A 141015-nucleotide genomic window follows, 5' to 3' on the forward strand; every position below is an offset into this window, starting at 1 on the left:
CCCCCCCCACTGATCCCCCATGTTGTGCCTAGTGTTCCCCAGGGTATAGGTCAGGAAACTCCCCCGTTGCTGTGAGCCATGGCTCCCAGTGCCCTGGGGCTGCCTCCAGGAGGCTGAAGGCTGAAGTTCCTTTGCTCTGGCTGGCTATCCCTCCAACCCCGTGGAGTGGAGCCTTTCTGCTCTTTTTCAGGTTACCTTGGGTTGGAGAACTGCCTCACTGGGTCCCTCTTTGGATTCTGTCTCTTAAAAATGTAGTTAGAGTCCTTAGTTTATAAATTTTGATCAAGAGCACTAAGAGACGGTCCTCTTCTGTTGCCATCTTGGCTCCCTCTTTCAGAATTCTTATGGCAGATATATAGGGATCCCTTGAACATCCCATACATCCTGAAAACAAGAAGAGAACCTCAGAATGATGTTGCGGTCCACTCTGGGCAGCCGGGTCTCAGTTTATTTCACACAACTCTTTGGGGAGCTCCGCCGGACATGTCCCGCATGTTCAATAATGAAAGTCAGCCAGTGAGAGATAAGCAAGGAGTTTATTGCAGGTATATGCTACATCTCTGACTTACATAGTTGAAATAAGGGTATATATAATTATGCCTAGTCCCCTTGTATCAGCATCCCTCATCTCCAGGCCTGTGGAAGTATAACGGGTATGCCACAAAAGGTCTGTATCCTGGAAAAATGTGGAATCTTCAACAAGATAAAGATGAAAGGTAGAGAGGTAAGTACCAGAACTCCTTCTTGGGACAGTTGAACAATATGAGGATGAAAGGCAGAGGGATAAGGACAAAAGGTCCTTCCTGAGAATATTCAACAAGATAAGGATGAAAGGCAGGAAAAAAAGAGAGAGAAGGGCCAGAGCTCCTTCCTGAGTTCAGAGCACTCTGGTTTGGACCTTCCTGTTGTCCCAGGTCTCGATGACTCTCAGGATGAACTCCTCATGGCCACATACTCTATCTATTATCCCCTTACAGAATGAGAGTAAAGGTAGTCCATAGTCTTATTCTACACAGGACCACCTCCCGTTTCAGAGAATCAAAAATCAAGGCATTTCTGATACTGGAAAAGAAGTCCCTGAGACGTAGGTGGGGAGTTGAGATTAGAAGTTATTTTACTGTAGGTAAGTTGCTGAAAGTAGGACATTGAAGATTAGTAGCCTATTAGTATCTCTAACTTCTTCTCTAGATTGTGCCTCCAGACTTAAGAATTGTTTTCCAGGATCTATACTTCAATTTCCATGTCCCTACTTTCTGGACTTCTCACCCTATTATCAATGTTAATGGTTTAGGGTGGGTGTATTTGGTCCAGATCCAATTTCATTTCAGGCAAGAAACTCCCTGGTATAGAAACTCCCTTTACAAAAGCCAGTCTGTAGCTATTTATAATTTGTCATTGCAGAATAGGGGTTTCTTCATAAATTGTTTGCCCATTCAAAAGTCTAATAGGTCATATGTCCCATGTTTCTCAGATTTTATTGTACTAGCTCTATATCAGGTAACTATTTTGACTTCTTGATAAATGTTGTAAAATCTATACCCAATTTCTTCCAGACTTGCTTTTCAGTTCTCCGAACAATTTTACTAAATGATGAATTTTTATTCCTAAAATTTGTCTTTAGACTTATCAAATACAATGCTACTATACTCATTTGCTGCAAAATAGAATCTTTTTCCATCAAAATATTTCTCTTGACTTACAGTAAACTTTTCTATATCCTCTATTCAATAGGAGAGGAGAGAATGAAGAAGTATATGTCACAAGCACTATGTTAAACTCTTTCCAAATATTGCTTTGTTTGATCCTTACAACAACTAGAGAGGCAAGTGATCCTTTTTTTTTTTTACATTTGAGGCAACTGGGTCAGACAAAGGTCAATTGATTTGCCCCGGGGTCACAGTTGGATTTAAACTCAGGTCTTCCAGATTATAGGACACTGCAGGACATTAGAAATAAAATATAAATTCTTGTTGGGGTTTAAGGGATTCCTGAAAAACAGCTGGTGACTTTCCCAGGAACTCCATTCCATTGTCTTTGCTATTTTGAGAGATTCCCTACAAGCTGATTCCTTGGGGATCACAGATTTAAAGAGTTTAGAGATCAATCATTACATCTAGACCCCTCATTTTACACAGGAGAAAACAGAGAGCCCAGAGAAATTAAGTGACTTGTCCAAAGTTATATAGTTACTAGCAGAACTAGTATTTAATCCCAGGTTCTCTGACTCCAGAATCACTATTCCCCGCCCCCAATATATGGCCGCCTCAGTTTTGCTAAAGTATCTGTACCAACTAGGTGGCTCAGGGAACAGAGAGCTGGACCTAGAGTCAGGAAGATCCTGGTTCAAATCCAACCTCAAATTAGTGTGATAGCTGTGTGACCCTGGGCAAGTCAATTAACTTTGTCTCAGTTTCCTCATCAGTAAAATGGGGATGATAGTAATAGCACCAACCTCCCAGGGTTTTAATAAGACTCTTTTTTAATAAAGTGGTTGGCTCTTAATTAATGCCTATTTCTTTCCTAACTATGGGGGTGTTCTTTCTCATGTTTAACCTGAATTTCTCCTACTTTAGTTTCTGGTCATTGATACAGGAGTGGTAGGAATCACAATGAGTTAATTACTGACTTATTATGCCTCTCCTCTGTGCTAAGTATTACTCTGGGTATTCTGAGGGCTACAAAGAGGCCTTAAATCAGGGAAGCTGACTTTTGTGATAGGGGAGCTAAACCTTGTACTGAAGTACAAAACAGCCCAGGCAGTCCCCAACTTGTAGATGCCCCATTTATTCACATTCCTTACATACCAGCAGCTATTTGAGAATGTGGCCCCATGGCCACAGGAACTCACTTCACATTTTCTCCTTGCCACTACTCGTTGAGACTTTCTTCCTCGTTTCCCTTGCTCTTGCCAAGCCCATTGCCACTCTTCCTATACCCATCCCTGGTTTGTCTTCTCATCTGACTTAGGGGACAATCGAGCACAAGGTCCACAATTACAACATAGCAGGGAAGGTGAAATGAAGGGGCAGGAGTGGAAAAGACAATGGAGATGGAATCTGAGGAGCTGGATTCCAGTTGTGACTGGCTATATGACCACAGACAAATCACTTAACTTCCCTGGGCCTTATCTATAAAAAGGGGAAGGTAATAGTCTCCATTTTTAACCTCACAGTGGTCACAGTCTAGGCATCATTACTGATTCTTTCCTTTCCCTCAACTTCCATATCCAAGGATCTGACAAATCTTGTCCATTCTGCCTCCATTATATCTCTTACCAGTTTTCTCCTCTCCATTAATATGGCCGCTACCCTAATTTAAGGTCTCAATACCACTTGTCTGAACTGTTGTAAGAGTTTTCCTGGTGATCTCCCTGTCTCTAGTCCTTCTTCCCCATTTCTGCTAAAGTGATATCACTAAAGCACAAGTCTGACCACTCATTCCCCTGCTTAAGAAGCTTCACTGGTTTAGGCTAAAGTTGCTTCTTTGGTATTTAATCCTTTACAATTAGACTCTATTTATCTCTCAGAAGTGATTAAACACCTCTCTAGAAATCTAAGCTTCAGGCAAACTGACCTATTTGCTGGTTTTTTTGTTTTTTTTTTTTTAGGTTTTTGCAAGGCAAATGGGGTTAAGTGGCTTGCCTAGGCCACACAGCTAGGTAATTAATAAGTGTCTGAGACCGGATTCGAACCCAGGCACTCCTGACTTCAGGGCCGGTGTTTTATCCACTGTGCTACCTAGCCACCCCTATTTGCTGTTTTCTATATGCAAAATTCTATCTTCTGCCTCCATGGCTTGGTATAAGTTGTTTTCCATGACAGGACTGTCCCCCATGCCCCTCAGTCCCACTCTTGGAACCCCTAACTCCCCTGAAAAATTTGCTCAGGTATCACTTCATTCAAGAGGCTTTTCCTGATTTCCACTGGTTTTTAGTGCCTCCCAAATTATTGAATTTATTTTGTATATAAGTATTTCACTTATTTGTGAACAAGTTGTATCTTCCCTAGTATAATGTAAACACCAGGAGGGTAGGAATGGTATTATATATTTTTATGCCCAGTACTTAGCACAAAGCTGGCTCATAATCAGCACAAAGTACATGTGTAAGTCTTTACTATCTTGCACCTCAAGTATCCATAAAGCCTTTTGTTTGTTTGTTTTGTCTTTTTGCTGGTAGCAAAGAAATCCAAGTCAATAGTAAAATAGAAATCTGAGAAAGTATATATGAGAAAATACATACAACTGAAGAAATTCCACCACTGGGAATGAGGTAACCCAGCTCAGCCTAGAAAGAGAAAATCCTAGATCTCACTCAAGGTGAAGTCCCTCAGAGTTTCTAGTAGAATAACGTAGGGATATGGACATGATGGAGATTGTCAGCTACTCTATGCAGGCTTCTTCCCAAAGTCTTATTTTCCATTCAGAAATCTGAATTGGCATCAAACCTTTTTTTTTTAGGTTTTTTGCAAGGCAAATGGGGTTAAGTGGTTTGCTCAAGGTCACACAGCTAGGTAATTATTAAGTGTCTGAGACTGGATTTGAACCCAGGTACTCCTGATTCCAACACCGGTGCTTTATCCACTACGCCACCTAGCTGCCCCAACATCAGACTTTTAAAACTACTTTTTCTGATCTGATTCTTCCTGCTCCAGTCCTTCCTAGCTACTGATAAACCATTTCCATCATGCCAGCCCTCTACTCAAGGATCTATTATGATTCTTTGTCTCCCATCAAAACCTGTCCACAATTTTCAATTTGGCATTCAAAGTCTTCTACCACTTGTATTTCCTACACTTTTCTACCATTCATTTTTTTAATTGATATTTTATTTTTCCAATTACATGTTATAGAAGTCTTTCAACATTCATTCATTAGCATATTTATAAATTACACATTTTTCTATCACCCTCCCCTCAGTGGCAGACTTCTACCATTCATTCTTATTTGTGGTCAAATCAGCTCCTTCATTTCCATGGGTCATTTTTCCATCCTTCCATATATTCTTTACTATTCACTATAGCCAGCCAATCAGTTATTAGCATGATTCTCTCCTTTCTTTATCCTTCCCTCTTTTTACTCTTATCTCCTTCAGAAAGCATTTCCTTGCTTCAGATCATTCTCTGGTCTCTTCAGCATTTTTATACAATTCACATTATAGCTTGACACTATTTTACAATATTACCTATTTCCCCTCTCTGGGCCTCTATTTCCTTAATTGCAAAGCAATAAGTTTGTATACAATGATCTCTTAAGATTGAATAGTAAACATCCCATGGTTTTTTCTGGCATTTGTCAAAATAGTAAATGAACAAATATTTACTCAGTACTTACTGTGTGCCAAGGCCCTGCTCTAATATTGGGATACAAAGAAAGGTAAATCCCTTTGACACATTCTAGGACAAATTTCAATTCAAACATTTATTGAGTATTTAACAGCCCAAAAGTTACAATGCAGAGAATTAATAAATTAACTAAAATAACTATTCTTTAATGTCAACCATAAAAATAAAGGTTATTGCAAGTATGGACTTTCCTCATCCTAGTCAACCCATAGTACCTTCTTCAAGGAAAGATGGGAATAGTCCCCTCCTTTAGATTCAGCTTTGGCACTAGATTGAATTTTCTCAACTGTGACATGTCTGTATAAGCACTGCAAATTCCTAACTGAAAACTTTTATGAGAACAATGGGCTGCTTTTCATATATGGTCTTTTACTTGCAAAGGGTGGGAAATGTACTTGTGGTGGGAATTTAGCACCTTAGCAACCTAAGGGGGAAGTGTGAAGAAATATACATCTCATGAATGTAAATAAGGGATCTCACTACATACTGTTTTGTCCTCATAGATATATTGCCTTGTAAGTTTTTCTAGATATTCCATTTTCTCAAATAGACTATAAGCTCTCTGATGGCAGAGACCAGGTCAACTAGTGCCTTAGAGGTGGTATGACTATGTGGAGCATCCATCAGAATGGACTCGAATCAGAAAGTCAAGTTCCAGTACTGGTTTTGCCTTTTGCTGGTATGTGAGGATGCCTCTTCCTCTCTCAGGCCCTTGGACTCTCCCATCTATCTATCCTATCTATCTCACAGGGTTGTGGGGATTAAATAAAAAGATGTGAAATTTTTGTCAACTATAAAGCACAATACATGTATGGTGAAATTATTACTTTTTAAAAAGTTATATTCCCTCCATTTATTTCTGTCTCCTAATCTCTCTCCAAATTCCCTTGTTCCCCTTCAAACTTCTTTTGTTTCTTTCAATTTGATCCTACTATTGCACTCCTATAACGCTCCTGATATCCCCAGTAAAATCTCCCCACATTCTTAGGCCTCAATTCAAGGGAATATTCTACTTTAGTCTTACTCTGATGCCTTATTTTGATATGGAGGTGAGGCTGGGTTCTTGAAAGTTTTGCTGTGAGGGAAATCTATTTAAACTTTGGCAGGTCTTATTAAACTGAAAAAAACTTTCAAAGTACAGTCTAGTAACCCACTGAGTCTGATGCACTAGGAGCAACCTAATTAAGTTTGGATGGGTTCATCTTCTAAAAGTTGACCTAGGTAATTGTTTTTGTTGGGAGGGGGAGAGGGCACAGAAATAAGAATTGCCATGGGCATGGGCAATTTCTGAGCTACATCACTGAAGACAGCACCTACAGCATGGAAAACACAGGTTTTCTATGGAATGTTAGTAAGTCAAGGGAAGGTAATTAACTGGAAGGGGTTAGCCTGGCTTAGCCTTGGCTTCAATGTGACAAGGCGTTTTAGAGATCTGGAACCCTTGGGGAGACCTATAGTCAAGTGTTTAGTGATCCCTTGGGAGAAGAGAGATCACATTGTTAGAGGAATTAGGGATAGTTCTTTGGTGCCCAGGGGAGAAAGGACCCCAGGTAGGCTCCAGGGCATCATGAGGTCAGACAAAGGAATTAAAGGTGGTGGTGGTTAAGGACCAAGTGCAACTTCTAGAGGTGTTTAGTGTGGTTTCTCTTATCCCAGGCAAGGAGTATCACATGGATTTCGTTTATCTCCCTTGAGGTCTCCTGTAGAAACTACTGATTCCCAGATATTCCTGAGACAGCCTCATCAAGTCCCTTAGATAGAGAAAGATGAAGAAGGGAACTCTTCTACCCAAAGAGGAACAGGGAGCTTACTCTCCTTTGGGGAATACTCTTTCTTAGGCACAGGGAACCCCACCCCTCCACGCCAGAGACACAAGGAGTGCACTTTGGGGCTCTCACTCCTGGTATGGGTAGGGTGAGCTGGTTACCCCCTCTCTCAGGAAAGACAAAGGGACAGTGATCATTTGGACCACAAGAAAGTGATTGCTTTGGGAGTCGCTCCAGCCAAAGAGGGCTGCTCCAATCACAGGAAATAAATAGGTCACTCTGGCTGAGATAGGGGGTCAGTTATTTGGACAGTATTTCCAGATTCCTCGGGAGATTCCTGGCTTATGGAAGTTGTCTTAATTGATAGTACAGGGATCCCTCCAGGCCCACAGTCCTCATCTCCATCCTCCCCACCATGTGTGGCACGGTGCCGAAGCAGGTGAGAACTACGGGTAAAACCACGTCCGCAGTGTTCACACCGGAAGGGCCGGTCCCCAGTGTGGCCACGGTAATGTTGTGCCAAGTTGGAGCTATAGCGGAATCCACGCCCACAATCTGGGCAGCGGAAGGGCTTCTCACCAGTGTGAACACGCTGGTGCTGGACCAGCCCTGAGCTCTGACCAAAACCTTTGCCACACTGACTGCAGCGGTATGGTCTCTCTCCACCATGGCCACGCTGATGGCGCCGCAGATTGGAGCGGTGGCCAAAACCCTCCCCACACTGGGTGCAGCGGAATGGTTTCTCACCACCATGCTGGGCTGCCCGGTGACGGGCCAGTGCCAGAGCCTGAGGAAACAGTAGACCACAGTCAGCACAAGAGTGTACAGGAGGAGGTGGGGGTGGGGGCCCTGTGTGGTGGGCTTTTCGGTGTGCCACGAGGCGAGGGTGCTGGCTAAAGCCACGCCCACACTCCCCACATAGGTATGGTGTCTCTCCAGTGTGTGTCCTAAGATGGCGGGCAAGGTTGGCACTCTGTGTGAAGCGCTTGCCACATTCAGGACAGGGGAAAGGGCGTTCACCAGAATGGGACTTCTGGTGTCGGATGAGACTGGGGTGGCGGCCAAAGCCTCTGCCGCAAACGGCACAGATATAGGGACGCTCGCCTGTGTGGACAGTGGCATGCTGCAGGAGCCCAGAACTCTGGGAGAAACCTTTGCCACACTGGCCACATCGGTAGGGGGGCTCAGGCAGATGTGTACGTCGGTGCCGGGCCAGGTGGGAGCCATGGCGAAAGCTTCGACCACACTGACCACAAGAATACGGTCGGTCGCCTGTGTGGGAACGCAGATGCAAGGCCAAATGGGCACCTTGGGCAAAGCACTTGCCACATTCTGGGCAAGGGAAGGGACGCTCGCCAGAGTGGATCAGCCTATGGCGAGAGAGGTGGGAGCGTCGTGAGAAGCAGGAACCACATTCAGGACAGGAAAAGGGTTTAAGGGGTGGTGGTGGGGATGCTGGGGGTGGAGGTAGGGCTGGGTCACAGGGTACAGCTGGTGGTGGGGAACCCTCCGAGGCAGGGGGAGGGTCAGAGACTGATTCTGTTTCCTCTTCTTCCTTGGTCCTCAAGCCTGTGAGAGAGACAGTGATGAAATGAAGGAAATATTGAGGAAGAAGAGGATCTTATGGTGAACCAAAGACAGTCTCTATGGAAGCTACTCTCCTCCCTGCCTTGATATTTTGATATTTCTAAAGGGAATTCCTGAAGGGACTTGGAGTGGATCAGGATGCTTCATAAGCAGTTTCTATCCTGGGAGACAGAAGGAGGAAGGGATGGGGGTGGGGGTGAGGAATAGAGGTTAACCCTCTCTATTGACAGCAAGGGTAGGGACTTTGGTGATTCCTGCCAATTACTGGGGAGCAAAAGTATAGTTTAGGAGGGTGAGGAGGTGTGAGGCAGAGCTCCATTCTTAGGCCAGGGTGATACGGTAGGAAGAGCAATGGTTTTAGCATTAGAGAAATGTGGACTCCTGCTCCTATCCTTTTCTAGCCCTTTAGCTTGGCAAGTCGATTCTCCTCTCTAGAACTCAATTTCCTCCCCTGTAAAATGAGGTTAGATTTAGTGATTTCCAAAGCTCGTTCAGGCACTAAATCCTGGACCTGATGATTCCCTCTCTGAGCAGAATGTCAAGGATGAGGGCAAAAAGGATCCTCTCTGGGCTGGTTACTTACCTGGGTAGGGAACTTTTGGGATTCCCTTTTCTTCAGACTCCTGAGAGCCTGGGCCCCATGGCTCAGCCCTTTGCTCCAGGTGAGTGATCAGTTCTGGTTTGGGGACTGGAAACCCTGGGGCAAGAAAGAACAAGGTTCATTATTCTATCTAAAACATTTTCCCTTCCTAGCCTTCCTCAAATAGAATCCTATAGCCATTCTTCAAGGCCCAGCTCAAGTTTTTTCCTCCACTTTTCTTGGCCACTCTAGATTGTTATGATCTCACTCAAGAATTCTGCACTTATTATTTATTGGTATTTAGAATACACTTCACTGTACTGTCAGCTTGTCTGCCTCATCTCTTCAAAGAGGCAAAACGATGCCTTTTTGGTGTGATCTCATATCCTTTATCTCTAGCACAGATACTTGCAAAGTAAAAGTGTTTGATAAATAGCAGGTTGCCGGAGTCAGGAAGATTCAGGCGTGGGGGAGGCAGGATGACTGGGGCTGAATTCAGAGGAGAGACCTAGATGTGAAATGCTGGCATTCTAATGCAACACCCCTGATAGAATGGATGTCAGAATCAGGGAGGTGGGAGGGGGGACGGAGGTAAAGGTACTTACCCAAGGAGATGAGATTCCGGTAGCTCTCCCACATCACATCTCCAAAATACACAGCCATGTCTGTGAGAGTTACGGGCACTGGGGGTGGGGGATCGAGGTGAAGAGTGGAAGACAACGAGGGGGAAGGGGGAGAAAAGTGAGGAGTAGAGAGGAGAGGAGGATGGGAGGATGTAGGTGACATGAGAGCTGGAGAAGAAGGGGAAGGACAGCGCCGTGGGGAGGAAGGGGAAGGGCAGGGGGAAAGGGGAATTGTGGGCTGCGCCAGGGTGGAGTAAGAGGGGAGCAGGACCAGGGAGAACGGAAGGGCTACTGGGAAGTTAGACTTGATGAGGATAGGGGAAAGGGACGCTATCTCTGAAACCAAAACAAAGTAGAGAGAAATTCCACCGCTTCTCTTCTTATGCATTTCTAGACCTTTATCCCCGCCCCTTTTCCCAAATCATCCTGTCCCCCTTCCCCCCCACCTTGAGATTTCTTCGAGGCACCAAATAGTGGAGACTGCTCTAGGCGAGCAAACAAGGTCTCAGGTCTCAGTGGGTTCCCATTTTCCCTTGCATGCCACCACACCTCCCAGAACAGAGACAGAGGAAACGGAGAGAAGCTGGGGGAGTCAGGAACAGAATGCCCGCCCGGGGAAGTTGTGAGAGGCGGGTTGGCAGGATTCGAGGACAGGAACTTAGGTGATTTGTTAGGAAGCTTGGCGACTGGGCAGGTGCTGTCTGGGTTTGACGTTGGGGGCTGGAGAGTATGTGTAGTGATTAGAGGACCTGCAAAGCTAGAGAGAATTGGGGGGAAGAACTATGGGAATTGGTGATATTGGGGTAATACTGGGAGAGTTTGTGGCACTGGGATATTCCCAAAGGCTCCAGGAAGAGCCTGGTTCTGGGGAGGCTCCCTAGTGTTAGGTATGGGGTGGGGGGTGGTGGGGGTTCTGGCATGGTCTCAGTATTGAAATCCATCGGCTGTGAAGACACAAGAATTGAGGTCTACGGTACTGAGGGTCGCGGGGTCTTAAGACACTTTTGGCACTGAGGGGCTCTAAAAGACTCGAAAGGTAAAGCGGCTGAGTCCCCAGGGCAGAGAATCTGGGAAAGGAGGCTCCCTGGCATCGGGGATCCCCAAGGCTGCGGGAGTTTCCTTGAGCAGCGAGGACGTCCAATACTGGGGGTCGCGCTTGCTGAGAGGGTCCTTGGCGTTGAGCTTGTCTGGGCTCTGGACGCGGTAGGGGGTCGGGCATCGAGTTAGGGGTGTGGGAGGGGCAGGGGCAGGGCAGGTCCCTGGGACCACGGGTTTCGGGGGCTGTGGGGGAGCTCCTGGCGCTGAGGGTCGGTGGCCCACAGAGGCCAGGCTCTGGGGTCTCGGGACGCCCAGGGGCAGTGGGAGGGTCCCTGGCATAGAGCGCCGGAGGTGCGGGGGGCCCCGGCATGGAGGACTCCGGTGGGGCTGGGGAGGACCCTCGCTGGGACCCGGGTTCGGGGAGGGGGCCGGGCGGGCCGATTACCTGCACCACCGACTCTGCCAGCCAGACAGCGGACTGAGCTCAGCCACAGGAATTTGGGGAGGGGGAGGAATGAGAGGAAGAGCGGAAACAGGAAGTGAGGGGCAGAGTGCCCGGAGGGGCGGGGGGCCCTCGCTCCCTCCCGGAGCCGCCCCGCTTCCCAAAGCCGGGGCTAGAAGTCCGCGGGCTCCTCCCGACCCCGGCGGCTGGGGGGCGCCTCCGGGGCCCGGGCCCCTTCCGCGCCCCCCACTGTCTGGACTTGCAAGAACTACAGCCCCCGAAGGCCCCCGGGCCGCGGCGCGGCCGATGCCCGGCCCGGCCTCCTGGGAGCCGCGGTCCGGGCCGCGGCCCTGCTCAGGCGGCGCGGGGGCGGGGCGGGGCGGGGCGCGAGGAGCCGGGCCCGGCCCGGCCCGGCGGGGACTCGTTTGTATCCTCCGCGTTGCTCCTTCCAGCTTTCGGATTGTATCAGGGCCTTGACACAACTCCCTTTCCCCAAAGGAAGAGTGATTTTTTCCCACGGAGCCAGCAGCCAAAATATTTTTGGCTATTCATTTCCCCTTCCTTTTTTGCCCCATTCCCTCTTCCCCTAACACACACAGACAGACACAGATTTGAAAGAAAAAAAAAGCAAATGCGTTGTTGTTGGGGGAAAGGGAGGTTTTTCTCCCTCTACAACATCCCCATTACAGAAGGGAGGTGACTGGTGAGTAGAAAAGGAAGGAGTTGGGGGCGCACACCCCACTCTGTACAATATAGAAGAATCTGATATAGACACTTTGTATAAAAGCCACTTGTCCTCATCGATGTCCTCTCGCCGGCCTGCCGGGCAGGGTAATGGGGTGGGGAGAACACAGACCTGGAGGCAGAGCTAGGACATACACACAGAAGCCCTATGACCCCCAAACCCCTCGGGTCACTTGGGGTCCTTGGTGGGGGCATAGCACAACTCCAGGGGTCTGGACACCTTCCAGAACTTCTCATTCACCAACTCCAGGGTCAGTGAGCCATTCAGAGTCTGGGGATAAGGAATAAAGCAGAAAGAAGGTGGAAGGAAAGGGAGAAAAGATTGGTATCAGCAGGAAGGAAAGAAAATAATGGGGAACAGAAGAGAGATATAAAAAAAAAGAAAAGAGGGAGAGGAATGGACAAAAAATAAGAATAAAAGAGGAAAGTAATGGGAGATAAATGGAAGGACAAGGAGAAAGACAGGAGAGAATGGTAAACAGAAAAACTAATTAGTGATAAGGTGAATGGAACACGTTTTGTCTTTAACTTTTCTTTAGTGCCCAATACCTCCCCCATAATCATTCCCTTCTGTCCTCTCACCGTGAAAGCTCCTCCCCCAGGTGCAATGTAGATGGTATACTGCTTCTCACTGACGCCCTCCAGGCTGGGCAAGGCTGGCTCCTCTGGTCCATCAGTTCCTCCAGTTCCTGGTGCCTCCCCCCCACCTCCCTCAGGTCCTCCAGCTTCTGGAACTCCTCCACCTGGTGCTCCAGGTTCCCCAGCCTCTTGTTGCTGCCTCCGCTCAAGTGCAATCCTTAGAGCCAAGTACTTAGAGAGGTGGTCAACTGTGGCATTCCCCGTTGTTTTCACATATCTGAAGAATTGGAGCAAATAATCAGTGAAAAAAGCAGAGAGCTAGTGAAGTACAAAACATGACAATATCAATAGAAAGGGCCTCCTGGGGTTTTCAGAAGTTTCCTTTCTGCTAAGAGTTTTTTGCATTATATATATATATATATTTCTGAGTTTGGGGCAAATTGCTAGATAAAATCATTGCCTCGATTACAGAAAGGAAGCCCTGGGATTTGGGGGCATCCCATTTGGTTCCCTAGTTTTTGACAGTTGCTGGGGGAGGGGGAAGAATCTCCTCACCTAGTCTGACTGTATTCTCCTTTTTCGACCAGCAGAGGATGGGGCCGGAACACAAGCTCGATCTCTCCTCCTGGCTCTGGAGGACTGGGAGCCCCGGGTGGGCTTGGTGGGCCCAGGGTCCCCCCACCCAGGGGGGCACCCCGGTCCCCAGAATCCTCAGAGCCTGCTCCCCCACCTATACCTCCAGTAGCCCCTCCCCCTGTCCCTCCACTACTAGCCCCTACAACACTTGGTCTGGGTCGCTTGGGGGCAGGTCCAGGAGTGGAGTCTGGGGCAGAGTCTGAACTAACATCTTCCCCATCCCCATCTCCCTCTCCCTCACCAGGTTCTCCCTCCCCACCACTCATTGTTGTTGTCTGGTCTGACTCTGGCATCGGCCTCCTTACACGCTGGGCCCTGTAGAAGCAAAGAATATCACTTAGGAAATCAGAATGTTGGAAGGTAGGAGTCTGAGGTCCAGATGTTAGGAGATCAAAGAACAAGAAAGTAAGAATTGTGAAATTTTACCTATTAAATGATCGGAAACCTTCCAGAATTTAGCTCCTAGCATTTCGTTGTCACCATTCCCATACCTGTGCATTGCCTGCATTCGGAGCCCCTCTTCAATGCTGGAGCTCAGGGCTTGCTGGTTGTGCAGACGGCTAAGCCGGATGAGGACCCGATCCTGATGTGCCTCATACTCCTCTCGACTTGGATAAATTTTGGAGATCAGTGCATCGAAGTTTGGATCAGGCCGAAGAGATCGCTTTGATACCAGTTTCTTCCTACAAGTAGGGCACTCTTTGTTCCTAAGTTGAGTTACAGGGAAAAAAAAATCACTTAAAAACCAGCCACAACAATTGGTTTTGTTAGTTTTGCACAGTCAAAAGGGACTATGATATCATTCACAAGGATCTTCACAAATGAGAAAGTACAGAACCTCCTCCCATAAGCCCCCTATTCCAGCACGTGTGTCTTCCGATACCCGCTACGCAGGGCAGTGACAATGCAGTCGGAGCAGAATCGATGGAGGCACTCCTTTGTGGTCATGGTATTTTTCAGCATGTCCAGACAGATTGGGCACATGAGCTCTGAATGTAGGGATCGGGGGGAAACAGCGATCTCTGTGCCATCCATGATGGCCTCCTGCGGGAGGGGAGAGAGAGAGAATGACAGGGATGAAGGGAGGGGTGAGGGCAGGGAGGTCAGAGTTGAGAAAAAGCACAGGGAAGATGCAAGCTTGGGTCTCCTAAGAAGGTGGGACTTGGGGTACAGGCAGGATGGGGGTTCACTGGAGACAGCGTACATTTTAGGGATGGAGGTTGGTGGGGGAGTATGTGCAGACGGGGTCTCCCTCCTCACCTGGGGCGTCCGATGCAGCTCGTAGAGGCTCAGCTCCCACGTTTTGCTGGCGCTCTGGGCGTTCGCTGGGGTCGCCATGGTGACCAGGAGTCTCCCCCCCAGGTCTGGGCACCCAGAAGGCCACGGAGGGGCGGCCGGGGGATCCTGGGGGTGGGGACAGTGTCTGAGTGCCGCTCGCCCCGCCCCTCCTGCACGCGCCCGCCCGAGGCTCCGCCCCCTTACGTTTCCTCCCCTCCCCCTCCCCTCCTCCTTTCCCTCCCCCGCCCCCAGCCTCGGGCCCTCCTCTCGGGGTCGCCCCGCCGCCGGCGGCCCGCCCGTCCCTGCGCCCCGGCGCCGCGTACCTGCGGCCGAGTCCCCTCAGTCCCCGGGCCCTCCCACTCAGGGCCCCGGCCCTGCCGCCAGCACCGCCGCTCCCGCCGCCGCCGCCATGGCCGGGGCGCTCGGGCCCTTGCGTCACTTCCGCCTCCCCATTCCCTCCCCCGTCCGGCTCAGAACCACGGTTACGTCACCGGCCGCTCGGAACGCGGGGGAGACGCGGAGCGGGGGGGGGGGGGGGGGGGGTGTCCCCTCCTGCGCACACGTGACACGCCCCCTCCACGTGAGGGCCCGGGCCGGCGCGGCGCGCTCCTGCTCCACGTGGGCTCCCCCGCACCTGAGAGCGCCGGGGCAATGGCCGGCCCTGCCCGCGGGGCCTCGAGCCGCCGGCCCCGCAGCCAGGCTCGGGCCCCCCGCCCCGGGGCACGCCGCGCCTTCTCGCTCCCACCCTGCTGCACCTCGGGGACCCCCTCGTCCGTGGCGGGTGTCCTCCTCTGCGAGGCGTGGGGGCCGCGGCTCGGGATGTCCACACCCAACTCTCGGGGGCCGGAGCCGCGAGAATTGCGTTTGGACAATCAGGAGCCGCGGCCCGGGCGGGGGCCCGAGCAGGGTGGCCCCCCGGGGTAGATGGAGCCCCCGGGGTAGGTGGAGCCCCCCCCCGGGGTAGATGGAGCCCCCAGGGGTAGATGGAGCCCCCGGGGTAGGTGGAGCCCCCCCGGGGTAGATGGAGCCCCCAGGGGTAGATGGAGCCCCCGGGGTAGGTGGAGCCCCCCCCGGGGTAGATGGAGCCCCCGGGGTAGATGGAGCCCCTAGGGATAGATGGAACCCCCCGGGGTAGATAGACCCCACCCTGCGCAGGGCCGAGGGGTGGCCGGGGGCCGGGAGGGGAGCAGACGGACCTGGACGTGCCTGGGCTTGGGGGAGGGAGGTAAGGGCAGGGAGGGGACCCCAACTCTCAGAAGGGGGGGCGGGAAATACACAGGAAACGGAGAGGAGCCTGGACCCCCGCCCATGCAGGTACTTAGAGACCAGAGAGCCGGGGCCAAGTAGGGAAGATGGCTGGGGACCGATCGGGGAATCTTTGAGGAGGTGGGGGGGGGGGTGTTTCTTCTTCCCCCACCCTACCCCAGCAGGCCACCCTTTTTCCCTCCCGAGCCCCCCTCCCGAGCCCCCCACTTCCCTGTCCTCTTCTTCGGTCCGTAGCCAGTCCTTAAGTGGGCTCCAGAGGCGATTCGCCCCCGGCCCCCTTCTATCCCCTCCCCATTACTCCTCCTTTCTTTTCTCCCCAGGCCCCTCTTTCATCCCTTCTGGCCCTTTCAGTGGCTGGCCCCCTCCCCTAATCCTGGCCACCTCCCCTAATCCCCCACCCCCCACCCCGACCCTGGGCCGGCTGCACTATTGTGAAGCATAGAGGAGGGGGGCTGGGAATAGAAAAGGGATTGAGGGGAGAAAAAGATGAAGGTTAGGGCACCTGTTCCACACTGTCCCCCACCCCCCTTACCAAGGCCCGAGTCGGGAGTACGGGCCGTGGATACCCCCTCCCCCTCCCCCCCCTTGCAGGACCTAGGATGTAGAAAAGTTGGGGATTCGGGGCACCATTTATAAGGGTGGAGCCAAGACCCCCTTCTGCCGGCACTATATCCCACACTCTCCCTCTCACACCCGGCGGCGGGGGTTGCCCAGGGATACGAGTCTGTGAATGGGAACAATCTCACCAGGAGAAGAAGGAGAGGAGGAAAAGGGAGGAGTCTGAAGGCTTGGACACAAGAAGGAACCAGAGGTGGTAGGAAGATTTGGAATTTATTAGAGTCACAGACACCCTCTTCATACAACTTGTCTTCCCAATATACTGTCCATTGTTCCCCATCCATGGTGCTGTTTGGGGGAAGAGATGAGTTCAGTATCTTGGGACCCCATGTGAGTTACATGAAGAGACCTCCTGGGAGGGTCAGAGACATAAACAGGGAGGGAGGCAGAGGGAAAGAGAAAATGAGAAAAGCTTGGAATAGGGATTTCTCTAACCTTCCGCATCTTCCCTTCCCAGTTTTATTGGATCTTGTTTCCTAATCATACCAGTGACCTCCAGAGTGGTCCCCGTGATATATCCACTGTCCTCTGATGCCAGGAATGCCACTACATCTGCTACATCTGGGGAATGGGATCAGAAGTTCTGACACTGCTACCCATTGGATTCCAATAATGATTCCCTACCTCCCCCACCCCCAGATAACCAAGGCAAGAACCAATAACATATAACTCACATCCCTAAGGATACCTCCTCAGAAATACCTAAAACCTTGTACCTAAGGACATCTTTCAATCTCCACTTACCTAATCCTAATTTCTCTCCCCCTTCCACTCAGTGTTTCCCCTTCTGTATTTTTTAGCCCTTTCCTTTTCTTTTACCCTTGTTTCTCACCCTCAGGAACCCCAAGATGGCCCATCGGGATTTGTGGAGTTATCTGAAAGTAGACACAATGGGAAAAGAAAGATTTTTTTTTTTTTATGGAGAAGTGATTTCTTTGGTTTGAGCCTCTTGTCCATAATTTTCTCTTTGATAAGGTTCGTTGGATGGAGGGAGGGTGTAGGTGACCCCCTACCTTGTTCAATACTTTTTGTGGCACTTTCTTTGTCATGGGTGTCATGATGAACCCTGGAAGGATGGAGTTACAGCGGATTCCATGTCTGTGAGGAGGAAGAATTATCACTAATCCCTGATAATTGCCAAGTCTCCATTCTGATCCTGGCGATTGCCAGGCTAGACTTCAATCTATCTACTATTATCTGATCTAGGGTCTAGTATATCCAGGGTGCAGGGACTGACAACTTTGCTGCTGAAAAAAGTAATCCGCTTAATGATCCCTCCCATCTCAAGCTAACCGTCCAAGTTCTCGGGCCACACTTCGGGTCATTCCGTCCACTCCAGCTTTGGATGCTGCATAGTTTGCCTGCCCCAGGTTCCCCACCTGTGGATGAGTCATGCTTGGTCAGAAATCACGGGGGAAATCTACCTCCCTTTTCTCCCGTTTGGTTCCTCTCAGGCTGACCTTTCCTATGATGCTGCTGATGTTGATGATGGAACCACCACAGCCAGCGGATACCAGAGCTCTAGCTGCAGCTTGAGTGACCAAAAATGTGCCCTGAAAATGACAGGAAAGGATAGCCAAGATGGCACTTTCCTCACTTTGGACACCCCCTCCCATTCCCTCCTAGGAAGGTAAATCAGGTCAAGGTCAGGATGACTGCTGGACTTGAAACGTTCAACAGGTCAAGACCTTGAGGTTGACAGCAATGACTTCATCCCAGTCGGCTTCAGACATTTGGAGCAAAAATTCATCTCGAGTGATTCCGGCACAAGAGACCACCACTGATGGGGGGCGGGAGAAGCGGGCCTGGGGGAGGCGGGAGGGCATGAGATTACCAGCACAGAAGCACAAAAACATAATCCCGGAAGAGCAATTGCCTTTTCTTTGCCCACGAGCAGACTCGCAGCCTCCCTCTCACCTGGACTTGCTCCATGAGCCCCTGCGCCCCCCCGGCCTCGGCCACATCCGCCTGGAAGGCCGCGTGCCTGCCGGGGCCGGCCCCGGGCTCCGGCCCTGGCCCCGGCTCCGGCCCCGGCCCCGGCCCCGGCCCCTTCAGCAGTCGCGCGGTCTCTTCGGCCGCCGCCCCATCCCGGTCACTTGCGGCCACGAGGGCTCCTTCCCGGGCCAGGCGCAGGCTGACCGCTCGGCCGATGCCGCTGCCCGCACCTGGGGGGCGAGAGGGGAGATGACTACAACGCCCCAACGGGGCCGCGGCCGAAGGGCAGCGCGGGGAGGGCGCGGGCACCGGACCGCCCGGGGGAGCCCCGCGCTGCTCGCGTGATGGGGCCCTGTCAGAGTAAGCGCCTCCTTCCCGGGGGGCGGGGGTCCCCGGACCTGTGACCAGAGCGAGCGCCGAGCGCAGCCGGAGCTGGGCAGCCATGGGGAGCGGGGTTCGTCCCCGAGCCAGTGGGAACGGGGGCGGGCCCGAGAACTTGGAGCCAATCCGAAGTGAGTCGGTGCCCTTTAGCACTTAGCGACAGCCAACTCCAGCTCCTCAGGACTAAGCCCGGGGAAGCCGCAGCGTTTTTCTAGGGTGAGCAGCGGGGCAATACACGAGCCCCTTCCCCGAAATTAAGACAAGAGACGAGATGGCGTGAAAGAGCCGGTGTCTTTATTTTCGGTCACCCTCCCCCCCATGGATATAAAAAAAAGCAAAAAACTAAACAGGTATAAGATCTACAAGACTTCCCTCCTCCCAATCACTACACACGATTAACCTGAATGCTAACCCCTCCCCACCATCCCCTCGGTCCAGGGCTCAGGCCTTTCAGAAAGGCACACCCTCCTAATGAGGAAAAATGGGAGGAGCGACTGGGAGCAGCTTGGTCCCTTGAGAACAGGTATGGTGGAGACAGGTGACAGGAGTCCCATTTCTGTAGTTCCCAACTCCTTTCTTCTTGGGACCAGCCCTTCCACCATGGCCACATTTAGCCATGCCACCTAAAAACCCAATTCCACCATCAATTCTCAATACTACATACATTTTTAGCTTTTCATTCTCAATTGAGTCTACTGCTTCCTGGGACCTTCAGGCCTATAGGGCCAACCCAAGTTCATTGCCCTTCTAGACATTTACCTTTCTGGTACTTGGCTTCTTTTCCCTTTGGCTAATGCTCCCCATCCAAATCACCTTTTCCTCCAGGGTTTGGGGGAGGGATTTCCCACCTCTCATTCGAGGTAGGCAATTAGCACCATCATAGCAACTCCACCCAACAGCCCCAAAACTTCCAGTAAGGACTGCAGGGGAGAAGCCTCCCTCAGTAGCTCAGGCAAAACGGACACAGTTGCCACATAGATGAAACCACCAGCTGTAAATGGAAGGACCCAACCTGGGCCACTACCACCAGCAGCACTGTTTCCCTGGGACCCTCCTTCAGCCAAGAGTGCACATGTTGTGCCTGCTAGAGCCCCCAATGCTGTCAGCAGTTGAAGACGCATCGCCTGAAGCGGGAAAAGGGGTTTAAGGAAGGGAAAGAAAAAGAGAGAAACTTTCAAGATCATCTCCTGTTGTGGGATAAAATGCAAGTTAATATCCTGGGGTTTGTGGAAAGTTTTGTAATATAAAGGCAAGGAGAGACTTTTTTTTTCAGTCTAAAGAGACCAATAAATAGAAACGATTTCTGTTCCAGAAAACAGAGAGAAAAAGAATAGAGGGAAGCTAATTTCTCAGGATTTTAGGGGAGTGATGAGGGAGATAAAATTTACAGACGATGGCAGGGAATGAAGATGGTGAGCAGTTTTAAGGACACCTTGAGCAATCTGTGAAATGTTCTTGATTTCCCCCAATCACTGACCTGCCTCTTGCTGCAGCCAGACTGGACAAGAATGGCAAAGTCCCCAACTTCATGGGGCACCTCATGTAGCAGGACAGTTAGTGTGGTCAAGATCCCTAATCCCCGGCCCCCTCGGAAAGAGGCCCCAATTGCTAGACCATCCGTGAAGTTGTGAGCCAGATCAGCAGCTAGGTTCAGGTATCCAGACACACGCAAGTCTGGATAGGAGAAGCAGGGAAAGTAAACTGAGTAAGATACTCCAAATTCTCTCAGCCACTTCTCTAGCTCCCATGTTCACATTAAAATGACCTTTAGATAAAAATATCTAAGCACAGTGACCAACCTAACAGTAAATAATGGCTCATGGACACCACCCACATGCCCCAGCAGTATCCAAACATATTCCAAAATATTTCAGGCATTATCCCTAGGCCCTTACCTGAGCCTCCTTTCTCCTCTTCAGATTTAAGCTGTTTAACTGAACCATCAATGGTTTCTCTGCCTGCTCCTCTTCTCCTCCTTGCCCCTCCAATCTCTTTTTCCTTCTCTTCCTCATCTGAGCTCTGTTTTTCCTTTAAAGATTCTGAGGAAAGAAAAGAGTGACAAGAATGAAGAAGCAATTTCCTCATTTCACTCTGAGACAGAGTCAACCACCAGCATCCCGAGGCAGAAGAATGAATTGTAGGGAAGGAAGTAATTATAAATCTTACTATGTTGCCCATGATCATGTCCATGTCCATGTCCATGTCCTCCCTTCACATGTGTCACAAACTTCTCCACCACAAGAAAGGCAACAATTCCACCAAGAACCCAGAGCCCAACAGACAGAATGGGGCCCTGGTCTGAAGGCAGAAGACAGAAGAAGGATACTAAGATCAAAACACAATTCCCTGATTCCCCTCCATACCCTCTGGCATAAAGTTGGGGAAAGTGGGAGAGATGGTAAAATACCCTCCCCCCTACCTTGGACCAAGACTTTGTCCCCCCCCCCCCCCATCCCCTCCTCACGGCTATGGGAGTGTCCATGTCCTAGCCTTTCTTCAGGTTGAGGTTCCACATCCCCATGATGAGAATGAGGTTCTGAAAAAAAGGCGAGAAACACAAAGCATAGGATATGAATATCACAGTTAATATGGAGACTCAAAAGTATGAGGCAAAGTAAGATTGAGGGAAAATGAAAGTTAGAATTCAGAGATCACTCACCCAGGGCATGAGGTATGAGATGTAGGAAAGCATCTCCCAAAAGTCCCCCTGAGGCAAAGCTGAGCAGGATTTGCAGGAGTGATCGGTGCTGGGGAGAATTGGATTCCACAGGCACAAGGAAGAGGATGAAAAATGGAGCCGCTGATATCAGTACTGTTGCCCCCAGAGCCTGATAAGTATAAGTTTGGAGTTAAAATAAGTCAAGGGGGTGAGATAATTACATATGGGTGAGATCCCATACCCCACAATCCCTTTTACTATCCCTTCTATCTGGGAACTCACATATGCCCAAAGACTGACAGTGTCCAAGTCCTGCCCATTGCCTAGAACCTCAGAATCTCCAGTGCCTTTAGAGCTTTGTCCACGTTCATGAGCATGGCCATGTCCGTGGTCATGACTGTGACCTCTGTGGCTGTGTCCATTTCCTTCATGTGAATGCCTATTGTGCATGTCAGACTCATAATAAAAACTCTCATGTGTGTGGCCATGGTGTCCTGGTGCATGGCTGTGACCGTGATGAAAATCATCATGTTGATGTCCATGGTCGTGATGCTGGAAATCTTCATGTGCATGCACATGACCGTGATGATGGAAATCTTTGTGCAAATGTCCATGGCCATTGTGTTGGAAATCTTCATGGGAATGCCCGTGGCCAGGATGGTGGAAACCCTCATGAGAGTGCCCATGGCCAGGGTTGTGGAAATCTTCATGTGAATGCCCATGGCTATGATGGTGGAAATCTTTGTGTGAGTGCCCATGGCCAGGATGGTGGAAATCTTCATGCATATCTTCATGCAGGTCTTTGTGGCCCCCAAGTCCAGGCACCAGTAGCTCTAGGGCAACCCAAGTCACCAACCCCACAGCTGCCCAGCATCTGGCCCCTGGGGCTCCGAGGGCCATCGCGATTATCTAGAAAGAAAAGAGACAGTGACCGTTTTGGATTCATCGAGGGGTCCATTCCTCAATACGGGTGCTTTCTTACTCCCCCAAATCATGGTCTCTAGAAACACTGTCTTTCAGATGCCTTCCCCGCCCCCCCCCCCCATCTCCCGAGCTCGCTGGTCCTCAGGAAAGTCTCGTTAGTCTTCAGGGCTTCCGTCTCAGTGATCCCTCGGGGCCACCGTCTCTATGGCGCCGGAGAGGATAAGGAGCCTGTGAATGCAAACGGAGGCTGGGGGGCTTACCGGCTCCGGGGTCCTGCTTTCTCTCCGGTTCACCGGGGCGGACGTGGCACTCCCGCGTTCCTCACTCCCGCGAGAAGAGGAAGTTCCGCCCTTTCTCCGCCCCCTTTTGGACCCGGACAGCGGCTCTCCGCCGCAGCGACGGGGACCCTTAGCCCTCGATACGCATGCGTGCACTGAGGAAGCGGGCCAGCCGGAAAGACCGGAACGGCTTCCTCCACCTTGGGGAAGGGCGGAAGCTGGCTCCGAGGCTTCCTGTCCTTCCCTAGATGGCTGCCACCGCGATGTTGCCATCTTGGTATAGGGCAAAGTGAAGTACCTTGTTCCGCCAGGTCTGGCGCTCCATCCCGAGACCCTGGCAGTCTCCTGCCCGTCTCTCCCGACCCCAGAGCCTTGTAGGTATCCTCCCTCGCGTCCTCCCGCACCTCCTTCTGGGGGGCCATGCCGTTGACAGCTTTGCCCTCCCCCACCGATCTTTCTCTAGCTTCCATGCCGCGGGGCAGTGTGGGCCTGTGGGGGAGCGTGGCGCGAAGCATTGTGGGGCCGGGACCCGGTGGTGGCGGCGGCGGGTGGAGGTGGCGGCCGGAGAACAACAAGCCCCGGAGCCGGAGCCGGGGGGAGCGGGACGGGACGGGATGGGCGACAGCGGGCGGGGTGAGTGGCCGGCAGGGCAGGGCCCGGGCGGGCGGGCGACTGTTAGGTGCATGTCTCCTTCCCCGCGCGCGGCCACCCGCGGGCGGCTTTGCCCGCGCCTCCCCTCCCCCCGCGCCGGGCGCCCCGACGCCGGGGAGGGTCCGGCTCGTGCCTGAGCCCGCCGCCCGCGGTGGGACGTGGGAGCCCGGGCCGGGGCCGGGAGGCAGGGCCGGGGGCGGAGCACGTGCCAGGGAGGGGTCAGCGTCCGCCAATCCCCCCCTGGGCGACCCCGACCTGCTGCCCCGAGGGGGCGGGCCCTGTGCCGCCCCGTGACCCTGCCCCCCCGAGGCCAGGTAGGCCGCAGGCCTCCCCCGCGCCGGTCCTGCCGCCGCCCGTGCCTCCGGCCGCTGCAGGGCGAGCGGTCGGCGGAGGAGACCCGAGATGAAATGCCAGAGCTGCGGGAACCCGAAGCAGGCCATGTGCTTTTCTGGGACTCGTGCCCGTGTAAAATGAGGGATCTCTGACGGCCCTTTAAGTTGGGCCCCAAATCCTTGCCCGGTTCAAATGGAATAAGAATTTATCTTACTTTCTCCCCTCCCCCCCAAAGAAAATCCAAAGCATTCTGCAACTTCCTAACCAAGAGGAGTGTCTTCTCCCTGATACTGGCTTGATTTGAGCAACCCCCCCCCCCCAAAAAAAATGATTAAAGGCAAATAAAGCGTCTTCACTCGGGCTGGAGAAAGTTTTAGTCTCCTTTATCTCTGTATCCCCAGTGCCTACAGCAGGGCCTTACACACAGTAGACTAAATAAATATTTGTTGTTTTTGAAGTAGTTGACCAGCTGAAGACTGATTATCTTTTTTTTTTGTCTCTCTACATCTTTGTCTCTATCTCTCCTGTCTTCCCATCCCAGACTGTAGAAGCCCAGACAGCTCCTCCCTGAGCTCATCCCCACAGCCCCCTCCCCGGGGGGGCCCTCCCCCTTCTCCTCCAGGGCCCCCCCTGGCTCCCCTACCCTCTGCAACTTCATCCCTCTTAGGAACAGGGGGCCCATCCCAACTCCCACTTGGCTCCCCCTTCCCTGTCATCAGCTCCTCCATGGGGTCGCCTGGGCTGCCTCCCCCAGCCCCTCCTGGACCCTATGGCCCGGTCAGCAGTCCCCAGGTGAGCTGTTGTGATCCTCTTGAACTATATGACCCTTGACCCTGGTTTGAATTTCCATATAACCTGGTGATCTTTCAATTCACCAGACCCTGGTGTGAATCTCTGTTCCTTATTATCTCTGACATCTTGATCCATGGTGTCTTTGGCCCCTTTTTTTTTAAAACCATGATGAATAACCTTTCAGTCATTTTTTAAGTTGACAATTGTACTTTTATTTCCTTGCCCTCCCCTTCCTATCATTCTTGGACCATTCAGTCTCCTCTGCCCTCTTTCCTACTTTTAGATATAAATAGCTAGGTAGGTAGAAGGATGGATGGATCATAGAAGAGATGGAGAATAGATTTAGGCCCTTGTGACTGTCACCACCAGCCCTCCCAACAGGCATCCCTGTAATATCCCTTCAGATTAACTCCACAGTGTCACTCCCTGGGGGAGGGTCCGGCCCCCCAGAAGATGTGAAGCCACCACTGTTGGGTGTTCGAGGCCTGCACTGTCCACCTCCCCCAGGAGGTCCAGGGGCTGGCAAACGTCTTTGTGCAATCTGTGGGGACAGGAGTTCAGGTATGGTGTCATGGGGTCACTCAAAGCTCACACTGAGGAGAGGGGCCAGGTCCTATCCCACTCGTGGCAGTTAGAACTTAGATTAAATGACTTGTGGTCATCTAAGAGGCAGAGAAAGCCTGGTAAGAGCTTTAGGACCTGGGTGGATAAATCAAAAGACATGTTCATAGGTTAACTGTCAAGGTTAAAGAGGGTAAAGAGGAAGGAAAGTAAAGAGGGTAAAGTAAAGAAATATGGAATAAGGGTCTTAGAATCAGATGACCTGAGTTTGAGACCTGGTTCCATAATTTACTAGCCTAATCAGCTGGCACTCACTTGTCCTATATGTAAAATGGGCATAACTGAATTTGTACTTGGTTGTAAGGAAAATGTCAACGCCTCTGGGTCCTAGTTCACATCCTTGATTTAGACAACTCCCCATTGGGTGCATGTTTGCAGGAATTCAAAGGGGAAGGTTATTAATCTTCCCATGAGGAGATTTCAGGCTGGGGAGTGTATCTCTCTAGCCCCTTGTGTTCTACCCCCCCCCCATTACCTGCCATTCTAGGCAAACACTATGGCGTCTACAGCTGTGAAGGTTGCAAAGGTTTCTTCAAACGAACCATACGAAAGGACTTGACTTATTCGTGTCGGGACAATAAGGACTGCACTGTGGACAAGCGGCAACGGAACCGCTGTCAGTACTGCCGCTACCAGAAATGTCTTGCCACTGGCATGAAGAGGGAGGGTAAGAAGTCAACTTCCTACTTCTAATATAGTCTCCATCCCATCTGTTGGCCTTTCTTCCAACTTCTCCTTCACTGTTTTGTGGGGGAAGTGGATTGAAATGTTGACCAGCCCAATAATCTTAAGAGTCCTAACCCTAAGTAAAGAAACCATCCCTTCTGCCCGTTTCTTCCTCTTCTGCCATGTGTCTTCTTTCTTCATTTCCCCTTTCAGCTGGTCTCCCCCACCAAGATCCTGGGGTGGTTTCTGTATCTTCTCTCTCAGTGGTTCTACAGAGGTCTTTCATTCTCAGATTTAGCAAACCCTTTGGAATCATGAAGTTGGGTTAGCTCTTTGACCCTATCTGTGGGTCTGGTCTCTGCCACTCTATAAGTATTACTCTGTTTAACTTATGGTCATGGTCATGCTGGTTATCTCCTCCTCTCTGTGATCTTGTTTCTTCTCTGGCTTCCAGTTCCTGACCATTTGGTTCAAGGAGGAACTTCCTCAAACCTTTCTTCTCTATAATCTCTGGGGGATTTTTCTGTCTGCATATGGCATAAAGTTTTGGAGAGGTTTGGGTCAGTCATTTCTTTTTTCCTGTATTATTTGAGAGTCACTATAAGAATTCAAATATGTCAGAGCAGGATGGAGCCTTAGAGATCATCTAGTCCGTTCCCTTCGTCTTTTACAGATTGGGAAACAAAGGGAAGTGACTTATCCAAGGTCATACAGCCAGTAAGTTGCAGAACCAGAACAAGAACCTAGGTCTCTTGAAAACTGGAAGTTCTGATCTTTTTACTCTCCACATACTGATCAAGCAATAACATTTTCCTAAACTGAACTAGGAATCATATGACTTGGGTTCTGGTCTTGGCTCTACCACTTACCAGGTATGCAACCCTTGTCACTTAACCCCTCTGAGACTCAGTTTCCTCACCTATAAAACTGGGGTAATAGTACTTGTCCTTTTATCAACCTCATAGAATTGTTGTGTTTTTTGAAGAGCCAATCTAAAGAGAATTTTATGATCTACATAGAATTTCTCCAGCTTTTCCTTCCTGACTCTCTCCTTCACCAAGTCACCCCTAACCCTCTAGTTACCTCCTTGGTCATCTGATACCTTATTCCCCTGTGACCCCCAAGAACATAACTAATTTTTATTCTGATTTCCCTTTGACCCACTTCTGACCCCCCCATTTTTCTTCTCCCCCAACCCCACCTCCCCAGCGGTACAGGAGGAACGTCAAAGGGGCAAGGAGAAGGACGGGGAAGGGGAGGGGGCCGGGGGGGCCCCTGAGGAGATGCCTGTGGACAGGATCCTGGAGGCTGAACTCGCCGTGGAGCAGAAGAGTGACCAGGGCGTAGAAGGGCCCGGGGGGGCCGGGGGCGGCGGCAGTAGCGTGAGTGACCAGGGAGAGCTATCCTCTCAAAAGACCCTGTGGGGGAGGGAGGTCTTGAATATATGTCTGAGGTTCCCCTGGTTCCCAATAAACCAAATTGTAATAATTTAACTAGGAATCATTTCCAGGGCAAGAATGCCTAAGATACATAAACACCCTTCCCTCTCCTCCCTTATCCCAAGGTTTCATCCTTCCTGTCCCTTCCCAACCTTCCCTCCCCAAGAAATAAGAGATTGAACAGAAATTTAAATGTGGGGAAGATACTAGCCCTTGGGGTGGGGATGGGGGAGTGGATGGAGGGTGAGGAGAAGGGACCTATTGGACATTGGGGGAGGAGGAGTGAATTATGTAAGAGAGAGTAGCTTATTCCCACAGAAGAGAGGGAATGGATCCTAATATTTCCTCTTTGTATCCTCCTTTTCCTTCAGCCAAATGACCCTGTGACCAACATCTGTCAGGCAGCAGACAAACAATTGTTTACACTGGTTGAGTGGGCAAAGAGGATTCCGCACTTCTCCTCTCTGCCTCTGGATGACCAGGTCATCCTGCTTCGAGCAGGTCAGTGATTTCTATTATCTGATCTCGACCTTTTGACCCTGACCTGACATGACCTCCTGGTTGCCCGGGGCCTTTACCCTGAGTCACCTCTAGGTGGACAGACTGTCCTGAGTAGGAAAACTCATTGCCCCCTCCCTTCTTCCCTTCTTCAACTCCAATAACTCCCCAGCCTGGTCTCTGGCACCTGACCGAATGGCCTCTGCCTCTTAGGCTGGAATGAGCTCCTCATCGCCTCCTTCTCCCATCGTTCCATCTCCGTCAGGGATGGCATCCTCCTTGCCACAGGGCTCCATGTCCATCGAAACTCTGCTCATTCAGCTGGCGTTGGAGCCATTTTTGACCGGTCAGTGTTCCCTAGGGCACTCATGGACTAGGTAGTTGGCTGGTGCAAAGGAGGATGTGGGGTAATCTTTTGCTGGTTGGTTTTCTGAACTGGATAAAAGTGACTCCCATGACTTTCCCTAGGGTGCTGACCGAACTGGTGTCTAAGATGCGTGATATGCGAATGGATAAGACAGAACTTGGCTGTCTAAGGGCAATTATCTTGTTCAACCCAGGTAGGGAGACATACTTCTCTATGAGAGACCCCTGCCCACCCCAGATAACCCAGAGATCTCCTAAATGACTAAGCAATCTCTCCCTAAATGTGGCCTTCCTGTTATGGAAGGTATTTTGCAATAGTGGAGAAAGAATTTTGAACTTCAGCATTTCAAGACCTGAGTTCAAATCCTGATTTTGCCAGATGTTGGTTGTGTGATCTTGAATGAGTCACTTCTCTTAACTTCAGTTTTATGTATAAAATGATAAGGTTAGATTAGATGATCTCCAAAATCCCCTCTATCTCTACCAACTTTTAAATTCCAAAAACTCTTCCTCACAGATTTGTTTGGGGATAGATATCCTATTTCACAACCCAGAGACATTTCTTCTGTCTAATGTCCTGAAACGACAAAATACAGCCAACACTTACAAAATAGTATTAAACATGAAGGTAGAGGGCTCCATGGGAAAGAGAGTGATGGTGGATTGGGGGAGGACCCTTGACCTTGTTGTTACTCTTATCTTCCTCTTTCATCCAATTGTTTTCTTCACCTAATCCTTTCCCATTCTACTTCCTCCTCTTTTGCAGATGCTAAGGGCCTCTCCAACCCTGGGGAGGTAGAGATTCTGAGGGAGAAAGTCTATGCATCTTTGGAGTCATACTGTAAACAGAAATACCCTGAGCAACAGGGACGGTGAGAGGGGAGGGGAACCGGGCAGGGAAGAGCCCTGGAAAGTATTTGTTTGTGGAACTAAGGCCCGAGGGGGTTGGGACAGAAAAGGGGGCCAGTAATGGGTATCTAATTTGTCTCTCTCTAATTCCTCTGTCTCTTCACACACACATATTTTTATGGAGGAGTTTCTGAATGTTCTCTGCTTATCTCCCCTGACCCATCTTCTACGATCCCTCACTGCAGGTTTGCAAAGCTGCTCCTTCGCCTCCCAGCCCTCCGCTCTATTGGCCTGAAGTGTTTGGAGCATCTCTTTTTCTTCAAGCTCATTGGGGACACACCTATTGACACCTTCCTCATGGAGATGTTAGAGGCACCACACCAGCTTGCCTAACACTGAAAAATAGAAGGGGGGGTGACCCTCATATCTGGATGGAAGCCTAGAGGAAGGCTAGAATGCAAGATGGGCCCCAAACCATGGGAGGTGAGGGTGGGGAAGAAAACTTCAGGACCTTGGATAGAGGACAACTAAACTGAAACCCCCAAGGGGCTTACAGTAGATCATCTGATGCCATCATCCTAGGAGACCCTAGAACCCTGAGAGGGATGGGGTGTTCCTCTCCTCAGCTGGCCTGGTCCTCTAACTTATAGGGGTTGCTCAAGTTTTGAACTGAGTTCTCATACTGGTAAAGGATTCCCCTCACTCCCTCATCGATTTCCCTCAATACAGCACTGGGGATCTGCTGTGCTTCTCTCCCAGGACCCTGGGGACTTTTTGAGCTTGTTCCCCTTCCTTTCTATTTTTTGAATAAGTTGAAATGGGGGCTCTGTTCTTCACCCAGAGAAATGGACATTGAGGGGCAGGACCCTTCCACACAATGATGGACATTGACATTGGTCAATGGGGCTCACATCTCTTAAGACATAGAAAGATTATGGGAACTAGTAATAGTAACTGGGAGAGTAATCATTCTGAAATCTTCATAGCCCGGTTCCCATGTTCTTTTTAGGGCTATCTCCTTTTCCAGTCAAGACTAAAGGGGAGTGGATAGACTGGCTTCCCCCCCCCCCCCTTGGTTTGCTGAGGTATTACAGGGAGAGCCAGAGGTTAGTTTCGAAGGTTTTCCCACTGGAGAAAAAGAAACTTGTTAGGGGAAGGGTGTAGGTTGTATCCATTCCTAGGACTCTCCAAGCATGAGTGATTTGTCCTCCCAAAATTTCATCCTTTCTATCTGCCCAATCTAGTTGGGCAGCCGAGGCACGGAGAGGGATGATTTGAGTAGGGAGCTGTTCAAGAGATGCTTTTGAGATAAAATACGGTTATTACTGACACCCTTCCCCCCGTCCCCATTCCTGGTTACGCCACCTCCTTCCGTAATCATGTCTTCCCAGTACTTACATAAACTTTTTGCCCTGCCCTCCCTGACTGGGAGAGCTCCTGGTTTGAGGAGGCAGGGTTGCTGCAGGGATTGGAGGAAGGGGTCAATCCCAGGGAAAGGGAGGGGGTGTCTTCTGGGGCCTGCATGATTTCTATAGGTTCCAGCTCTCCCACAGGACTTTTCCCTCCCCCAAAATGCTTTCAAATTAAAGCCGCTGCTTTTCTGGATGTGGGGGTCTCTGTGGAGGGGGTGGGCGGGTGGCGTTGGGAAGCAGGGAATGAGGAAAAGGTTCTGTGTTGTCTGTGTGTGATGACTTCAAGAATGGGAAAAGAGCGCTCACGCTCCCCTGACGCTGCGGCGGTTCCCTGGGGCTTGAGGGGCCGGGAGTGGGGGGACAAGGAGCGCTTTGTCGGGGGGGGGAAGAAGGGGGGTGCTGTGCCGAGCTAGGGGCGGGGCGGGGGTCGGTGGAGTGGAGGGTGTGAGTGTGCAGAAGCGACTTTGAAAGGCTCCTTGTTTCCCTGCCGCCTCCGCCCCCCTCCTAGGCGGAGGCGCGGCGGCGAGCGGGCGGGTCGGCTGAGACCCAGCTTTTCCCCCGGCGCACCGGGGGCTCCGGGCAGACCCCGGGGCTGCGCGCGCCCCGCCGGGGCCGGGGGCCACTGGCCAGTGCCCCACGCCGGCTCTGCTCTGGCCCTTGCGTCCCCACGCCCGCTTCCGAGGTGCTCGGACTCTGCCGGACTGTCACACTCCTCCAGTCCTCAGTACTTTTCAGCCACTAGTGTCCTCGATTTCTGCGGACCTCTGTTCTCCCCCAGAAAGACCCGCCCATCACTATCTTTAGCCTCTTCTATAAATACCTGGGACTCTGTAATTACTTCTATGGGGAGGGGCGGGGGGGTGTGTAATTATGGAGAGCTGATTATAGGGGAGCCCCCCGATCCCGCCCCCCCACCAGACCCCGCCCCCCAACTCAGAAGGGAGGAAGAAGGGGAAAATAGGGCACCTGGGGTCCTAGAAAAGATGGGGGTCAAAGGACAGGGTACCTAGTTCCTTGGGGTAAGAGACATGGGATACCTGGGTCCCCGGAAGGCCCTGGTCCCCGGTGCGGAGCAGGGATTTCCTCAGAGAAGGTGTTGGAAGGGTGGGATTTTCCCCTCTCCCGGTGCGGGAGGGGCGTGGGGGGCTGGGCCAGGGGCGGGGTCGGGGGCTCTTGACTGGTAGGGTGGCCCGGGACACACAAGTGGCTGTGGCAGAGGAGGGAGAAGCAGCAGCAGCAGCAGCCGCAGCAGCGTTGGATCCCTGACATCTCCCGGTGCATGGAGTCCTAGGGCTGAGGATTGCAGGGGTCTCCAGCGCTCAGCCAACCTCCCCCCTCCAGGGGAGCCGAGAGCCCTTCTCCCAGAGTCAGGTGTCCTAGCGCCTCTAGCTGCCCCCTCCTCCTTCCCTCCTCCGCTCCCTGGCTCCTCGGGACCTTGGAGGCCCGGCCGCCCAGCCATGGAGCGGTGCGGCCGCTGCAAACGTCTCCTTCTGCTAGTTCCTCTGGTGCTGGGGCTGAGCGCGCCTCCCCCAGCCGGAGCAGGTAAGTGGGGCCAGGTTAACAGAAACCAGAGTTGGAAGGATGCTCCGGAGGAGCCTTGAATCTAGGAGAATAGGACCCATGAGGGGGCTTCAGCCCTTGGAACGAGTTTGGGACTGTTAGGATTTGGTGATGGTGGAGGATCCCCTAGATTTGGGGCAGGACAAGTGTGATGAGGAGACATCTGGAACCCTGTGTCAGTATCCCTGGGGACTGAAGATGGGCCATCCTGCCCCAAGGAATCGAGTCTGGGTGTCAAGATTTCAGAGTTCAGGGGAAGGTGGACAGGAACACCTCCCATCTTAGATCTCAACTTCCAAATAGCGGGTGCTGGAAAAGAAACATAGGGTAAGGCGCACAAATGGGGAAGAACCGCCCCCCACCCCCAGTCTAGGAGCCTAGAAGCACCTGTGTTCTTTGAAAGGAAGCTGGAAAAGAGATGTCAAAGTCGTCGTTCAGAGACCTGTAATTGGAGGCTATACCCTGGGGGAGGGGGAGAGGAGTTAACTAGGTGAATCGACTTATCCTGAATGGGAGCCCACGGAAAGCAGTAGAAGAGCCTATACCTGTCTCTGTCCGTGACTTTTTCTTTTCTGGGAGTGTGAAATGAATGAGGGTGCAGAAATTAGGGGATGAGTCAAAAGTTCAGGGGAGCTTCCCATGCTCCTTAGACAGTAATCTCTATCCCTATTCTCTTTCCCCACCGGTGTCGCCCCCCCCCCTCCCGCCCTCGATGCTGCCACGCGGCTGGCTCTGGAGAGCTCTGGGGTCGCTGCCAACGGGCCGGGCCGGACGGGGCCGGGATCAGGTGTCTGAGATCGAAGCCAACTCTCTGCATTCCTATCCCTCCCCTCCCCCCTGGCAGCCAGACTTGCTCCCCCGGGACCCCAGTTTCCAAGACCCCAGGCTTTCCCTCAGCTTTCCTGAGATGAGAATGTTCTATCCTCAAAGGACCACAGTGAAGGGAGGTATGCTTTCACAGAATGGGAGCCTGGGGAATAGGACTCCAAGGTCCCAGGTGATAGAATGAGTGCTGAAATTCCCACTGAAGAGATAAGGTACAATTTGCAAAGTAATTTAGTCTCTTTTCTCCTCTTTTTTTAAAGAAGGAAAACAGGTCAGATATTGCAGCATAAAAAGTTTCAGATAGAATATAGTAGGAAGAACCCCCCCAGTCACTATAAAGTGTGAAGTACATGGGAGGGATCATAGATTTACAACTAAACTCAGAGATCATCCAGTCCAGTTTTTTTACATATTAAGTAACTGAATCCCAGAGAGATTGTGTTGTGTCCAAGTGATAGTAATCGTCAAAGTGGGGTTTGAACTGGGGTCTTCTGATTCCAGAGCAGGTATTCTCAGAGATAGAGAATTAAAAGAATAAATTTCCTATTCCTTTAATATAAGGAGTTTTAAAAAAGCCTACTTTTTTTTTAAAGATAACTTTAAGGAAGGTGAACTAAAGACTCTCACCCCTAGCATTTGTTTGAATGACTCAACTGCCATGGGGTCAAGGAGAAACCACCACACAAGGACCATACACACAGACACACTGCTCTATGTATAATTTGAGGTGGGGAACTAGAGTCTATATGACTTTCTCTACTAATGAATACAATGGTAGGGAGTCCATTATATTAGAGGGGAAGATATATTTCTTACTACCACTTGTGGACCTTGAGGACCCTATGGGACAGACATGGGGAATCAGTGGGGAAAAGGAAAAGGAGAAGGGGAATCCATGAGACCAGATGTGGGATGTTTGTAGATACTAAAGTGGGGGAATACAAAAGACAAAGGTGAAGTTTGTGGGAAGAAATGTGGGGAATCTTTGAGGTCAAATGTGAGGAGCTTATAAGGTCAAATACAAGGATTCCATATTTATAGACATAAGTAGTCTGACTGGATGTGGGAAGTCAATAGGGCTGAACAACATTTTCTGGTTGTCTGTCTGGTGTGTTTGTGTGTGTGTGTGTGTGTGTGTGTGTGTGTGTGTGTGTGTGTGTGTTGAGATGAGCCAGAGTCTGAGGTCTCCTGGGCTTGGGGTCTCTGTACGTCTCTGTCTCTCTGTCTCCCTCTGTCTCCCTCTGTTTCTGTGTCTGAAAGCCGCCCTTGTGAGTTGGTGTTTGCGGAGCCGCCACACGCGGGGGCTAGGGAGGGGTGGGGAGAGGGTGGGTAGTCCGTGGTTTCCCTAGCTCCAGAACTCAAAGGGCCTTTTCTCTGCCCCACCCCGCCCAGTCCAGCTCTCCTGATCTCCTGGGCACCTAAGTATGCCTCTCTCTCTATACCTATCTGTAGTTCTGCCAATTTTGCTGGATCTATTATAAGACTTTTTTCAAAGTTGGGACTAGAATGTAATAGAAAGAAAGGGAACAGGGAGAGTGGCTTCTGTCTTCCAGGAGCATTTTGACAGTAGAAGTTTGAGTCTAGGAACAGAGGGGGTTGGATAGCTGACTCCTGGTGGTGGGGTGGGATTTGAGGCAAGATCCTTAGGTCCCAGATATAAGGAAGGGGAAGTAATGGGCCAACTGGTTCCTGGGCAAGAATTCTCTGACCATTTCTGATGGATTCCCCAGATGTGTGTGGCTCAGGGCCCTGGATCAACTCAGACTTCATGTGGCAGTTCTATCACAACCTCCCCCTCCCCATTACTCTCCTTCCCTGATTTACTCTTTTTCATACTAGGAGGAATGAACTTAAGACCTGGGGTGTTGGATCCTTCTTCCCCCTAACATCCTCATCATTGCTTAGGAGTGCCATTCTCACATCCAACTGAAGAGTTCAAATGAATTCCTAAGACCCTTCTTTCTATGCAACAGTGTCCCAATTTCCAGTGCCCCCTCCTCTCTCACACATGCAACGCCTCCCTGTGCCCAGACTGATCGATTCCCCAGATGTTGTTTGTGTCAGCGCTGGGATAAAGGCCAGGTCCCAGAGAGAAAGATATGAAGAGGGAGAGTGAAGGAGAGAGGTAGGGAGGGAGGAAAGACAGAAACACAGACACAGAAACACAGACACTATGAGAGTACTATAAAATAGAGACTGAGAGAAACAAGATAGGGTATAGTGAGAAACAAAGAGATAAAGAGATAAGAAGCAAAACACATGAATGGAGACATAAAGAAAATGAGAAAAGAGGGCTAGAGTGGGAGTTTCTGACTTTTCTGAAAAATGAAAGAACAGATCTGATCTAAGATATTCCTCCCCTATCCTCCAACAACCACCTCCCTGTGGCCTGTAACTCAAAAGTCAAATACTCATGGTAGGCTCCTTGCTTCCTGATCTTCCTTTATTTCAGGAGGTCCCCCAGTGGATGTGCTCCGTGCCCTTCAGTTCCCCTCACTCCCTGATGGTGTCCGGAGGGTTGTTGGTGTCTGTCCTGCTGATGTGGCCTATCGAGTAACCCGGCCTGCCCAACTCAGCGCTCCTACCAGGCAGTTATTTCCAGGTATGAGCATGATGGAGAATTGGAGAACTTGGGATCAAATGTCATAATGGAGGAAAGGTCAGACCCTACTTGATAGGGATCTCTGTCCATTCCCCTCATCTATTTTTCTCAGTCCTCTCTTCTCATCTCTTTCTCATTATCCCTCCCTGCCCCCCATCTAGGTGGATTCCCTGCTGACTTCTCATTGCTGTCTGTACTTCGGCCAAATCCTGGTCTCCAGGCCCCTCTCTTGACCCTGTACAGCGCCCAAGGCGTTCGGCAATTGGGGCTAGAGCTTGGCCGCCCCCCTAGATTCTTATATGAAGATCAAACTGGGCGGCCTAGACCCCCAGCTTTGCCTGCTTTCCGAGGCATTAGCTTGGCTGATGGCAAGTGAGTTAACTCTACCTATTTTTCATTTCACCTACTCTGATTATCTTCCAGCTATTCCATAATTTCACTGACCTTTTCCCCAACCTGAAATGAACTACTTCCCTGATTTTCTGAATCCTCATTGACATGAGAGCTCAGTCACTCTCGGGTATTGGTGGTAATGCCTTGTTCAACTTTTCTTGCTTCCCTTCCAAAGGTGGCACCGTGTGGCTGTGGCTGTCAAGGATCATTCTGTTACCCTAATTGTTGACTGTAAGAAGCGAGTCATTCGACCCCTCCCCAGGAGTGTCCGCCCTGTTCTGGATACCCGTGGAGTCCTCATCTTTGGTGCCCGAATCCTGGATGATGAGGTCTTTGAGGTAACTAGGAATTTTTAGTGGCATTTTCTGCTTCTAGGTCTAGTTTTTTCCCTACTACTTCATGCCCCAGAGTTCTCTCCTGTTGGCCTATCTCCCTTCAATTCTTGTCTCAAGAAGCTGCCCTACACTCAAGGGAGATTTAGTGGTTGCCAATATAGTATTTCTTGAGGTTTGTCATTTGGCCTTTTCTGTCCAAACTGTCAACTGTGTGAAATATATCATTTATGATTATGATGCTGTATGTCATCCAATAGGATGGTGAGATAAATAATGATGTAGTAGACTTGGAGTCACAAAGAACTGGTTTCAGATACTGCCTCAGACATGTATTAGCTATGTGATCTTGAACAAGTTACTTACCTACAGTTTACATGACTGTAAAATGAGATCAGATTCAATAACCTCTGAGTTCTTAAAGCTATGAAAGAATGATATCACTATCATTAAAAACCATATTCGATAAATGCCATATGAACATTGATCTCTTCTGGCTATGGGGAAGAGAGGTAGTTTCCTGAAAGAAGTAACATTTGAGCTGGGCCCTAAAAAAGGGACAGGTTTCAACAATTATGGATTGGGGAAGACTTTCTAAGAGAGGGAAGGGCATAAACAAAGTACAACATATTTAGGGAAACCTAGAATTGCACCAACAAGATATGGAAGAGAGTAATGGGAGATGGAAAAGTAGATTGGCATTAGATATAGCAAAGCTTTGAAGACCAGTAAGAATAGATGGATAAGTAGTGGGCAGCTTGTTAAAGATCTAGTCCTGGTTCTTATTTATAGGTCTTGCTAAGCCTTATCACATAGCTGAAGGAACTGGCTCTAATATTCAACAAGTGGTTAAGGGAAATTTTACATTTGGCCACATGGATTTTTATATTTTATTTATTTATATATTATTTATTTTTCAAGGCAACGAGGTTAAGTGACTTGCCCAAGGTCATAGAGCTAGGTAATTATTAAGTGTCTGAGGTCAAATTTGAACTCAGGTCCTCCTGAGTCCAGGGCCTATGCTCTTATCCACTACACCATCTAGCTGTCCCTTGGCTTTTTATATTTTCCAGCTTTCAGAATACCTACTTGATCCTAGAATCCCCAATGTCCTTGAACCTGTTTGGTTTCCTACTAGGGGTCTGTCAGAATGGGAATCGCAGCCAAGCTAGGTTAGGGAAGTTTAACTATGAACATTATGATGCAGTGGAACTTTTTAGCTGGGACTAGCTGGGACTTTTTAATTCAAAAATAACTTGGGGCGGCTAGGTGGCGTAGTAGATAAAGCACCAGCCCTGGAGTCAGGAATACCTGGGTTCAAATCCAATCTCAGACACTTAATAATTACCTAGCTGTGTGGTCTTGGGCAAGCCACTTAACCCCGTTTGCCTTGCAAAAACCTAAAAAAAAAAAAATCAAGGTCCTTTTTTTTTTTTCAAAGACATCTCATCTTATCCTAACACTACATTACTTCAGATTTTGGGTGTTCCTTTTTTTGTGGGAAAGAAATTTGAGAAAATAATATTGTGGTCTGTGATACGGAGAGAGAATGTGGAAGTATGAAGATAAAAATAGGTGCTGGAAATGAATTTCTGAGATATGGCAGCTATGATTCAAGTAGCCAAACTGGTTCAGAGGTCAGGACTGGTACTCGAGGTTCAGTGCCTGGAGTTGGAGTTCAGAGAGGCTTTCTTACCCTGGGAAACTGTAGGTTGGATCTATTAACTAAAGGATTAGGCCAATGTAATTAATGGAAGTGGTCCAAAGAACTCATTCCATAGTAGATCTCCCCAAATAAGTTCTCATCCTCCAACGCCTTCCTTCCTTCCCTTTCCCCATTCCTCTCATTTCTCCTTTCTATCCCTTTCTAGATCACATTCATCCTGTTCCCTCACCCCACTCCACCCTAGAGAAATCCATTTTAGTTTAGACTTCTTCCCTAGATTCTTACCATTTTAGCCCCTCTTGGTTTCAAGTTCCCCAAATCACAATTCTAGGTTCTAGAGAAATGATTCAATTGGAACATTGCATTAGGAATTTATTTGGGCAACATTGCATAGGATATATTGGGAGGGTTACCTAGATAGCTAATATTATTCAGGCAAGAGATGAAAAGGACTTGGAGAGAAGGAAAGGAAAGAGGAATAGATACCAGAAACTTAGAATCATACAAAAATCAATCATAATGATGTCTAGTTCAATTCTCTTACTTTACAGTGGGTGAAACTGAGGCATAAAAAGGGGAAGTTACTTGCCCAAGATCACAAAGGGGTTAATGGAATGCGGATTTGAACTTAGGTTCTCTGACAATTCCTGTGCCCCTTAAACTTCATTCTGCCCTTTCATCCTAAGGGGTCACTCATCCTTTGGTAAGACAGCCATCTCAAGAAGACTTCTATGAAATTGCTTGGGAAGTAGTATTAGTGGTGGTGGCTAAGCTAGCTAGAAATGGAGAACTTGAAACCAAGGAGGGTTGAAATGGTGAGGAGAATCTGGAGAAGGAATCTAAGCTAAAATGAATTTCTCTAGGGTAGAGTGGGGTGGGGGGCCAGGATGAATATGATCTAGAAAGAGATAGAAAGGAGAAATGAAAGGAATGGGTAGCAGGAAGTAAGCAAGGGATTGGAGGCAGAGAACTTATTTGGAGAGATCTACGATGGATTGGGTCCTTTGGATCACTTCCATGACTCTGTCAGCCTAAGTCAGTCTAGAAATTTAGCAATCAAATTCGGTGTGAGCAACAGAAACGTGGCCTATGTAGGGAGGAGGCCATGGTGAGGGGAGTGGGAAGCCTGGGGTATGACGACCTCCTAGGGTAGTGGTTGCAATGAAAATAAACTTCTATTTAACAGTTTTCTCTCTAGTTAGCATCTGTTTTACTTCTTGTTCAGGGGTTTCCCCCCTCTTAATTTCTCTCTGTGCCCCCTTTTTTTCTCATCTCAATCCCTGTCTTCTATCTCTTACTGCCTCCACTCTTCTTTGAAAGAGATAGGAGGGATATTTCTCTCAACCTGTCTTCTCTTCCTCCTCCCAACTCCCTCAGGGTGATATCCAGCAACTCCTCATCGTCCCTGGGGCCCAGGCTGCCTATGAATCCTGTGAGCAACGACAGATGCAATGTGAGGGGAGACCTCAGAATCAAGAACCCCATAAAGCCCGCAGACCCCAGACCCGGGAAGTACATAGACTCCATAGGCCCCAAAACCAGGAACCCCAGGAACAGGTGAGCAAGAACCATAGAAATCCTCAACTTACAGCAAACCCTGGAATGGACAGCTCCACACCTGTCTCCCTGAAGCTTTCCACATAACTGTCAGGCACCCCTCCTGCAAAATATTTCACCCCTGATAGTCCTGACCCACCCTGTTCCAGCTCTAGTCATCCTCCAATTTTTATGCTGCCATTGTCTCCTTTATTTACAATGCTTATTCACAAAACTATTTTTATTTTCATCATAAAAAAGGTTTTGTGATGAAGGAATTTGGAGGAATTGGAGGGTGAGGACTGCTCATATCTCCACCCCTTATCTCCTTCTAGTTTAACATGTGCCCCTGCATCATAACCCCCAGATTAAGAGATTGGGGGAAGGAAGAGGTGAGAGAAATATAGATAAGGGAGAAATAGTCATAAAGAAGCAAAGATGAGGAAACACACACACACAACCCAGAGATAGTAATTAATGTTAAGGGTCTTGGGAGATGTTTATGAGGGGGTCTCGTCTTTGGAGGGCCTGGAAATGTATGGATTGATATGCTTAAGAGGGGAGGGAAGAGAGGAGACAGGAATTGTAACAGAAAACTGAGGTAAGGGATGATTAAGGTGAAGGTTTTGATAAGGGGTTGGGGGTTCAAGGGCTGGATCAATCTCTTAATTATGTTTGCTTCTGTCCACATGTGGGACTCACTCTCAACCTGCTTCTCTACTTCCCCTACCACCCATCTCCACCCATTCTTCTCTTCCTCCCTTTCATCCCCCTTACTCCTAATACCTCTTTATTTGCTAACTCCTTCTGATTACCCTTCCTTTCTTTTGCCATCTGCCCTCATAACCTCTTTATTCCTGTCCCATCCCCATCTGGCTTCCTATTCCCTCTTGCTCTATTCCCAGTCCCCTGATTCTTTCTACTATGATTATGAGCCCCATTATTATGATGTGATGACCACAGGGACAACCCCTGATTATCAGGTAACCTCCCCTCAGAGATCCCTCTTTCTCACATTACTTTAGAACACTATTCTTCCTGAATTCACAAATGTGGGAGACACTTTGTATTGGGAGGTGGGAAAACTATAATATACTCACACTCCTTCCCATGTCTCTTTCCTGTCACAGAGGTCTCAGAGCCCCTCTCAGCGGGCTCCCCCTGCCTCTCTGGGAGGTAGGGCACCTCCTCGCCGGTTTTCCCGGCTTTCCCCACCTGCCAAGAGGCTTTCCCCACCTGCCAAGAGGTCAGCGGCCCAGAGGGCCTCCACCTCACCTGCCTGGCAGCCTCCCCGTGGTAGGGGTACAGGGTCAGCAAGGGACCAGGTTCCCCTATCCCGACGCCCTGCTCGACGGGCAGCTACCCCACAAGCCCGGGGTCCCCCTCGGACTAGAGGCAGCGGTTACCGGCAGGTAGAACGGGGCATCCAGATCTCTGCCCTCTCCAATCTCCTAAATTTATCACTTCAATACTCTCTCCCAAAGGGGTTGCAAGATCTGAGATTTACCCCCATCCCCCAGCAGCGACAGGTTTCACCAGAGTGGGGGGGATATCTGCTGCTTTGCACCCATCTACATTAATCCTCTTTCCCCTCTGCTTCTGGCTGTGCTCTTTCCTACCCACCCCCTTCCTTGAGGTCAGGACCCTCCCCTAGGTGAAGAAGATGGGACCCAGGAGTCCAACCCCCTGCTGTCCCCTGAGGAGGTAACTATGCCCCCTCCCACCCTGGTGAATAATCTAGATGGCTCTGACACCTCCCCATTTCATCCTGAATCATTTTCTCCTCTCTGGCCAGAGGGCTATCAGGTGTCCAGTCGAATGCTCATTCTTCTGATTGCTTTAGGTCCATCCTCCTGGCAGCTCCCGAAGCTGCATCTATCTTTGTGCATTGTGCTCCCATCTCTCTCCCTTTGGTTGGCTGCTCATCCCCTCCCCATCCACCTGTACCCCTCAGTCTTCTGGCCATTTCCTGGTCTCTTTTGCTGGATGCTATGTCCATCTGGTCACCCTTTCTTGATGTTCAGCCCTCTGGCCACCCTGTCCCTCCATCCGCCTTTACTTGTAAACTTTTTGGCCATCCGAGATCCTTTTGAGCCTTTAGTGGCTGTCCTTTACCTTACAATTAGTGATTTCTTCCTCAAATGACCCTAAGCCCCATATTGTGTGAAAGTCTTTACCTGCCTCATTCCCTCATCCCAGCAACTTGGTTAGTTTCAAGAGGGAGAGGGCAAAATATAAAATATTCTTAGCTGCCTTCTCACTATCTCCCCTCTACCCCTCTTCCCACCCTGGGAAGGAGCAGACAGACCCCGAGGGTCCCCCCAACGCTGGCAGGTTTCGAGCTGAGGAATATGGGGAGGGGACCACAGACCCCCCTCCAGGTCCCTACGATTACACCTATGGCTATGGGGATGATTATCGAGAGGAGACAGAGCTCGGGCCAGCTCTTTCTGCTGAAACCACCCACTCAGGAGCCGTAAGTGATGTGGGTCTCTTTGTCCTCTCTATGGCTCTCTACCGGATTTGTGAGCATCACTTCCTATTATTAATGCATCACTTCCTATGGTTAATACATCATTTCCTGTTGTTCATACATCACTTCCAGTTGTTATTGCGTCACTTCCTGTTGTTAATGCATCTTCCAGTTGTTAATACCCCATTTCCTGTATCACATCCCATTGTTACTGCATCACTTCCAGTCGTTATTGCATCATTTTCTGTTGTTAATGCATTGTCTCCTGTTATTAATGCACGACTGCCCGTTGTTTTTGCATCACTTTCTGTTGCAAATGCATCATTTCCTATTGTTAATGCACCATCATGTTGTCACTGCATCACTTCCTGTTGTCAATGCATCATTTCCTTGTTAACGCACCACTTCCTGTTGTCACTACATCACTTCCTATTATTAATGCTTCACTTGTTATTGTCAATGTGTCACTTCCTGTTGGTTGTGAAGCACTTTCTTTGGATGGCTAGCCGCTTCCTATTCACGGGGAGGGGGTGATTGGGAGCGGGAGGGTCTGTGGCTTCAGAAGACCGTCTGTGTCACCTGGTGTAGTTGTGCATTTCCTTCTGCCCCTTTTCCCGGGACCATTTCCTGTGTGTTTTGGACACTTTATGTTTAGACAGAGGCATCATATTGTTCTGGGGCAACAAGCCTCTGCCTTGTAACCATTTTCCAATTTCTTCTTCCCGGCTGCACTGGTATCAAACGATTTAACTTTCAATGTTGCATTGCTTTCTCAAAACTAGGCCCCCTTTTCTACCTGCAAGTCACTTCCTGTTTGTCTTAGTCATGGCTTCCGTCTTCATGTTGGTGTTGGCCTGAGAGTCACTTGTTTGTGCCTGATCTCTTCCTGTGTGTCCTGGCTGCAGTAGCCATGTTGTCTCTTCCCACTTCTTGTGAATCAGCCACTTCTTGGGTAAGCCAGGCGATGCTAGTCCTAATGCTCCTGTCGTGGCTTGCTCTTTATGACTACTTCCTACGGGTCCTGTATTTTTCTTAACATTTCTTTTTCCTCTTGAAAGAGCCATTTCTTATCCATCTCATACAATATGCTTTTTCTGTAGGCTGTGAAAGCCTTATTCTACTTGAAGAGCATCCTCAAGAGTCGTACCTCAATGGCTCTTTCTAGTCTCTTGGTACTATTTCCTGTCTATCTTGGCCACTCCCTGACAGCCTTGGTCATGATATACATGATATACATGTTTCTGCTAAATGTGCTGCCCTTTTTCCTAGTCTCCAACCACTTCCTGTCTGTTTCGATCATGTGTGTTTCTTGTGCTATAGGTTTTTCTTTGAGACCCCATTCTTGTGTCTCTTGCTCCTTCCCTGTTGTCATGGCGTCCTCCTCTGTCCTGCTGTTTTATCATCAGGGTTATTCTTTAATATTCCCACCCCCTAACCCCCTACCAACTCCTGCTTCCTCTGCTATTGTCTAGGACCTTAGGAGTATCCAAAGGGGCTTGGGAGAGTTTAGTCAATTGACTCTTGCTATTTGTGAGGGAGCACATTCCTGGGAATTCTAAAGACCTTGAGGGGGGCATCCAGCTTATCCTACCATGATCATGGGGGTAAAAGGGAGGAAGGTTTTGGAAACAAGGACTGTGGGAATGGGAGGGCTTAAAATAAGATGGGGTTTGGCTTTCAGAGTTGGGACAGTAAACAGGGTGCTGACGGAAAATGAACTAGTTGTGAGGTAGTCTAAACTGAGGGTGGGGAGCTTGGATGGGGAGAACTTAGGAAAAGAAGGTCTGAGTTTAAGGAACTGTTTCCAAAAATCTCCTCAGATGAATCCAGGTACGTTGGGCTTATAGGATTGTGGTTGGGATAAGGAAAGAAACTTAAATAGTAGATAATTTTTTGCATGCTTTTGCATGTTCCTGAGGGTGCAAAGGAAACTACTTGAGGGAAAATCCTTGGGTAGAAAATTCAAGAGGATGGGGTTTGAGGAAAGATTGAGGACCTCTAGGTAGGTCTTGGGGTTTTTCTGTGAGGCAACTGCAGAAGTCAAAGTGGGGTCTGTGCAGATTTTTTTCCTTGGCTGGGGGTGGGAATTTGCAGAGGGTAAGTGGAAATTAGTCAGCTTTGAGTTAACTTTGAGGGGTTTATGGTGGGGCTGTTTGGGGTTAGAAATTTGCAAAAGGAGGCTAGTCAAGCCAAGAAGGATCCATGCGTTAGAGTTATTTAGGTGAAGACAATATTAGTAGGGTAGAAGGGAAATAGGGTCCTTGGAGTGGGGCATTTGGAGGGTGTTGGGGGGGGGTTGTTGGATAAGGATCTGTTGCTCACAGACCCCACTTGGGGTTACATGTATGTCTCCCTCAGACTGCCCATGGAGTCCGGGGGCTGAAAGGAGAGAAGGGAGAACCTGCTGTCCTGGAACCTGTAAGTTATGACAATTGCGAGCTCAACAAGAATTACTGGAGTGCTAGGTGCTTGGGATTCATGAGGACAGGGGAAGGTTATTAGGATGATCATGACCTCAGACTTTTATCTTCACAGGGAATGCTAGTGGAGGGGCCACCAGGCCCCGAAGGACCTGCGGTGAGTCTAGCTTTGATCTTTCCTCTTCAAATTCTCAATAAATTCTTCATCTCCATCTTCCTGATAGTCTCCCTATAATATCATTTCTCCTCATGTCTTCCTGTCTTCCTTATAAGACTCACAGCCTCATTTCCATAGGTCCCGTAGTGGTCTTAGAGACAGGAAATCCTGAGTTTGAATGCTATTTCTTACACTACTGGTTGAATGACCAGGGACAAATCATTGAACCTCTCTGAGTTTTAGCTTCCTTATCTGTACAATGGAGATAATACAGATGAGTGTTTACTTCACAGGGTGGTTAGGAGGCTCAAACTAGGTATTAATTGATAAAATGCTTTGGAAAGGTGAATAATGTTTGTCCATATGTCACCTGTCCCTTCTAATAGTACCCCTTTGAATTAATCCTGAACTCTCAGTCTTAACTCTGCTCTAGACTCACCTTTCCTGGCCCATGCCTATCTCCTCCCCCCTTTCAGAACTCTTAAATCCCCACCTCCTACATCTGAATTCCTTCTTTCTTCTGTCTTCATAGGGATTGACTGGCCCCCCTGGAATTCAGGGGAACCCTGGTCCTGTTGGTGATCCTGGAGAAAGGGTAAGAGGGTAGAGAAAGGGTAAGTGGAAGGACTGGGGGGCTAGGTCCTGGATCCCCTTGAGAATAAATATTTTCTGTTTGGTGGATTGATAAGCAAAATATGATGCTTGTCACCTGGAAGTGAAGATAAAATTCGTGTTTCAGGAGGAAGTGCCTGGTATCTCTTCATGGAATCTGGAAAAGGTTGGAGGACTCTTAAAGGAGTCTTCTGACCCTTATATTCCATGGTGGGACTCTTGGGGGAGATGTTAGCTTTTCCTATTGTCTCTCTATTCTCCCCACTCTAATTCTATCCTTAATCTCCTGTTTCCTCTACCTACTCAAACAGGGTCCCCCAGGTCGTGCAGGGCTTCCTGGCTCAGATGGGACCCCTGGTCCTCCTGGAACATCACTTATGCTTCCTGTGAGTTTGTTATGTATAGGCATCAGAAAATGGTGTCATTAGTGGTGAGCTAATTAGAATGCAAGATATCAGGAATCCCAAGACTATTATTAGGGGACCTGAAACAGAGAAGGACTAATGAGGTGAGGAGAGTCTAAAGGGGGACTAAGCTAAAAGCAATTTCTCTAGGGCAGGATGGGATGGAGGACAGCATAGATGTGAGCTAGAAGCAGGCATGGCTCATCTAGAACTAGGAATGGCATAATTTATCCCAGAGAGAATCAAAGAAGGGTATACACAGAAAAAAAGATGAATATTCCTGGGACTGGTGTTAAGTTGGGTCCAGGGACCCTTGTTGAACTCAGAAAGATATTAGGAGGGGCAGGGCTTAGGTATTAAAGTGGTATATAATCCTAGAGATGGTGGGGGACAGGTGATAGATAGATGGCATTTGGCACTGAAATACCTTTTATGTTGGTTTTCCGTTTGACTTTGTGTTGCACTGTTTTTCACATGGCCTAGTTCCGGTTTGGCAGTGGTGGTGGGGACAAGGGTCCTGTGGTGGCAGCTCAAGAGGCTCAGGCCCAGGCCATTCTGCAGCAGGCTCGGGTGAGTAAGGAGTGTCATCAGGCTGAGAGGCCTAATTATGTCCATGTGTTCCCTTGGTGGGGAGTGTCTGGGGAAAGGTAACCTCCTTGGGATGAGGAGGGGGAGGATCAGAGGGGCCAGCAGAAGCAACTGCAGGAGGATTGACTGATGTTGGAAGAGTTGGGAAGATTAGAGGTAAATTTAGGACAGATTTTAAGACTTGGGGGTGAGGTGGAGGGGATAGATATTGGGAGAATGTTGGTTTCTTTTCTCAGTTCTAGCATCTCCTTTCTCCCTAGTTGGCTCTCCGGGGTCCTCCTGGTCCCATGGGATATACAGGCCGCCCTGGACCCCTGGTAAGTGATATGGGAGAGGGGTATATGCATGTCTATGTATATGTGTGTGTGTGTGTGTGTGTGTGTGTGTGTGTGTGTGTGTGTGTGTAATGGGAGGTGGAGAATTATGGAAAACAAAAGGAGAAAATGGCAAATCTTAGAATATAGTGTTCTTGAGGGAATCTGTGTTAGAGATTAGTCCTTGAAAGAGTCCTGAGAAGCCTGTTCCCTAAGTACCCTCCTTTTATCTCCTATTATCTCATGCTGTCTTTTTATCTTTTTCATCTTAGGGCCACCCTGGGAGTCCTGGAATGAAGGGAGAATCTGGTGACTTAGGCCCTCAGGTAACAGTGCTGACCCCTTATTTCTCTTCCCCTGCTTAAAGTTGACTTACTCTGAACCTCTAATCCTCAACTCTTTCATAAGTGACCCTTTCATCTTTCTTTTCTATTGACCTCTTATTTCCTATTTCTCCCCTGTACCAGGGCCCACGGGGTCCCCAGGGCTTATCAGGTCCCCCAGGCAAAGCAGGACGAAGGGTAAGTGGAGGGGTTAAGGTTGGGAATCATCTGGGAGCAGGTGGCCTTGTGGTGGTGAGGGGTGTGTTGTGGAAAGAACTTGGTTTTGGTGGAGGAGGGACTAGAGAGGTGGATCTGTGAAGAGAGCCTTGCAGTGGTGGGAATGAGGGGATAGGGTTCTGTACGGGGCTGTCCCTCTCACTTGAATCCAGCTATCATTTCCTCCTCTCCCTTCAGGGTCGTGCTGGAGCTGATGGAGCCAGAGGGATGCCAGGGGAGCCTGGGGTGAAGGTAATAGCACAAGAAACACTTCGGTGATCCTTCTTTCTACAATCCTTGATGTCTTCCCTTTTTTCTTTTTTAAATTTATTTTCATCCAAATCCATATGTATATTTTTAAGTTACAAAATTTCCTTCCACCCTCCCTTCCCACCACTCTCCCTTCAGTGGCAAAAAGTCAGGTTAGCATTGAACATGCATATTTTGATAAACATCTCTATAGATTAGTAATTTTTGGTATGAGAAATTAAGATTAAGGGAAAGAGAGACATAAGAGATAATTTTTATAAAGTGTTCATCAGATTCTGAAAGGTTGATTTTTTTGCGTTTTGTTTTGTTTTGTTTTTCTTCCTCTGGATGAGGATAATATAGACCTTAGCCAGTTTAATGCAGTTGTCCTAGCTCTCTGGATGTTGAGTGGCTCAATGTCTTCCTTTGAGCCCCTTGGGCCTCTGATTTCCCTTCCTGGATGTTTTTTTCCCTTTAATTTTCTGCTTTTGAATTAGTATGTGCCCCAGGAATTCCCTCACATTCAATTTTGGGGATGGGCATGAATTGGGCTCTTGCATTTATTCCCTTAGGGGGACCGAGGATTTGATGGGCTCCCAGGACTTCCAGGAGAGAAAGGACACAGGGTGAGTACTGCCTATATATGGGGAAAGGGACTGAGGGACTGATTACCAGAGAGGAGAGAGGAAAAGAGAGGGACAGTTGTGTGTGGGGTAGACCATGTGTTCGGGGAAGGGGTAGAGCAGTGGCAGGGAATGTCTGACCTGCAGGTTGTATGAGGCCTTTGAAATCATTTGTCTGACACTGCCATTGCAACCACAGGCGGGACTCAAAATTCAATAAATCTAGAAGCTTTTAGGGTTGAATTCATTAAATGTTTGACTAAATATGGCAGGTTAATTTTTAATTTGATAATTTTGTAAATATTCTCACATGATGTTAAAAATTTCCAAATAGCCTTTGGCAGAAAAAAAGGTTCCTCACTCCTGGAGTGGAGTTTCTGTATCCTCTAGTGCCCTAGAATGAATCCAGATGGACCTGGAGAACCATTTGGATGTCTTGAAGTTGGAATTCAGAAATGAAGGGAATGTGAGCAAAGTCTGAATCTCCAAAGCAAGAAGTGGGGTTAGGGTGATATATGTTGACAGCACAGGTGAACTCATTAAAGGGATTCCTAGTCTTTTTTTTGGGTCATGGACCCCTTTGGCAGTCTGGTGAAACCTATGGACTCCTCAGAATAGTGTTTTTAAATGCACAAAATAAATGGAATTTCAAAGGGAAATACAGTTATCAAAATATTAAAAAAAAACAAGTTTGGAGGGGCAGCTAGGTAGTGCAGTGGATAGAGCAACAATCCTGAAGTCAGGAGGATCTGAGTTCAAATCCAACCTCAGACGTAATAATTGCCTAGCTGTGTGACCTTGAACAAATCATTTAACCCCATTGCCTTAAATAAATAAAAAATTAAAAAAAACCCTAGTTTACAGGTACCAGGTTGAGAACCCTTGGTTTTTGGGAACTTAAGGAGAAGGAAGGAGTTGGTATCTATATATGGGGTGTGTGTTGGATGGGAGAGGTTGACTCTGAGGTCCCAATGACATCTACCTTCCTCACACCAGGGTGAGAGTGGATCCCAAGGTCTTCCTGGTCCTCCAGGAGAGGATGGAGAAAGGGTAAGTGGCAGTGGGGGCTGCTAGAAAGGTGGGAAAGGAGAGGACTGAACGAAGGGGGGAGCATATGTGGTATTTGGGGGAGAAGGCCAAAGGATATGTTGATTTTTGGAGAGTTTTCTCATTCCTTTCCTATTCTTCTATTCCCACTAGGGAGATGATGGAGAAATTGGACCACGAGGCCTGCCTGGGGAGTCGGTGAGTATGAGGTGATATTGAGAGGGTGCCCAAGGAGTCAGAGTAGGTTGACAGTGATTGTGGTGGGACTGTGGATCCAGGGAGAACAAGTAATGAGGTCTTTGATACAAATGTCTCCTTCTGTTTTACCCCTAACTTAGGGTCCCCGAGGTCTGTTGGGTCCTAAGGGTCCTCCTGGAATATCTGGACCACCCGTAAGTAACCCTTCCTCACCTTCTGAACTTTTAAACCCATGATCCTCCAAAATCCTAACCTTCTGAACTCTTCTCCTCCCTCTCTCTTTCCCTTGGCTTCTAACTGACCTGACTATTCTCTCATCATTTTTATGCCCAGGTCTCAAATGACCACATTGTATAGTTCACTGTCTGCTTTATGTGTTGCCAAAAAGAAATAAATAAAAACCCTCAAGAAAAACAAAATGAATCCACAAACCGACATCTGGCAGGGAATCAGGAACATGGGTTGGTTTGCTTGGGTTTTGGGTGAATGGGGCAGCTGAAAGATGGAAGGGATATACCCACACCCTGGGGTGGGACTCCTAAACCAGAAACCCACAGACCCTTCCCCAGTCTCCATCTCTTTGCCCCCTTTTCCTTCCTTCTCTCAATCTCCTTTTATGTTTCAGGGAGTCAGAGGCATCGATGGACCTCATGGCCCCAAAGGGAACTTGGTAAGACTAGTCCATAATAGGTGTAATAAAGGAATATAACATAACATATAACAAATAATATAGAAATAATAGACATAACATATTTAAGTATATAAATACTTGCAGATTAAAAGCTAATTGTATTTGGGGAGGCTTCCCTGATTGCTACTCCTACACCCACCTTCCTCAAATCCTCTTAACCCTGATCTTCCATGGGATTTTCCCAGAAGCTCCTTGGCCTTCAATTATGGTCATAGGTCCCAGAACCATATTATGTCAAAACTGGCAGAGACCTCAGAGAGATATTTTCCTATTACAGGAAGGGAATCAAATCTCCTGACTCATAGTCCAGCACCCCTGCATTCTTTCCTCTCTGTTCTAGTGACCTGGGGGTTAGTCCCCATATCACCTTCCCACCTGACCCATATTTTGTTCTTTATCTCCAGGGTCCTCAGGGAGAGCCTGGTCCTCCTGGACAACAGGGTACACCAGGTACCCAGGTGAGTGGTCCCATGGCTTCGTCTTCTAAATCCTATGATCTGTTTTACCCATTGCCCCTTTTACCCTCCTAAGCCTATACCCACACCTTTTGTGAGAATAGAGTGAGAGCTTATAATGTCCCTGGTCACTGCAGTGAGATCAGTGCTAAGATTGAGGCAATGGAGTTAGTCTTTGACTCTTATAGCTCTTTTTGTGCAGTGGTGTGGGGAGGAGGCAGGATGTGGCCAGGGTTGTGAGGATAGATGATCCTCCTATGACACCCTCCTTTTTGTATACATCAGGGTCTTCCTGGGCCTCAAGGTGCCATTGGTCCCCATGGAGAGAAGGTGAGTAATTGGGGGTAGTGGGACAATCAAATGGTGGTAAGAAAGAGGGGGTCATGGGAAACAGAGGGGATGAGGACATACTGAGACTAGGACAATGGAATAGTGTGGGAAGGGTGGGGTCTTAAGGTACACTGAGGGAAAGGGGACTATACAACTATAGAGGATTCTGCCTATCCATCCATCTATTTGCTCCCTAAGTTTATGTCTCCTTTTTTCAGGGTCCTCAAGGAAAACCAGGTCTTCCAGGGATGCCTGGCTCTGATGGCCCCCCGGTGAGTGATTTCTTCCAATCCCTCATTATTTCTAAGTCCCAACCAGTCAGGAGTTCAAAACCCTATTCCTATTCCTGTTGGAACTCATCTCTTCTTTAAAAAAATTTTTTTTATTTATTGAAGGCAATGGGTTTAAGTTGAGTTTTCCAAGGTCATACAGCTAGGCAATTATTAAGTGGTTGAGGCTATATTTGAACTCAGGTCCTCCTGAGTTCAGGTTCGGTACTGGCTTTCCCCATTCTCAAAGAGTAATTGTCACCTCTGATACCCCAAGGTCTTTCAATACCATCTTGCCTCCTCTTTCCTTCTTAGATTCCCCTTCTCATCTTTGCCTTGAAAGGTTACTGGCTATTCAGATGTCTCTGATGCTTGCTAGGTTAGAGTTGGGGATGTGGGAATGGGGATGTAAGAGAACTCATGGTATGAGATTTTATTCTCTTTCCCCTCTCCCCTTCCAGGGTCATCCAGGAAAGGAAGGTCCACCAGGAACCAAAGGGAACCAGGTAAGAGAACTTGCTTCTTCTTTTGAGTATCCTATGATTCTAAATCCACTATGATATCTCAAAAGTGCTTACTCCCTCCAGTTTTCCAGCCTGACCTGTCCAGCCCTATGCCCCCAACCTCTTGGTGACCTCATTCCTCAAATGCTCTTGTGACTTCTTTTTTTCCCTTTCCATCCAGGGTCCATCTGGTCCACAGGGCCCCCTAGGATACCCTGGTCCTCGAGGTGTCAAGGTAACCTGTGACCAGAGAGGGAGATGGACTTGGCAAGGGTGGGAGTGGCCAGGAGCAGGATTCCTGTATCTCAGAATCCTATTCTCCATTAGTTTTTTTTCTTGATCATTCTCCATATCTCTTCTCAGGGTGTGGATGGAATTCGAGGCTTGAAAGGACATAAGGGAGAGAAGGTAAGAGAACCTTCAATTGACTCCTATGGCTTCCCCTTACTACCCTCTTCAGGTAGCTTTTATCGTGACATCTCTCATCATCTTTTACCTCTCACTCTCCAATCCTTCCTATTTTAATCCAGAGTTGCCACCATGACCCTCCAAGCTCCTAATTCTTGACCTCAGAACAACATTGTTTATGTCTCTGTGCCCCTTCTACCTATTTCTTTGTCTCTGCCTCTTTCTCAGGGGGAAGATGGTTTTCCTGGTTTCAAAGGTGACATGGGTGTCAAAGGTGACCGGGTAAGTTGGAGAGCTCCCTTAGCTCCTGATGTCCCTGTGACATCTTCTTGGAACCTCAATGACCTTTTATACCTTAGATATCTTCTGAGTCTCCAATTCCAAACCCCTTGATCTACCTTCATACCCCAATATTCCAATGACTCCAAATGTTACACTGCTGTTTATGTCACCCAAGCACCCAATATCATGTTTTTTGTTTTTTGTCTTTGTTTTTTGCAAGGTAATGGGTTTAAGTGACTTGCCCAAAGTCACACAGCTAGATGGTTATTAAATGTCTGAGAATAGATTTGAACTCAGATCCTCCTGACTCCAGGGCTGATGCTTTATCCATTGCACCACCTAGCTGCTCCCTCCTCCCCACCCCCGCCCCAATATCATCTTGACTCTCTCTGGAGGCACAGCCATGGAACTCCCTGACTTTCCCAAATGTCCACTATCTCCCAAGAGCATATCCTTAACTTCCTAGGACTCTTTTACCTTTTACAGATCTCTATCACTCTGTAATCAAGTAATCCTTTTGACACCAAATGATCCCTATTCTTACCTTAGTCTTAACCTCTATTCTGAGCTCTGACCTCCTGATCCTCATATTCTCCTTACTCCCTCAGGGTGAGGTTGGAGTCCCTGGTTCAAGAGGAGAAGATGGTCCTGAGGGACCAAAGGGAAGAACTGGACCCAATGGAGACCCAGGCCCCATAGGGCTTGTGGGGGAGAAGGTAAAGGGGGACAAATTAAACTATCAGTGAATCAAATGTAAAGTGCCTCTTATGTACCAGGCAAAAATCGATCATGCAGTAAATTTTTTAAGTGGAGGAAGCAGCTCAGAAGTTTTGTTTCAGGAAATGTCCCAGATGGGAGATAGCTTTTGAACTCAGGTTTGAAGGAATCCAATGATTCTGAGAAGGCAGGGCATTCCAGGTATGGGAAACAACCTGGGTTAAGGCATAAAGAAGGGTAAGGAATTTTTGTGCACAAGGAATAGCAAAAAGGCCAATTTGGCTAGGATATAGAGTGTGTGAGAGGGAATGATGTGTAATCAGCCTGAAAAGTTAGACCAGACCAGACAATAAAGGCCTTCAAAGGCCAATGTGGATGTTATAATTTATCCCAGAGATAATGGGGAGTCATTGCAGCTTTTTCTGAGCAGGGAAATAATAGTATGGTCTGCCTTGTGCTTTGGGAACCTCAATTTGACAGTTACGTGGAGGGTGAACTGGAGAGGGGAGAGGCAAAAGCCAGGGAGGCTACTGCAATAGAGCAACCAAGAACCTAAATTAAGAGGGTGGCTTAGTGGTATGTTTGGGGAGAAAGATGAGCTCAGTTTTAGATGTGCTGAGTTTGAAATGCCTTTGGCAGGCACATCTATATGAAATGACCAAACTGGCACTTGGTGATATGGACCTGGAGCTCAGGGAGAGACCCTGGGACTGGATATAAACATCTGAATAAAACCAAGACTTGAAATTCGTAGAAATAGGCAATAGTGGGGGGGACTAGTCAGCTTTGGCTTACTACACAGACAACTTGTGGTCTCAGCAAATGAAATCATTGTGTGTAGTTACTGAGCACAATAGCATGCCCAGCCCCATGCAGGTTGCTGTAGGGAATACAGTGGAGCAGTAGATCTCATGTTCTAATTGGTAAGACTAGATTGACTCACAAGAGTTGATTTAAGAAATATGCAAGGTGAGGAAGGAAGGGATGATATAGAAAAATGTGGAACTCATAAACTTGCAAATGGATGAATGTTGAAAACTAAACTAAAATAAATTGCAAAGAAAATATACAAGGTAGTTTGTAAGCAAGTGAGATTGTGGATCTCTACATCCCAGAGATGTTTAGAGTAGAAGGAAGTCATTTCAATGGGGTGATAATAGAAACTTTGATAGAGGTTAATATGAACATTGAAAGAAGGATGAGATTTGAGGAGGGGATATGAGAGGATCAGCTAGATGTGAGAATGAAGCATGGGATGTTCATGGGAGACCAGCCTGTCTTGAATGGAGGGAGTATATAAATTGGAGTTCGTTGCTAGAGCATGGAGGGCTTTGAAAATCAGCCTAAGGAATCTGGATTTTTTCCTTAAAGATAGGGGAAGTCCACAAAGAATTGAGAGCTGTGGAATGATCTGATGAGAGGGCTGTTTTAGGAAGGCTTGTCTGGAAGTGCATATAGGTTAGATAGGGAAAGTGAGAGGCTGGAACCTGAGAGATCAATTTAGGAGGCTGTAAGAATAGTACAGATAGATGACAGGAGCACATGAGCTAGGGCAGGAGAGAAAATAGCAAGGATTTAAGATTACAAGAATATTACAAGTACAGGAAGAATCAACAGGGCTTAGTGACTGATTGTAATTTAAGGATAGGGAGGGAAGCAAAGCCTCTTTTTTTTCAGATTCATTCACAGAATTAGAGAATTTGAGTAGTCAAAGCAGATAGATCTGGAGGAAGGAAAGTATGATTGAGAGACCTGAGACCTTAGAGGAAAAAGGGTGCTTAGGTCCTAGATTTGGATGGGATTGGGAACTAATGCTAGGGGTCTATTTCTGTGATTGCTTGGGATCTCTGTGAAGGCTTTCTCCTTCTCTTCCTCCCCCCCCCCCCCACATTGCTTTTTCTCTCTCCACAGGGCAAATTGGGTGTTCCTGGTCTGCCTGGATACCCAGGACGTCAGGGGCCCAAGGTAAGCCTTAGTCTATGAAACCCCATTTCTATTCTATTTCCAAGTTTCTCTCCCCTTCACTGATCTCTTGTTTCAGATCAATAGAAACTATAGAATGCCAGCAGCTATTAATCCAACCTATTCAGTTTACAGAGGAAATAGATACAGAGAAGGGAATGGAGTCCTCCAAGATTGCATAACTGGTCAGAAACAGATCTGGGGCAAACCCTGGGACACTTGATTCAGAGTTCTTTTCACTAGATTTGTGTTATCTCTGTTCTACTTGTACTTGTAAGAAACCCTCTAAGTTCTTTCTTATCTCCCATTCCATGATTCCTCAATGATTCCCTTTCTGTTTCCCCCTTTTAGGGGTCACTTGGATTCCCTGGATTTCCTGGTGCCAATGGAGAGAAGGGAGCTCGGGTAAGAAAGTTTGTGAAGTAAAAAAGCTGGTGGGCAGAATGTGTGATTGGGTGGACTTGGGAGAGTGTTGTGGGAAAGGAGGAATTCTGAAGGTTCTGAGAAACAGAATTCTTTGGGGAGAGATGATGGGATTGAATGAAGGCTCCTGTGGGGTAGGGAAAGGACTCTGTAAAGTAGAGGCCTAAGGTTTTCACATCATGGACCCCTTTGACATTCTGGTAAAACCTATGAACCTCTTCTCCAAATAATGCTTTTAAATGCTTAAAATAGAATATAAAGGTTTACAAAGGAAACTATTTATAGTTACATAAAGATATAATTTTCCCCCATCCAAGTTCATGGATCCCCTGGAATCCATCCATAGACCCTGTGGACCCCAAGTTAAGAACTCATGATTTAGGTTGTATTCATCTCCACTATCCCTTTCTTGGCAGGGCCTGTCTGGGAAGTCAGGACCCAGAGGGGAACGTGGTCCCACGGTAAGTGAGAGGGAGAGAGATAGAGTCATATGGAATGTGGCAGAATCCATACTTATGTCTCTTACCATCTTCCCTCAATATCTTGTTAGGGTCCAAGAGGCCAGCGAGGACCTCGAGGAGCCACAGGAAAATCAGGAGCCAAGGTCAGTGATACTTGTTTGGACCAATTATTCTTCATAATCTTCTTTCATTACCATTTGTCACTTATTCACACTTCAGCTTTCCCCTATCTCCCCCTACTTGACTGCCTTTCTTTCTGCCCAGGTAAGGCTTATTAGTGCCCCTAACATCCTAATTCTGTTTCTCTCCCATAGGGAACATCAGGCGGGGATGGTCCCCATGGTCCCCCTGGGGAAAGGGTGAGTCTAATTCAGTGACTGTTAGTCCTACCAACAACTAATATATTTGAGTAGTCCATAGAGCTATGGCTTGGAGGAGCAAGTCTCCTACTGTGGGAAGAACCATCTATCCCCCAGATTCCCATTTTCCTTCCTTTAACCCAATGACTTAGGATCCTATTCCTATTGTTTCTAGGGTCTTCCTGGACCTCAGGGTCCCAATGGCTTCCCTGGCCCTAAAGGACCCCCAGTGAGTATAATGTTGATCTCTGACTTTCAACCCCGTTATCCTTCTATTCTGTAACTACCCCTCTCCAATAGCCTCCCTCAACACCCTGAATCATACATCCTCACATCTTTTTCCTATTTACTTCTATGGGCATCCCATTTTGATGCTTCTTCCCCCATCTCTCTACCCTCCCTTGTCCTTATATCTTTGATTTTTTGTTTTAGGGCCCCCCTGGTAAGGATGGACTTCCAGGACACCCTGGCCAACGAGGAGAAGTGGTGAGTGACTGTCCCTTCTTGATCACCCTTTAACCACTCTACCCCCTTGACCAACATAGCCACAATTTTAGGTATTTTTGAATGGATGAGCAGAGTTCATATAGAAGAACCATTTAAATAAATTGTCAGTGGTATTCCTCTTTCCTTGCTGGACACCAGTGATAATTTGATGACTGCACATCTCTTTAATCTCTATCTGTTTGTCTCTCTCCAGGGTTTCCAAGGAAAGACAGGCCCTCCTGGACCCCCAGGGGTGGTGGGGCCTCAGGTATGTCTTATCCTGGGGAATGATAAACCTCAAAACTAGAGATTTGTCCTCTCAATTTTTCCCCACCCCCACCTCTTCCATGGGACTACCCTCTGTAGTTGCTGGATAAGACAGTTATATATGAGGAATTGGAAGTGGGAGTCCTCTGGCAATCTAGTCCAACCTTCAGTTGTTTCTGTTTCCTGAAGACTTTGGGGACAGAAGGATGTGTAACCTCACATCTCCCTGGGACTCTTGGGGAAGATGCAGTTCCTAGGTATAGCCACAAGATGGCACATTTATTTGCACACTTAAGCATCCTCCCTCACCCCCAAAGACAGCTTGGTCCAAGGGGGAGGGGGGTGGATAGGATATCTCTTAGAGCCTCTGTTGTCCTCCCAAATATTCATGGGAATCAAAAAGTGAGGGTGTTGGAGATGGACTATTTAGGGGGCTGATGGGAGTGTCCATATGAGAGATTACTATTCCCATCCCACAGGGAGCTGCTGGAGAGTCAGGACCTATGGGAGAACGAGGTCACCCAGGCCCTCCGGGTCCTCCAGGAGAGCAGGGACTGACTGGACCATCTGGCAAAGAGGGAACTAAGGTAAGGGTAGGGAATAATATAGGAAATGTGGGGAAAAAACAGACCATGGACTGGGAATCCAGGGGAAGGGAGACTGAGAGAGGCATAAGGAAATGAGAGGGTCCCTTGGGCATCTTTTCCCCAGGATTAAGAAGAAACTGTATCTCTTATTGTCTCCATCATTCTGTTCCACATTTAGGGAGATCCTGGCCCCCCTGGAGCACCTGGGAAGGATGGACCAGCTGGTTTGAGGGGCTTTCCTGGTGAAAGGGGTCTCCCAGGCACTGGAGTGAGTATAACCCCAAAATATATTATACACAAATGCAATGACTACAATTTCCTCAGACCCTCCTTACTCCCCAGTCCATTTTCTGATTTCCCTGTTTCTCTGTCTTTTTTGCTTCCACCTTCACAATTGCTTGGTCTTCCTCAGTCTACTCCTTGATTTTCTAATACCTCCCTCAGTTTCTCTAATTTGCCTCTTCCCTTTATTGGATTCTTTGTATTCCTCACCTTTATCTCGTCCTTCAACAGGGAGGTGGTGGCCTGAAGGGAAATGAAGGACCACCTGGCCCTCCAGGCCCTGCGGTGAGTCTGGGTGTCTCTGAGGGAGAGGTAACTTAATATGGGAGATCCAGAGAAAGTCATTGATTCCTTCATCCCATTCCATGTGTAGAAAGAGCCAGAGGTGGGAGGGGAGACTAGGATTATTGGATATGGGGTAGAAGGCTATTTTTGAGGGAAAATCACTGTAGAATAATCTTCTCTAGGGATCTTCTAGGTCAGTACTTCCTTTTGTTGACTCATATTTTCCTATGTCTCTCCCTCTAGGGTTCTCCTGGAGAACGGGGTGCAGCAGGTTCAGGGGGACCCATTGGTCCCCCAGGAAGACCTGGGCCTCAGGGTCCCCCAGGTGCTGCTGGAGAAAAAGGTGTTCCAGTGAGTGTTGTAAAGAGATGGGACAGGGATGTTTGTGAAGTCTCTGTGGTGAAGATGTTGGGGTGGTTTGTGAGCTGAGGAATGATGAAGATGCTACTGGATAAGATGGAGTCTTGGGGATGATAGAGGAAACCATGCTTGTAGATTGAGTAATGGAGGAGGGGTTTTTGAGGAGGTTTGATAGGAGAAGGATCATTGTGTCCCTCTTGGTGTCTGACTGCTCAATCCCTTCTTTCTCTCACAGGGTGAGAAAGGACCCATTGGTCCAACTGGTCGAGATGGTGTCCAAGGACCTGTGGGATTACCTGGTCCTGCTGGCCCCCCAGGTGTGGCTGGAGAAGATGGAGATAAGGTAATTCACTCCAAAATCCTTTTCTCCCCACCCTTTATCATTCCCTGGCTCTGCCTAAAGAGGATAAATTCAAGATAACTCATCTGTACCCTTTTAATGCTGTCAAGTTAATTTTCTCTCATTTCTCATTCACCATTCTGGTCTCCAATCCTTTTATCTGATATATCTCCCCTTTCCAGGGTGAGGTTGGTGATGCTGGACAGAAAGGCAGCAAAGGGAACAAGGGTGAACATGTGAGTAACCATGACCTCTGATTTCTTGACCTCATTAATTATAAAAGTACACATTTTTATTGATACCTTTTTGCTTTACATTCCCTGTATTTCCCACTGTTTCTTTTATCCTTTCCCAGAGAGTACTTTTTTATAGTAATTTTTTTAAAAAGGAAGAAAAGAAAGTTGCACATTTCTAACCAACACATCAAAAAGTGGTATGTTATTTGCAGAATTCTATACCCATGGTTGCTCACTCCCCACCACAAGAAGAAGAAAGGAGATGTTTTTTCCTACTTCTTTGGGGAACAAGCTTGATCAATATAATTTTACAGCATTCAATTTCAATTACTCTGTTCTTTTTTTCATTTACACTTGTCATTGCATACAGTGTTTTCCTTCTTATACTTACTTCACTTTGCATCAGTTCACATAACTCTTTCCAAGTTTTTCTTTATTCATCATGTTCATCATTTCATTATATTCATGCACCACAATTCTTTTAAACTATTCTCTGACAGGCAGCTATTTTGTTTCTAGTTCTTTGCTACCACAAAAAAAGTGTTGCATTGGGTTTTCTAGGGCCTATTTTTTAGTCACTGACAATCTTTGTATATAACTAATGGTGGAATCTCTGGGTCAAAGAGAAGAGACATTTTAGAAACTTTTCTTTTGCATGGTTACAAATTGCTTTCCAGAATGGTTGGATCAATTTATAGTGTGCCTGTTTTTCCATAGCCCCTCCAACACTGACCATTCCCATCGCTTAATCTCTTCCTTGAAACATTTCTACTTCTCTCTTTCTCTCTATACCCTCTGGTACCTCTTAACTGACCTTCTCATTCCCTTGCCAGGGACCTCCTGGACCTCCTGGACCTCTGGGTCCCCTGGGTCAGCCTGGAGCAGCGGTGAGTGTGTAGAGACTCTTGATTTTCCTGATTCTGCCTCAGTGTTTTCCCCCAAATTTTTCTCTATGTTTAGACTGTCATAGTTGTCATTGACATGCCCTTTCCCAATTCCTGTCATTCGCTCATTTCTCAGTGGAGATACCTCACTACTTTGTTTTGGGGATCCCCTCAGTTTCTAGATCTGGGACCTCTTTCCTCCCCCCAGTATGGTCGTATGTATATGTATGTAACCCACTAAATCCCTTCTCTCTGTGTATAGGGAGCAGATGGAGAACCTGGAGCTCGGGGACCCCAGGGGCATTTTGGAGCCAAAGGGGATGAAGGAACAAGGGGATTCAATGGCCCTCCTGGACCCATTGGCCTGCAGGTGAGCTCTCTGTATGTGTATTTGTGTTGAAGGTAAGGGAGATATGGTGGGTAAGGGATAAAGAGAAGATGGGGCCTTCCTCCCTCCCCCAACTCCAAAATTGAAGGTAGGGATGATATGAAGAAGTAGGGACTTCAGAGAGAAGAGACAGCATAGAATTAATGGAAGGCAAGAGATTTTGAAGGACAGAGACATTTTTTTTGTGGGGGGGAAGGTGGGGATGCCATCCTTTCTTCAAAGAAAGCCCATTGGTCTTTTTCCTCATATCAGTCTCTGTGTGTTTGTCTACTCACAGGGTTTACCAGGTCCTTCAGGAGAAAAAGGAGAGACAGGAGATGTGGGACCCATGGTGAGTGTAACCCCACTCCCATTCCTTCTCTATTGACCTCCCAACTCTAATGACTCATTATACCCCCTCCTTTGTACTTCAATAATCCCTGCTCTGACCCATCTTTCCTAACTTTTATTTGATCCTTGTCTACTTTCACTTTGGTCTCTTACCCTTTTACTTAAAGGTCTGATTTTCACCATTTCAACCTCATCTTATTTCTTTTTTTCCCCTCTCCTTGTATCTCTTCACTTCTTTTTTTTCTTTGTCCCTCTGATTATGTGTTTCTATCTCTTCCCAGGGTCCACCTGGCCCACCAGGACCCCGAGGCCCTGCTGGACCTAATGGAGCAGATGTAAGTATCTCCCATCTCCCACTGTGATATCCCTCCCAGGTCATTTATCTCATCCTTCTATTTCTCTTTGATGAGAAATTGCTTTGGAAGAAGAGTTATATTCCTTCAACCCCTTTATCCTGACTACCAAGGAGTCCCTCTAACTACCCTCTCCTAATTTTCTGCTGTGTCCTTTAGACCTGTCTGCTATATTTTTAGACTGTCCCCTCTCTGGTAATTCTTTATTGCTGTGTCCCTGTTTTAGGGTCCACAAGGCCCCCCAGGAGGTGTTGGAAACCAGGGTCCTCTTGGAGAAAAGGTATCTGTTGAAAAAATGAGTTTGGGGAACTGGGCAGATGATGGGTAAGGAATAGTATGAGGAAGTTGGAAAGGAAGGCAGAGAAGCAATGAGGCTTAAGGGAGGTGATATGGGGAAGGACTGTATTTGACCCCTGATCTCATTATAGGGGGAACCGGGAGAGTCGGGCTCTCCAGGGGTCCCTGGGGAACCTGGAGTCAAGGTAAGTGACATCTCTAAAATCCCCGTTACCCACTTTTTCTAAACCTTGACTTCCTGAGGCACTAAAAATCCAGTAACTTCCCTTTCCTTCCTCCCATCAATGATTCTTTTCTATTATATTCTTAGTTCTTGCCAGGGTAGCTAAAGTCTCTAGATCTGTGTGATGCTCCCAAACCCCCATTTCTTCTTTCCTCACTCTCTACTAAGAGGATGGAGCACATGAGCTGTCTTTATCTGGATCAATCTTTTATTTCCTGAACTCCTCTTCTTTCACTCCTATTCCTTTGAGGATGTAGGGAATGGGCAAGGGAAACTGAGGGTATGAGTCATACCCCCCACTTTGTTTGGGGGACCCCCTCACAAGAGGGTATGACCCCCTTGTGATCTTTCCATTAATCCCAACTTTTCTGTTCCATCCTCTATTTGTGTCTCTTCATCACTTTTGTCTCTCTCTCCAGGGCCCTAGAGGGGAACGAGGAGAGAAAGGAGAGTCAGGGCAACCTGGGGAAGCTGGACCACCTGGACCTAAGGGCCCCACAGGTGATGATGGTCCAAAAGGAAACCCTGTGAGTATGGAATAAGGGGCACCCAGAGAGTTTGAGGGAATGAGGAGGGAAGAATGTGTTTCAGGAGCATGCAATTCCCATAGACCTCAAGGTGTAGGACAGGGTCCAGCAAAAGGGGTAGGTGAGGGGATATCTATAGAAGATGGTGAACATGTGACATGACTGGAGTAGGTGTGTCAGAGATGGGTGGTGGCATGAGTCTTGTGTGGGGCTATGACAACTCCAGTGGGTGGTGGGTCTATACAAGGCCTTGTGATTGTGATCTCCTTTCTTTTCCTTTGTCCTCAGGGCCCTGTTGGTTTTCCTGGTGATCCTGGGCCTCCTGGAGAAGGTGGTCCTCGAGTAAGTCTCACCCATAAGAAAGAGTGGGGAACAGGGGTTTTGATAGATTATTTTGGGATCTGGAGTTATTTCTTAGATTTTCATGGTCATAACAATTAACAATTATTTCATTCTTTGTATTTGCATCCCCAGCTTCTAGTACAGTGGTAGATACTTACTCAGAGACTGATGGTTAATTGAGGGATCAGAGACTTGGAAAGACAGAAAAATATAGGGGTGTAATTCTAGGAAGGGTTGTAGCCTCCTTCTAAGCCCCCTATCTCTTCAGGGTCAGGATGGTGCTAAAGGTGACCGAGGAGAGGATGGAGAAGCTGGACAGCCTGTGAGTATTTCTCTCACCTTGGATTCTTGACCACCTAAACTTTCAAATTTTGCAACTCCCAACTTCCAACTTCTGGATTCTATTGTAACCTTTTTCTAATCCTTCCATTTTCATTACCCTCAGTTCCCACTCTCCATTAATCTCTCTTCACTGCTGAAAACTCCATCTCTTTCTGCTTTCCCCAGGGATCCCCAGGTCCTACTGGAGAGAATGGTCCCCCTGGACCGCCTGGTAAGAGGGTAAGTGGCAAAATGGAAACAGTGCTAGCCTTGGAGTCAGCAAGATCTTATTCAAGTCTTGTCTCAGACATTTACAAGCCCTATGAACCTGGATAAGACACTTGACCTCTCTCAGTTCAGTTTCCTCATCTGCAAAATGGAGAATGCTATCACCTGTTTCTCAGGGTGACTGAGGATCAAATGAGATGATATGTTTAAGGCACTTTGCAAACATTAAAGGATTATATACCAACTAAAAATGAGGGAAGGGGTCTGGACCTCTGGCTCCCTCAGACCAGGGGAGGATAACCTCAGATCCATAGGTCATATTGGTCTGGCAGTGCCAAGGAAACTGCAGGTGGGACTTGAAATTCAATAAATCTAGAAGCTTTTTAGGAGTAAATTAAATGTTTGACCATATATAGATCAAGGCAATGTTATAAATATCCAAATGGCCCTTGGCAGGAAAAAAAAGATTCCCCACCCTTGTCCTAGGCCATCAAAGGAATGACTGAATCTTTAAGTGGGGTGATATTTGAGATAGGACTGGCAGTAATGTTCCTATCCCTGTTTTTTTGTGGTTCTGGTGGAAGTTTTGTATACAAAGTAAGGGGAGACAGTTGTGGTTATCTGGTCTCTATCCTTTGCATAACCCCTTTCCTCTTTCTTACCCCATCCTTCTAGGGTCCTGCAGGCACAACAGGCCCTGAGGGTCGACAAGGCGAGAAGGGAGCTAAGGTAAGAGAGAGTATCTTCTGGAAGACTCTTGTATTCTCTCTCACTTCACTGTGGGGACTTTCCTGTTTCTAAACTCAGTCCATTACCCCCAGAAAAACCTCTCTTTTGCCAATCTGGTCTTATATCTTCAAGTGCCTTGCCTTAGAGAGCTAATTTCCATTTTGCCTCAAAATCTTCCCAGGAAAGCATTAGCTTCTTATCCTCAGACCTGGTTATTTCTACCTTTTGACTATCTTTTGTACTTATATTCTCTTGGCCTTCTCTGATTCCCCTCTATGTATTTCAGGGGGAGCAGGGTGCTGTTGGGGCTCCTGGAAAGACAGGACCAGTGGGTCCAGCTGGAGTAGCAGGAAAACCAGGTCCTGATGGACTGAGGGGAATCCCAGGTTCAGTGGTGAGTCACAGGAGACTGAAGAGGGGATCAATAGTGCGGGTGAAGATGGGGGATGGGAACCAAGAACCTGGGAGTTTAGTTATCAGGTATTTATTTGATAGGAAAGAGAAGACTCATGGGGAAAGCATCCTTCTCTGACTCCTATCTTTCCCCTCACCTCTATAGGGACAACAGGGACGACCTGGAGCCACTGGACCGGCTGGGCCTCCAGGTCCTGTGGTGAGTAACCCTGATGGAAGGGTATGTGGGGGAAGAGCAGGACCCTAGGCATGGGTAATACTGTAGTAGTTAGGGATAACTGCAGATATGGAGAAAGGGAGAGGCAATTTATGAGCAGAAAGAAATGGGGACTTTCTGCTGGCTATTACCCCATAATGAACAATCATCTGTCTTTATACAGGGACCTCCTGGCCTCCCTGGTCTCAGGGGTGACCCTGGAGCCAAAGGAGAAAAGGTAAGAGACAGACACATAGGCAGCCAACTTTGGCTGGAATTTTTATCCTCTCTCCTATTTCTGGACATGTAATGCCACACCCTCCAACGAGATGCAAAACATTCCCTCACCTCAATGTTTTGAGTTCCCTTGTCCCCTTCCCTTTGCTCCCTCAATTTGTATAAAGGCCACTGACCCTGTCCTCCAAACTGAGTCCCTTTTCCACCAAGGGAAAGAAGAGAATCTAACTGCCATGGTTAATGATTCCCTCCCTATCCTCTGATTCCCTCACATTCTCTCACCTCACATCTCTGTCCTGTTTCTGTCCCTTTTGTTGTATATTATCCTCTTCCCTAGGGTCACCCTGGTCTCATTGGCTTGATTGGTCCTCCTGGAGAACAAGGGGAAAAGGGTGACCGAGGACTCCCTGGTCCCCAAGGTGCACATGGACAGAAGGGAGAGACAGTGAGTATAAGGGAAGGGCCCCAGACAGCCTTTCCCTGATATCTTTGTGGCCTCAACCCTAAATGTGTTTAAGGGTTGCGAAAATCATGGAGGGGGAGGGGAAGATTAATATTTACATTCTAGGAGGGAGGACTTCATTATTAGTGGAGTATCTCTATTGTCAGGTGAACAACTTAGTTGTAGGAAGGGGGTAGACAAAATGGAATTAACTAGACTTTTCCTCTTTCTAGGGTATACCTGGAGCATCTGGCCCCATTGGCCCTGGAGGACCACCTGGCCTTCCTGTGAGTGAAGGCCTTCCTCCTCCCCTGCTTCTTCAAATATTCCTCAGTAATTCCTCTTCCCACTCATACACTTCAATATTTTTCACAATTCTCTTAGCCTCTTCAACTTTTAATTGTTTCCAGGAATTCCCAGGAATATTTCTCTTAATATTTCCAGTATCTTTCTAAATTCTCATTATTCCCTCCAAAACCACCTAGAAGTGCCCTTATTTATATATAGTCTGTGTGATCCCACAATTATTCATCTACTCATCCATCCTTTTGATTCTTCATTTCTCCACATAACTCTCTTTCCCTTGTCCCCTCTCTATAGGGACCTGCTGGCCCCAAAGGTGCCAAAGGAGCTACGGTGAGTAAGCCCTTTTCCACTACCAAGCCAACTCTATCCTCTGACCTCTTCTAAGCCCTCCCCATGGCTCCCCCCCCCCCCATTAGACTAGACTTTAATCCTTACTCTGGTATAAATGTTAGGACACTGAATGCCTGACCCCTCTGACTTTCTGATAGGCTATCACCTTTTACCCCTTACTGCCAACCATTCTTTAACCTTGGACTCATATTTCTATGATCTCTTTGGATTATTTTTTGAGTCTTTTGACTCTCTGATCCTATTGTGTCTTCCTATGTTAGGGTCAAGCGGGACCTAAGGGAGAAAAAGGTGTCCAAGGTCCACCTGGACATCCGGTGAGTGGCGGGGGGGCGGGGTAAGAGTTCTCTCTCCATTTGTCTTGTTTTTCTTCTCTCTGCCTTTGGTTCTTTGTCTGTCTATCTCACCATCTCTTTCTTCCAAAGTTTCTGTCTCCACCTTCCTGCTTCCTCTCATTAAATTTCTATCTTTCAGGGTCCTCCTGGGGAGGTGATCCAGCCACTGCCTATTCAGATGCCCAAGAAATCTAGACGTTCAGTAGATGCAAGCCAACTGGTACAAGAGGATGAGGCTGCAGAGGCCGGGGGTGCCCCTGGGGCCCCTGGGGGCCTGGAAGAAATATTTGGTTCTCTGGATTCCCTCCGAGATGAGATTGAACAAATGAGGCGCCCTGCAGGAACCCAGGAGAGCCCAGCCCGAACCTGTCAGGACCTGAGACTATGTCATCCTGAGCTTCCTGATGGTTAGAGGGGAACACGAAGAAGGGGGGGATCAGGGGAGTGGGGATTGAGATGAGAGGAAAGGAGGATATAGGGAAACAAGAGGCCTAGGTGATGATGAAATTTGGATGGTGAATGAATACACAAATGAATGAATTGATTAAGAACTTATTACATACAAAGCATTGTGCTAAGCTCTGGAGGGAACAGAACAGTAAGCCAGTCCCTGCTCTTACATTCTAATGGGAGAGGCAACACATATTGAAGGTTGCAGTTGTAAGCCTCAAGTAGAGAGAACAGTGTGTGTGTATGCACATAGGTAGGTAGGAGTGGGGGACTGGGAATGTGGAAGAGAAAAAGAAAGGGAAATGGATGATGGAACCGTCAGTGGTCCTGACCATTCCATCTTCTCCCATCCCCCTGCCCAACCAGGTGAATACTGGGTTGACCCTAACCAAGGCTGTGCCAGGGATGCTTTCCGTGTTTTCTGTAACTTCACGGCAGGAGGTGAAACCTGTGTGTCACCCAGGGATGATGTCACACAGGTGAGGCTAGCCTCATAACTTTTCAATCCCCATAGCTCCCTGAGCCTCATTGCTTCTCTTACTGAGTCTCTATTTTTCTTCTTTTCCCTTCAGCCCTTCTCCTGACCTTTATCTCACTCTTTTCTGGGACCCTATTTTTTCTCTCCTGATCCTCCCTTTCCCTTGCTGTTACCTCGTGTTTCCTTAACTCACTTTCACCTTTATTTCTCTTTCTTCTGATCTTTTGTTGGACAAATCCCCAGTCTCTATCCTGATAGTGCCCATTCCTCTCTTTCTTTTCAGTTCTCATATGTGGACTCTGGGGGATCTCCAGTGGGAGTGGTCCAGCTCACATTCTTGCGGCTGCTCAGTGTATCTGCTCATCAGGATGTCTCCTACCCATGTACAGGAGGGGCTCGTGATGGGCCTCTCCGCCTCCGGGGAGCCAATGAGGATGAACTGAGCCCAGAGACTAGTCCCTATGTCAAGGAATTTAGAGATGGCTGCCAGGTATGGGACAAGAAGACCAGAGGTCTGTTGGGGGCAAGAGAAGTTATGAGCTCCAGATATAGAAACCACAAGAACCCTTGGTGATGGAAATCAGGAGGAATAGGGAGTGGTAATCCTCTCCAGGGTAGCCCAAGGGGGAAGGCGTCTAGCTCTACAATTGTGGGGTGGGAATGTAAAGTTGTAAAAACCCGATTTTTATTTTTACCTCTTTTCTCTTTCCTAAGACGCATCAAGGCCGAACAGTGCTTGAAGTTCGTACGCCCCTACTGGAGCAGCTTCCTGTATTGGATGCTTCCTTCTCGGACTTGGGGGCCCCCCCTAGACGGAGTGGAGTCATGCTGGGTCCTGTCTGTTTCCAGGGCTAGGACCCCTGCCTTAACCCTCCCAACCCTTCAAAAAGTCAGGACCCCCCCATGGTCAACTCAGAGCCATTGCCCAAGAGAGACCCCTTTCACCATCCCAGGGGCCTCAGGGCAAGACAGAAAGTTTCCTCTATCCATGGGGATTCCATGGAGGGGGGAAATTGGGGGGGTCAGAACCCCTTACATGTTAGGGGTTTTGGGGTGGTCTTTATGCCCCTCTCTGAAGCCCCTTTGCCATTGGAGATGAGACCTATATTTAAAATCACCCCCAAACAAACGGAAGAGGAGAAGAAGAGAAGGAACACTGTGTATTTTATATTTTAAATTAATTATATTAATTATTTAACAAGCGGAAACAAAAAAGAAACTCCAAAAAGAGAAACCAGATGCAGGAGATGGGGCTGAGTGCCCTGCCCCCCAACTCCAATTCTTCAGCACTCCTCTGTGACTGTAAGGGGAGGGGAGAGAGACCTCCCCCACCAGGTGGTACCTCTCCCTCCTCCACCCATCTGTAGCACCAAGATGGATGTTGGAATATATTGTCTCCTTGTGTCCCTCATGCTTTCAATCTCTCTCCCACAGTCAAGACTAGTTTCTTTTCCTCTCCCCTCCAAATTCTTATTTCATTCAACAAACTTTTAATGAGTGCTTACTATCTGTAGGGCTCAATACTAGTCCTGAGCCTGATAAGGCAACATGAAATCAAATGACTCCATGAATGTTCCCTCTTCCTCCCTCCCCCCCCCCAGGTATGGGAAAGAATGCATTCTTAGTTATGAATCCAAAGCTGGACCGAATACTGTAAGTTTTATTGGAGTTTTAAAACAAGAGAATTATGATTCCTACCTCAGGAGCAAGCAGCCAATCATGGCATGTCCTCAGACTGGTGCTAGCCAATCAAGTGGCTCTCTCCTCCATCTCTTCCTCTTCTTCTTCTTCATGGCTCAGGATATTATTAGCATCCTAAAAGAAAGAAGTGAGGGCAATTGCGGTTATGGTGCTTGTGAATAAAGGTCCTTGTTTAAACAACCTAGGGTAGAGAAGAAATGGAAGACAAATCCTGCCTTTTGGGAGCTTACAGTCTAAATCGAGATGGGACATACAAATGAATCTGAAGGACTATTACAAAGCTGCTTGTTGACAAATGGAAAATTATATCATACACAGTGACATTCTGGGAGTGCCCAATAGTTTGTCCAGTCTAGTGGTCTTTGTCTTTCTGTGTGGGCAGATGGTTTGTGGGAAGGTGTGGCCCTTCCTGACTTCAACCTCAAATATCTCAGGATTCCTTTCTGCTTTGGTCAAACTAACATTTCTCTATGGTTTTACTGTCACGAAGCACTTGAATATCCATACACACATATACATACTCTTTGGTACTCCCTAGAAGCTTATTACCATGTAATGTTCATATTATAACCTCAGGTCTTACAGAGGAGGAACCTCAAGTTCAGAGACATAAAGTAACTTGTTCAAGGTTGAACAGAATTGAATGTAGACTCAAATCTTCTGACTCAAAAGTCAAACTCTTTCCTTAAAGGAAGGTCTTCCATCATACATGGCCCCTCTTTCAAATTAGGATCACAGAATTAAAGACCTTGAGCATAAAGGGTCTTCACAAGCTATTCTTCATTTTAGACTTGAGGCCCAGGGAAGTTTATTTGCTCAAGGTCACAGCAGAATTTCCATCTAAGTTGTATTTATGTCAAGGTTGGTGCCAGAGACCTAATCTTTATCACTCCATGTCACAAGTTCCTGTGTTTGCCTCAAGAGTGGGCTAAAACTACTGACCCTCAGTTCATGTGTATATACTGAGTTCCCAAGAGAAAACTGGAATAGACAGCTTCAAGGTCCCACCCAACTCAAAATCCTAGAATCTAGTTATTGTAAGTTAAATGCAAAGTATTATCTTTTCAGTAACAAATCTAGCTTTTTTCCTTTAAATGTCCCTATTCTAAGTGGCACTTCTGGGGCACCCTCATCATGGCCCTCCTCTCATTGACACTACATTGCAAGGAGAGAACTTGGAGGGAAGCATACCAGTATAGTGGAAAGAATGATGGACTTAGAAGTTAGGTCAGGGCAACTAAATGTACCAGAGGATAGTCAGGAGGACCTGAATTCAAATTCAGCCCCAGACACTTAACAGTTGTATGACCCTGGGCAAGTCACTTAACCCCAACTGCTTAAAACAAAAAAGGCAGGGTCTAGTTCTTACCCTAGGAAAGTCATGCTATCAACCTATCAGTTTCAGTTTCCTTATTGATAAACTAGAAATAACCCTTTCCACTATCCACCTCACATTGTTGAAGGAAAGTGCTTTGTAAGCCTAAAAGCACCATAGAAATATGAGCTACTATTATTATGGGTAGCCTGAGCTGGTGGTTGGAGAAAATAGTAGCCCTTTTTCTCTCTAAAATGACCCACCCTCACTCCCTCCAAGACATCTAGATCCTGCCAATTTCTCCTCCCCTTCTGTTGACTTCTCCATCTTCTTAACTTTCAGCTCTCCCCCCGAATCAAAAAGAGAAATGTGGAAAGAAGCCCTGGCCCTGTTTTCTGAAATACATCACCCTAAAAAGCCTGGGGCCTCAGGAAGTGGGCAGGAGGGGCATATCCAGGAGCCTCAGCCTGGCAGCCAAAGGGGATCTTAGCCCTTCAAATCAGTAATATTTTCTGTTTCTCCTGATGAGTTTGGAACAGTACAGAGCACTGGGAAGGAATACAAGAGAATTGAATCAGATAATCTCTGCTTTCTAGGAGCTTTCAGGATAACAGACCAGCTGTAAACAGAGGAACAGTGAGAAACAGTATACCATCTAGAGTTGGACAGAATACTCTAAATTCTTTTGGCATTCAGTAAAAGACTGAGATCTCTGCCTTAGAAGCAAACAGCCAGTCATAGCACAACCTCAGGCTGGTGCTAACTAACCAGATGCACATTCTTCCTCCTCCTTTCTCCTTCCTTCTCTGATCTCTCCTTCTCTAACCTCTCCTCTCTTTTCTCTAACCTCTTCTCTCCCTCTTTCCCTCCTCTCCCCCCTTTCTCTCCACTGGTTCAGGATATTAATAGCATCCCAGCCACAGGAAGAGAGGGGGGCAAGTTTATGAGTGGAATGCGTCCTTGCTTTTTGGCCATTCTATTTCTAGCCAATGCACAACCTCTGGGGAGAGGGCGGAGGTGAGTTGGCTGGGTGGAAATTAGTTTCCAAGGAAGTCCACTGAGAGCTTGGGGCTAGTAAGGGGGAATTAGAGATCTAGAAAGCAATCTTTTATATGTCTTGGTAGAGAAAGAATATTTCAGATCTGGAGAAGAGAGAAGGGACCACGAGAAAGGACCTCCAAACCAGGAGGAGAAAAATCAGAGAGAATTGAATATATCCAAAAATAGAGAATCTGAGAGAGTTTCTCCCAAACAAAAAATAGTAGAAAACTAAAGAAAACTGTGGAAGAGAGAATCTCCTTCACATGGAGAAAAAGGCTGGAGGGAGAACCAGTCAAAAGAAAATTTCTGAGGCTTGAGGAGTGAGAGTAAGCAGGCAGATAAAAGTTGCTGTGGCTACTATAATGGGCTGAAGAGGGAAAAAACAGGCAATTGGGAGTCATGAGATTTTAATCAAATGTGATTAAATCAATAAAAAAGATTAATTTAGCAGCAATATCAAGAATAGAGACATAGATACCTATTAGGCTATTTGCAATGGGCCTGGAAAGGAGCAGGGGTAGCTAGGTAGCACAGGATAGATCCCCAGACCTGAAGTTCAGATCTGGCTTCAGATACTTACTAGCTGTGTGATCCTGGTTAAGTCACTTAATCCTGTTTATCTCCTTTTTAACTATAAAAAAGAGCTGGAGATGGTAAACCACTCTAGTATCTTTGCCAAGAAAACCCCAAACAGGTCACAAAAATTGAACAGCAAGGTAGGTAGCCAACAGGATTAGGATGTCAGCAGTATGAGCAAAAGGAAATGATTATTAGAGATGTTATGGAGGTGGGATAATCAGAAATTGGTGATAGCTTGATTATAAAAGCAGAGGGAGAAGAGTGATAATGTCAAGGTTTAGCAGATGAAGATGGACTGAATGATTATTACCTGGAAAGGAAAGGGAAAGGTTTAAGGAGACAAGATAAGTTCAGTCCTGAATATTCATTTGTTAATTCACACATATTTACTCAGTAACTACTATATACTAAGCTATTGTGGCAAGGTCAGAGGACAGAAAAATAAAAAGTGTCTTTCCTCAAGGAAATGACATTCTATCAAGAAGAAGAAACACATTTACATTTTGAATTTGAGGTGCCAGTGGTATGTGAAGGTACCTATGGGAGGTATGAAGTTGGATACAAGGAAGAGAGGTCGTGGCTGGAGACACCGATTTGTGAAGTGTTAGATTAGAGGTGGTAGTTGAAGTTTTATGAGTCGATAGATTGATAAAGGAGAAGAGAGAGAGAGAAGGGGGTCAAGGACAAAAACTTGGGGGAATACTTACCTTAAGGGATAGGGAAGAGGATGAACAACAAGAGATGTGATTTAGTCATTTGAGTAAATGGAGTGTCTTTGAAATCAAGGGAATAATGATTATCTAATAAGAGAGACTACTCAATAATATCAAAGATTTCAAGAGATGAGGGATGACTACTCAAAAAGGTCTTTGAAATTGTAAATTACTGAAAGGTCATTAGTGACATTGATAAAATATTTTTAGTGGAGTGGAGGGGATGAAAAGGGAGTAGGACAGAGCATATGAGATTCATGTGAAGGCGTATGTAAGATATACATGGGATGACTGCTGGAACAAGGTCCTGTAGAAACACGAGAGACCAGGATCTGTAAAACAAGTAAAGGGCTGAGAGTGGAGTAAGGCTATCTTTTTTTTAAAAAATTATGATTAGATGGAAAGAGTAAAGGATAGCATTTTGAGTAATGAATGAAGGGAGCCCAGGCAGCTGATATCAGATCACCTCAGCTGTGTTAAGGAAGTAGGGAGTTATGGAATCTGTTGAAACTGTGATGGTGGGAGTAGATCTTGGAATCTGAGAAAAGAGAAAAAGGACTGAACAGTTGTGAGGAATGGGATAGAGAATTGATGAGAATAGAATGAAAGAATTTTCAAACAGCAGAAAGGGCTTGGCTGAAATTTTCTTTTTTTTTTTTTTTGAGTAGAGCTGTGATTTCATCTTTGTGGCGGGACTCAAGATGGAAAAATTCTACATCAATGCATATTGATAACTTGTCTGTATTTTGAGATTTATCCTCTGAGAGGTTTAAGTAACTAGTCCTAGATTGCAAATTACAAAAGTAGAACTTAAGTCCTTTTTTTCTTGACTCTAAGGATAGTTTTCTAAGTACTCAGCTAAACTGCCTCCTCCTTCCCTATAAGTTATTGCAGGTAAAATCAACTCAATGTTGTGACTAGCAACTGCTCCACAATCCTGGAGCATCAACAAAATAATGAGGGCTGAAGATTAGTAATTTGGGTATAGCAAAAGTTCATGGGGGCAAACCTTTTTTGTTTAGTGTAATAATTAGTGGAACATTACAGTAGCTGATAATGATACAAAGGCTATTGCATTGCACTGAAATGCAAATTGAGGAAAACAGACTGGAAAAAGTGATAAAAAAAGGATTAGAAATTATTTAGTATGTAACTGGATGTTTCCATATATGATAACTATCCTTTATGCAAAAGGACAAGGGGGTATATCCTAAATGAACTGTCAATCACCTTGAACAATTTCTTTTTTCCAATTATTCTTTGGTTCTGGGTAGACTTTCTGTCAAATCATTTCACTGGAAATGCTTCTTTTGTGGTGGTGGAGGAGATTGAACTGTTGTTTCAATCACTTAAATCTCAATATCATAGGCAAAACAATTTAATATTTTAGAAAATATATACTTGTGTCAAAAAAACCCCACCACATAGAGTTTACATAACCTTATAACTATCAGTTAACATTAACCATAAACTTTATTCTCCTAATACAAAGCATTTTTCACCATTGAAATACCAGTGGAATTCCTTAAGGTTTTCCATCATTTTTTTGGTTTTTTTGGTTTTTTATTTTTTCCTTATTCCTTTTTTCTCTTTATCATTTTATTTTTCCAATTATATACAAAGGTAGGTTTTTTTTTAGGTTTTTGCAAGGCAAATGGGGTTAAGTGGCTTGCCCAAGGCCACACGGCTAGGTAATTATTAAGTGTCTGAGACCGGATTTGAACCCAGGTACTCCTGACTCCAAGGTTGGTGCTTTATCCACTACGCCACCTAGCCGCCCCCAAAGGTAGTTTTTAACATCCATCCATTTGCAAGTTCATGAGTTGCATATTTTTCTACCTCACTTTGTCTCCTTCCTCCCCATCACCGCAAACAATCTGGTAAAAATTGTACATGTACAATCGTATTTAACATATTTCTTAGCCATGTTATGAAAGAAGAATTAAAACTAAGGGAGAAAAAACCATGAGAAAGAAATAAAAAACACAAAAGAAGTTTTAAAAAGTTAACATAGTATGTTTTGCTCTACATTCAGACTATACAAGAGAGAAGGATAGAGAAAGTGGAACAGGTGGAAGAGAGAGAATGACAGACAAGAGACACAGAGAGGTCATGTTCTATATTGAAACAGCAACCAGTTTAGCAGATAGTTTAAAGGCTTTTTTTCATCCTTATCCTGTAAAGCCAATAAGAAATAGTCATAGAACATCAGTGCAAACTCTGAAGAGGAAGGCAGAATCCTCCATTAAGCCTGGACACTGACTTACTAAGCCCCACTGCAATATGTCAGGAAGAAGAGCATACTTCAGACGCTCTACAAGCTAGCTCCTTATTTGTCTGTCCCTCATTACATATGCTTTTTCCACCTTACATTTATGAAATAGATTTTTTGTACCCAAGTAAGAGTTTACATTTATCATTACTGAATTTCACTTTTTTCAATAAGCACTTTTCTTTTCCTTCCACTCCCTAATTTAAAAGAAAAAGAATAAATTCTTGTAATAATTATAGTCAAGTAAAACAAATTCCCTTGTTCCCTTGTATAAAAATGTATGCCTCGTTCTGTATCTTGAATCCTTATGCTTTCTTATTTAGCCCAGTGTTCTAGCATATCCTTTTGTATCCTGACTTTAATCTACTGTGTCAGCTTTAATCCTCAGCTTTATGTCATTTGCAGATTTATAAGCATTCCATCAAAACATTTTTCCTAGTCATTGATAATAATGTTAAACAGCACAGGGACAAACATATCCCTGAAGTCTTATATTCTAGACCTTCTACCATGTTAACATAAAATCATTAACAACTAATCTTTGACTCTGGCTGCTCACTAATTTTGTAACATTCTGACTATTATGATTAAACCTTATCTCTCCATCTTCTCCACAGGAATAGTATGTGATACTTTAAGAAAAGCTTTGCTAAAATCTAGATTAATTGTATCTACAAGGAAGTAATGTCTGACATAATTTGTGCTTGATGAAGCAGGCTTTATTCATTGCTTTCCTTAATGGACATTTGCCAACTATCTTTATGTTAATATATTCAATACATACCTCCCATATATAAGATGTACCATGTATAAGATGCAACTTAATTTGGGGGACTGAAATTTGAGAAAAAAATGTATTACACAAAGTTATTGAACTCAGGTTTTAGTCATCATAAAATTCATACAACTCCTCATCACTGTCAAAACTCCCATCCAGGGGTGGAGCAGCCAGAAGGACACAATTCAAATACCATGGAGCTGCAATCAGGATCTCACAGGACTTAGCAGCAACTACATTAAAAGCTCATGGGGCTTGGAATATAATATACCGGAAGGCAAAGGAGCATTCCAAGGAATGCAACCGAGAATCACTACCCAGCAAAAATGAATGTCCTCTTCCAGGGAAAAAGATGGACTTTCAGTGAACCAGGGGAATTTCAAATGTTCCTGTTGGAATGGCCAGAGCTGAACAGGAGGTTTGATCTTCAGATACAGGATTCAGGTGAAGCATAGAGATTGGAGGAGAAGGGGAAAATATGAGGGACTTAATGATGATGAACTGCATGTATTCCTGTATAGAAAAATGACACTGATAATACTCATATGAACCTTCTCAATTAACAGAGCAGGTAGAGGGAGCTTTTATAGATGAAGCAAAGGAGAAAGTTGAATCTGAAGATAAAATATGGTATAAAAATGGAGTCAATAGAAAAAAGGGAAATGTAATAGGATAAAGAAAAAGGAGAAGGGGAATAGGCCAAGATATATCATATAATAAGATTTTTCTTTATTACAACGAGCTATTGCAATGATATGGAAGGGGGGAAGGCAAGGGGGAATGAGGGAACCTTTGCTCTCATCAGAGGTGACTAGGAGAGGAAACAGTATATATACACAGTGGGGTATAGACATCTGGAGTAAGAAGGAGGGGGGGGGGACAGGGGGAAGGGGGGGGATGTGAGTGATGGAGGAGAGGATGGACCATGGGGGGAGACTGGTCAGATATAACACATTTTCTTTTTTACTTCTTGCAAGGGGCTGGGATTGGATGGCCTGTCCAGGACCATAGGGCTGGGTGGATGCTGGTCCTAAGGGATGGTATGGGGACTCAGGGCCTCTTGGCCCCAGGACCAGGGATCTGTCTGCTGCGCCACTCAGTGACCCTACAGCAGAGTCAGAGTGAAAGGAGAGAGAAAATATAGTACCTGGAAGTGGAGAAATATGAAAGGAGGGAGTTGTGATCAGCAAGGGTAACAGTGGAAAAATATGGAAGTAACTTTTGTGATGGACTTATCATAAAGAATGTGATCCACCCGTGACAGAGTTGGTGGTGTTGGAACACACAAACTGAAGCACATTTTTTAATTATTATTATTTTTTTGGAGGGATGCAGGGCAATTGGGGCTGGGTGGCCTGCCTGGGGCCGCATAGCAGGGTGATTGTTGGGTGTCTGAGGCCGGATTTGGACCCGGGTGCTCCTGGCTCAAGGGCTAGTGCTCTGTCCTCCACCCAGCCGTCTCTACTATTATTACTATTTTATTTTATTTTAGGTCTTTTTTTTCCTTTTTTTTTTGGTTTTTACAGGGCAGTGGGGTTGGGGTGGCTTGCATGTCACACAGCTGGGTGATTGTTGGGCGTATGGGGCTGGATATGGGCTTGGGTGCTCCTGGCTCCAGGGCTGGTGCTCCATCCACTTAGTCACCTGGCCATAACTACAATTATTACTTTTATTTTTTTAATTTTAATTTTAATTTTTTTCTCTCCCCTTTACTTTATCACTCAAGCAAGTCTATATTTTTTGGGGGGAGGAGGTATTTTGTTTACTCTTAAACAAGAATATTTTATTAAATGTATAACAACATTATTTGTACAAAATGAGAATAAATAAATATTAAATTAAAAAAAAACTCCCATCCATTACCTTGTCCTCATCTGTACTTGATGTTGAATCACTGTCCTAGAAGAAGCTCTGGCTGCTCTCCTGCCTGTGCTCTGGTCTGGGTTTGACTATAAGTTCTCCCAGGGTGCATGGACACATGTTTAGTTCATTCCAATCTGAAGTATCAGTTGTGTCCTCCTTTGAATTCAAGCACTTCTTTTTCATCAGCAATTCTTCTTGTCTCTTGCTGAAGCATCTTTGTGGACACAGGAATTCCAATTGCCCTTTGCTCTTTAAGCCATCTCTTCAATTCTCTCTTTACATCAGGCCATTAGACTGACTTGCCTCTCATGGCCTTCTTGTGCCTGGGCATTTTCAGAAGGGTTTCTTCTTCTTTCCATAGACAGTCTTTGATTGCTTTCTCAGTTGGAGGAGGACCATTCAGCAGCCCAATTTCCATTCAGTTTTGTAAAATGGATCATTTTGAACTTGAAGTCAGCATTGTATGAAAATCTTTTCTGGGCCAATATAGCAGTAACAAATGTGAAACAATGAGTGCAAAGACTACAAGCATGGAAAAAGTGGGAAATGCAAGTAAAAAACCCTACAACAACGTACTCAAAAACAAGTGCAAAAAAAAAAAAGCAGGAAATGCAGGTTAAAAAAAATCTACAATCATTGTATAAGACACTCCCAGTTTTTAGACCCCAAATTTTTCAGTAAAGGGTACATCTTATACATGGAGAAATACAGTAATTGTCCTTGGAATAGAAGTCAAATTCACTGCACTGCAGTTTGTAGGTTTGGTTTTCATTTTTTTAAAAAAAAATCTGGACATTTACTTTTTTGTTTGTTTGTTTTTAGGTTTCTGCAAGGTAATGGGATTAAGTGGCTTGCCCGAGGTCACACAGCTAGGTAATTATTAAGCATCTGAGGTCTAATTTGAACTCAGGTACTCCTGACTCCAGGGACAGTGCTCTATCCACTGCGCCACCTAGCCACCCTTGGACATCTACTTTTCTTCTTTTCATGTAGCACTCCTTCAGGTTTCTGTATCTTTCAAATGCCATTGACAATGACTCAGCAATCACATCTGCCACTTCTTAGAATCCAAGGATGTGGATGGTTTGTTTGGGCAAGGTCATTTGGATTCATCAAAGACAGCAAGGTGCCCTTTTAATATTTCTTTATTTATCTTGGATATCAACACCTTCTTAGTCATTTCTGTTCTGTTTTTTTTTCCCCATTGGAAAGGTTATTCTCCTTTGCAAAGAAAACAAACAAAATGAAGTTTGAGTTCCTCTGCCTTTTCTCTATTGTCAGTTATCATTTACCTATCTACTCTATCTTAATTTTTTTTTTTAAATTTAAGGCAATGGGGTTAAGTAACTTGCCCAAGGTCACATACCTAGGCAATTATTAAGTATCTGAACTCAGGTACTCCTGACTCCAGGTGCTCTATCCACTGTACAACCTAGCTGCCCGACCTATTTACTCTAAATCTAAGTACCATACTCCCTTTTCTCTCAATATAATTTTTTAATAAGCAGTCATTACATTGCCCTTACTTACCTTTCCCAAGCCCAACTCATTCTGAACTTTAGCATTCCTGTTATTACTTTTAGAGTCATGCTTCATTCTTTTTAAAAAAAATTTTTATTTTTTATATTTATTCTCCTTTTGTACAAATAATGTTTTTATACATTAATATTCTTGCTTAAGAGTAACAAAATACCCCCTCCCCCATAGATATAGACTCACTTGAGAGATAAATTAAAGGGGAGAGAAAAAAATTAAAATTAAAAAAATAATAGTAATAATTGTAGGTATGGACAGGTGGTGCAGTGCATGGAGCACCAGCCCTGGAGCCATGGGCACCCCAGTCCGCATCCGGCCCCGTACACCCAACAATCACCCCGACATGTGACATGCAAGCCACCGGAACCCCACTGCCCTGCAAAAACCAAAAAAAAAAGAAAAAAAAGACCCAAAATAAATTAAAATAGTAATAATAGTAGGGTGGCTGGGTGGCAGACAGAGCACTGGCCCTTGAGCCAGGAGCACCCGGGTCCAAATCCAGACTCAGACACCCAACCATCACCCTACTATGCGGCCCCAGGCAGGCCACCCAGCCCCATTTGCCCTGCACCCCCCCCAAATAATAATAATAATAATAATAATAAAAAAATGAGCTTCAGTCTTTGTTCCAACACCACCAACTCTGTCACGGGTGGATCACATTCTTTATGATAAGTCTATCACAAAAGTTACTTCAATATTTTTCCACCATTGCCATTGCTGATTGCAACTCCCTCCTTTCGTATTTCTCCACTTCCATGTACTATATTTTCTCTTTCCTTTCACTCTGACTCTGCTGTAGGGTAGCTGAGTGGCGCAGCAGACAGATCCCCGGCTCTGGGGCCAAGAGGCCCTGAGCCCCCATACCACCCCTTAGGCCCAGAATACACCTGGCCCTATGGTCCAGGACAGGCCATCCAATCCCAGCCCCTTGCAAGAAGTGAAAAAGAAAATGTGTTATATCTGACCACTCTCCCCACCATGGTCCATTCTCTCCTCCATCATTCACATTCCTCCCCCTTCCCCCTGTCCCCGCCTCTTCTTTTTACTCCAGATGCCTATCCATTGAGTATATATGCTGTTTCCTCTCCTAACCACCTCTGATGAGAGTGAAGATTCCCTCATTCCCCCTTACCTTCCCCCCCTTCCATATCATTGCAATAACTCATTGTAATAAAGAAAAATCTTATGAAATATCTTGGCCTATTCCCCCTTTCCTTTTTCTTTCTCCCATTACATTTCCCTTTTTGCTATTGACTCCTTACACAATATTTTTATCTTCAAATTCAGCTTTCTCCTTTGCTTCAACTATAAAAGCTCCCTCTACCTGCTCTATTAACTGAGATGGTTCATATGAGTATTATCAGTGTCATTTTTCTATACAGGAATATATGCAGTTCCCTCATATTTCCCCCCCTCTCCTCCAATCTCTATGCTTCACCTGAATCTTGTATCTGAAGATCAAACCTTCTGTTCAGCTCTGGCCATTCCAACAGGAACATTTGAAATTCCCCTGGTTCATTGAAAGTCCATCTTTTTCCCTGGAAGAGGACATTCAGCCTTGCTGATTGATTCTTTGCTGCATTCTAAGCTCTTTTGCCTTCCGGTATATTATATTCCAAGACCTACAAGCTTTTAATGTAGTTGCTGCTAAGTCCTGTGAGATCCTGACTGCAGCTCCACGATATTTGAATTGTGTCCTCCTGGCTGCTTGTAATATTTTCTCTTTGACTTGGGAGTTCTAGAATTTGGCTATAACATTCTTAGGGGTTGGTTTTTTGGGATCTCTTTCTCGGGGGGATCAGTGGATTCTCTCCATTTCTATTTTGCCCTTTGCTTCTAGGATATCAGGGCAATTTTCCTGTAGTAATCCTTTGAAAATGATGTCAAGGCTCTTTTCCTGATCATGACTTTCAGGTATTCCAATAATTTTTAAATTATCTTTCCTAAGTCTGTTTTCCATATCAGTTGTTTTTTCAATGAGATGTTTCACATTTTCTTCTAATTTTTCATTGTTTTGGTTTTGAAGTATTGATTCCTGGTTTCTCGTAAACTCATCAATTTCCCTGAGTTCTATTCTTTGTCTGAAGGATTTGTTCTCCTCAGAGAGTTTTTTTATCTCTTTTTCCATCTGGCCAATTTTGCTTTTTAAGGCATTCTTCTCCTCAATAAATTTTTGAACTGTGTTATTCATTTTGACCTAAGCTGGTTTTTAGCATGCTATTTTCTTCAGCATTTTTTTGGATTTCCTTGACTAAGCTGCTGACTTCATTTTCATGTTTTTCCTGCATCTCTCTCATTTCTTTTCCCAGTTTTTCTTCTAACTCTCTCATTTGATTTTCAAAGTCTTTTTTGAGCTCTGTCATAGCCTGAGCCCAATTTCTGTTTTTCTTGGAGTCTTTAGATGCAGGAGCTTATGCTTCCTCATCTTCAGACTGAGTATTTTGATCCTTCTTGGGCTCATATGCAAACTATTTCTCAATGGTGTTCCTGTTTTTTCTCTGCTTGCTTATTTTCCCAGCCTTAGCCTGCTTTTGGGGTGCTTCCTGAGCTTTTGAGACACTCCCAGAAGGGTCTCAGTGTGTGAGGCTCTGTCCTCCCTTCTGGTCTGTGAGTAACCATATGTGCCCCCCTCTGCCATGGGGCTGAGGTAGAGGGGGCCCTGCTGTTCTGTGGGGGGGGGGGCCTAGACTGCGATCAGGATCTGAATGTGGTCAAAGCCCCAGAGTCCTGTTCCAGGGGCAGAGGACAGAGCTCTGCAGTCTCTCTTTACTCCCCTCCCTAGGTTCAATGGGCTCATGCCCTGTGGGGCTCCTGCTTACAGGCTCTACCTGCTTCTGTTTCCTGGATCTGGACTGCCTTGGCAGGCTGCTCTCTGTGTGCCCTGAGGGCTGGGCTTCACCTGCTCGCTCTGGTAGAGGTCCCCTGCTGTTCCCCCAATTTGTGCCTGGTACTCCCCGGGCCGTAGGTCAGGAAACTCCCCCGCTGCTGTGAGCCATGGCTGCCAGCACCCTGGGGCTGCCTCCAGGAGGCTGAAGTTCTTTTGCTCTGGTGGGCCACTCCTCTGGGGGCCTGTCCCTCCAACCCTGGGGAGCAGAGACTTTCTGCTCTTTTCCAGGTTACCTTGAGTAGGAGAACTGCCTGATTGGGTCCCTCTGTGGGTTCTGTCTCTCAAAAATTTACAGTCCTTAGCTTATGAGTTTTATGAGAGAGTGCCTAAGACAGGATACGTTCTTGTCGCCAACTTGGCTCCACCCCCATCATGCTTCATTCTTGCATAGTATTTGTTTAGTGACATTGATTCCATTCCTTATAAATTTATTTTAAAAATCTAAGTGAATTCTCTGCATCCACATCATTCTTTTTAGTCAAATACCATTTTCCCTTATCACTGAAGCTGCTTCCCTTTGTGTTTTCAGAATTTCATTCTTGAGCATTTCCCATCTCTCCTGGATTGATTTCCTGAAGCAATTTAGTCCATTATGTATTACCTGTCTTTCCTTGGTAACCTTTGAAATCTGCTTTCCTAAAATCTGAAATATAATAATGATTCTTGCCAAGGTAAGTATTTATAATATCTTATAAATAAAAAAAATTAAATTCAAAAGGAAAGGGATAGAGGAGGGATAAAATTGTCTATGTCTATCTGCCAAGCTGGATACTATAGAAAGACTAGGAAGAAAAACATTAGATACATCCAGAAATTCACTTGAGACTAAAATCATTGAGTGAAGCCAATATAAAACCCATGTGTCTATATACAAATGCAGACCATAGATAATAAGATAATAAGAAAGGTAAGAGAGAGATTCAATGCAAGGAACGAAATGAGAATATATGAAGAAGCAGGCCACTGTGCAGAGAACAGTATCTCATTTGATCCTAACAACAACTCTAGGAAGTAGGTGCTCTTATTATTATTATTATTATCCCTATTTCACAGTTGAGAAACCTGAGGTAGACAGAAGTGACTTGCCCAGGGTGACACAGATCCTGGAGCTTCATTTGAACTTGGATCTGACTCCAGGCCTAGTGCTCTATCCATTGTGCCACTGTGTAAGCTCTAGTAGCAGTGAAGCAAATCTGATCTCACTGAGACTTGGTGAAAAGAAATCCATGACTAGAATACAGCTATGGAAAAGCATACCTTATGTAAAAAGGAACCGTATGGGTTAAAAAAAGTGGTGATGATTGTGGCATAGGTATGACTATTGTTTTGTTTTTGTTTTTTAGTTTTCACAAGGCAAATGGGGTTAAGTGGCTTGCCCAAGGCCACACAGCTAGGTAATTATTAAGTGTCTGAGGCCAGATTTGAACTCAGGTACTCCTGACTCCGGGGCCGGTGCTCTTTCCAACTGCGCTATCTAGCCACCACCTAGCTGCCCCTTATTATTTATAAATGTAATGAGGAAAAAACAAATGAGACCTCAGCCTTCCCTCTACATGCAGAATTTGTGAACTTGGGTCCAAAAGCATTCTGGTTCAGTGCCAAAGGCTTGGTATTTTGAGGTGATGCAGCAAACCCCAAGTATTCCCTTGTTTCTGTATTGTCCCACCTCCCTTCACTATGATGGTAGCTGTATCAGTTTTTGAAAATAGAAAGTCCTCCAGTGGAGGCACTACTACAGAGAACCATGGCATGGAGAATATTGAAATTAATTGGAAACAAAATTTTGTGAATCTTCACTCTTTCTCATCATTTCTATTAAAATACCATCCAGACCATACCCTATATCCTTACAATGTTACTAAGCATATGTGTAGACCACTCCCAGGTACCTGTAATACAGCCCTTCCACAAGCAGTCAGGATAAGGGCTCTCCTGAATCAAATGCCAGGGTCTCTTTGTGTCCCTGCAGGAGCTATTTTTCTTTGTGGATTGATTGATCTTAAAATCTCATTCCCTTACAGATTGTTCTCAGCTCCTACTGTCTCTCCCCCTACCAGCCTCTGTGTCAGTGTACACTTGGTCATCTACTTCTTCCTGTTGATATCTACAATAACACCCATAATACATATTTCCATACCAGACATGGACTTTGGAAGAACATCCTTTGGCACCTATCCAAGGGAGCTGAGTATCTACTTCCCTTGGTAGGGCCATTTGAAACATGAGGTCATATTTTCTTATCTAACACCATTTCACTCATTCCTAATGAGACCTCTCATGCCCTCTCTGATATTCAAGAGTCACTTAACTCTTTAGTCAATGTGATTATAGATAATCATATTGCTCTTAATTATCCATTGCCTCTTCAGGTGTCATCTATGCTCTAGCCAACACATATTACTGCATGTATATTAACAGCTCCTATAAAGTGGAATTCCATACTGAGAGAATACTGCAAGAAGCAACTTAGATGCAAAACCTCCACTCCACCTTTAGTTCCTCTTCCTCTGGATTTTCCTGGAGCTCCTGGTTTCTCTCCTTGCTGAGTTCCTTAATTGTTCCACTTATAATAATTGTTCTCTTACTTTCTTTTTGGTCCTTCCCTATTTAAACTCTTTGTCAAATTTGTTTCCTCTAGGATTCAAGCAACCAGTCAAGCAGCTAGTGACTTTCAGTTGAACATCAGCCTCTGTTTGATCCTGATTGTCCACATCCCTTGGATACTCCTTCAGTTGAGTTTTGTCTGCAGAATATGCCCTCTCCAAATGGGCCTCTAATAGGTTAGGTAGGGAGACTGCTATGCCCTTCTCAGCTTTGAAGAAGTTCCAGAAGTCAGACTTTCATCTCAATTCCCAATCTGGGTCCCTAATAATTAGGGGGGAGGAATATGATGCAGAGAACCATGGGCATAGAGAATATTGAAATCAATTGGAAACAAAATTATGTAAATCTTCACTCTTTTTCTATCACTGCTAAAACACATCATCATCATCTCCAGTCTAATCTTGGTCACATTTTCATTGATAAGGCAAGCTAAGTTATGCAGGTGGAAGACCATCCAAACCGGAATCTGTAGACCCTCAACCCCTTTCCAAAAGGGAAACTCTCCAATGAGGGACTTGGGAAACTCTCAAGTCACCAACTCTTCCCATGGACCCTGAGGGGGGGATTTGAGGTTATTTCAGTTAAGGCTCTCTCTTGCTCATGCTCTTTCTCCCTTCTTGCTTCAGGACTTCTGCTGAAACTGGCAGTTGGCCTGTCAAGATTAATTAGCAATCCACATGGCTTTTCTTTAATCTCTTAACTTTTCTATCACTTTCTTTTCTGCTGTAACTTATTTTTTAATAAATTTTTATTTTCCTTTTTACACCTGTGTTCCTGGGTCAGGAAGTGATTCATCACAGGAGAAAACTGAACTCACAGCAACACTATGATTTTATCCTTGAGTAGAATGCAAACTACTTGGGAGCAGGCCCTGTTCTGTTTGCATCTTTGTCTTTCCTCAGGGTGATGTAGACAGTAGACACTTAATAAATTCTTATTTTATTGAATAGGAATAGCTATTCAATATCTTGAGGTTTTAGCAGGTAAACTAGTAGGTTTTAGAAATTTACTTGGAAATTTTAGAGGTATCCAAAGTCTTTCCATTACTCAGGAGAAAAACTTCAGAGTCCCAAGGGCAAAAAGACTTATTTCAAGAGTAAACTTTGAAGTCTGAAAATAAAAGAAGAAAAGCTATTTCCCCAGTGTAGAAAAAAGACTATTCCAAAGAACTGAAAACTAATCAGAATTTCAAAGAGCAATGATCCCTCACTCTGGTGCCAGCAGTTCTAGTCAGCAATGCATTCACAACACAATGTCTCCTTGTCTCCCACTCCATTTCCTTTCCTTTTCTCTCCTGTCCTATTTCCCTTCATTTATGCTTCCCAAACAGGCCATAATATAGAATTCAAATGATTGTCATTTTGGTTCAATGTTTTAATTTTTAAAGTGGGTGAATAGACTCTTTAAAAATAATTAGATTGCTTAAACTTGTGACTGGTCCTTGGCTGTTTTTCATTCCTAGCGTAAGTCATGCTCATTTCAGTTAAATACATACATATGGGAGTGTCTGTTATGTGACCACTTCTATGGGGAATTTTAAATGGAGTAAGATATGATCCTGGGTACTTACAATCTGGTTGGGAAGATAAATATAACCTATGTCTAAGCACCTTCCCCATTCTCATCCATCTCAAATGGGCACAGACTCCTACTGACTGAGTTCATCCTAAGCAGGACTGACCCTAAGAAGAGATGGAGGCAGGTCAGTCTTCATTCAGTCTCTATGGTTCATTATGTTCCTACTCTTTAGTAAAATTCCAAGACAAATTTGTTAAACAAAGCTTAGAGGTTCAAAGATGATCAGGTACCATTTCAATTTCAACCATATAAACGAAGCCAACTAATGATCTTGTGGCATTATTCCCATGATTGCCCTAGGCAGCTTCTGGGAGACCAAAGGGGAGCAGGGGTGGTTTGGTTGACAGTCTGAGAGTAAAATAGGGAGAGCTCCCTGGGGTGGGGAGGGGGGCTTTCAAGGATCAGTGGTGGTTCTTTTATCAGTGAAGAAATCACAAAGCTCTCTAATTCAGGAGGGTAAGAAAAGGCACAAATTTTAATTCACAGATGATTAGAAAAAGTTCAAGTTAACTCACAGAACTCTTTAGGGAGGTAGCGAGGTAAAGAAAGTGAGCTTTTTGACAAGATAGTTAAGTTAAGAAGTGAAGGAACAGCAGTAGCAGCTGCCATAAGTAGCAGGAGGGAGTAAGAAAGAGAATGAAGAAGAGGAATATGACTGAAAAGTAGCAGCTGGGCTAAGATCAGTAAAGATCCAGCTTGGAGGAGAGTGTGAACAGAATCTTTAAATGGAGCCTAACCCATCTCCTGTGCAGGGAGGAGTTGAGGGGAAGAATCAAGGAGTGACTCACCTGACATGACCGGAGTCAGGCATATACCTTGGCAGACTATGTGCCAGTGGGTGAAGGAGGGGTATGGGGAAGGGGCTAAGGTTGCTCCTAATATCTTGGGGAATTTACATTCCAGAAGAGGGCTAGGCTGAACAACAGGGAGGAAGTCAGAGACCCACTGACAATGTGAATAAGCACAGATAATATTTACTTAATATTATAGGAAATGTTGGAGATGACATGATGGTATACCTAGAGAATCCCAAAAAGTCATCTAAAAACTACTAGAAACAATTAGCAACTTTAGTAAAGTCACAGAATATAAAATAAACCCTCATAAATCCTCGACATTTCTATATATGACTAGCAAGATACAGTAGAAAGAGAAATTCCACTCAAAAGAACTTCAGACAATATAAAATACTTGGGAGTCTACCTATCAAAGCAGACTCAGAAACTTTAAGAAAATAATTATAAAATACTTCTCACACAAATAAAATCAGATTTAAATAACTGAATAAATATCAACTGTTCATGGATAGGCCAAGCTAATACGATAAAAATAACAATCCTACCTAAATTAAACTACTTATTTAGTGCCTTGTCAATCAAAATTCCCAAACTTACTTTAATGAGTTAGAAAAAAATTGTAAGTAAATTCATATGGAGAAACAAAAACGTCAAGAATTTCCAAGGATTTAATGAAAAAAAGTGCAAAGGAAGGTAGCTTAGCCCTACCAGATGTAAAATTATATTATAAAGCATCAGTTATCAAAACTGTTTGGTATTGGCTAAGAAATAGAGTGGTGTATCAGTGGATTAGATTAGGTGCAATAGCAGGAGATGATTGTAGTAACTTGCTATTTGATAAACCCAAAGAGTTCAGCTTTGGGGATTAAAAACTCTCTCTTCAATAAAAAATTGATGGGAAAATTGGAAGTTAGTATGGCAGAAACTTGGATTAGACCAACACCTCACACCCTATACCAAGATAACAGATATAGGATTTAGACATATAAGACAATATTATAAGCAAAACCTGTCAGATATATGGAAAGGGAAGCAGTTTATGATGATGGAAGAGATGGAGAGCATCATTAAAAACAAACTAGGCAATTTTGATTACATTAAATTTTGCACCAGACTAAACCACTGTAATCAAGATCAAAAGAAATGTAGTAAATTGGGAAACAATTTTTACAACTAGTATATCTGAGAAAGGACTCATTTCTAAAATATATAGAGACCTGAGTCAAATTTATAAAAAAAACAAGCCATTCCCCAATTGACAAATGGTCAAAGGATATGCAAAGGCAATTTACAGATGAGGAAATCAAAGCGATCTATAGTCATATGAAAAATTGCTCTAAATAATTACTTATTAGAGAAATGCAAATTAAAACATCTCTGAGGTACCACGTCACATCTCTCAGACTGGCTAATATGACCAGAAAGGACAATGATCAATGTTGGAAGGGTTGTGGGAAATCTGGGACACTAATACATTGTTGGTGGAGCTGTGAACTCATCCAACCTTTCTAGAGAGCAATTTGGAATTATGCCCAAAGGGCAACAAAAATGTGCATACCCTTTGATCCAGTAATACTGCTACTGGGCCTATACTCTGAAGAGATTATGAAAAAGGGTAAAAACATTGCTTGTACAAAAATATTCATAGCAGCCCTGTGTGTTGTGGCAAAGAATTGGAAATTAAGTCAATGTCCTTCAGTTGGAGAATGGCTTAACAAACTGGTATATGTATGTCATGGAACATTATTGTTCTGTTAGAAACCAGGAAGGATGGGAATTCAGGGAAGCCTGGAAGGATTTACATGAACTGATGCTGAGTGAGATGAGCAGAACCAGAAAAACATTGTACATCATAACAGCAACATGGGGTTGATGATCAATCTTAATGGATTTGCTCATTCCATCAGTGCAACAATCAGGGATAATTTGGGGGTATCTGCAATGGAGAATACCATTTGTATCCAGAGAAAGAATTGTGGAGTTTGAACAAAGACCAAAGACTATTACCTTAATTTTAAAAAAAAGTTATCTTGTTATGTAATTTTGCTATTCTTATTATGTAATTTTGCTATCTCTTATATTTTATTTTATTCCTTAAGGATATGGTTTCTGTCTCAACACATTCAATTTAGATCAAGGTATCTTGTAAACAATGTAAAGACTAACAGACTGCCTTCTGAGGGGAGAGAAGTGAGATCAGGGGAAAAATTATAAAATTCAAAAATAAATAAATTCAAGAGATTAAAAATATTATAGGAAATGCCAGACAAATATTTCCCTAATATTTCTTCTTCATCTAGAGGAAAGACCATACTGACAATTAGTCCATTGAGAGACAGGAAAGGATGTATGGTGTTGTCGAGACCTGACACTGAAAGTCGTGATGTTTTGCATGCCATAAGTTGCTATTTTGCCACCAGTTATCACATAAGTCCCCTTCCCTGAACCCCCACTGTTGACAGAGTGGTAGAGTGCTGAGCTACTTTTCTGATATGGGAGAGGAAAAAACCTCATTCAAAGATAAAGAGCCTCCTACAGAATTCAGACCATCACCAGAAAACCTGTTGATTTTTAAAAATTTGGGACATGAAAAATAAGAATAAATACAAACATTTCTGTATGTAAGTGTATCAAGAGAACATAAAGTATGCATCAAGATTCTCTGGCTGCTGTAAGTCAAGCACACTAAAGCTTTTATGTTCTAGGCAAAAATGAGGAAGAGAAATCATTGGCACCTATGTGGTTCTGACTCCTTGGGGTTATGGATTCAGTCTACAAACCCAAGCTGGGGTCTAGAGCCAAGTAAACGGGGTAAAAAGCTCAGACCAGGGGTGAACCTATGATTTTGTTGCTCTAAATCTAAAGAAATGACCCAGTCTGGGAGCATTCTCCTGGGTCAAGTCTGCAATTGTAGCACCCATATCCAAATTGGGATCAGGAATTTATAAATTCAGATTAGAAAAGTAGTGATTAAACTTTGCCCTAGATCAGACTACTGCCAAAAATAAGCTGTGTCACCCTTGAGATCCTTGAAGAACAGAGTACCTGGAGAAAGCAACAACAGAATCCCAGACAATACAAATTAGGACCAAACAAAAGTTCCAACATTCCATCCAAAAGTGTATAGAGCCTGACTTTAATACAAAGTCCCAATTTAGGAGACAAGAATAGAAAAATGGGTAAATTAAAAAAAAAGAAGGCTTTTATGGGAGTTGTGACACCCATGGCACAAACCCAGAAGAGAACAACTCTAGAACCCAGAGAACTCCAGCTGGTGTCACTTGAATTTTTTTTAATCTGAACATTTCAAAATTTATTTTTCTTCACCTAACTAAAAAAAAAACCAGGAATAAAAAGGACTAGCTACCATGATCTCTAGCAGAAATTATGTTTAAACCAATACCTTATACCATGTATCAAGATCAAGATATCAAGAAATTATGTTTAGACCAATACCTTATACCATATATCAAGATCCAAATAGATATAAGACTTACTATAAAAGGTTCACTGATAATATGGAGAGATGAAACTAAAGGTAAGGAGTGTCTGAGAGATATTAATTTATCTTCTCAGTTTCTATTATAGTTGTATGGGCTAATCTAGAGAGCTTAAGGTGGCTGAAGGAACAACCATTTTTTTTAGTACATTTTTATTTTTGGCAAAGCAGTTGGGGGTTAAATGACTTGCCCAGGGTTACACAACTAGTAAGCATCTGAGGCTAAATTTAAACTCAAGTCCTCCTGACTCCAGGGCTGGTGTGTTCTATCCATTGCTCCAGAAAACAGTCATTTATTAAATACCTACCATGTTCCAGGAAGTGTGCTAAGAGTTTTAAAAAATATGGTCTCATTTGATCTTCACAACAACTTTGGAAAGTTGGTGTTATTATTGTCCCCATTTTACATTTGAGTAAACTGAGACAGGTAGAGGTTATCTGACTTAGCAGGGTCACACACTTAGTATCTGAGGTTACATTTGAGCTCAAATCTTCCTGACTGTTTGGAGTAGACTATGGCTCATGTCTTTGTATATTTCTATATTTGAACACTCTATCATTAGTATATCCTCTGTTTTCCCATGTTTCTTGAGGCATTAGATAGGAGTTTTGAAAAGTCACAAATAGTTTCCAATTTCAAGAGTTAATTGGCCCCTGGAAATTCTCTGGGAAAAAAATACCCTTGGGAGTCAGGAGTAATTTACTGAGGCCGGATTTGAACTCAGTTTTCCCTGACTCCAGGGCTGGTGCTCTATCTATTGCACCATCTAGTTGCTCCTCTCCTATCTTTCTTATTCTCTCTCTGTTTCTTTTTCTACCATCATTCATCATCTGAACCCTGCCTCTTAACTCCTGTAGCCAGGTGTGACCCAGCTTTTCTTACTTTAATGCAATTGAGATGTAGTCAGGATGGAAAAATTATACTATGGAATCAAGGGGGAAAATAAAATTAAAAAAACAAAGTCCAAAGTCATAGCACTGCCAAAGGTTAGAAATCTTTGCTATAATTCCATCTAGGCCTGTCTGAGAAGTTACTACATTTCCCCCTTACCAATTGTAGAAACATTTCAACTGATATGATTTTTATTTATGTAACTGTCATTTCTGAGCATGTTTTTCTTGCCTCCTCTACCTAGTGAACCACACCTTGTAATAAAAAACATTTTTAAAAGAAAGATAAAAAAGCATTTCAGAAAAAATTAACAAAGATATCAACAAAGATAATGTTCCATACTCATAGACCCTAGCCTCAGTAAAGAAGGGATTTCAAATCCTTTCAATAGCTTCTTTTTTGGATGAGCTTAGTTGTTATAATTATATGGTCTTCAGTTTTTCCATTTACATAAATCATTTTATATATTGTCTTCCTGGTTGTAACTTCATTTAGTTTATATAATATTCCTATGATTCTCTGAATTCCACATACTCGTCATTTCTTACTTCATAGTAATATCCCATTCCATTCATGTGCCAAATTTGTATGGCCATTCCTTAACATTTGCTTTATTTCCCATTCTTTGCATCTATGAAAAGTGCTGCTATTAATATTTTGATATAGTTAGGAAATGTCTTTCACTCTTTGATTTCCTTGGAGTGAACAGTGAAATTTCTGGGGCAAAGGGTATGGATATTTTAGTGACTTTATTTGCACAATTCTATATTGCTTTCCAAAAGGATTAGACTAATTCAAATGGTTTTATTCAGGGTCACATTATATGTTAAAGCAGGACTTTAACATAGACCTCCCTATTTACAGAACTGATTCCCTATCCACTAAGTCATATTATCTTTAATGTACAGTATAGAATAACAGTAATAACCAACATTTTCAAACGTTTAAAGTTGAAAATAATAAAGTAATTCATTAGATTCTCACAGCAGCCCTGTGAAGTACTAGCTACTAGTATTTTCTTTTTTTTTTACAGATGAGGAAACTGAGGTTCAGAGAAAATTAATTTACTTTCTATAGCCAGTTACATAGTATCATAGGTTGAGTTTGAATTCAAGTCATCCTGACTCCAAGTCCAGCACTCTACTTTCCAGTTCTTTCTATAGTGAAAGTTTTTTTAACATCACTTTCTTGTTGTTTGTTGTTGTTGTTTTTTTAGGTTTTTGCTAGGCAGTGGGGTTAAGTGGCTTGCCCAAGGCCACACAACTAGGTCATTATTAAGTGTCTGAGACTGGATTTGAACCCAGGTATTCCTGACTCCAGAGCCGGTGCTTTATCCACTGCGCCACCTAGCTGCCCCAACATCACTTTCTAATTAGTATTCTAGGACCTAGTCTTCCTGTCCCTTAAAGACTCATGAATAACCTAAGATCTTCCCCCCACTATCCAGGACCAGAGTGTGGTGCAGTAGTAAGAATATAGCATTTAGAAAAATGGCTTCAAATTTTGGCTGTATGCCATTTATTACCTATATTTTGGACGAGTCATCTAATTTCTTTTGTCCTCAGTTAAACCAATTTAGAAAACAGTGGTATTGGCATAGACCAATCTTTTAGATTCTAACTCTAAAATCCTATGAGTAAACTACCTTTTTTTCCTAGCTTCAGAGCCTCTTGTTCTTTCCACTTAGTTTTTGTTTCTAACCTGAGAGCATACTTCTGAGCAGAGCTAGGGTGACAAACATATTGCATCAGTCAGACCTGATTTTTGTCCTTGCAATGATTATTTATTTGCCCCTGGGGGGGGGGGCTTCCTTCTTATCATTATGAAGGAATTTCTGGATATGAGTACAGAATTGTTATTAGTCATCTCTGTGTTATCAAGGAGAATGGGAGGGAAATTCTAGCACTGTGAGGTTCAAAAGGGAGAAGGTGAATCCTTCAAACTATAGGATGAAGAGCTGATGTTGACTGATGACAAAAATGTAGAATGTATTATTAAATGGATAGTTTATAGCATCTGGAAAGGAAAGATTATCATAGAATCATATTACCATAGGTTTAGATGCATAAAATGGACCTCTTTGAACAATCATGGATTTGCCAAGAACAAGTTATATCAAATAGCCCCATTTCCTTTTTTTTGACAAGGTGGCTAGAATTATATAGATCAGTGGAATAATGTAAACATAATATAACCCTGGATTTCAGCAAAACGTTAGGCAAAATCTCTCATCCTATTCTTTCAAACAATATGGAAAGACACAGGTTGTATCATAATATAGTTAAATGGATCAGCAGAGGCAGCTAGGTGGCACAGTGGATAGAGCACCAGCCCTGGAGTCAGGAGTACCTGGGTTCAAATGTAACCTCAGACACTTAATAATTACCTAGCTGTGTGGCCTTGGGCAAGCCACTTAACCCTATTTGCCTTGCAAATAAAAAAAAACTTTAAAAAATTTTAAAAAATGGATTAGCAACTGATTGAATTACTAGAAGCAATGTGAATTAATGGGATGGGATGAGATCTGACCCTGGTCCTATTCTGTTCCAATTTTTTATCAATGACTTGGATAAAACCCTGGTTGATAAACTTGTCAAATTTGCAGAGGAAACTAAGCTGGAAAAGACAGCTAATATGTTCAATGATAGAATTCAGATCTCAAAAGTGCTTTACAAACCAAAATTATAGAAGGAATTGACTGAGATGAAATTTAATAGGGATAGTGTAAGGTTCTAAGTCCATAACTAGATCTATGTTCTGAAAAATTTATGTTCAGAAAATCAGTCACTTAGGTACCAACTGAGGGGAGGCAGGATAAGACAAAAGATCATGGGCAAGTAAGCAGGGGATGGGAGGTTTAATGGATTACAAGCTAACTATACGACAACAGTATTTATGACACCCAAAAAAGTTAGATTTCATTGATAGAAACAGAATCTAGCAAGAGGATTTTTTGCCCTATTTTTCCATGGTCTGCTCATCACTAGGCAATTATATTTAGTTTTGGTCATTACATTTTTTTATTAGGAGAAACAAACTACAGTTATTCCTTCCACACTGTGACTTTTCCCTTCACAGTTTCAGTACATCAGCATAATAAATTAAATGGGAATTTGGGGGAGGAGCCTTGCAGAAGCTATAGACAACACAGAAAAGTTTAGAAGCTCAGAAATGCATAAATTATATGCATAGTATTATATAGCATCAACATATTTTGTCTTTTAATATCATAATAATTCAGACTTCTTTTCTGGTATGAAGGAAGGACCAAAAAATTTTACATGGATTTCTCTTATGTGAAAGGTTTAATTCTAGAGCATTCCAAATGAAGAATTGTTAAATGAACTATAGTTGTTTGGCCCAGAGGAAAAAAGGAGGATACTTGGTAACTGCCTTGAAGAATCAGAAGGGTTGTCCTTTGGTAGGTTATATATGTTCTTGATTTTTAAGACCAGAATCAATAGCAAATACAACAAATACATTCAGAGCTCTTTCTTCATAAATAATATTCATTGCTTGTAAACAGACCAATTCTACTCATACTTGGAAGGAAAGTGTCTCCCAATACCAAAAGACAAAGTTAACTCATTTTTATTTTAATTGTCTCCACTGTCTTTAAGGATGAATTCTCAATTGGAGTCTAGTAACTTTTTTTCCCACTTGTCAATTTAAGGAATAGGTCTCCATAAAGCACCAATCTCCTAGAAAAAAAAAGCCATCTTTTTTAAAGGAGCCTAAAAGCAAGCAGTAAGGTCTCTCTGCACACGCATAATCAAAGGTCACACTAGTCTTCTTGGTTACAACCTTTCCCATAAAATCCCCATTCACAGGTACACAGACAACCTTATATGCTCCTTTCAATTCAGCCATTCTGCAACAGAAGCTTCCAACTAGGTCTCCAGTTCCCAGGTAGATAGGAAGGTGCAGGATTTGCATCACAGTAGCAAGACAAAAGGGTTGGTTTTATCAGGGATCAAGCCTTCTTCACTGGATCCCAGGATATGTGGGCAGAAAAAAATGCTTGTAGTCTGCAACTTTTAAAATAGTCCATACAAAAAGTATTTGAGAATTATGAATAAAATGTACATATGTTTTGACCCAAAGATCCCATTGCTAGGCACATGTCCCCAATGAAATAAAAAATAAAAAGAAAAGCCTCAGGTACCAAAATATTCACAGCAGCACTTCTGTGGTGGCAAAGAACTAGAAACAAAGGACATAGATGCCCAGTGATAGGAGAATGTCTAAACAAATTGTGGTATGAAAGTGATGAATATAAAGTAGGGAGAGTTATGTGAATTGATGTAAAGTGAAAAAGAACCAGGGATGGGGTGAGGGGTGTATATATATATATATATATATATATATATATATATATATATATATACACAATGAATACAGTTATGAAAATGGAAAGTGGCACAATGGATAGAGTGCTGAGCCTGGAGTAAAAAAGAAGAGTTCAAATCAAGTCTCAGACAGTTACCAGTAGTGTGACCCTGGACAAGTCACATAACTTCTGTTTGCCTCAGTTTCCAAGAGTATTGTGAGGATAAAATGAGATAATGATTGTAAAGTATTTAGTGCAATGGCTAGTATCATATAAATGTTAGCTATCATCATAAATATTGTTATCATTATTATTACCTCCATGATAAAATTGTTTCCTAAATATTATAATATTTTTATGACTGGGTAGCTAGATGGTACATTGGATAGAGTGCTGGACCTGAGCCAGAAAGATTCATCTTCCTGAGTTCAAATCTGAATGCAGATATTTACTAACTGTGTGACCTTGGGCATGTATCTTAACTCTGTTTACCTCAATTTCCTCATCTGTAAAATGAGCTGCAGAAGGAAATGGCAAATGACTCCTGTAACTTTGCCAAGAAAACTCCAAATGGGGTCTAGAGTTGGACAGGAATGAACAATAAAAACTTTAATGACCAAATTTTGTTCCAAAAGGAGATATGAGTTATTACCCTCCTTTCTTTGCAAATATAAGAGATTATGTGTGTATAACACTGTATAAACTATTAGACTTGGCTAATTTGTGGCTAAGTTTTGCTGAAGTTCTTTTCTTTTTAAAAATCTTTAATTTTAAGGCAAGGCTCAATGGGTGAGAGAAGGAAGAGGAAGGATATATATATATATGTATAAAGTGATTTAAAATCAAAATATATCATTAAAAATTTTTAATAATCCATATTTTGTTAAGGTTTTTGCAAGGCAAATGGGGTTAAGTGGCTTGCCCAAGGCCACACAGTTAGGTAATTATTAAGTGTCTGAGACCAGATTTGAACCCAGGTACTCCTGACTCCAGGGCTGGTGCTTTATCCACTGTGCCACCTAGCTGCCCCAATAATCCATATTTTCTGAGCTTTTCTTTACCCCTGTGATGGGGGTGACTTTGGAATCTGCTGCTACTTTAATACTTTTTATCCTCCTGTTAAATCAGAACTCAATATCCTTCTCTGAGTTGTTCCCCACAAGGGGATTGATGACACCTATTCCTGGGCCCAGGGAGGTATTGATTGGATTTAGAAAATTTCCTAACTGCTGTTTAAATGAAAGGTTCAGGGCCCCTGAAACTGGTCTTAGTGTCAAGACTGAAAGGATTTAAGCAATAATTCTCCCCTTTATTAAACATTCCCAAACCTTTACTCCTATTAGCCAGTGCCTTTCTGACCACAGGGACCTCGCTGCTTTTGGATGTCTTTCCCATTTTTTTTCCTGCTCTACCTTATGTTAGTATTTGGAGATACTTCAGGCTTAGGACTCCCGGGTAGAGTCTCAGGTTTTGATGTGACCTGTTTGTTTCTTTGATATCAATGCCTTTGGAGTTGATGATTTTTGTCTGTGAAGAGTCCACCACCCCTGACATTCAGGGACCCATAATCTCTGACATCAGCATGCCTGAGGGACTAAGGAAGGACCCAGAAAGTGTTCATCTTGCCACTTTTCCTGAGTTTGTAGCACCCACACCTTCCCCATACTTTATGTCCAAAACCTCAGTAAGTCTGCCAGCACACAGATGCAAAACTTTTCCAAGAATATAAACAACATAACAAGTTCAGTTGAGTGGAATGTGTGTGGTGGGGTGATATGTGAGTGGGAAGTGGTAATTCATGATGGCTTTGGGAAAATCTGACCATGGGTACAGGAACAGAAGGTGGCCTGTTCCCCTCCATCATTTCTTTGACCTCTGCTGGTTTACATTTACTCTCTCTTTTTCCTCCACTGGTTCCTGTTCTCTCCTAACCAGTTGAGAACCATAAACTTCACGGAGGAAGAAGGGGTTTCCTCACCGTTTTAGCCATGGAAGAAATGTACCCACTCTGGATGCTAGTTCCTGGGGTAAAGACCTGGTTGCCCTGTTCCAGTTACTCTCTATCTTTATCCCTTCCTGTCCCCAAGAAAGTATATGTGATCCCAACTCCCTATGAGTATCTAGAAGGAAGAACTTTTTTTTTTTTACAAATTCCCTCATTTGAGGTGGCTCAGTGAAAAAGAGCTCAGGACTTGGAATAAGAAAGATCTGCTTTAGAAATCTTCTACCTTCGGCAAGTCAAATTAACCTGTCAGCCTCAGTTTCCTCATCTGTAAAATGGGAATAATAATTTTTTTATTTTTTTATTTTTAGGTTTTTTTGCAAGGCAAATGGGGTTAAGTGGCTTGCCCAAGGCCACACAGCTAGGTAATTATTAAGTGTCTGAGACTGGATTTGAACCCAGGTACTCCTGACTCCAGGGCCGGTACTTTATCCACTGTGCCACCTAGCCGCCCCAAAATGGGGATAATAATCATAACAGCAACAACCTCATTGACTTGTTGTGAAGATCAAATGTGCAAACCTGAAAGTCTACAACTGCTGTAATTTATTATTATTACTATTATTTTTATTAATCCATTGACTTGCAGTGTATTTTCCAGGCTCAGTTGTTATCTGATGGTCATTCACTTTCCCTAGCATCAGCCCTTAGGAAAACAAAACCCTATAGTGTGACTTGTGTTCAGCAGCCTCTGTCTTCAGTTTTTGTAGCTTTCCTCCTGTCATTCTTTTGAAGGACTGGTTTGTGTTAACAGCCTCTCCAAGTATCTCTTCAGCTTCCTGTGAACTTTCTAAGGTTTACAGGAACCAGCCAGAAGGGAAAAAATAATAGATCCTGCATCTTCTTTTCTTCCCAAGGCCTGTCAACCCAAAGCTTAAGCTTAAAATCTTGTCCCCTAAGAGTTGTACCTCTATTATACAGAAGCTACCGTCCTCTAGGGTAGGTTTTTTAATAAATTTTTTTTAACAATTAACAAGTGTTTATTTTTCTCTTCCTTCCATTTCCTCACCCCCATTCCCTCCCCTGGGGGGAGGAGGGGAAAGAAGAAGAAAAACAAAATTTTCATAACAGATATGCATAGTCATACAAAACAGACTCTCATATTATCTGGGTCCATAAATATGTGTCTCATTCTGCATTTTCAATGCATCACCTCTCTGTCAGGAAATGATACCTTTGCTACAGCATCATTCCTTTGGAATCATGGTTGGTCACTCATTGCATAAAACAGAGTTCTTAAGTCTTTCAAGGCTGATGGCCTGTACCATGCTGTTATCATATAAATTGTTCTGCTTCTGCTCACTTCATTCTGCATCAGTTCATAGGAGTCATCATCAGTTTTTATGAAACTGTTTCATCATTTCTTATAGTACCATAGTATACCATTAAATTTATATAGTCTAATATGTTCAGCTACTCTCCAACTGATGGCGATTGCCATATCCAGTTATTATCACCACAAGAGGAGTTGCTATAAATATTTCAGGCTGCAGAATGACATCAGGTCAGAAGCCAAGGGAAACTCTTCAGGTTTTACCAAGAATTCATTAATGTATTTATTTTCCTGCATCCCTTCCAGCATTTGTCCTTCCCGGTCACCCCTACCTCTTTTAGCAGTAGTGAGGATAGGTTATGATACTGGATAGACCTGCATTCAAATCTTGTTTCAGACACTTACTAGCCATGGGATTACCACCTGTGATAGCTCTGGTGTGGGTCTGGACATTAACTTATGAGAGTCAGGTCAAGTAGAGATGTACTCACACACACAAGGTTGGGATGCAAGAATCTACTAAATTTATTTTTGGAAACTCAGATTTTTTATAACAAAATCTTTTCTCAGGAATGACCAGTTAAAGGAGACCCAGTTTCACAATTTCCTGGGTAAATTTACAATATTTTGTTCTTAAAAATCTGCATACTTCTCTATCAGAAAAGCCTTTTACAATCACCTCTGGGGTTCACTGGAGAGTCAACAAATCCAAACAATGAGCAATAATACTACATATCTCTGATGGAGAAGGTCAACAAGGATATGTGAAAATCATTCCCAGGATGGGGCAGCTAGGTGGCGCAGTGGATAAAGCACCAGCCCTGGAGTCAGGAGTACCTGGGTTCAAATCTGGTGTCAGACACTTAATAATTGCCTAGCTGTGTGGCCTTGGGCAAGCCACTTAACTCCATTTGCCTTACAAAAACCTGAAAAAAAGAAAAAAGACAAAAGAAAAAAAAAGAAAATCACTCCCAGGAGCTGACCCTCTACATGGGATCCTAGGCAAGTCGTTTAAATTCTCCCTTCCTCAATTTCCTCTTCTGTAAGTGCAGATATAATAATAGCATCCCCTAGTGTAGTTGTGAAAATAAAACTGAGATAATATTTGCAAAGGATTTTGCAAACCTTAAAGTGATATATAATAACTTTGGAAGGGTCAACTTTGGTTGTGAAGTGGGACCTCAGAGTTGCTTTAATCTAAATTTCTTTAGTTTATTTCATTTAATTGTTAATGTATTAAATTTAAATTTATTTTTATCAACTTATTAAATTTAAATACAATTAATAAAAAATAAATGTATTAAATTAAATTAAATTAACCAGTGAGATGGAACGTTTTTTAAAACGTGGTTGTTCAGGGGTGGCTCGGTGGTACAGAAGATAGAGCACCAGCCCTGGAGTCAGGAGTACCTGAGTTCAAATCCAGCCTCAGACACTTTAATAATTATCTAGCTGTGTGACCTTGGGCAAGCCACTTAACCCCATTGCCTTGCAAAAAACCCTAAAAAAAAAAAATGTGGTTGTTCAAAAAAATGTGCATACCTTTTGATCCAGCAAAACTTAACAATACCACTACTGGGCCTATACTCTGAAGAGATTATGAAAAAGGGTAAAAACATCATTTGTGCAAAAATATTCATAGCAGCCCTGTTTGTGATGGCAAAGAATTGGAAATTAAGTGAATATCCATCAATTGGGGAATGGCTTAATAAACTGTGGTATATGTATGTGATGGAACACTATTGTTCTATTAGAAACCAGGAGAGATGGAAATTCAGATAAGCATAGAAGGATTTGCATGAACTAATGTTGAATGAGATGAGCAGAACCAGAAAAACATTGTATACCCTAACAGCAACATGGGGGTGATGATCAAACTTGATGGACTTGCTCATTCCATCAGTGCAACAATCAGGGACAATTTTGGGGTATTTGCAATGGAGAATACCATCTGTGTCCAGAGAAAGAATTGTGGAGTTTGAACAAAGACCAAAGCAGTCTATCTTTTATACTTTATTTTTCTTTCTTAAGGATATGATTTCTCTCTCATCACATTCAATTTAGATCAATTTATACCATGGAAATAAGGTGAAGACTAACAGACTGGCTTCTGTGGGGGGTGGGGGAGGGAAGCAGGATTGGGGGAAAAATTGTAAAATTCAAAATAAATAAAGTCTTTTTTTTAAAAAAAATAAAAAAATAAAGTATGGCTGTTTATATAATGAATTTCTTTCCTTGAGAATTGTTTGTTTCTATTTTTTAATTATTTATCAGTTGAGGAATTGTCCTTATTCTCATAGATTTGAATTAGTTACTTATAAATCTTGGAAATGTAATTATTATCAGCAAAATTTGTTTCAAAGAACTTTTTCCCTCAGTTTCTTGTATCCCTTCTAAACTTTGTTGCCTTGGATTTGTTTGTGCAAAAATTTTAATTTTATGAAATCAAAATTGTCCATTTAAAAGTTTTTTCCCCTCTATCTTTTGTTTTCATGAAACCTTCCCTCTTCCACAGATCTAAAAAGTAGCTTCTTCCTTGTTCTTCTAATTTGTTTTTGTTGTGACTTTTAAAATCTAGGTCATGAGATTTGGATCTGTTTTGATGACAGCCTCCCTGACTATCATTTTCCAGCACTAGCTGCACTTTGAATTATTCCCCCGATTTACTGTTTGAGGTGGGAGAGTTGAAACATTTTTTACTTCCCATTGCCACTAACAGGTTTTCCTTCAGAAGTATGTCTCCTTTGAGATTTATTCAATTAATATTTGTCAACCAATCAAATTCTGGTAGCTCTTGTCTATCAATCTCTGGATACTCCTCTTCTTTACTCAATGAGTGTTCGGCTCTCAGTGTTTCTCTTCCCCCTACTCCTACCCTCATACCAGGGGAATTCTGCATACATTTTGACAATCCCTCAAACAACCTTACCTCCAAATTCTTCAATTTACTCATTTCTTATGATCTATTTCTTAACTCTACCTCAGCAACACAGAGTTAATCTTGTCCTTATCCTGTCATTACTCCAAAATACTCTGCTTTCATTTTATGAAGTCTAAAATTCCCTTATCTAATCACAATCTGTTGTCATTTCATCTCTCAGTTTTGTAACCACAAATTTTGTTTTTATTACTATACATTTTTAACCTATGTCAAATAATTTGCTTTCTCAATGAAGGGATTTGGGGGTGAGAGAAAGAGAGAATTTTTTTTTAGGTTTTTTTTTTTTTGCAAGGCAAATGGGGTTAAGTGTCTTGCCCAAGGCCACACGGCTAGGTAATTATTAAGTGTCTGAGACTGGATTTGAACCCAGGTACTCCTGACTCCAAGCCCGGTGCTTTATCCACTATGCCACCTAGCCGCCCTAAATTTTGTTTTTAGTTCTCATCCTGACCTCCCTAGTTCTTGTTCAGATTATTTCTCCTTCACTTCCCCATCTTGACCCTTAGAGAGTCAGTTCAATTCTATAGTGTCATCTTCCTTTGCTGTCTTACCCCATCATGGATCATGACCTACCTAGTCCCAGCCCTGTACTACTGCCACTATCCACTGTCTTCATTCCTAATCACATACTATCAATCAAAAAACTTTATTAAAATAGTGCCTACTACATGTTAGAAAAAACAAAACCGTGTTGACTGGATCCATTACAAATTTATGCTATGTAATCTCAATGAAGCCCTCACCATAGCAAAGTAGTCCTTTTATACCTCCCTAACTCTATGGGCAGCCAAATGGAAAAGTATATAGAGCATCAGGCCTGAATACAGGAAGACTTATCTTCCTGAATTAAAACCTGACCTTGGACACTTACTAGTTGTATGACTCTGGGCAAGTCCCTTATCACTGATTGCCTCAGTTTCCTCATCTGGACAATGATCTGGAAAAAGAAATGACAAACCACTTCCAGTACTTTTGCCAAGAAAATCCCAAATTGGGCCTTGAGTTGGACATAACTGAACAACTGACTAAAATACCACAGCAGCTTTTCTAAACCTTTTCTTCCCTTCCTAAACCTTCCATAACTTTTCTTCCTATCATTCCCGCTTCTCAGCTGAGCATATTTCATAGAAAACAATTTGAATTGTTATCCCTCATTGTCCTGTTTTCCTGGTCAGTTGTATTTTATATGTAAGGTATCTTATATTTTCTTCTAATTTTCCAATTTTTTTATTTTGTTCTAATATTTTTTTGCTGTCTCCTTGAGTCATTGATTTTTATTTGCTCAATTTTAGTTTTCAGAGATTTCAATTTCTGAGTAACATTTACCAGTTTTACTTCAAAGCTACTTATTCTCCTTCCAATTCTTTGAATCATATCTTTTACTTCCATTTTAAATTGTTTTTCTGTTTTTTTGTTTTTGAAAGATTATATTTATTTTAAGTTTTACAATTTTTCCCCTAATCTTGCTTCTTCCCCCCCATCCTCCACAGAAGGCATTCTGTTAGTCTTTACATTGTTTCCATGGTATACATTGATCTAAGTTGAATGTGATGAGAGAAAAATCATATCCTTAAGGAAGAAAAATAAAGTATAGAAGATAGCAAAATTACATAATAAGGTAACTTTTTTTCTAAATTAAAAGTAATAAGTCTTTAGTCTTTGTTCAAACTCCACAATTCTTTCTTTTGATACAGATGGTATTCTCCATTGAAGATACCCCAAAATTGTCCCTGATTGTTGCACTGATGGAATGAGTAAATCTATCAAGATTGATCATCACTCCCATGTTGCTGTTAGGATGTACAGTGTTTTTCTGGTTCTGCTCATCTCACTCAGCATCAGTTCATGCAAATCCTTCCAGGCTTCCCTGAGTTCCTATCCCTCCTGGTTTCTAATAGAACATAATAGTGTTCCATGTCATACATATACCACAGTTTGTTAAGCCATTCCCCAATTGAAGGACATTGACTTAATTTCCAATTCTTTGCTACCACAAACAGGGCTGCTATGAATATTTTTGTACAAGTGATGTTTTTACCCTTTTTCATAATCTCTTCAGGGTATAAGCCCAGTAATGGTATTGTTGGATCAAAGGGTATGCACATTTTTGTTGCCCTTTGGGCATAATTCCAAATTGCTCTCTAGAAAGGTTGGATGAGTGCACAGCTCCACCAACAATGTATTAGTGTCCCAGATTTCCCACAACCCTTCCAACATTGATCATTGTCCTTTCTGGTCATATTAGCCAGTCTGAGAGGTGTGAGGAGGTACCTCAAAGATGCTTGAATTTGCATTTCTCTAATAAGTAATGATTTAGAGCAATTTTTTGATATGACTATGGATTGCTTTGATTTCCTCATCTGTAAATTGCCTTTGCATATCCTTTGACCATTTGTCATTTGGGGAATGGCTTATTTTTTGAAAATTTGACTCAGTTCTCTATATATTTTAGAAATGGGTTCTCTTTCATAAATACTAGTTGTAAAAATTGTTTCCTCTTTTTCAAATTCTTGCTTAATTTTTCTAAGTATTTATGTAATTTATAGTCTCAGTTTGATCACAATAGGGGGAGGAATTCCTTTCCATTAGGGCAAAAGCACCAGACCTTAGACTTAGTCTCAGTCTCTTTCTCATTGATCTAAGGGTCAGAAATTCCCTTTCACTGAGGCACTGGGTTTAAGCCTTTAGCTCATTTTCTTCTGTGAAGACAGATGTCTTGCCTATTAAGGTATGGATGCCTAGTCCCCATCATTTTGGCAGCTGAATGAAGGACAGTTTATCTTGGGAAGAGGAGTTGAGTTCAAGAGACCAACTGGGAGAGTATTACTAATCCATGAGGTGATGGGAGTTTGCAACATGCTAGTGTGAATGGATTTAGGAGCAAAGGTCTGTGGAATATCCAGTTTGAAATTTGCATTAAAAAATTAATTACAGACAGAATTGTGGTTCAAGAAAGGGATATGGAGGTGGCGGAGCTAAGATGAAAAAGTGAAGGCAAGATATCCCAGCAGTTCTTCCTCAGACCACTCCAAAAGCTTTTAAATAATGACTATAACCAAATTATAGAGTGGCAGAACCCACAGAAAGACTGAGTGGAACAATTTTCTGGCCCAAAACAACTTGGAAGATCTGCAGGAAAAGTCTGTACACTGGGATAAAAAGGGGCCACAGCACATCCCAGGAGGAGCAGGAGTGAATCTGTTTCAGTCATCCAGGAATAGCCTGGTGGTGCCTGGCTCACTGTGGGGCAGCAGGGAGATTTATAGATCTCTCAGCCCAGGGATTGACAAGGAAAACTTGGAAGGTCAGTGGGAAAACTCTTCCACACCAGAATCCAGCACAGATCTCAGTGCAGATCTGGCCCCAGGAATGCTAGTATGACTCGAGAGTCAAACAGCAGGGACCCACCTGGCAGTTGCTTCCAGAGTATTCAGCTCACAGAAGGTAAGGGGGTCCGGGCTAGACTGAAGAAGTCTCCCTGCAATCTCTGAGGCAGGTCTCTATTGCTTTATCCAGTCTCAGAAAGGGGAACTTTATTGCCATACCAAAGCAGGGACCCTCCTCATGATTCCAGGGTAGAGGGCAGTGCTTGTGGACATCCACAGACCAGAACACAGGCCAAGAGGGCAGTCAGAGCCTATCATAAGACCTTGGAGGAATTGAGGTCCCTGAGGGGTATCCCTGAAAACTATTGCAAAAACTCAAAAGTTTGGAAAAGTGCACCCTGAAAGCAGAGTCCCATCTTATTAAAAAGTTAAAATTAAGTCATAGTTGGGGAATTGAGCAAACAACAGAAGAAAAAAAATCTGACCATAGAGTATTACTTTGATCCCATGGAGGATCAAAATGCACACTCAGAAGATGACAAAATCAAAGTTTCTGTATCCAAAGCCTCAAAGTAAAAAAGGAATTGATCTCAGGCCATGGAAGAGTTCACAAAAGATTTTGAAAATCCAGTAAGGGCGGGGCAGAGCCAAGATGGCGACAGAAGAGGACTGTCTCTTAGATGATATTGGTCAAAACTTATAAATTAAGGACTCTAACTACATTTTTGAGAGACAGAATCCACAGAGGGACCCAGTGAGGCAGTTCTCCAACCCAAGGTAACCTGGAAAAGAGCAGAAAAGCTCCACTTCATGGGGCTGGAAGGATAGCCTGCCAAAGAGAAAGAACTTCAGCCTCTCGGAGGCAGCCCCAGGGCACTGGGAGCTGTGGCTCACAGGAGTGAGGGCAGTTTCCTGATCTACGCTCCAGGGAGCAGCAGGCACAACTTGGGGTATCAGCAGGGGTACCTCTGCCAGAGTGAGCACATGAAGCCCAGCCCTCAGGACACACAGTGAGCAGAGTGGCCACAGCAGCCCAGATCCAGGAACAGGAAACAAAAGCTGGTAAGCAGGAGCCACCAAGGCATGAGGCAGAGCCTAGAAAGGGGAGTGGAGGGAAACTGCCGAGCTCTGTCCTCTGTCCTTGGAACAGGACTCCGGGGTTCTGATGACATTCAGATCCTAATCACAGTCTAGGTCCCTCATATAACAGCAGGGGCCCTCCCTACCTCAGCCCCATGTCAGAGGGGTGCACTTGTGGTCATTCACAGACAAGGAGGGAAGATAGAGCCTCACACATGGAGATCCTTGTGAGGGTGTCCCACTAATACTCAAAAGCTCAGGAAGTACCCCAAAACCAGGCACAGGCTGGAAAAATGAGTAAGCAGAGAAAAAAGAGAAACACCATTGAGAAATACTTTGCCTATGATCCCAAGAAGGATCAAAACACTCAATCTGAAGATGAGGAAGTACAAGCTCCTACATCTAAAGACTCCAAGAAAAACAGAAATTGGGTTCAGGCTATGACAGAGCTCAAAAAAGACTTTGAAAATCAAGTGAGGGAGATAGAAGAAAAATTGGGAAAAGAAATGAGAGAGATGCAGGAAAAACATGAAAAAGAGGTCAGCAGCTTAGTCAAGGAGATCCAAAAAAATGCTGAAGGAAATGACATGTTAAAAACCAGGTTAGGCCAAATGGATAAAACAGCTAAAAAAAAGTTATTGAGTAGAAGAATGCTTTAAAAAGCAGAATTGGACAGATGGAAAAACAGATAAGAAAGCTTTCTGAGGAAAACAAATCCTTCAGATAAAGAATGGAACTGAGGGAGGTTGCTGATTTTACGAGAAATCAGAACGCAATACTTCAAAACCAAAAGAATGAAAAATTAGAAGAAAATGTGAAACATCTCATTGAAAAAACAACTGATCTGGAAAACAGACTTAGGAAAGATTATTTAAAAATTATTGGAATACCTGAAAGTCATGACCAGGAAAAGAACCTTGACATCATTTTCAAAGAATTACTACAGGAAAATTGCCCTGATATCCTAGAAGCAGAGGGCAAAATAGAAATGGAGAGAATCCACGGATCTCCCCGAGAAAGAGATTCCAAAAAAAACAACCCCCAGGAATATTATAGCCAATTTCCAGAACTCCCAAGTCAAAGAGAAAATATTACAAACAGCCGGAAGGACACAATTCAAATATCGTGGAGCTGTAGTCAGGATCATACAGGACTTAGCAGCAACTGCATTAAGGGTTCAAAGGGCTTGGAATATAATATTCTGGGAAGACAAAAGAGCTTGGAATGCAACTGAGAATCAACTACCCAGCAAAACTGAATGTCCTCTTCCAGGGAAAAAGATGGACTTTCAATGAACCAGGGGAATTTCAAATGTTCCTGTTGGAATGGCCAGAGCTGAACAGAAGGTTTGATCTTCAAATATAGGACTCAGGTGAAGCATAGAGAGCAGAGGAAAAGGGGAAAATATGAGGGACTTAATGATGATGAACTATATGTATTCCTGTATAGAAAAATGATACTGGGGGGCGGAGCCAAGATGGCGACAAGAAAGGATTGTGTCTTAGGTGCTCTCTCATAAAACTCATAAGTGAAGGACTCTAACTAAATTTTCGACAGAACCCACAGAGGGACCCAATGAGATAGTTCTCCTACTCAAGGTAACCTGGAAAAGAGCAAAAAGGCTCTGCTCCCTGGGGTTGGAGGGGAGGCCTGCCAGAGGGGTGGCCCACCAGAGTGAAAGAACTTCAGTCTCCCGGAGGCAGCCCCAGGGTGCTGGGAGCCACGGCTCACAGCAGCGGGGGAGTCTCCTGAGCTACACCCCGGGGAGCACTCAGCACAAATTGGGGGGAACAGCAGGGGGAACCTCTGCCAGAGCTAGCACATGGAGACTAGCCCTCAGGGCACACAGCAAGCAGCTGTGGCCAGCACAGCCAGGTTCCAGGAACAGAAGCAGGTGGAGCTGGTAAGCAGGAGCCCCCAGGGCATGAGCCCATTGAACCTAGGGAGGGGAGTGAAGAGAGAGACTGCAGAGCTCTGTCCTCTGCAATTGGAACAGTTCTCTGGGGCTCTGACCACATTCAGATCCTGATTGCAGTCTAGGCCCCCCCCCCAATAGAACAGCACCCCCCCCCACCTCAGTCCTGTGGTGGAGGGGGGTGCATATAGTCATTCACAGACCAGGAGGGAGGACAGAGCCTCACACACTGAGACCCTTCTGGGAGTGTCTCAAAAGCTCAGGAAGCACCCCAAAAGCAGGCTAAGGCTGGGAAAATGAGCAAACAGAGAAAAAAAAAGGAACACAATTGAGAAGTATTTTGCAAATGAGCCCAAGAAGGATCAAAATACTCAGTCTGAAGATGAGGAAGCATAAGCTCCTGCATCTAAAGACTCCAAGAAAAACAGAAATTGGGCTCAGGCTATGACAGAGCTCAAAAAAGACTTTGAAAATCAAATGAGGGAGTTAGAAGAAAAACTGGGAAAAGAAATGAGAGAGATGCAGGAAAAACATGAAAATGAAGTCAGCAGCCTAGTCAAGGAAATCCAAAAAAATGCTGAAGAAAATAGCATGCTAAAAACTAGCTTAGGTCAAATGGATAGAACAGTTCAAAAAGTTATTGAGGAGAAGAATGCTTTAAAAAGCAGAATTGGCCAGATGGAAAAAGAGATAAAAAAACTCTCTGAGGAGAACAAATCCTTCAGACAAAGAATAGAATGCAGGGAGACTGATGAATTTACCAGAAATCAGGAATCAATGTTTCAAAAACAAAAAAAAAAAGAAAAATTAGAAGAAAATGTGAAATATCTCATTGAAAAAAACTGATATGGAAAACAGACTAAGGAAAGATAATTTAAAAATTATTGGAATACCTGAAAGTCATGATCAGGAAAAGAGCCTTGACATCATTTTCAAAGAATTACTACAGGAAAATTGCCCTGATATCCTAGAAGCAGAGGGCAAAATGGAAATGGAGAGAATCCATTGACCTCCCCCCACCCCAAGAAAGAGATCCCAAAAAATCAACCCCTAGGAATATCATAGCCAAGTTCCAGAACTCCCAAATCAAAGAGAAAATATTACAAGCAGCCAAAAGGACACAATTCAAATACCATGGAGTTGCAATCAGGATCTCACAGGACTTAGCAGCAACTATATTAAAAGCTCATAGGGCTTGGAATATAATATACTGGAAGGCAAAAGAGCTTAGAATGCAACCAAGAATCAACTACCCAGCAAAACTGAATGTCCTCTTCCAGGGAAAAAGATGGACTTTCAATGAACGAGGGGAATTTCAAATGTTACTGTTGGAATGGCTAGAGCTGAACAGAAGGTTTGATCTTCAAATACAGGACTCAGGTGAAGCTTAGAGATTGGAGGAAAAGGGGAAAATATGAGGGACTTAATGATGATGAACTGCATATATTCCTGTATAGAAAAATGACACTGATAATACTCATATGAACCTTCTTAATTAACAGAGCAGGTAGGAGCTTTTATAGATGAAGCAAAGGAGAAAGCTGAATTTGAAGATAAAATATGGTGTAAAAATGGAGTCAATAGAAAAAATGGAAATGTAATAGGATAAAGAAAAAGGAGAGGGGGGAATAGGCCAAGATATTTCCTATAATAAGATTTTTCTTTATTACAATGAGCTATTGCAATGCTATGGAAGGGGGAAAGGCATGGGGGAATGAGGGGAACTTTGCTCTCATCAGAGGTAGCTAGGAGAGGAAACAGCATATATACTCAATGGGGTGTAGACATCTGGAGTAAGAAGGAGGGGGGAGCAGGGGGAAGGGGTGGGGATGCGAATAAAGGAGGAGAGGATGGACCATGGAGGGAGAGTGGTCAGATATAACACATTTCCTTTTTTCTTTCTTGCAAGGGGCTGGGATTGGATGGCCTTTCCTGGACCATAGGGCCAGGTGGATGCTGGGCCTTAGGGGTGGTATGGGGGCTTGGGGCCTCTTGGCTCCAGAGCAGGGGATCTGTCTGCTGCGCCACTCAGAGACCCTACAGCAGAGTCAGAGTGAAAGGAGAGAGAAAATAGAGTACATGGTAGTGGAGAAATAAGAAAGGAGAGAGTCGCAGTCAGCAATGGCAACAGCGGAAAAATATGGAAGTAACTTTTGTGATGGACTTATAAAGAATGTGATCCACCCGCGACAGAGTTGTTGGTGTTGGAACAAAGACTCAAGTGCATTTTTTATTATTATTTTTTGGGGGGGGTGCAGGGCAAATGGGGTTGGGTGGCCTGCCTGGGGCTGTATAGCAAGGTGATTGTTGGGTGTCTGAGGCTGGATTTGGACCAGGATGCTCCTGGCTCAAGGGCCAGTGCTCTGTCTGCCACCCAGCTGCCCCTACTATTATTACTATTTTATTTTATTTTAGGTCTCCCCCCCCCTTTTTTTTTTTTTTACAGGGCAGTGGGGTTGGGGTGGCTTGCATGTCACACAGCTGGGTGATTGTTGGGTGTACAGGACCGGATAAGTGCTCGGGTGCTCCTGGCTCCAGGGCTGGTGCTTCGTCCACTGTGTCACCTCGCTGTACCTACAATTATTACTATTATTTTTTAATTTTAATTTTAATTTTTCTTTCCCCTTTAATTTGTCACTCAAACGAGTCTATATTTTTGGGGAAGGGGGTATTTTGTTTACTCTTAAACAAGAATATTTTATTAATGTATAAAAAACATTATTTGTACAAAATGAGAATAAATAAATATTAAATAGAAAAAACTCCCATCTGTTACCTCATCCTCCTCTGCATTTGATGTTGAATCACTCTTTTAGAAGAAGCTCTGGCTGCTCTCCTGCTTGTGCTCTGGTCTGGCATTGACTTATAAATAAATATTAAGTAAAAAATAAAAAAATATAATATTAACAAGAATGTTGAAAACCTGGAATACTAGAAGGATGTTGGTACCCTTGAGAGGAAAAAGGAAAGTCAGAGAGAGTAATGAGTTTTTAGAGAATAGGCAATACATTCACAAGCCTGCTCTCCTAATAGAAAATGAAGTGTGTTTGTTCATATATGTGTGTGTGCATGTATGTGTATGAGGGGACTTTACTATCCTCATGCCAAAGAGCACCTGTGGCAGCCACAAGATGGGTAGAAAATAGGGGGTGGAGGGGAAAGAAGGGGATGCTGAGGGTTTTTAGGCAGGAATTTTTCCTTAAAGGGTAAATGTCATTTAACCCTATGGGAGGCCAGTGGTAGGAAGGAGAGGAGCAGGGTAGAATTGAAAGGGGTAATATGGATGTAGTGAAGATAATTATGACTAGTTTAGTGGGGGAGAGAAAAAAGAAAGGCATGAGTCATCTACCAACTTGGTACACATTTCTTGAAATCACTGCATGGGCTCCTCAGGATACCCTATCCTACACCTCAATATCACAACTTTAAGCTCTAAGTACTTACTTACACCTAAACTTTAAGGTCAGTACTCTTCTTAACAGTGGTACCAAGAACTAATTAGTGAGATAGCATAATTGTGTGATGGGCAAAATCTGAAACAATTGAGAAACCAAAGTTTCAAATTTCTGAACAAATTGATTTATTAAGCAATTATGCCAATTGAATGAAAAATTAGGACCAGTCTTTCTCAGTTTGATGCTGACCTCAAATACAGGGAGAGATTGATTTTATACACTAAAACAATGAACAGGATATAAACCAGGATCTAATTGGAGGAAAAATTAGGGCTTTCCAATTTGGAAGGGAGAGAGCAAACACATGCATTTCTCTGAAATCAGAAAAAGAAGGGTCCCATTCTGACCAAGTATCTGTATTCAGTCAAAGCTCCAAAGAAACAGTTGATTGACCAGTATGGGACCATTTTTCATAGAAGACATATAGGTTGATTAAGTTGTACAGCTGTGAGAAAACTTCAGTTTTAAAATCTGGCTTGGATTTCTGGTCAGCATAATTTAGGCTCTTAAGATTTTCTAAGCAACAGATAGTCCAGCTTCCCAGACATGCAGGGATAGGTTCAAACAATAAGGTTTTCTCCCAATTCCCACAATTGAATAAAGTTTTCTCACAAAACAGAAATAGGATTAGACCCATAATTGTATAGAAAGGGAACTAAGCTGGATCCTAAATTGAATCATGAATCAGTGTGGCTCAATTCTCAGTTGTTCACTGTGAAGTCAACTTCAAAAAATTAGGACCTTGCCCCAGATATCTTAAACTTTGCTTAATTATCTATCATGGACTTATATTGTTGTTGTTGTCCAACTTTTCAGGACCCATTTGGGATTTTGTTAGTAAAGATACTGGAGTGGTTTGCCATTTCCTTCTCCAGCTCATTGTACCCATGGGAAAACTGAGGTAACCAGAGTTAAGTGTTTTGACCAGAGTCACACATCTTAGTAAGTATCTGAGGCTGAATTTTAACTCAGGCCCTATGCCTTCTCGATATAGACCTATAAAAATGTATAAATCCATCTCTAGTTTCTAGTTTCTGCTTACACCTTTTCTTCCTAAAGCAATGTTTCTCATCTTCTCATACTGTAATCCATTTTCAAGTCCAGATTCTCCAGGAGTTTTGGTCTAGGGTTATATATTTTAAATACACAGCTTGGTTGTTTGGGGAAGGACATAAAATAAGTAAGAGAAGGTTTGCCTTTGGAAGAGTTCCTGAGACACAGAAGTGAGAGAAAGGGGAAAGGAAGAAGAATGAATAAGAAAAACAAAAGAAAAGAAAAGGAGAGAGATTGGCTCAAGGGAACTAGGGACCTCTTCATTTTGCTACTAACAAAGACAGCCCTTTCTGAAATTTTGCCTAGGGGCCAAATTCAATTCTACCCACTAAGATAACTGGTGAAAATTTTGAGTGTACTTAAACCCTTAGGCCAATCCTTTTTTTTTTAGTTTATTTATTTATTTTTTTGCAGGCAATAGGGTTAAGTGGCTTGCCCAAGGCCACACAGCTAGGTAATTATTAGGTGTCTGAGGCTGTATTTGAACTCATTCCTGACTCCAGGGCCAGCGCTCTATCCACTGCCCCACCAACCTCTTCTTTTAAAAATAGTTTGCCTAGATTATACTTATTTCTGTTTAAAATTTTAAACATTTTTTACATCACTTTCATTTCTGAATATATCACTCTTTTCTACCCTTCTCAGAGAACTATTAAAGAATACAAAATTTTATAAAAGCAATACAGCAATCATTAACACACCAAATGAGATTAACAGGATATATGTAACCAGAGTCTAGTGAATGCTCAGACTCCCATCAGCTTGCTCAGCTGCTACAACTTTTTCATATGGGAAACTAGGAAGACTGCTCCTGGAAAGGTCATGATGAAGATACAGATATTCTATAGTTATACTATAACTGGTTCTGGTAGTTGGAAGGAGACTTTTTTCAATTGGCTGCTTAGCCAAGAAAATTGGGGACATCTTCAAAAAGACCTGTGATATAGAAGTAAGTTTTACATATATTTGCAAATCTTTGCTGACTGATGACCTTCTCCAATTCAGGTAGGGAAGGAAGGAAGGAGGAAGACATTTCAAAATTTAAGATGTAACAAAAATAAATAAATTAAATTTAAAAAGCCCTGAGATAATTGCAGCTGACTCCTTCATTTGGGGACTTTTTTGTTCCCAATGAGTCAGTTGGGTGGTGCAGAGGATAGAGCACTGGGCTTGGAATCAGGAAAACTCATCTTTTTGAGTTCAAAGCAGTTCTGACACTGGCTGCATGATTCTGAGCAAATCACTTTACCCTGTTTTCCTCAGTTTCCTTATCTGTCAAATGAGTTGGGGGATATAGCCAATCACACCAGTATATCTGTCAAGAGATCCCCAAATGGGGTCACAGAGTTCGATGAGATTGAAGTGACAGCAAAGGCAATAACATTGTTCATAGCATCTGATGAGCGATCATGTCATAAAGAGAGGCCTTGGAACCTTTTCCCCATTAAGGCTATGAAACCCTTTGTGCTCCCTTCTTATTGAAAGAAGTGGAACCTGTGTTATCTTGTGAGTCTGAAAGAATCATAGGTGTCTTTGGTTTAGCTTTGTAGTTAGTCCTGAGGACTAAGAGGGGACCTTTGGAGGTGACCCAACTAGCAGAGATGAGGACTCATCTCTGGATGGGTGGCAGGATTACCAGTCAAGTTGCTCGTGACATGAGCCTACTCTCCCCCTCTCTTCAAAAATTGAGGTTGTGCATGAGTTGGGAGAAGATGAAGTTTTAGAGTAGGATCTGCTGTATTTTCCTGATCTCATATAGTTTGTTTATATGGCTGAGGAAGTAAGAAACTTCCAGGAGGATGAAATCCTCAAAGAAAATATCTAGAAAGAGCCTGGGAGTAAGTTTCCCTGATAGAAACTGAACACCACTCTTTTTTTTCCCTTAAGTTGAATGGAATTTTACCATGTATTTGTGACCTCATTAGGGATTTTTTTTGACAATGATACAAAAATGGCTTGCTATTTCCTTCTCCAGATCATTTTACATATAAGAAATTAAAGCAGACAGGGTTAAATGACCAGTATTTAGGCCAGATTTGAACTCAGGAAGATGAATTTTCCTGATTTCAAGCCCTGCACTCTATTTACTGTGCCACCTGGAAGCCCTGGACTACACATGAATGTGAAAACTAAAGTCCAAGAGGAGGACGCAGGATCAGAAGCAAGCTCAAATGAAGGGTCCAGCCTACTAAAGCAATCAAAATTGATTCATTAATAATAATTTATCATTAATTAAATTGCGAATTTACATTGTAATTGACAATTATACTTTCTCTGGGTCATGTCTCTGTTTTGAAAGGCCAAAGCAGCTCTTTGATCCTTCTTGTCTTTAAAGAAATTTAAACTGGGTCAAGTTCCCATGGTAAGTGATCTTACTACATTTGACAAGTTTATTAATTTGGGAAGAGGCAGCAAGGTCTAAGATAAAGAACACTATCAACTGGAGTACCTTTTTTAAAATTAAGAATTAGACTAGATTTGAGAGCTTCTTTCAAACCTAAGGATTTATTTTGAGATTATCTTCAAACCTACAGGGCAGTCTCCTATAAAATCAGACAGCAGTACACAAAATAGCCAGCAGATAGAGGTGTTACTCCATGAAAGTATTTTGTTTCTTCATAATGTAACATTTCCTTACTTTTCTGGCAAAAAAAAAAAAGTTGCATTGTATTTTTTTAAAAAAAGCAACTTTTGAGGGGTGGCTAGGTGGCGCAGTGGCTAGAACACCAGCCCTGGAGTCAGGAGTACCTGGGTTCAAATCCGGTCTCAGACACTTAATAATTACCTAGCTGTGTGGCCTTGGGCAAGCCACTTAACCCCCTTGCCTTGCCAACCCCCCCCCCCAAAAACAAACCCATGGTATATATAAAAAAAACATGGTATAAAAAAACTGAAAGTGAGGGGGGGAAAGTATTGTAAAGGAAGTCTCCATTTTTGCTGTTGTTTTTCAGTTGTGCCTGATTTTATGACCCCATGGGGTATTTTTTTTAGCAAAGATACTGGAATGGTTTGCTATTTCCTTTCCAACTCATTTTACAGATAAGGAAACTGAGGCAAATAGGGTAAAATGACTTGCCCAGATTTGTAGTAGCTAGTAAATGTCTGAGACCAGATTTGAACTCAGAAAGTTGAGTCTTGTTGACTCCAGGCCTGACATTCTTTTTTTTTTTTTTAGGTTTTTTGCAATGGGGTTAAGTGACTTGCCCAAGGCCACAAAGCTAGGTAATTATTAAGTGTCTGAGACCGGATTTGAACCCAGGTACTCCTGACTCCAGGGCCGGTACTTTATCCACTGCCATCTAGCTGTCCCAGGCCTGACATTCTTATCCACCTCAGTAAAGATGCAAAAGTAAAATAAATTTAAACAAGTTCTGACAGTGTTTGGGACAGGTAAGTGGCACAGTAGAAAGAATGTTAAGCTTAGAATCAGGAAGACTCATCTTCCTGAATTCAAATATGGCTTCAAAAACTTACTAGCTATGTGAGCCTGGGTATATCACTTCATCCTGTTTGTCTCAATTTCCTCAGCTGTAAAAATGAGTTGGAAAAGGATATGAAAAATCAGTCCAGTGTCTTTTATGACCTGAAATGGGTCATAAAAATTCAGACACAACTGAAAAATGACTGAACAACAGCCGACAATATTTACCCATGCCTCCAGAGTATTGTAGTTTTTCCAAAGTCTCCTTTCTGGGTCTTTATTTCCTCACCTCTAAAATGAAGGAACTGGACTTACTGATTTCCTAAGAAGTTCCATTCAGTTTGAACATTTGGTAATTCTGTTGTAAACACTGAAGTTGGGTTACTATAGTTAGAAGCCCATAAGTGTTTTGCCCCCATACTGTTCAGACAGAAGACACATTTTCTATAAGATATCCCATATATTTTCTAGTGTCCCCCCAGGATTCAGGTTTGTGAAAGTGTCTGGAGGTAGATTTTTATACTTTTTTTTTGTTGTTATTTGTTTTGCAAGGCAATAAGGTTAAGTGATTTGCCCACACTGCTAGATAATTTGTTTGCGGGTTTTTTTTTTTGGCAAGGCAGTGGAATTAAGTGACTTGCCCAAGATCACACAACTAGGCAATTATTAAGTGTTTGAGGTCGGATTTAAACTCAGGTCCTCCTGATTCCAGGGCCAGTGCTCTATCCACTGTACCACCTAGCTGCCCCTGCTGATATCTATAAATCCAACACTCAGCACAGTCCTTGGGACACAGCAAGCATTTAATGTCTGGATGTCATGCTCACCCATTCCAATCCTAGCTAAGCTCCACTAGTTCCTATGTCCTGGCTGTGGAAGGAGGGCAGGACAGGGAGATTCTTTTCTTTCCCCTCATCTTCAGCCATATGGATGGTTCCCTACTCAAGTCTATTTCCCTGTGAAAGTGGACATTTTCAATCTCCCCTGGTCCATTCTAGGCTCCATTGTCTTCAGAGACCTGCTGGCTCCAATCAGAGTAGTTTGGGAGGGAGCCCTGATCCTGGCAGAGATGCTGCTCAGGCCTATTGAGCCCAGACTGCACATATCTGGGCTCCTGTGTGAACCACCATTTCCCAGACTGTCAGACCCTGCCCCAGCCCAACCCACACCCAAATGCCAAGGCTCAACTATCCCCACCCCCCAAGTGCCAGAGCTCTCTTGTCTCCTCATTTTCCACTTAAGTCTCCAGGCAGTATCTGAGCCATCTCTGAATCCCAAACACCTCCAACACACCACTCTTTCCACAAGACTCCAAAGGCTTCCCTCTGTAGAACAAGAGACCTCTTGTTCTCTTCAGCCCCCACGCCAGCCAGCCCCTACGTCCTTCAGGCTTCCTTTTCTCTCTCCTTTCCCCAGGGACCAAGAACTGTTAATAATTACCATGGGGCTGAGGAATGTGAGGGGGAGTTTGAGGGAGGGACAGAGAAGAAGCAGGAAGGTAGCAGTCCTGGGAAGGGCTAAATGGAAGAGATGAAGCTTTGGGGTTTTAAGCACCGTAGTTTGAAGATAGAGAGGAGGCTCCTATTTATTGGTGCTATATGCTCCTACTGTCCTGAGTTTCCATCTCCACCCACCCTGGATTAGAGTACTGGGCTTGGAGTCAGGAAGACTCATATTTCCTAGTTCAAATCTTATCCTCAATCATTTACTACTGTGTGACTCTGGGCAAGTCACTTAACTCTGCCTCAGTTTTCTCATCTGTCTAGTATCTCCTTCAAGAAAACTCCAAATGGGGTCGTAAAGACCTGAATTTGACTGAACTATTAAACAATAATAACAAAAATTGTATTTTGGGAGAGAACACAGAATAGAAGGAAGAAGATAATGGGAAATGTATGAAGTACCTTAATCAAGTCAATGGTAAATAATAAAGGAAAAAATAACTCCTCTAAGCCCCTTAGAAAGAAGGGGAGTTTATAGGAGAATGGGCAGTAGCTTCTTAAGAAGAAGAGAAGGCAATGGGAGAATGGGTAAGATGGCAAAATGAAGAATGAAAACAGTGGGTAAAGAAAGAGAAAAATTTGATAGCAGGGTGTCATGCTAAAAAAAATATTACTATAGGTTAAGGCAGCACTTGAATGTCTTCTGTGAAGGTATTTCAATGAATAAAATGTCTCTAAAATTAAAAATGAGTGAGCATATAAAATTATTTATGTAGAGAGCTATCAGAGAGCATGATTAGACTATTAAATTTGGACATTTCTCTCTTAAAGCAGAAAAATATTTTAGATCAATAATAAATTAATTTAAAAAATTTCTGAAAGTAATATAAAATTTTTTGCTTGCCTTCTAAATGGGTGAGGGAAGGACTGGAGGAAAATAGAGAATTTGGAGCTTAAAATTTAAAAGTGAATGTTAAAAATTTTTTTTTAAGTTTTTAATTCTGAGAGGCTTGTACCTACAATTTAGAGTACTATACAGACATTCATCTACACCAACATTATCCAGGAAAAATTTGAGAACATTTTTCAGGAGTAAAAAATCAATGGATAGATTAAATTATAATTACCAAGTTTGCCCCTGGAAAAGAGTTGAGAAAATGTTTCTCTCCTTTTGTAGGAGTGAGGGGCTATGAATGTTGAGGGTGCATTCATCCTCAGACACAGCTGATAGCTTTGCTGAACTGTTTTTTCTCTTTTAAAATCTTTATGTTAAGGTATAACTTTATTATTGGGGAGGTAAGAAGAATATATTGCAAAAATTAATGTAATACAACAACAAAAGTCATCAATTAAATGAAAATAGCAATGAACATACTATTGTTTAGTTGGATACTCCTGACTCCAACTAATCATTTCACTGGGATACATTGTCACTAAACTCTAAGGCTTCATCAATAAAACATCTTTTTGACATACAAGGGGAAAAACATAAAGTCAGGATTGTACTATTAGCATAATTATAATCAACAAATCCTTTCCAACTCTGATTAACCATCTATAGCATTGTAATCACCATACTTCAACAGATTGATTAATAAACTGTCACCTAAAAAGGCAAATAATCCCTTAACTATACAAGGTGTCCCAAGCACCTTAGTGAAGTTTTGAGCTTTTAAAACAAATGGGGTGGGGGGGGACAGGTAGGTGGTGTAGTGGATAAAGCACTGGCCTTGGAGTCAGGAGTACCTGGGTTCAAATCTGGTCTCAGATACTTAATAATTACCTAGCTGTGTGGCCTTGGGCAAGCCACCTAACCCTATTTGCCTTGCCAAAAACCTAAAAAAACCCAAACCAAAACAAACAAAAAAACCAAATGGGAGAAGTAGATTGCTGGCATTTGGGGCTGTGTCTTTTCTGTATTTAAACAACAACAATAACAACTAACCAACCAACCAGACTCCACTGGGAGCAAGACGATAAAAAAAGCTGAGACTGGACAGGCCCTTGTCTTGTTCTGTGCTGTGGCTAGTTCTCAGGGAAAGCTCAGATCCTCTACTCTGAGGAAATGCTCCTTCTGAGAAACTAAGTACAGATTCTCCTTTTCTCAAATGTCTCCTGATAGGTATCTGTTCCCAAATGTTGCCTCTTTCCAGGCCTCCCACTTTTTCTCCCTTCTTTCATTCTCCACAACCCTGTCTTAGCCTTGATATCTCTTCTTTCCTCCTTTCTAGGACTGATCAGCTCTGAAGGCTATGCACTGGCAGATCTGAGGAAGGACATTCTCTCTCCCTGGGTCTTTCAGCTTTCCTTTGTTGGGGAGACCCTTGTTTCCAATCTACCTCACCTCACACCACAGTGAAGTTTACAGCTGAGAAAGCCTTTAGTACTCAATGGGATGATACAAGTCTGATAGATTCAGGAAAACCATTCCAGTGACGGGACCCACATTGTCCTTGAAGCCTGGCATTAAAGTTCAGCCTTCAGACCCCTTAGCTCAGAGTCCCTTGATCCGAGATCTGTGACGTATTTCAAAGGGGTCTGTGAACTTGAATGGGAAAAAATTATTTCTTTACTTTTGCTAACCTTTGGTTTCCTTTGTAATTCAAAGTATTTTATTTTATGTATTTAAAAATTTTTCCAAGAAAGGAGTTCATAGGTTTCATCAGACTTCTAAAGGGGTCCAAGACACATAGAAAGGCTAAAAAACCCTTTAGTAGGAATTGGAGCCAAGGGGCCATAACTCCCATTACTCTCTCCACTGCTTATTTCTTCCCACAATGAATGCCTCTGCCCCCACACTTCTCTCTCCCCATCTCACCTCCTATTTATTTGTCCCCAAACTCATCCCTAACTCCACTCACCCTACCCCCATGCTCAGCTTGCACTCACCTCTCTCCCCACTCCCCCTCCACACTAATATTCACTTCTGCTCTTCCCGACTTCTGCCCCCCATTACCCTCCCTACTGACTCCACACTTCTGTCCTCACACTCACTTTTGCCCCTACCCTGACCTCCCTCACTGCTGTTCCCATTCCCTCCCACTAACCTCTGCTACCACTCACTCTCCCATCTGCCCCACATTCACCTATGCCCCCCAAACTGACCCTTCCCTGCAAACCCCCAGCCATGTTCCCCTCCCCACTGCCAGGGACGGCCCCACACATCTAACTGCCCCTGCCCAGTGTGTGTCCACTTCTGCCCATGCTTCCCCAGGATCTCTCTCTCTCTCTCTCTCTCTCTCTCTCTCTCTCTCTCTCTCCCCCCCTCTGCCTCTGCCTCTGTCTGTCTCTCCCAGTCCTCTGCAGGCCCAAGCTCAGCTGAAGGTCCTGGTACCAAGCCCCTAACTTGGTCACAGCCCTTGAACTGTTCCAGGTTAAAATCCACATCTCTCCATGCTTTGGAAGCATCCAACCATCCTTGAACGGAATGAACGGAATTGAGAAAGGGAGAGAATGGGGGGAGGGGAGCACAGATTCCCACCAGTTACTGAGCGGTTCCCTACAAGTCTGCTGTTGATTGGTCCTTTTCTTGGTTTCCCCTCCTCCATGTGCGGCACAACCTAGGATCAGCCCACCTCCGCAGGCACTGCACACCCCTAGAGACAGCATCCTTCCTTCCGGGGCTGAGAGAGCCCTTCCTGCCGGACCTCAGCCTCAGTCCAGACCCTCCAGTCTCTGAACTGGCTTTAAAAAAATGCATGAGGCCTAGTCCTGGTGCAACAGTTCTGGGTCCTGGGAGAAAGAGGAACAGAGATGCAACAAGTTTCACGGTATCAAGCTTTCTCTTCCTTGGGTTTAAGGAATGATCTGCTGTAACTCCATAGAAACATTGCCTAGAGTGGATAGAGGGAGCTAGCTAGTGACCATGCCACTTAAATATATTTTGGAGATCTCTCAAGGTATGAAGAGAAGGCTTTATTCATTGAAATAGGCCCCAGTCAAATACAGAGACAGAGACAAAGGGAAAAGACCCCAGGGTCACATTTATCCTAACTTGATCCCCCCACCCCCAATTGACCCATCCTCATTCATGAGGAATATGGTCTTCATAATCTAAAGAGGTAAAATAATCTAAGGCAAAAAGCATATAATTCAAACAGAAACAGGATTATCCCTTTAGTCCCAGGAATTGAATGGACATCAGGACTTCAACAGATAAAACAGATAAAACGGCAGCTGACTCTTCACCAATATCCCAGAAGTTGCTTGTCAGGGTGAGGAGAGGCACATAGTTCAACTATTTTCTAATGTATATATTCTACTGAAGAAATCTCAGACTTTATCCCACTCACTAGCTAGGCCTTGGAGCAGGAAGACCTGGGTTCCACAGGGTGACCCTGGGCTTTGAAACTCACTGATTACTGTTCTAACCAACTTTATAAAACTATAAATTATTAAGAATATGCTGGCCTGCAGTGATTTTTCTGTCTCCCTTTCTCTCCCTCCCTCTCATTTCTCTTTCTCCCCTTTCTTTGTCTCCTCCCTCCCTCCCCTTTCTTTTTCTCCTTCCTTTCCCTCTCTCCTCTCCCTCTTTCCCCTTTTTTCTCTCCTCCCTCCCTCCCCGTTCTCTCCCTCTCCCTCTCCCTCTCTCTTCCCTCCTCTTTCTTTCTCTCCTTCCTCTCCCTCTCTCTCCTTTTGTCCTTTCTTTTACTTGCTGATCTCCACTCTGGGTCTCTCCCTCCCTCTCTCCTTTCTCTTTCTCCCCTTTCTTTCTCTCTTCCCTCCCCTTCTTTCTCTCCCTCCTCTCCTTCTCTCTCCTTTTTCTTGATCCTCTCCCACTTTGTCTCTTCCTCCTCCTCCTTTCTCTACCTTCTCTCTCTCCTCTTCCCTTTCCTTCTCTTCTTCCTCTCCCTCTCTCTCCCCTCTCTAAATTCCTCTCTCCCCTTTTCTCTCTCTCTGCTTCTACACTCTCTCCCTCCATTCCCTCCTCTGCTTCTACACTCTCTCCCTCCATTCCCTCCTCTGCTTCTACACTCTCTCCCTCCATCCCCTCCTCTGCTTCTACACTCTCCCTCCATCCCCTCCTCTGCTTCTACACTCTCTCCCTCCATCCCCTCCTCTGCTTCTACACTCTCTCCCTCCATCCCCTCCTCTGCTTCTACACTCTCTCCTTCCATCCCCTTCTCTGCTTCTACACTCTCCCTCCATCCCCTCCTCTGCTTCTACACTCTCTCCCTCCTAGCCCCCCTTGCTTCTATACTCTCTCCCTCCTTCCCTTCTCTCTCCCTCTCTCTGTCTCTATCCCCCCACTTCCCACCAATTTTCCTGATGTCCTCTTTACTCCCAAAACTTAGCATCAGTTTTGAACTTTTCTCTAGGCCCTGAATCTGAGCTCCAGGTTCTCCATCCTCAGTTCTGGTCCTGCTTAACCTAAACACAACCTTATTCAAATCCACCATGCTCCATCCATTTGGGGCACTTTACTCAGTCCCAGAATTCCAGCAAACAGCCTCAGGTTAACTATTTCTGACCACTCCAACAAGAAATTCACTTTCACTTGATCATATTTATATTATATTTATATTATATTGACTTATAGTCTGCTCCCATCTTGTGATTCTATTGTTTTGTGCTGTTGGTTCTTCCTGGTAGAACAGTTCTCTTTTAAACTGCAAGAGTATGGTCTAGCTAGAACAGTGACTAATGATTCTGTAGTTGCATCTAGAAAGCTTAGATTTTTTTATTTAGGGAATGTCAAAAACAGGGGTTAAAGAATTGCAACCCCTCTCTACCAGACACCAGGCTTTGATGAGGGGCTCTGCCCAACTGCTTGCCCCTGGAGCTATTTACCCTGGAAAAAAATTAGTGCTGGCCGACAAGGGAAACTGTTTTCCTTCCCCATAGACCCAATATAATATTTTCCCTTGTTTCAGCTTAAAATATAGAGGAAAATCCAAATACCTTTGGTGCTGAGTGATCTTGTTTGGAGATAGATTTGCTCATGAGAATTTTAGTATAGAGCAAAAGTGCAAGTTCCACATATTCTTCTCTCTAAAAAGCTTTTTTTTTTTAAAAAAAAAAGATTAAAAAATACAAATTGCAAATAAATTCATAAAATTCTCTCAGCCCCCCCTGGCAATCTGTTGATTGCCAAACTGGGAGGGTGCTTTCCAGACTGTTGGATTTAATATAATTGACTTTCTATAAGTTCCAGGATGCAATTAAAATGATCTTACTTTTACTTAGTAAATCATCATTTTAAATTGCAAATAACCAATAAACAAAATTTAAATTAGCAAAGGAACTCTTCAATAATGAATCCTATAGCAGAACAATGTACATGGTAACAGCAATATTGTATGATGATCAACTTGTGAATAACAGCTATTCTCAGCAAAACAATGATCCACGACAATTCTAAGCATTCGTGATAAAAGAACTTTCTGTAGTCTGAATGCAGATCAAAGCATACTCTCTCTCTCTCTCTCTCTCTCTCTCTCTCTTTTACTCTTTATTATTCTACAGTTATTTTTTTGGGGGTCTGTATTTTCTTTTGCAACATGGCTAATTTTGAAATGTTTTTCATGATGGTATACATATATTGTATATCAAATTGCTTGCCTTCTCAAGAGGGGGAAGGGAAGGAGGGAAAGGATATGGAACTTGAAACTTTTTTTAAAAATGTTAAAATATTTTGTTTATATGTGAGAGAAAAAATTAAAATTAAATGTAAAAAATTCAAATTTTACAGTCTGTTAAGATGGAAATAAAATAAAAGAGGAAAAATTGAAGATTAAATAGAATTGTTATTCTTCTAGCAAGTTTACCAAGAAACCAGGATTCAGTCCCTCTCTCTACTGAGCTGCAAGTCAGAAAAAGGGAAAGACTTCATTCTGGAGGCAGGTCTGGAGCCATCTGACTGTTTCAGTGGTAGTAAAGTAGGAACTAGCAGTGTGGGCACTCACATGGGCAGTAGAATTTTCTAATCAGGACCTGCCAGTACAGCACCCAGGAGTTGCCATTCTTGGGGAAGCTCTGGGTCCATGATAAGGCAGTTTCTTTCTGGTGAGTGAGAGTAAGGAACTATGTGCTCACAAATTTGATCATGCTAGAAGTGCAAAGTTAAAAATCATTTGGATATCATTGCTTTCTGCAGATAGCCCAAACTTGGGTTTGTTTTGGGGAGTTTTTGCCTGACCTAGTCTTAACTGCTGCCTTCAATCTCATTACAAATTTTTACTTTCCTGGCTGTCCCCAAAGTCCCATTGGTAGATCCTTGGGAACTGAGCCACAAATTATCTGCCATTAGGAAGAATAAGAAGCATCTAGCTTAGATAAAGTGGACTGCTAGATAACAATACTGAAACTGGATCTTTAACAGTAGCTAGCCCTGCCCTGGCCAGCCCTCTTGGTCATGTTGATCCAATCCCAGAAAGGCTAGAATAGATATCTTGAATGCCTATTGTGCTGAAGTGTAAAAAGCAGGCAGTCTGATACTAATTCTGAGGAATGGAAAAAATATGGGAAAGATGAGTACACCAGAGTCCCAAATGAGTTACATCAGACACTTGTTTTTGTTGTTGACCCCTAATAACAAATCCCATTGTATCAAGGGTCATGGGTATGCCAACATTCTGGAGATGGAACATTCACATTTGTGGAGATTTTGGCATAAGTGATAATACACAAAGATATTAGGTTTGGAAGGAGCCATCTCTCCTGCCATGTCCTCCTGGACATAACTTCTTACCAGGTATGTCTGATATCCAGCCTCATTCTAAGTTGAAAGTCACTTTTTTCCTTGATGGACAAGAGTTTTTCAGATTCTGTCTTCTGATAATGGAATGTATAAGGACTCAGTTCCAAGCCGTATCTTTGGGGGTTTGGTTCTCTAGCCAGATTCCCCTTGCATATCTGCATAATCAGCAAGCTTAGAAAAATATTAATAAATATGTATATTAACCTAATTCTGTTTTGCTTTTTTTTTTTTTGAGGCCAAACTCTAGAGTTTAATGTTGCTGTTAATTCCTTATTAGGACAAACTCTGAAGGTTAACACATATTTAATTATTACTTTTAAGATCAAACTCACAGAGGTCCTACCTTCTTGGACTTATAATTAGGTAGGGGATTTCTATAATCCAGCATCACAGAAAATCCACATTCTTGAGCACAAGGAAGGAGCTTTGCCTATACATAATCTGACCCTAATGTGGCATTGTGATCTGGAGTCAGGAATAACTGAGTTCAAATTTGGCCTCAGATACCTATTTAGCTATATGACCCTTGCACCATGTTGCAAAAGAAAACAGAACAAAAAAATGGGTCCCTCAAGTTTCTCAATTGCAAAATAGGGATCATAATAACAGGTTGTTGTGAAGATCAAATGAGATATTTATAAAGTTCTTAGCCAGTAACTAGTACTGAATGATGGAATAACTAAGAATTGTACAAAAGAAAAGTTGAAAAGATCAACATCAGAGAAATATGAGTGGAAAAAGAAGTTAATTACTCATGGGTTGAGAGCAAGGGATAAATGATAGAAATGATGGATGCTTCACTGGGTCCACAGCCTTAAAAGAACTAAAGGAAATATCCTAGCATGTTGGATGAACTCCCCGGGGGATATGAAGCAGTGCAAAATGTCACCCTGCTAATCACACGTGCATACACACACACACACACACACAAGTCTGTCTTGGAGACAATTGTAATCTCAGTGACTATCTTGAATGAAATCCTTGAAGCTCTATGATATTGATTTGTTGACATTAAACATCACACTTTTCTTGACCTTCAGTTTCCTCATCTGTAAAATGGGGGTGATAATAGTCACAAGACATTTCTTCGGCTTGTTCTGAGGGTCAAATGAGTTGATGAATGTGGCTCAAGTAACTATATAACTACAAACTAATTATCATACAGAGCTGTTGTGAGAAAAGCATTTAATAAGCCATAGATTCTATAAAAAGCTGAGCTTTTATCTTGTATATGTTACTGTACCAGATGCTAAGAGCACCAGGCTTTGTATATCACTTATGCAATTAGACTCTAATTTGTATTCAAGTTGTTGGCAAAACTGTCTCAACTTTCCTACTTGAGTTGAGGGCCTGAGGGCAAGGAAACTGCCTTGTTTATTTTTGTAGCACAATGTTCATTGTAAATGTATTGAATGAAAAAATGTGCTACTTCTAGAAATCTCACTGGTGCCTAGGACAGGGCTGAATACTATGCAGGTGCCCTAGAAATGCCTGCTCATTAATGAAGAAGGAGTTCTGACAGTCCTAGAGTGGGTTCGTTGTCTTAGGATCATCAATACCAACTTCAAAACTGACATGCAACAATTCATTCAAACCACTCAAGCCAGTGCACGATTGATTCATTTATTTCAAACATTAATTGAGCACCTATTGGATATAAAGAAGAAAAGTGGAAGTGTGGAAAAAATTTATAGAATCCCTGACTCTATTAATTGTGAAATGTATCCCTTTTCCCTTCCCCTTTGCCCTAAGGCAATGTTTCAGTCCCATTTGACCACTTACTAGGACAACAGAGCATAACCAGAGTAGGGTCTTGCCATCTCTTCTGCTACTGAACCATGTTCCTATCACATCTTGCCCAACAATAAGTCCCAGGCCAAGCCCTACTTGGTCAAGGTTTGGGTCCTGACTGACTCAAAGTGAATGTTAATAAATAGCAATTATTTCTGTTTCAGCCAGAAACCCTGAGGGTCTTTCCCTCCCAGATGGATTTTTTTTTGATTAAGTAAAAGAATCCATTCTCTGCCTCATTTTTTACCTAATCTTCATCTCTGAATGAGCATTGCTTCACTCAAACTGAGATCTGTAAAAGACCTTAGTTTAAAAGACCAAGCTCTCTTATTGCATTGAGCGTCATTTCCGTTGTCCTAATCTATATCTGGCCAGTGGTCCCAAATAACTTCAGAAGAGAAACTCTAGTTGGTGATTTTGCGAACCTCTCTTACTTAAATCCAATTCACTTGCTCATGGTCTCACCTCTCTGATGTCATGGTCATCTTCCAGAAAGAAGGAAAAACAACAGCAAAAAGGGGAAATAATCAAAATCAGTATTACGATTACTACTGGAAGGAGAAGACATATATTATGTTCAATTCCTGGACTTGATAAACCAAAACTCGCTCCCTTGGGCACTATTCTCTTATCAGCGTTGAGTATCCTCAAAGAATGCAAGTTTCTTGAGGGCAAGGTCTATCTCAATTTTTTATTCAACACCCAATATCTAGTAACACCTGATATATATATTAATTACTTAACAAATGTTAGTTTGTTAACTATCCCGGAAAATCACAGAGTGATGGTGTTGGAAGAATTTTTTTCCTAAAATCTCAGAGAATGAGATGACCCTGCTACTTCCACTGGTCACTCTGAACAATTTGACACCATAGAGCATTCCCTCCATTTTGATAATTTCCCCTTGCTTCCATAGCAATACAGTTTTTCTTTTAGTTTTTGTTTGTTTGTGTGTTTGTTTGTTTGTTCTGCAAGGCAATGGGATTAAGTGGTTGCCCAAGGCCACACAGCTAGGTAATTATTAGTGTCTGAGGCGGGATTTGAATTCAGGTACTCCTGACTCCAGGGCTAGCCACTGCACCACCTAGTCACCCCAACAATACAGTTTTAAAGTCCTTCTATTAATCCTCGAATTAGTCCTTCTTTCTCCTCTTCAAGACTCCTTAGCCTCTTCCTGTCCCATGAACCCTCTAAGGCAGAGGTGGGGAAACTTTTTTCTGCCAAAGGCCATTTGGATATTTATAATATCATTGGTTAAATATTTAATTGGTCAAACATTTAATTAATTTATCCATAAAAAGCTCCAAATTTATTGAACTTTTAGTCCTACAAGACCAAAACATTATGCTGGTCTTAAATGGCCTGCAGGCTGGAAGTTCCCCACTCCTGTGCTCTAAGGCTTTCTTAGTTCTAACTCCTCTTCTCCCTATTTTCTATAGATATCTCAATTTTAAGATTACACTGAATTGGGCAAAAGTTGAAATAATCTCCCAAAACAGGTCTCTCCCTTACATCTTTCTCATCTTGGAATCTTCCTTTCTTCCTTCAGCTTCTCTATTCAGTCATAGACATTAAAGTTTAGAGCTGAAAGTGAATTTATAGACCATGTAATCCAATCTTCTCATTTAACAGATGAGGAAACTGAGTCAAACTGCTTATAAATTTCTCATTACAGAGATAGGATTTGAACTCAGGTCTTTCTGAGTTCCAGGTTCAGCAGCCTATTCATTATGCCAGCCAGCTGCTTTAAGGAATTTCATTCAGATAAAAAGGATCTATAATTTCCTTTCCATGGGAAAGTCCTGGAGTAAGCAACTCCCTCCAAACAAAAAAGATTTTTAAAAATCATATAGGGGGGTGGCTAGGTGACGCAGTGGACAGAGCACTGGGCCCTCGAGTCAGGAGTACCTGAGTTCAAATCTGGCCTCAGACACTTAATAATTACTTAGCTTGTGGCCTTGGGCAAGCCACTTAACCCCACTGCCTTGCAAAAACCTAAAAAGAAAAATCATATAGGACATATAGGACATGTTGTTTTTCAATCATGTCCAACTCTCTATGACCCTATTTAAGGTTTTCTTGACAAAGATACTAAAATGGTTTGCCATTTCATTCTCTTACTCATTGTGCAGAAGATTAAGGTTAAGTGACTTGTCCAGGGTAACACAGATAATCTGAGTCAAATTTGAATTTAGGTCTTTCTGACTCCAGGTCACTGTCCCTATAAGGCTTGGAGGACATGTTCTAAAAATATATTCATGAATTGTCTTGACATAATATAAAATATATATAAATGTAACATTAATATATAAAATAAAGATAAAATCTATTTGAGTAGATATTTTGTTATAGCATCATCATAGCTCCAGAAACCAGCACAATGCTTAATTACTTTTTCTTTAATTTTAATTTAATTACTTTAATTTAATTACTTTTTCTTGAGTGAATGATTTATTTAGACTGGAATACATAAATTAGTTGATTTCAATCTCACAATTTCAAATGCACCACCAAAGCACTTAAAAGAGAGAGAGAGAGAGAGAGAGAGAGAGAGAGAGAGAGAGAGAGAGAGAGAGAATAAAGATGATAAATAAAGATGATGGGAAGGATTAGTGATCAGCAGTTTAGGGAGCTTTCTCTTTAGGGAGGCTCCAGTAGAAGAAACCTAAAGATTTGCCTGAGGCTCATCGAGGCAGCAGCATCTGGTGTTAGAAAGTGGGATTTGAATCCAAGTCATTCTCTATTTCACCATCTATCCCTAAAGCTAAATTTAATGTAAATGCAGAGAGAGAGAAGTTGGAAACATCATGCATAAGGAATAGCAAGTAAGCAAGCATATTTGAAACATGCAGTGCATGATAAGACTAGAAAGATAGTGACAGATCTTAAATGTCATACAGAGAATTTTATTTTTGATCCTAAGGTAACAGAAAGTGCATGGAGTTTATTAGCTAGGGGAAATTGACATAGAACTATGCTTTAAGGAAATTCATTTGGACTAGTAGAATTGAGGAGATAATAGAGTCAGAAAAACCAATTAGAAGGATTCTGCAATAGATCAGCTAAAAGGGAGAATGGTGGCTAGATGGGACATAAACTAGAAGTGTTGTGGGGATAGAAAAAATAAAGTTTAGAAATAAAAGAGATTAAGAGTAAGAGGTCAAGGATGACAAGGAGATTGCAAATCTGGGTGACTGGAAGGAAGGGCTGTTGAGAGCTCTATAATAATAGGGATACTGAGAGGAGAGAAAGGCTTTAGTTCCTTTGGAAATGACAAGTTTTGAGATGCCCATGAGATATTTAGTTCAAGATATTCCAAAACCAGTTGGTGAGATACTAAGGCTGGATATTTAAATTTGAGAATCAGCTGGATAGAGATCAATCAGCAATCAACAAGCATTTTAAAGTGCTTATCAGGAGCTAGCCACTAATGATAATTGAACCCATAGGAACTGATGAGGTCATTAAGTGACCCATGAAATACCACAGGAGTATATTAAAAGAAACAGACTTCTGAATAAGGGCAATGAGGATGGTGATTATCCACTTAGGGAACAAAGAATATTTTGATTTAGAAGCTGGGAAGTGGCCTTAGGCATATGTAGGATAAGGGGTTCAACATGTTAGAAGAGGGATTTGAGCATACTAATTACCACCCACTTCTTTTTAAACTGGTTTTAAAAGATATGCTTTTTATTTATTTCATTAAAGATTTCTCAATTATTTATTTAAAAAATTTAACATTCTTTTTGGTGTTGGCATCCAATCTGGAGTGCTTCTGGTGTTGACACCCCCTTGGGCCATTTGGGAGTGACCACCTTCCACTAAACTAGTTAGAGACAACAGCCTTTGCACTGCCCACACAGCTGATGAAGGCCTGGCTCCAGATCTTACACAGAGACATATTGGTCCTCCTTTTCTCTGGCACTACAGAAACTCCTTGTTGGCTGCAAAGAAGAGTCTTCGATAAACTTCATTAGGCTATGGAAATTCTGGTTTCTTTCCATCATTAATATAGTAATCACAAAATTACTCATTTAAAGGGAAATTGTTGCCAAGTAGATAGGAGCAGCTAATCGATTCTCTTTTTTCATAATTTTCTGTGGCCTCCAGAAGAACCCCAATGGGTTTTAGTAAAAGACATATGGCACTATTTTATAGGGTAGCAATAATGGGATGAATCTGCTTTTTTATTTTTCCACTTGGGAGGAAATGAAAAGGTCAACTATTGAATGACTTGGATTGCTTTTACTTGATTTTGGATTGGTATTTTTATTCTCCTAGTTTTCATTCAAACTTGTCGTTTTGCATTTTCTATAAAGGTATTATGGAAGAAATATTTCCTTTTTGAGTTCATGTGGAAGGTAAATGCTGCCAAAATAGATCTAGCACAATGTAAAAATTGTAGAGGTAAAAACCTCAGCTTTATTATGCTTAAGCACATGTTCAGAGGGGTAAAGAAAATAACCCAGGGGCAGCTAGGTGACAGCACCAGCTGGAGTCAGGGGACCTGAGTTTAAATCCAGCCTTAGACACTTAATAATTGCCTAGTTGTGTGACCTTGGGCAAGTCACTCAATCCATTACCTTAAATAAGTAAAATTTTAAAAATAACCCCCCAATAACAAGCTTTCTTATGGACAAAATTACATCAGTGACAGAGAAAGAATTATTTTACATATTGCAATCTCGTGCATTCTTTTAGGCTATAAAAGTTTTTTTATGTTTCCTTCAATGTCAATAAAGGTGAACATATTTAAACTGAATCATAATCTCATACATTCCCTAAGAATGAAAACTTAGTTTAAAAAAAAACAAAGCTAGAGGTAAACTAAGTCAGGTTACAAATTGACAACTCACCTTAAATTACTTGGGAAGCTTTGACTTCCTTTTTTCTTTTGGTTTCTTAGCTGAGGAATGTTTGAAGTCCAAATAAATTTTCACATTTCATGGGACAAGTTTCAGCTAATTCAACAACCTAACTAGGAGAAATAGCTTTGACCTACTCCCCCATGATAAAACTTCATAAAAAATTAGGTCAAAGTTTAAAAATTCCCATAACAAAAACAATATATAAGTAGGGGTAACTGATCTGTCAAAATAAAAGAGGCAAAAGACTAAAAACAGGATGGACTAGACAAAGTCTGCCCCCAGTGACCTCAGGATACAAAAAGTTAGAGCTGGGTTTTGGAAGCACCTCTACTTGCTAATTTTCTGAGTTTTTATTCTGGAGTCTAAGCAAGTTGATGGTCATCTTTTCTTAGTGTATTTGAAAACAATATCTACTTTGGGGAGAGGAGGGGTTGGTTGTCTCTGAATAGCATTGGTAACACTTAACTTCATAGACCCTAGTGGCCCGGATGTCACACATGAAAGAACCTGTTCAATTTTCTGTCCAGAGATACTTTGAATTAGATTTCTCTGTGTAATCACAAATCTTTCCTTGCTGTTACTTTTAGGGCCTTGGGAGAAAAAAAAATTGTAAAATCCCAGCCAACGAAAAGAAATAAAAAGGTGCCAAATAGCATTACTTTTTTTGTGTTCTGGATGTATGGGCACAAAACATTCAGTTTGGAGCACTAGCTGTTGACCTAGACTCATGTTTAAAGATTCCCAATATTGAAAATTTAGCAGTTCTGCAGTAATAAATACACTAGTGCTGAGATAGTTTTCCCTAAGCAAGATGTGGAGCAGAAAAATGAGTGGTGGTGCTAAGGATAGGTCAGTAATAGACATCTCAGTTCCCATAGCAATATTTCCTTTCCCCTTCTTCCTTCTGCAGAGCCTGGGATGGAAAAAACCACAAGGGAACAGACAAGCCCAAGCTGTCTGAAAAAAAGAAAAAGAAAAAAAATCTTGCAGAAAAATTTTCCAATCTGTTTAAACAGAGTTTATGTTTCAAAATATCCTTCTTGAAAGCTCCCGAGAACTGACAACCAGGTAGAAAGTAAATGAATAGGTAAGACTGACTATAGAAAAAAGAGTTGTACAGTCACTGATTCCAGAAAACTTAACTTTTGCATCAAATCTATTTTATGTATATATAGATAGATAGATAGATAGATAGATAGATGATCAGTAGATAGATTAGATGCCAGCATGTGTTTGTCTGTTAAATATATGATTAATCTGTTAAGTGAAAAGTTAATATACCCCTTAATAAAAGTAGAATCAGAAATGAAATGGAAGTTTTTGAGGTATTTAAGTCCAATTTGAACAGTCTTTATAACTATTCATTTTGTTCTTTCCTTCTGATCTGATCAGGAGAAAAAAACAAGAAAGGGGAAAAGAAAGAAAAGAATCAAGGAATCATGATATTTCTGATTTGAATTAAGATGGGTTTGCTGCATAGGTTGCCATGCAACCATTTTAATAAGATGCCTTTTTTTTCCTATTAAGGATAATAGAATGACCCACACTTGGACATTAATATAACTAGTATAATATACATGCAGCGCTTATATAAGAGATAGGCTTGGAAAGAAGAGGATAAAGACAGCAGTCAGATTGGAATATATGTTTATGAGCATGCATACACATATATTTGATATATATATATATATATATATATATATGAGAAGGAAGAGGAGGAGGAAGAGAAGGAAGGAGGAGGGAGGGAGAGAGAGAGAGAGAGAGAGAGAGAGAGAGAGAGAGAGAGAGAGAGAGAGAGAGAGAGAGAGAACCATATATGGATTTACAACATTTGAAAGAGGGGAAGACATAACAATGATATGGAAATAGATCTCATATATCATTAATTCCAAAAAAAGTGAGCAAGAGAATAACAGTAACTACTTGGCCTATATACAAAATCTGTATGAGGGTCATCTATATACAAGTTGAGAGGAGACTCTAGTAAGGGACAACTGGTTTTCTTTTTCTTTTTTTTTTTTTAGATTTTTTTGCAAGGCAAATGGAGTTAAGTGGCTTGCCCAAGGCCACATAGCTAGGTAATTATTAAGTGTTTGAGACTGGATTTGAACCCAGGTACTTCTGACTCCAGGGCTGGTGCTTTATCCACTGCGCCACCTAGCCACCCCTACAACTGGTTTTCAAAATTGATATTCAACAATAGAACATATCTTTACCATCTCATACCTGAATGAAGTAGAATATAAGATATCATTATGTTTATTATTTGTTGATTACAAAATGAATTCAATTTGAACAAAATGCTATCTTAGAGGCTCTTTTACAAGATATCTTCCATCCATATTTAATATGTATGTGGGCAGTACCTTGTAATAAACATTTGGTTTTCCTGCCTGCTCCATGATAGATATCCATCTGGGATCTAGCCCACCTAATTACCAAGGGAATATGTGATTTCTGCTTTTGTCAGGGATAGACGGAGGGTTATATGGGGACTACCCATATAATATAGCAGAGGAGAGGACTGTCTTAGGTAAATTATCTCTCTTTTACTCTCTCATCTACAAGGGGTGAATTGGCTTAGAATTACATCTATCTGCCATACATCAAATAGCTGGTTGTCTATTTTTTTTTTTTTTTTGGAGCTCAGGAGAAACACTACTATCCTTGATTGCTTTCTAGGGGATGATAATAATAAATCAAAAGCTTAGCTCATTCCCACCAAACACTAGTTACACTAAAAATAATCATAAATAGCTAGTTAGTAAAGCTCTTTATTAAAGTATTTATAGAAATTGAGAAATATAGATTAGAAGATAGAATACACAAAATTAAAGGAGCTCTCAAACCAGGAATAGATAAGATCTCAGCTGCACCTAAGGTGCATCTCACAGGGGAAGAGTCTAGCTTATCAGTCTTTAGGGTTGCAAGCACTGGTATACAAGGGCTAGGTTGAAGACCAGCTCATTAACAAATTTGTGGCTCCTCCCATCTGTCATTCAAAAATTCATGTTTATATCTCTTTAACTCCCTCTTCTGAAATTCTTCCATCTTATGTAGGCACACAGTATTAAAGGTTCAGATATCTCTCAGTAAATCTCCCTTCACAAGACCATCTCTCAAGAAACTTACCACTATATACATGTCAAGATTATTCAGTATTTCTCAGAGGATGAAACAATAGATATATGCCTCTTTACTCACTAACCCTCTGATAAAGATCAGGCACTGGACTCCACATATGCTGAATTTTCTCTATCACACTAGTGTACATATATACATCTTCTTACATGCCTGATTAATGTCTATCAGAGGGTTAATGGAGAGCCCATAATAAGATAAAACTCTAGGAAAAGGAATTTGAGAGATGTAAACACGAACTCTTAAAACATGGATAGGAGAAGTCACAGTTATTTCAATTTTTTTTGGTAGAAGATCTGTCTTCAAGTCTTAGTTAAGTTTCCTGCTGAAGAAATATCCCTACCTCCAAAAGAGGAAAGACTTCTCATGAACCAAGGGTAGCTTGGATCTATATGGACCCAAGAAAAAGCAAAGACCCCAGAAAATACAGGAATCATAACCATGATACAACATCTAGTATGTTTTCTATTAATAAATATTATATTAATAAATATAGTAAGTTTATATATTAATTTTATCAATACTTTGAAATGATTTTTTCTGTATTAAAGGATGTTGTAATGTGCAGGCGTTCAGAAAACAATGTGTTCTGTAATCCTGTACCTATGTCTGGGTCCTATTTCCCCTTTTGTGCAGAGTGTTCAGGATGTGACATGCTCAAATTAGCTTGACATGTCAACTAGTCAGTCAATGCAGAGGGGTTGGAAATGGTAGATATGGCTGACCTGGGTTTCCTCTTTAAATGGAGGCTTTGAGAGAAGGGGGGGGTGTATCCTCTAGAGGGAGGGACTGAGGGCAGAGAATATTGATGAGATTTGAGTTTTAGGGCTGAAGTGATTTTGTAGGATAAAGAGGTTCCTGGGGCAGGCTAGAGAAATCCAGAGAAAAGTCCAGAAGCCTGTGGTGCTGTGGGCCTGGAGTCAGGAAGATCTGAATTCAAATTCAGAGTCAGACAGTTACTTAGCTATGTGACTCTCAGCCAGTCACTTAACCCTGCTTGTCTCAGTTTCTTCATCTGTAAAATGAACTGGAGAAGGAAATGACCAGCCATTCCAGGATCTTTACCAAGAAAACCCCAAATGGAGTCACAAAGAGTTGAACACAACTGAAAAAAAACAAACAACTGAGCATAATCAAAAACAAAAAGGTCTGATTCTCCAAGACAGCATTGAGATTTAAACATGGATTTACTTGCTACTTGCTATGGTCTTTGGTATAATCAGAATTTGAAGGGAAAAATTTAAACTGGCGAGTTTAAGCTCAGGGGAAGTGACCAGGTTTTAATTTGAACAGATTCATATCAGCAATATTTAAGGTGGGGAGAAAAAGCTATAATTCTAATCTGATAGCCTCTTGGAGATAAGACAAGGGTAAGGAGCAAGCACCCAGGCTCACTTCTTCTCTAGCTTCCCTCAAGTAGAAACCATAGTCTCACCTTGAAAGGGGTGATTCAGATTCCAGAGATATCTAGCCATGAGGAGTCACATTTAGATTTTATAACTCTGCTAGGTCTCTAAAGCTGAAAGCTCTCATTCCAAGTAGCTTGGAGATTATGAGTATTTTACGTGCCACATCTATTAAAAACATTGTTCTCATTTTTTTTGATCAATGTTATAACTGGATGTTTGTGGCTAGCAGTTCAGGCTTTAGTATTCTAGTCTAGTTTATTGACTGATATCTCTAAGATATTTTTATGTCTCTATAGTATAGATAGTAGTATACTCGTAAATATTTAACAACTGGCTTCCCCCACCGAAAAAAATGTAGGTAGGATATACTTTTGAATTTAATTTGTATTATGAACACTTTCTCCATCACTTTTATAAGTTTGGACTATCAACAAAACAATAAATCAAGTCCTGATTTGTAGTGTTTGCTGATTTCTGAGGTATAAATATTCACAGTGCAAATTTAACAATCTTCTCTAAGAGCCCATTTGAACTGGTTCCAGGACACCTCTAAGTATAGAAAGTTATCATCAGTCAATCTGTGATAGGTAGCAAGCTGCATGCATAGTCATATGCATAACCATGAACAGATGCATGGTTCTAGCTACCAGGTCATATTTTGTTAGATATTCTGTTGGTGCTAAATTCTTGCAGTCTAAAGTGATATGTTGCATAGCTTCTACATAATTTTCATATATAATCTGTAGTAAGCATTAACAATAATGATAATAGTGGCCAGAATTTGTATAGTATTTTAAATCATTAGCCCCATTTTCCAGATCAAAAATTGGGGTTGAGAGCATAAAAAAACTTGCTGGATTATTTGAAACAGGATTTGAATTCAGGTCTCCAATTCTGGCATTCTAGCTACTCTAGCATATTAGTTGCCCATTAAATCTGGGTTCCTAAAAGATAATTCTTCTGTAATTCCCAGTGGTTTTGATCTGGTTATGGGAGGATCATCCTAAATCCCTCTTTTCCCATTAAAAAAAATTCACCTAACTCAGACAATTTGTTCATTGTTTTCTTGTTGGCTGAGTTCTTGTTGATGACACCCAGAGAAGATCTTTAGACTTTGCTCTTGAATCTTAGTCACTTCACAGGCTTTATTTGGAGGTAAAATTTCCAATGAATATTCAAGAAATCCAATGGCCTCTCTACCTGCCTTTACTATTGTTTGGTGAAATGGCTTGCTTCAATGAACCAGCCTCACCTGTGTTTTGTGGTGTGCACACAGTGGAAGTTCACAGCAGTACAGTTCAAGGCCACTCTAAATTTAAGCCAATTTACCAGACTATTAAAGCAGTCTCAAAACCCCCTCTGTTTTTCCTTCTCAAGCCAGAGTTGGCAACAGAGAGCAAAAAGGACTTGGGAAAATCCTTACCTTTCTCCAACTCTAGGGAGTGTTGAAGAGCAATGACTATCACAAACTCTTGACCAATGAAGTCAATATTCTCTGAACAATCAGGAATCATTCAGCAGATAAAAATGTCATCCATCTCCAGAAAAAGAACTGATGATGTCTGAATGCAGATTGAAGCATACTTTTCTTTTTGCTTTCTTTAATGTTCCTGATTTTTTCTGGTCTGTGCTTTCTTTTGCAACATGGATAATATGGAAATGTTTTGCATGATTAAACATGCATAATCTATATCAATTTGCTTGCCTTCTCAGGAAGGGGAAAGGGTGAGAATTTGGAACTCAAAATTTAAAAATTGAATGCAAAAAATTTCGTTTACATGTAATTGAGAAAAATGTTTCAAATAAATGAAAAAATAATTTTTAAAATTATTTCAACATGTAATTGGGGAAAACATAAAAATATTTTTTAAAATGTCTTTTGCCAGCTGACTCCTAATTGCCCCAGTTTTTCTGTCTTCTCCTCCCTTTCACTTCATTTCTCTCAGGTTCTTCTTCCTCTCTGTTGCCCTGTGTATAATGGCCCAAATGAGATTTCTGACTCTCAGTGACTCACCTTCTGTTTAAGAAGTCACAGCCTCCCACATTTCCCTCATCAAGTTGACAGTCCTTTTTAAAGCATATCTCAGTCTCCAGACATTTGTGTACTTTTTAATTTTTATCCTCTTTAGTCATAACACATATATGCAAATTAGCTGTAACTCTGAAGGGTTCAAAGCAGTCATCCATCAATTTGGTGCCCTTGACACTTTCCTTTATATTCAACTTCTCTAGGTTTTTAAAAAAATAAATAAAAGTTATTTTTGTCCCTTTCTAACATTAAACTGTGAGAATATACTACTTTACCTTGTTGACAATGAGATTCAAGTCTTTACTCTGCTTCACAGATATTCTCCTCAAAACTGTCCAAATTTCATCTGAAAGCATATATTAGCAGTGTATGATAAAACAAAGTCCTTTTGATACTCATATCAGGTATCAAAATGTTCATTCATAATAGCAGCAACATCTAACATTATTTGACAATCAATACATTTTCCTTTTCATATATACATACTTACAAACATTTTTGCTGTCTTTCATCACTAAATGAAATCCTTATGAAAAAGACCACAAAGAGAGAATGTCCTTATATCACTGCTGGCTAAATGGTGCCCATCACATACACACGATATTATTTTTTACAATATTATGATTTACTGATGAAGTCACTTGACTATCCAGGACAAAGAAGCAAAGAGGACTGCTCCATCCATTTGTCTAGGTATTGCTACTTGAATAGATATGCACCTCTGAATTGTGAACCCAATTCAGGGAGATTGCATGTTACTACTTCAACAGCTGAGCTGCTTCCTTGGACACTCTTCCCTTTGACTATATGAGGGGAGAGGAAGCAGTTTAGGGCCAGTGTCCTGTGTGTCACTTTGCATGATTAATATCATTGAATTTCACATGCTACAGGAACAAGAAGCTGAGACCTGGAGACAAATATGCTGAATAGGGCTACAGATTAAGTTATTGGTACTATACTATGGGAACCTTACCTGGAGCTCCTGCCTGATCCCTGGAACCTTGATTAAATACCTTTAGCCTTGCAACTATGTCTTTCTCCTAAAACAGGTGTCAACAAGCTATTTAGCCTGGGAAGTCAAATCTGGTCCACCACCTGCTTTTGTACCTCCTCACAAATTAAGAATTGTTTTTTACCTTTTAAAATAAAATTTTATTTAAAAAGGCAAAAATCAAGGGGTGGCTAGGTGGCGCAGTAGATAAAGCACCGGCCCTGGAGTCAGGAGTACCTGGGTTCAAATCCGGTCTCAGACACTTGATAATTATCTAGCTGTGTGGCCTTGGGCAAGTCACTTAACCCCATTTGCCTTGCAAAAACAAAAAAAAAAAGGCAAAAATCATTCATAGCTTGTGGGATCTTACAAAAATAAGGGGGGTCAGGATTTGCCTTACAACTGTAGGTTGCTGATCTCTGAAATTTCAAGTTCCTTGTAATTAAACACATGTAATAATAATAATAATAATAATAATAATAATAATAATAATAATAACTAGCATTTATATGGTTCTTTAAGGTTTACCAAGTGCTTCACAAGCATTATAAAATAAATAAAATAAAATAAAATCTTGTTGGTAGGGTGCTCTTTTTATGCCCATTTTACAGATGAGGCAACTGAGGCAGTCAGTGACTAAATGACTTGTCTAGGGGAACAGAGCTAGCAAGTAGTGACCAACAGCACTGTCAGGCTCAAAGACTTGGCATTTATGAATCATCTCCCTTTTACTTTTACTTCCTGATTTAAGAGTCAGTGGCTTGGTTTAATGCCCCCCCCCAAAAAAAAAACCTTTTCTCTCCTATATGGATTGTGCAATTATTAGCATATAATCTGGACCTCATAGCATGGAAGAGAAAAAAAGTTTACTTAAAATAGGAAATACTGTGATAGCAACAAAACATATAATCAGCTATCACTCCCCAGCTCCCCAAGCAAACCACCTGTTCTCTTCCAGAGGATTTTGAGGTCTCAGGCCCATATCCAATTCAAGCCCAAAGTTAAACTAAAGCAACTGGAAACATGAGGATAGTAATTTTCCCATCTCAATGGGACCACAGAATCTTCAGGATCATGAAGCCACTGAGGCTTGGCAACAGACACTCTGCTATTAGATGGGAGGTGTGGTCCATGTGGTGTCTGAAAGAATGTGGGCCACAGAGAACCTGCAAAGTAGGCATCAACAGAATCTTGACAGGAGGGGAGTAGTGATCTATTCCGTATGCATTAACATTTTTCTCACTCCCCCCATAATTTTGCATCTTTCCTTCTCCTTTTTAACATTGTCTTTCTAATCCAGTATTCTTCAAAACTCCCTTTCAGAAAGATCATTATTTTTTAATTATTTTTTCTTTTTCTTTTTTTTTCATCATGTAATTTTGCAGCAGGTAAAATCTGAAATAACTTAGAAACAAAGGTTTAAGCTTCCAAATATATCAATTTATTAAGCAATGCACAACAATACTCATAGCAAATTAAGACTGAGCCTCCTCAACTTGGCATTGGAGATGATTTTATGCATTTAAAAAATGAACTAATTAATAAGACATAAACCAAGATATAAGATTAGGTCATCTGGTTTCTAACTGGACGAAAGATTAAGTAGGAGAGAGAGAACCAAGAAGACCAATTCCTTGAAATCAGAAAAAGAGGGGTCTCACCCCTCCCCATGTCTGCATTCAATCAAGGTGACATGTAAACAGTAACAATAATATTTGATTGATCTGTACTGGGCCAGTTTTCAGATAAGTCTATGGGTTATTTGAAATGTGTAATTGTGAGAAAACTCTTTACTGAGTGAATTACTAGTCAGTATAACCTAGTTAATCCTGAGTTAAGCTTTAGAGGTGGTTCAGCCTCCCAGTCACACAAGGTTAGGTTCAAACAATGCAATAAAGTTTTCTCACAAGACAGAAATTGAACTAAATCTATAATTGAATAGAAAAAGAGTTGAGCTAATTCCAGAATTGTGTCACAAGATGGAGTCTGTGTGGTTCAGTCAATTCCCACAGTTTATGCAAGTTTTCTGGTAGAGTTCAGAGACAGTCTTTTTCCTAAGACTTCTGGCAGAAAACCAAACTCTTATACAGGGGATCTAAGATTTGCTGGACACTCATGGCTGTTCTTCAAACCAGATCCTTGCACCCCACCATCCCCAGGGCCTTAGATGCAAACTTGTGAATACCCAAGTTGGGGAGCACTCCAGAGGGGGGACTTCACCTGAACAGGCATTTGAGACCCTTCGACTTTGGGACAAGAAGCATGAAGAACATCCAAGTTCCCCCTCTTAACTTTCTACTTTGTGCTTTAGGTTATATTTCTGTGTTTCTCCATTTCTGATTCCCAGTTCTGGAGTTGACTGGTGGGGTCATGACAAGATCCCTGCTCCAAGGTGAGAATTACTCTCTTGTCCTCA

General features: G+C 43.4%; 6 protein-coding genes and 1 long non-coding RNA gene across 11 annotated transcripts; 3 read left to right on the forward strand and 4 right to left on the reverse strand.

Moving 5' to 3' along the window:
* Positions 1-3896: 3896 nt before the first annotated feature.
* LOC141523407 (uncharacterized) lies at positions 3897-11538 on the reverse strand. Its single transcript, XM_074236586.1, has 4 exons — positions 11382-11538; positions 9881-10234; positions 9279-9392; positions 3897-8677 (listed from the first exon to the last, which is right to left on the reverse strand). Exons 2-4 carry the CDS (start codon positions 10059-10061, stop codon positions 7383-7385), a joined length of 1590 nt encoding a protein of 529 aa, XP_074092687.1. The 5' UTR covers positions 10062-10234; positions 11382-11538; the 3' UTR covers positions 3897-7382.
* Positions 11539-11988: 450 nt separating this feature from the next.
* RING1 (ring finger protein 1) lies at positions 11989-15054 on the reverse strand. The gene is made up of 7 exons (XM_074236587.1): positions 14939-15054; positions 14598-14741; positions 14221-14381; positions 13829-14044; positions 13257-13652; positions 12705-12978; positions 11989-12393 (listed from the first exon to the last, which is right to left on the reverse strand). Exons 2-7 carry the CDS (start codon positions 14673-14675, stop codon positions 12292-12294), a joined length of 1227 nt encoding a protein of 408 aa, XP_074092688.1. The 5' UTR covers positions 14676-14741; positions 14939-15054; the 3' UTR covers positions 11989-12291.
* Positions 15055-15560: 506 nt separating this feature from the next.
* Positions 15561-18795, forward strand: LOC141523415 (uncharacterized). Its single transcript, XR_012478483.1, has 3 exons — positions 15561-15929; positions 16596-17147; positions 17338-18795. It is a non-coding gene; the product is annotated as an uncharacterized LOC141523415 (long non-coding RNA).
* HSD17B8 (hydroxysteroid 17-beta dehydrogenase 8) lies at positions 16694-18964 on the reverse strand. Of its 4 annotated transcripts, XM_074236592.1 has the most exons (9): positions 18833-18914; positions 18417-18664; positions 18188-18304; positions 17960-18052; positions 17793-17878; positions 17513-17597; positions 17332-17374; positions 16986-17060; positions 16694-16851 (listed from the first exon to the last, which is right to left on the reverse strand). In XM_074236592.1, the coding sequence occupies exons 1-9, from the start codon at positions 18876-18878 to the stop codon at positions 16835-16837; spliced, it is 810 nt and encodes a 269-aa protein (XP_074092693.1). In that variant the 5' UTR covers positions 18879-18914; the 3' UTR covers positions 16694-16834. The 4 variants fall into 4 exon arrangements, with proteins under 4 accessions (XP_074092693.1, XP_074092695.1, XP_074092692.1 ...); XM_074236594.1 differs by lacking the exon at positions 16986-17060 and having other exon boundaries at positions 18833-18917; XM_074236591.1 differs by lacking the exon at positions 16694-16851 and having other exon boundaries at positions 16859-17060; positions 18833-18917.
* Positions 18965-19114: 150 nt separating this feature from the next.
* Positions 19115-22964, reverse strand: SLC39A7 (solute carrier family 39 member 7). Its single transcript, XM_074236583.1, has 8 exons — positions 22659-22964; positions 21757-22383; positions 21475-21643; positions 21280-21351; positions 20982-21113; positions 20711-20854; positions 20293-20489; positions 19115-19939 (listed from the first exon to the last, which is right to left on the reverse strand). Exons 1-8 carry the CDS (start codon positions 22947-22949, stop codon positions 19667-19669), a joined length of 1905 nt encoding a protein of 634 aa, XP_074092684.1. The 5' UTR covers positions 22950-22964; the 3' UTR covers positions 19115-19666.
* A 250-nt stretch (positions 22965-23214) lies between these two features.
* Positions 23215-30500, forward strand: RXRB (retinoid X receptor beta). The gene is made up of 10 exons (XM_074236589.1): positions 23215-23309; positions 24202-24452; positions 24857-25013; positions 25561-25740; positions 26949-27121; positions 27550-27679; positions 27890-28022; positions 28145-28236; positions 28809-28914; positions 29137-30500. The coding sequence occupies exons 1-10, from the start codon at positions 23291-23293 to the stop codon at positions 29282-29284; spliced, it is 1389 nt and encodes a 462-aa protein (XP_074092690.1). The 5' UTR covers positions 23215-23290; the 3' UTR covers positions 29285-30500.
* A 1015-nt stretch (positions 30501-31515) lies between these two features.
* On the forward strand, positions 31516-68672 carry COL11A2 (collagen type XI alpha 2 chain). Of its 2 annotated transcripts, XM_074236564.1 has the most exons (66): positions 31516-31845; positions 35141-35290; positions 35452-35662; positions 35859-36021; positions 39059-39238; positions 40123-40200; positions 40859-40921; positions 41514-41693; positions 44049-44108; positions 44226-44267; positions 44800-44862; positions 45191-45265; positions 45767-45853; positions 46132-46188; positions 46458-46511; positions 46653-46706; positions 46923-46976; positions 47546-47599; positions 48593-48646; positions 48797-48841; positions 48982-49035; positions 49467-49511; positions 49937-49990; positions 50273-50317; positions 50536-50589; positions 51048-51092; positions 51271-51324; positions 51453-51497; positions 51726-51779; positions 52388-52495; positions 54408-54461; positions 54810-54863; positions 55298-55342; positions 55432-55485; positions 55657-55701; positions 55877-55930; positions 56134-56187; positions 56402-56455; positions 56934-57041; positions 57220-57309; positions 57555-57608; positions 57852-57959; positions 58204-58311; positions 58491-58544; positions 59378-59431; positions 59691-59798; positions 60094-60147; positions 60428-60481; positions 60726-60779; positions 60928-60981; positions 61439-61546; positions 61835-61888; positions 62157-62210; positions 62396-62449; positions 63113-63166; positions 63453-63560; positions 63726-63779; positions 63961-64014; positions 64351-64458; positions 64689-64742; positions 65056-65091; positions 65373-65426; positions 65584-65851; positions 66261-66373; positions 66656-66862; positions 67087-68672. In XM_074236564.1, the coding sequence occupies exons 1-66, from the start codon at positions 31761-31763 to the stop codon at positions 67225-67227; spliced, it is 5202 nt and encodes a 1733-aa protein (XP_074092665.1). In that variant the 5' UTR covers positions 31516-31760; the 3' UTR covers positions 67228-68672. The 2 variants fall into 2 exon arrangements, with proteins under 2 accessions (XP_074092665.1, XP_074092666.1); XM_074236565.1 differs by lacking the exons at positions 40123-40200; positions 40859-40921; positions 41514-41693.
* Positions 68673-141015: the final 72343 nt, after the last annotated feature.

Source organism: Macrotis lagotis, chromosome 5 (genome assembly GCF_037893015.1).
Source record: "Macrotis lagotis isolate mMagLag1 chromosome 5, bilby.v1.9.chrom.fasta, whole genome shotgun sequence".
Taxonomy (NCBI): Eukaryota; Metazoa; Chordata; class Mammalia; order Peramelemorphia; family Peramelidae; genus Macrotis; species Macrotis lagotis.

Excerpts from the sequence above, each read along its gene's own strand:
- HSD17B8 (XM_074236591.1), bottom strand. The coding sequence starts at position 18,878 with ATGGCTGCCCAGCTCCGGCTGCGCTCGGCGCTCGCTCTGGTCACAG. Across the intron at positions 18,665-18,832 it reads GGCGCTCGCTCTGGTCACAG|GTGCGGGCAGCGGCATCGGC; the intron begins GTCCGGGGACCC and ends CTCGCCCCCCAG. Across the intron at positions 17,879-17,959 it reads TCAGCAGCATCATAGGAAAG|GTGGGGAACCTGGGGCAGGC; the intron begins GTCAGCCTGAGA and ends ACTCATCCACAG.
- LOC141523407 (XM_074236586.1), bottom strand. The coding sequence starts at position 10,061 with ATGTCACCTACATCCTCCCATCCTCCTCTCCTCTCTACTCCTCACTTT. Across the intron at positions 9,393-9,880 it reads CCGGAATCTCATCTCCTTGG|GGTTTCCAGTCCCCAAACCA; the intron begins GTAAGTACCTTT and ends TTCTTGCCCCAG. Across the intron at positions 8,678-9,278 it reads CCCAAAAGTTCCCTACCCAG|GCTTGAGGACCAAGGAAGAA; the intron begins GTAAGTAACCAG and ends TCTCTCTCACAG.
- SLC39A7 (XM_074236583.1), bottom strand. The coding sequence starts at position 22,949 with ATGGCAACATCGCGGTGGCAGCCATCTAGGGAAGGACAGGAAGCCTCG. Across the intron at positions 22,384-22,658 it reads AAAGCAGGACCCCGGAGCCG|ATAATCGCGATGGCCCTCGG; the intron begins GTAAGCCCCCCA and ends TTTTCTTTCTAG. Across the intron at positions 21,644-21,756 it reads CTGTCAGTCTTTGGGCATAT|GCTCTGGGGGCAACAGTACT; the intron begins GTGAGTTCCCAG and ends TATACTTATCAG.
- COL11A2 (XM_074236564.1), top strand. The coding sequence starts at position 31,761 with ATGGAGCGGTGCGGCCGCTGCAAACGTCTCCTTCTGCTAGTTCCTCTG. Across the intron at positions 55,931-56,133 it reads CTGGCCCTAAAGGACCCCCA|GGCCCCCCTGGTAAGGATGG; the intron begins GTGAGTATAATG and ends TTTTTGTTTTAG. Across the intron at positions 60,780-60,927 it reads AGGGTCCTCTTGGAGAAAAG|GGGGAACCGGGAGAGTCGGG; the intron begins GTATCTGTTGAA and ends ATCTCATTATAG.
- RXRB (XM_074236589.1), top strand. Across the intron at positions 28,023-28,144 it reads GTTGGAGCCATTTTTGACCG|GGTGCTGACCGAACTGGTGT; the intron begins GTCAGTGTTCCC and ends GACTTTCCCTAG. Across the intron at positions 28,237-28,808 it reads AATTATCTTGTTCAACCCAG|ATGCTAAGGGCCTCTCCAAC; the intron begins GTAGGGAGACAT and ends CCTCTTTTGCAG.
- RING1 (XM_074236587.1), bottom strand. The coding sequence starts at position 14,675 with ATGGCGACCCCAGCGAACGCCCAGAGCGCCAGCAAAACGTGGGAGCTG. Across the intron at positions 14,382-14,597 it reads AGCTGCATCGGACGCCCCAG|GAGGCCATCATGGATGGCAC; the intron begins GTGAGGAGGGAG and ends CCCCTCCCGCAG. Across the intron at positions 14,045-14,220 it reads GTCACTGCCCTGCGTAGCGG|GAACAAAGAGTGCCCTACTT; the intron begins GTATCGGAAGAC and ends AACTCAACTTAG.